Below are 133,580 nucleotides of genomic sequence, written 5' to 3' on the forward strand. Positions count from 1 at the left end.
TGTGTGTGCACATTTGACCACATTTGCATTTGGAAAATCAAACTATAATAATTTACAAATATTTGATAGTCTTTTGATATTGAAATAAGTTTAATATTCTTTATAGCAAGCAATTTTTACTTTGTCAAATTATATTTTTCAGTTTGAAGTCAAGTCAAATATACAAAAATTATACATATATATATAATTTTTTTTAATTATTGTTTTACTTGATCCATGAAAAATCTAGAATTAAATGGAGTAAGTTTAGCTTCTTAGCAATGTTTCGACAAACAAAAAAAAAAATATTAATCTTGAGAAGCCAAAACCTTTTTCTTATTTTATTTCTGCTGTTGCTAAACTCAAGAAACCATTATTAGCATCGATCAAGTAAAGTACCAATAGAAATCAAAAAGGAAATTGGAGCTTTCAGCTTAAAAATTAAACCTGTCAGAACTCCAGCTGCTACGTAAAGACAGTGCAACAATTAGGGTAAGCCATACTTGAAACAACAAGAATCTTACACTAACTCACTAGCTTATAGATTTATAAAAAAAATCGACATATATACGAAACAAGTTTGATTAGTGTTAAATACGATTAACCCTATTTTTATATCATAAACTTAATTTTAACTGGTATGGTATAATGAAAGTGTTTCTTTGTTTTATTTTTATTTTTTAAAAATTTAATTTTTTAATTTTGTATTTTGTGCATGAGATGAGAGTTTGGGTTGATTAGCAGAACATTTTGATTTAAAATTGAAGCACATGCACACCAGGTGCAGGGAAAAATTGTGAAGGAAGCAGAAGATGCATACATCTCAGCCGACAAGCCATGCACCACACAACGTGGGAGGCACATGAAAGGTGAATTTGGTACACTAAATCTATCATATCTTAACAAACAAGCTCCCCTTGGTTGGCAATGGCAGCACTTTGCCCTAGTAAGATGACATTCACATTATAATGTGTTTGGTGAAGGCTGGGACCATCCAATTCTGTTTGAAAGGGTCTCATCGCATCAATTATCAATATCACCAATGATTTGCTTTAAGAAAATCTACATTTGATATTTATTCCACTTAGTCCGTTAAAGATTTATGCTGGTTCATGTAGATGACGTATTATGTTGTTTAATGATCAATTTAAAAACGGCATATTTGATTTAACGTTCATTTGATTAATAACTTGGATTGATACAGATTGGTAATAATATGTGCTAAATAGGGATAAGGTTATGAATGATGTTTGCTTGAAGTACAATTAAATGGTAATTGTCCTAACAACCTCTAATCATAAGAAGAAGAGAATTGCAAAATTTGTCTCAAAATATATCGTTGTCTATGTGGAATGCACAAAAATAAAAAGAAGTAAAAAGTAAATGACCAAGTGCAGTGGCAAAGCAGGACTTGTAACAGTTGAGATAGTGTTTGCAGTGCACAAACAACATCCTTATCTGTGACCCCTAAATTATTTGTTGTGTAATCTTTTATAATATGAAGATTCTTTGAAATACGTTCAGTATAATAATAGAAAAGATTCTCTGAAAATATATGTAATATTTAAGGTTAATTACATAAAATTCTCCAAATTTCTGTATTCATTTCAAATGGTACCTGACTTCCGGACTTGTCACGTAAGCATTTAAGATACCCACTAGCGATATAGGTAACATGTTGTGTATGAATTTGTGAAGTCTTTAAAGATCGGATATCATTTCCAAATCAACCCTAAAATTTAAAGGGTTGTATGTAATTAACCCTAATATTTATATAAGTGAGTGTGGGTGTGAAGCACAAGAAGAGAGGTGTGATCTGCTGCCAGTTGGCCTGTCTGCCTGCCTGCCTGTCAGATCGCAAGATCCACACAAGCTTTTGTTTTGTTGTGTTTGCAGGTTGTCCTGCATTTCACAAACTTAATTGTATTTTTCTATTTATTTTTCTTTAGAAACATCGACATCGACATCATCAAATATCAAATCTCCTATCTGAATATGTATGGTTTGCTACATTATTGGAATTTGGAAGGGAGACATGAATCCATCGGATAATATAACAACAAAAGCAAAGTAACAAGGTAGTAGTGTTATCCCCAACCCAATAACGTCCCAAGAAAAGATTGATGATCAAATAACACACATCTTCTTTATACAAATATGCTGTAAAAAATAAATAAAATTTTAATTACAAACCATTTTGTTTTCAGATACATAAAATGTAGCGGATGTAGTACATCTTATTTCTCCGGAAGTTTGGATTTTGTGCTTATGTTTTACGTTGAAATCGCCGTCATAATTGAGATGTCAACTTGAATTCGGGACATTTGTTCAAAATCTTATCAATACATAAAATGTAAGCATATAATAATGTGATTTCATAATTCAGCTGCCGCAGCTCTTTTCCAATTGCTTCTTTCCTTGAAGATGGTTTTGGTATGTGAAAGTCAATATGTACGGCCTTTTTATCTACAAAGCTTAGAAGAAGGGAAAAAAAAACACAGCAGCACGTGGAAAATATGGTTTACATTACATCAGAACAAAAACCCACAATCAAAATCAATGTTCTGAACTTCCTTTCCTGATGATGTGAGAATATATATATATATATATATATATATATATATATGTGGCATACAATAACAGATTGGTTTCAATTTTCAAGGGATTAGTTTTGACTTGTGACTTTTGGGTTTAAGGTGATGAACTAGAAACTGGGGTAAAAGTAAGATCACCATACAAACCCACGAGGATGAGATTTGGTTTTATGCGCAGAGTTCTTTGTGTGGGGATTATGTCCTATCATATCCATATAGTCTGTATAGCCAGATTTACAAGTTATAAAATGTCAAACATACACTATAATACTATATAGCATTCCAGCCAACCAGAGATCATATTAGTTAGTGTCATCTCATATGGAAAAATTCAAACTTATTTCGACTCACAATTTTTATTATTATTTAATCTAATATGTTAGGAGGTAGATTCGACCTTGAGTGCAAGGGAACGAGGACATTGTCCTGGTCAACTGGGCTAACCCGCATTTCCATTTCGACTCACGGAAGCTGGAGGCCCAAATTGGCTAAACGATCGGCAGCTACATTCCCTTGGACAAGGAGTTAAGATAATAGCTGAATCCACCTCAACCAAAAGAACGGAAATTTGGTTATGTCGGGCAAGCTTAAGACGCACGACACAGCGCCCACAGCTCAGCTTGGACAAAATATCTCCTGCACCGAGATTAGCCATGAAGACAACCACAGGTATTGAGTAGAAAAGAGTCACTTAAAACCCAACAAGCATTTGTTTTTGTCCTTTGTCATTGTGGACACGCCACAATCTCAAGCCATAGTCAGATATATCATATACTAAACTGCCAGGGCAGCCAATTTAGTCAAAATGCAAAAATGAAGAAACTCGCAGTAACGTTAGAAGACTTCTGTATATGTACAGAAGAGTGTGACACTACAGAGAAAAGAACAACAGGACATGGATTTAAAACACAAACTTCTGCACGTTAATGAAGGATAGCAAGGTGCAATTTCGGCGAACATTGCTTTCCTCTCGAGGCTCAGCATGCTCCCATGTGTACCGGGATCATTATATTGCTACATATGCGAATTATAAGTGCCCACAAGCAAACACTGTTGCATCCTGGCTTGCTGAGAGGAGTATATTTTCGCATCTTCATAGTTCATACAATTGCTATTTGATGCATTGCCCATCAAATGCTAAACTCCTCAATTCTGTCCCGTGTTTTCACCATTATGTGACAAGGACAGGCAAATGTTAGCACTCATTGCCAACCAAAAGTAGTCACCATGATAGTCCATCTACATCAGGAAAAAAAAAGGAGAAGAAGAGCCCTGATGGTGACCATTGAGTTGGAAATTCAACATACTCCTGCAAAATACAAGTCCTAGGAGAGCTGTTATTGAGAAGACTCCTCGTGTTTACCACCCTGTGGTGCAACTGCTTGATCCTGTGACAATAGGGATTGCAAATTATCCAAATCAATAAGAGGCTCTTTATTTGAACCATCATCCTTCCTATTAGTATCATTTGATGCTTCATCATTAGGCTCTAGAGAACCATCATTCCTATTAATATCATTTGAAACTTCATCATTAGGCTCTATAGCTCTAGAGTGATCCTGTTGCTTTGCCGTTTCAGCATGCTGGTGGAACTCTGTTTGCGAACTTGATACAGGAAGAGATGGAGCAGCAACGCCTAACCCTTTGGAAAGACAAACATACTTGAAAACAAGTTGTTTGTAATTATTAAGGAGGTCTTCTACATCATTGAGTGTAAGATCACCAACATGCGCAAACAAGTATGGATACTCCCGGAAGACCTGGCTCGCCTTATCATCATTTACAAGGATTGTCGCGCCCTTATCCTCCAAATCTGAAAGGGATGGAATTTTTGAAAAGGATAAATTATCTTTTGCACCATAGGGTATATTTTTCGCTCGGGATTTTCTTTCAGAAGATTTGGGTTGTGCAGAATCCTTGTTGGCATTCAAAGGTTGATGTCTGGGTTCCATAGATTCTGATCTATGTACATATCCTGCATATTGACCGCTTTGATTATACTGACTGTCCAAATCAGTTGAAAGTCCTGAAAGAAGTGCTCGAGCAGTTTCCATGTTCTTTTCAAACTCAGTTTCATCCATTGAGATGGATTTTGCATCAATATTTGAGATGAAGGACTCCACAGAGAGCATGTTTGTGAAAAAATAGGCTGTTTCACCAACTAATCGAGATTGTCGCCTGTACCTTTGTATATACAATAAATTTGAGTGCAGTTGTGGAGGGTTTGCCTGCATTATCATTTAAATAGAGCAACTTGTAAACATGGCATACTCTGGTCCCTTCTACAATTGAAGAACGAACGCACCTCCAGTGGTAAATTAATTGAATAGTTTATTTAGAATAGACGATAATATGTATTGCATCAGAAGTAAATTTTTAATCAAATAAATCAGGACATTATATAAAGTTTGCCATACCTTTAAAGTAACATAAATTAGGACGGGAAGAAATTCATCAGCTCCTGGGGGATTCTCATTTGAAGCAACAGAAGCATTCAGCAACAAGTTATTGATAACCTTGCAACAATTGAGGATACACACAAGCTTATCCCTGGGTGCCTTGTACATATTGATCTTTTGCAGTTCTTTCTGAGCAAGCTGAAATGATAAAAGCAACAAAAAAAATGCATTGGTAAGGATTTAATGAGAGGTATCCAACAATGATTAGGTCTAAGATTACAGAAGTCAGAAAAAAAAAAAAAAAATTGCGATCCTATGTGCATTCTCATGAAAAGAAAAAAAACCAAGAAATAAAAAAGTTCAATCGTAAGTTAGAAAAGTTGACACACTAATTACCCTGAACATGAAAAGACAGTTAGTTCACACCACAAGAAGGAAGGAAATAGGGGGAATTGATCTCTATTTTGTGATTCTATAAACTAGGAATTTGTCTGAGCTACAAAAACTCCTGCTAGTGTTTGGAGATCCCGCACTATCCTGATTGCTATTTCCTTTTCAATACCTGTCAACATGTGGGTCTAATTTTTCTCAAAAAAGCTCCTTAAACAAGGAACTGTTAACAAATAGAGACAGCTCATATGCAAATCAATGCATCTCAATTGAGAACTATGTCCATGTCTTTATTTAAGGATCTCATTACAAATCAATCTCTCTCTCTCTCTCTCTCTCTCTCTCTCTCTCTCTCACACACACACACACACACACACACACACTTTATTTATACATATTTGATATGTACATTATATATCATAAATATATATATTCCTTTACTCACCAGCCATGATGTTTCATTTTGAAATGTGGGCTTAATATCCAAATTCTCCGGTCGAATGAATTGTTGTACTAAAGCCATCTTCTCATACAGTTGGTCATCAAGTTTTACATCATCCGGAACTGAAGCAAATACATGAGGAAATAACTTTGTCATGACATACTTCTCCAGTCCCTGTATTTAACAGAATCCAAGAAAAACAAAATGCCAACAACATCAATAAGACATCACATATTAACATAAAGTATTAAAAAGGAAAAAAAACCATCTGAGAGGAAGAGATATGCAAAAATAATACAGGTCCTAGAAGATGAAAGAAAAACTACAGAGTTCCTCAAAGAAGAATGATATACATTATACAAGAAGGTATGAAGTACAATATCTTTTACATTTTCATAAATCTTCATTCTACACTGCCAGAAGGGAGTGTGAGGTTCTCTTTGATGGGTGCGTTCAGCTTTCAATTTCGGTTTTCTTTTATTTCATATGTAAAGTGTCATTAAGACATGTTTCTTCTTCCCCGGTAGAAACTAGAAGGGGGCAGAAGAAGATGAGTTGCTGTGCTTACAACAACAAACACCCACTTAAGCAATGATGCTTTAGCCTTTCACTTAATCCCTCTTGGCAATTAATTCATGATCATTCATATATGCAAGCAAAACTAAAATGCTAAGCGTTTAGTTAATATCAAACTCAAACTCACTTCGCCAGCACTGTCGAGCTCCTCTTCTGAACAACCAGCCCAAAGTGGATGAGCCCTAAAATCCATTTCCATTTGGGCAAAGAAGTCCTGCACCGCAGCACTGTCCCTGTCTGGATCAGGAGCATTGTTCGAAAACGATACTATGAAACTGCAATCCAATCCAAACCAACCCAGTTCAATTCAATGCAAAACAAACATCAAACACCTTTCTCGCACTCAATTCTCAACTTTGATAAGAGATTCTTACTGCAGAAACAAATCATCCAAGATCTCAAAATCCACTTTACCTTTTTATGGACTTGACGAAATCAGCGGCCGCCGGTTGACGCATTCGTTCAAGAAAGTCCTGCAGGCCCAAGAACACATCGGCGTTCTCCATTCTCCACCACCGTCCGATTGCTCCAAAATCTCAGCTCTACGGCGATGATGGGAGAGAGAGAACTGAGAGCTGACCGCTTTCAAGTTCAAAAGCCTATTGCTAATTAAGCTGCGATGGAGTGGATGTACGTATTTGATTATCGGATGACAAAAGTCCGAAGTTAATTAACACTGGTTTTGAGTTTTCGGGGCCCGACTTGAGAAAATTGATGATCCAACTGGATTCTGGATCATGGATGGATATCGCGGTTGCGGCCAGTTGTTAACGAACCTTGGGGTTGGGCTTACTTGGCAGGCTTGGATGTTGACTCTTTATGAGGGGCGTTTGTTAGGAGCACTTTTGTGGACAAAACATGTTATTTTTTTGTTAAAAATCCAATTGTTTACTAGGCACTTCTTCAGAAATCGCTTTTATAACTCATAAGCGCTTTTAAATTGTTCTACCAAGCGCAATTATACACGCTTCTAACCCTTACATAAGCATAAAAGCGTTTTCTGACAACATGAATCTCTTTTTTTATGCTCTTTAAGGCTCAACCATGTCATATATAGGGTATTTGTATCAACAACCCCAAAAAAAAAAAAATTCACTAGAATGCAAGCCTACATGTTCCGATGTCAAAAGCCATAAGAAGCTATTGACTTTTACCGACCATATTGGCTTCAGACACAAAAGAAACATTCACCTAGAGGTTATCTCAAATCTCAAACAGTTCATTTAATTGTACCTTATGCATAATCAATTATTCTCAAGCGCGTTAGTGCACGTTTGAGAGTGCTTTGGAAGTGACAAAAGGCATGAAAATCATAAAACCAATGAAGTGAAAAATAACCCCCAGCCCTCGTCACATAACATGAAAGCAGCAGCGAAAGCAATGTATTTTCTGTGTTTTGTATTACAACAAGTAATTCCTGTGGATTAGTGGAAGAATACAACATTAAATGAAAAAGGTTGCTCCTGCTACTGGGGTACACACTCGGCCTGGTGCAAATAATACCCACATCAGAAGAAAACATTTTGATCCTACGTAAAACTATATCACAAGAACTGTCATTTCGTATAAACACCCTCCTACACGCAATTACAATCGGAAGATATCTTTGAACACAAACAGTATTTTCAGATTCACATCCATGCAATCGCCAACACTTCGACTGAACAGCTTCCACATAACTTAGGCACCAGGTCACCAGCTCTCATGTCTTCCCCAAAAGTTTAAGAAGCAATGTCTATATAATGTGTATCATATCCATGTGCAATGCTATTTCCATCTACACTCTCAAAACTGGACTTGGAGTGAAATTAAACAATTTTTACACACTTTTTTTCACAAGAAAGGCCCCTACAACGTGAACTGATTTAGAATAATGAACTCCAAACGGCTGCATCCCCTTCACCACACTTTTCATGAACATGTTTAATCTTCTCCACTGACTTGCAGATGCCACTGCAGCTCCAATCAAATGATGCAATGCACACATTACCTGCTTGTGCCTTCCACTCACAATCTGCAGAGGATTCAACTAAATTAAAATAAATCCAGTAACAGACAGATTTACCAAATTATAAAGTTCCAAAAAGGAAACGTAAATCTGTTGAGCGGGATCAATTTTAACGTGTCTCATCTAACGGTTTGCAAATATGCACCACATCCCATTATTAATATTCGAAAAGTTACCATTGTTTCTTCAGATTTGGATGCAAGATCCACTAATCACATATTTGTTCTAAAAACAGTACCTGGTGGAGTCCCACAGCACATATTGCGGTCATCAATGTGCTCGACTTCCAAACCAATAAACCATGAACCAAGCGACACATCTTCATTGGCATACTTATGCAATATTGGCCTGCAATAAAAAACAGGATGTCTCAGAACTTCATCATGTCTTGCAGAAAGTAACATGTACTTTAAAAACCTAGTTACCACTTTAAACACTTGGGAGATTTTATTAACCATGGACGCGTGAATTAATCTCTTTAATACCTGTAGGCCAAGGTGGGCAAAAATACCAGTGCTTTCAGGCCATTCATTTTGATTTAGACCCATATCCGATTCCCAAATCTCAAATTTCAAACCAATGATAAAACAACAGTTTGAAAGGTCAAATAATCCCCTTTTTTTTTTTTTTTGGTATTATCAAATCTAAGATTAAAGATGGTTGCAATCTTCAATGTCTTAGTGTATTTTTGCTGATGCAGGTGAACAATTTAATGTATTTCTTATCTCCAACACAAATATGCTAAATTTCAAAATCTAGTACAGGACACTCAATGCTGTATCACACAAGGTTAATAGTAATACTACTTCTATTCAATGAAAAAGAAATGATAATATAATGTATTCTTACTGGTTGATGGAGATGTATGTAGCTAGATCCCTTGAGAGTGCATAAATCTGTCCAGTTGCATGCCGGAAGTATTTGTTTCCCTCCTCTCCAAATTTCCAGTACTCTGGTTCATGGTACTTAACATTCCTAGAAAATAGAGAAAATAGTAGAAGATTAATATCTCCTCCCTGAGGGAACATGTAAATTGAAGAGTAACTTATCTATACATGCATTAGGACAATTACTTTTGAGCAAGAACAGGTCCAGATTTCATGCATCCGATGTAAACTCTAGGTTTTGAACGGTGACGGGCAAGAGTTGTAGCTAGCATACCTATACAAGCAAGACATGTAAGAAACTCATCCGTGGTAACAATATTCATATCTTTATAGTAGTCGAAAATATGAGCATTACAGCAGCATTGCATACCTAAATTGACATGTACATCATCATCCACCTTGACATAAAAATCAGCATCCCAATTTGCAAGTGCAGTGGTGAAGAAAATTTTCGTTTTGGCAGACAATTCATGATAACCTTCAACATGTTCCTACAGTGCAAAAATGAATGAGACCAAACTCCTCATAGTTCCACAGGTACAAAGTTTTATGTCTACACTCTTACCAGCCTGAGGAAATCATTATGTTGAGCATCTTCTGAATCAATGGCTCGATCTAAAATGCTGTTGGATGTTGCACTGTATGAATTATGCAGATATCACCCAGGTTAGTTTCAGAATGAAAACAGAACACCATTTTAATAACTTATCCTCTATCACTGTGTGCTACATGAGCAAAAACCATGCTCTGGCCTCTCTTTATAGATAAATCTATTCTGTATATATTCCTATTCTCCATATTCATATTCCTTTCAGAGGAGAAAGATTATGGCATGTCATAGTTACCCCAGAATGGTGAGAGACAATATAAGGCCCAACTTTACCAGTAGATCATACCGCATGTAGTATCGGGTTACTTCAGTAAAAGAAAATTTAGAACTAAATTGCAAGTCTTAATATCTAAAATGTTGATAAAATCTAAAGTAAGAGGAGCATGTGATTCAGAACTTGTACCCACAAAATAAGCAACAAGTAGATCATACTGCACAGTATAATGTTTTTAAATTAGCAAAAGAAACTTTTTAACTAAACTGCAAGTCTCAATATCTAAAATGCTGACTTAAATCTAAAGTAAGGGCAACATGTGATTCAGAACTTGTTCTCACAACATGAGCAATCTATTGCCACCAGGACATTTTACCACTGAACGACTATACTAATGCATTTCTTAATTTCTTAGCTCTCTTGGAGAAGTGCTGATTTCTCAAAAAATATTCTACTCTGTAAAGTATGAGTATCCAAATGTCATGGGAGAAGAGCACATGCATATGTCAAAATTGCCACATCAAATTTCAATTCCATAGGCTGCAGTTATACGACTTTAATAGAATTGTTCCATACCTGTGGCCAATCATAAAACGGATTACAATCCCCTTCTCGCGCTCCAATTGTAGTAGCTTTTCCCCTGGCCAAACAATTCAGGCATTTTCAACAAGCAGTCCCATAGAATTAATAGATCTTATTTAGACACAGAAGAATAACGGAGCTATGGTACCTTGAGGCATCCAAGTCTCTCTAACTGAATCTCGCCTTTTCCTACTACTAAAAGCTGTGTTAATTCCAATAACAATGAATGCTTTCTTTCTCGTTGGACTGTCCTTAGACAACTGCGAGTTGCCGCCGGCGCCACTCGAGGTGCCCATCTCCTGGGAACTCCGAGCTGCTGCCAACTCCATCTGAATTGATGCCATCTGCTTGTCTAGAGATCTGGCAAGCCTCCGCAAAATTCACAATAAGTAGCAAGATAGTTAGTGCATAGTACAAATCCATGCAATTGCAACAAAAAGAAAGCAACCCAAGTCCAACAAAATCACAACAAGAGCTCAAGTGTTTGCACTCACTGAATTGATTCATGGGTTTTGTAAATTTCGTCCATTACATCCTTTTCTTGTCCAGGCTTCTGTAAATAGCAACAAATTTCTTTTTAAAGAATATTCAAGTTTAAACAAAAGGGTTTGGAATTTCTGAGCAATTAATTGTTACCTTCTTAGTTGCGCAATCTTCTGAGACGATTTGAAGCTCTTGCTCCTGGCGACGAGTCGAAATGAGCTGGCCATTGGATTCAGGTGCTACCCACATTCTGCTACCATCAAAACCCAAAATTCGTCTCAGTACTAAAAGCAAAAGAGAGAGAAACCCATAACACGGATTCAACCAAAACCAAAATTCGAAAGCCGAAAATGGAACCTGCTTGTGATGAGCATGCCGAGGAGGAAAGCTGGGATGCAAAAAATGGGAATCCATGTTGCGGATATCTTTCTGGAGCTTCGGTTCTTCATTCTCTCTTCGTTTCTCTGTGACACAGAGAGAGGGGAAGAGAGATAGAAGTGGTGACGAAGCTGGTTGTGACTTGTGAATGAGGGAGACGGTGTGAATTTATAAGGTGGAATTGGGTTTGAATTTTCTTTTGCTTTTAGGCGTGTTGGGTCCATTTTTGTACAGTTGGATTTTGGACCGTTAAAAAATATAAGTAAGAAAGAAATGAAGGTTAGGCATGGAGTCGTCTTGTAACTTTGTATGCGACTTTATGTCTCCTCGTTGGCCATGGCGTTCGTTTCAAGTCGTCGTCTCCACGCCAGTTACGCCACTCGTCAAGATCCGTTTTCTTGAATTCGGATGCGTTACCTCCACTAGTCTCCAGTTTCAAACCCGATCCGTTTTTTGGCTGCTTTGAAACATGAGAATTTCAAATGAACGGACTAAGGGATTGTATTCAATTGAGATTTTAATAGATTGTAATTACATGATTTTAATGTAAAGGATTTCAGCCGGATTTGTAATTATATGATTTTACTCATGATTTTAATATATTACAATTACATGATTTTACTTATGATTTTAATTCACTTAGGATTTTACTTATGATTTTAATAGATTGCAATTGCATGATTTTACTTATATTTCTATACAAGCTTGAATTCTATCACCCATTATCAGTCACCTAAATACATAACTTGAAGGAATATACCCAATTTTTAGGATACATATATCCAGTTTTTAGGGTTAATACAAAAATGGAGGCACAGTAACCATCAAATATTAGTCCAGGGAGAGTAAACCAACATCAACAATGTAACTCCCAACATAGCCACACATCGCTAGAATGAATACGTTAAAGAAACACAACACAACTGAGAAAGCAACAATAGAAATACAAAAGCAATAGCAGAGGCTAGAAGCTACATCCAAAATCATCAACACCTAACGCAAAACAGATAGCACCAGAAATACAAAATAAAGAAACATACTGAAAACTCCTAGCCCAACCCCATGACTACTCCTAGTTTTTGTCAACGCTTGGACCAAAATTGTGGAGTGGAAAAAAAAACTTGCACCTTATCAACATTTCTTCTAGATTGTGGGTAAGGCTTCTTCTTTCTTTTTTTTTGCTTTGTCTTGGTCCCAAACGTTTTGGGACAGGGAATTAGAAAAAATATTTAGCCATGTGAGTTGTATGCGCAGCAGCAGCTACACATAAAATAAATATATATTTATAAATAATAATAAAAGGGCCTCTTTGAGGCATTAGATCAAGCAACTTGTGGGCACACCGGTAGAGTTGTGGAGGGCTGCAACTCCTTGCGAGGAAATGTCTACAATGAGCAGGAGATTCTTAAAAAAAGAAGTATCGAAAATATAATTTTGCTCCAAATAAGCTTGTCTACAAGGAAAGAATAGCTATTGGAAAATGCTCATTAGCTCTAGAAGAGGCAATATTGTCTTTTTTGTTAATGTTTCTTTATCGTCTCTCTTATGAAAAGTTTTTTTAACGTACAGTCGAAAGCATACAAAAATAGTAGGAAAAAAAGAAGGTATGAGAGCATATATGAGAATCATACATAGGAAGAAGAGATTTGTTATGTGATTTTGTATTTATATCACACACTCAAAAGTCTCACACAATACATCATTTAATGAAATACCTCCAAATCATTAAGTTTTTTAATACCACGGTACTTTTTCTTATCTTTTAAAAGTCATAATTGAATACCACCGAACTTGTATTGATTATTTAAAAATTCTAATTGATTACCACCAGATTTTTATTGATTACTTAAAAATCCTAATGGAATACCTCCGTACTTTTAAGTTTCAAAACAATTCATTAAAATCACAATTGAATACACCCCCCTTAGACATGTTTGGGAGTGCTTTTAGAGGAGTTAAAAATATTTTCAAATAATTAAAAAAACGCTTTTGACATTTTAGTATAAAAATTTAGAAGTGTTTTCTCTGGGTTAAAGAAGAATTTTTTGGAGAGCAACTGATATGTGCTTCTTTAGCAAGTACTTTAATTTTTTTATTTTTTTATTTTTTATATAATAAAAGTGATTTTGCAAAAAGCACTTATAAGTATAATAACTTTCTAAAGAAGCAATCCCATGTTCAAAAATGCGGCTGAAGGTAATACAATGAGCATGATGCAATTATTAGTCTAACTTTCTATAATGGAACCTGTGTTGTGTAGCATGTTTTTAAGGCCAAAATACAGAGATATGAAGCATGTGCCCTCTCCAATTAATAATATGCTAATAGTTGTGTCATATAGTCAAAGTTAAATTGCCAACAACCGCTACATGTTATTTTCAAGGACTTTGTAAATTGAGATGTCAACACCTATGCATAGATTGATGGCTTTGCTATTCCTCACATTTTCCACGGCTACATTTGGTGATTTCTATACATTCATCGTGGTTGGAGGAATTATTTATTCTGGTGAGCGCATTTCTTCTTTACCTAACTCTCAATCATCATAGTTATGACTCTTCATTGTAATAATTTGTTTGTGATTACATTAGTCGCAGGAATATGTAAGAAAGTCATTTGATTCCATTTACTTTTTGAGTTTAAGGTGAGTTTTAATTTAAGAATTCAAAAAAGATAAACTCGAAACTCAATTCTATTTTTTCTTGGACATTTATTACGATCGTTTATGAGATTAAGCATATAATATGCACATAATACACTTTTTGGTTCAAGTTATTGTTTGATTCAAGTTTGTACAAACAATAACAAGGAAGACCGTTGCCTATTTGCCTCTCATAATGGGCATATATTCATCAATTGACAAAAAAAAATGGCATCTAGTGAATTGCATTTTCCCATTAATTATGATAGTGACTTAATTCTAATTAACCAGTCAAGCAAATAGTTTGACAAAAATGGAAATTTCTTTGAGCCTTCTGAATATTCCATTCAAGGGCCACACCCCACAAGCATGGCAACTTCCACTTGACCAGGGAGGAGTGGATGACCACACTTGATGGTTAGGCTAAAGTTTGACTTACGAGAGACTTAATAAATCTTAAGTCTAAGCACAGTAGCAAATTTATTATTAAACCATGTCCATAAGCAGAAATAATTTGAGCTGAATGTGGTCCAATGGAAGCAGTCGAAGCAAATCATGTATGAATATGAGATAAACCATAAATTCAGACGTTCAAAATTTAAATTCACACATGAATTGTAGAAATTTTTTACCTGAAATTTGCTTGAAATGTGGACATTTGGAGATCCCTAAATTAAAGTGGTAGATTGTGACATCATCCTATCCTTTCAATTTGTTGAAAATAAAACATTAGAAAGAGTTCAAACAAAATTCACCAATTGCATAAAATAAAATAAATTGACCTATTCAAGGCCCAAACAAAATATTATTGGGCTTAAAAATAAGGCCAGCCCAACCTGTGTCCCAGGTTCCTTAATTGCTCGTCGCCAGTCTCCAGCCTCAATATTCTCGAGTTCTCGACGCACAGCCAGCTTACTGATAGCCTAGGGTTTCACCATTTCCACAAGGTAACATTTCACCTCTTCTCTTCTACATTATTCTGTGAGTCGCTCTCCTCTTTGATTCTCATTATTCTTCATTGAATTGTTAAATCGCGAATTTTTAGTCAAAATTTTCAGTAAATGTTGTTTTTGATTGCTTGAGAGTACGCTCGATCGGAGCTCCAAGATTGCGTTTTTTTAATCCGGTTATTTGTTTTTGTTGGAAATTCTTATAGATCCGTGGTCGTTTATTGTTTAATTAGGTCAAGTATTATGAACTGAATATGATTACTATGTTTTTAATTCAGTCAGATTAGATTCAGGTCTTAAGAATTTGATTGGCATTCTTTTTGCTGGAAAATTTTGTAAATTTGTTTATAATTCAACGAGTGTCTCTGGTGGTTAAGGTACTAAGAAGCAAGAGCTTGTTCGTTCTTTCAATCATGAGCATGAACGGTTCGATCCGGACCTGCGCAAAGTTGGTGAGGGCTTCAGAAGCATCTCTATCAAAATCAGGTTATTATAATGCCATCTGTTGCTTATTTTATTTGATGCCACTGCATACCATGAAATCGTTAAGAGTATAAACAATGTGATTGGCTGATAGTATTTATAATGCTATGGAGAACACACTAGAATTTGGTTGCAAGTTTTAAAAAAAAAGTATTATTGTCTTTGACCTAAAATTTGGAAGATCAGAAGATGCACCTTCATGTATATAAGGATTTTCAGAATTAAACATCGAGCCCAAAAGATGCACAGCTTGTGCTGCTTCTTGTTATAGAACTTCTCCTTCTTCATGCTTCCCTCTTTGCCTTTTAGAGAACCGAGCGAACTGCCTCTAATGGCGCTCGTGTTCCCATGCGGGCATAGATAAACCTCAAAGTAATTCCTTTCCCTTCTTCCCTGTAAGAAGATGCTTCCATTTTATCTTCTTACGTGAAAGAAAGGTCTTATACATATCTCTATGCCTCCCTGGTGTTATATTTTCTTATAATCAATTTTGGCCGTTCCAAAGGGGTTCTTGCTTGAGATTGTGTGCGAGGGCTCAATTTCACCCGGCCAATAGTGATTATGGGACAGCCTCAGGGTTTTACATGTTCTCCCTCATGTTTTAATTCGGGATACTGTCCCAAAATTTTATTTTTGTAACCAAGTACCAACCAACTACTTGTCTTTAACAAGATTCCGGGAACTAACTTACATTTTTTGGTATATGGACTCAAGTGGGTCATAACATTTTACCTTCCAATTGGAGGCATAATTTCATAGTGAATGGGTATCTTGGTGTGAATAGAAGGCTCAGTATATAATTTGCATGAAGGAACCCATTCGCTTGGATATTTTTTGTAAAAGAGTCCTGTTGGTAAAGACAATGTTGCCATCCTGCGACAACTGATGAGTGGCTCTTGGAGGTTAAATTTCAAAGGCACATGAATCTTTGCATGCTTTTAGTTGTAAAATGCTGGCGTTTAAAATAAACTTGAAATGACCATCCCTGTGAGACCTCAATTTCCATTGGTGTTTTCTGATTTTTTTTAATGGGCTTCTTCATAGTGGCCCAAAATAGTTTAATTTATTTGAGTTGTTTTTCTGGTATGAATTTGGTTGATTTGCTCATTTGCTTCTGGAAATTAGTATTGGGTAAATTAAATCTCCACCGCATGTTTCATCTAATAGTTCATGTTTTTTTTTAATCAGTAACCGACCCACACCAATCCATCCGTAATGGAGAAAGACTGAATGTCTAACTAATAATAACTCAGCTGAGGTGTCGATTGATTCGACTTTGAATGCTGGATCTTTTTTCATTGCATGTACTAAGTAGAAGTAGTGGCTATTGTGCTTTGCCAGGAACTAGAGGGTTCCACTCAACCGGAGTGAAGAGAATGGGTGGACATGGCCATGATGAACCATACTACCTTCATGCCAAACACATGTACAACTTGGACAGGATGTCGCACCAGAAGTTGAAGGTGACCCTTGGAGTGTTCACGGCCGTCAGCATCGGCGTGGCTGTTCCTATTTGGGCTGTCCATTTCCAACAAAAGAAAACCGCCTCTGGTTGAGATGGTCGAATGCAGCAATAAGAGACGCATAATACTGCAGTCTCGGCATTCTCTTGGATCCGTTTCTCATTTACTTCTATTGTTAAAAGAACGTGGTACATTTGTTTGATAATTTTATGGCACATAAGAATCAGATTTGAGCTTTAAAAAGGTTCCCATTTTCCCTTCAAGTTCTGTTCTTTCACAGTTTTCTCCTATGCCATGAGTGATGAGCAATTAAACAAGTAGACAATAAATGAAATCCTAAAATTTTGCATACCAAATGTTATGACCTTTGGTTATTATTTGTGTTGTACTTAATTTTTCAAAGGAGTCTTATTTATTTTTAACAAATTAGATTTTTTACATTGTTTTTTATTATGGTATTTATAATTTGTGACTTATTGAGGTCCATTATCACCATTTCATTTTATCACTAAACTCAGGTTTTGCGTTCGAATCCTCCGATAAAAGAAAGTTTAACAATTCGAATCCTCCGTTCGAATCCTCTGAGAAAAGAAAGAGAGAAGAAAGTTTAACAATTCGATTATGGTTATTGCAATTTCAATTTTATTGGATACTCTATTTATTTCATCATATCTGATTAGTCTTCTTTCATCGAAATCCATAGCAAATAGTTCGGAATTCAAAATTAATCTTTTATCATTGGTGGAATTCATAATATTAAGCAAAAATTATGGGGGACAAAACACAAGTCCTTGCCAAAGCGAAAAAAAAAAAAGAGAAGCGGAATTGAAATTAAAATATGAAATCAAGCAATTTTGCGTACTTTTTCCACTCCCTCTCCGCATAAACGCAAACCAGAGCCATTTTTGTTGGGTTCTCTGCCTCTACGTGTTCCTCATCCAATCGGAAAAGGTATGATCTTCCCTAAGAAGAATCGCTCTGCTTTTTTCTGTTCAATTTTATTAGTTGATTTTATCCGTAATAGTTGTCTTTGATTTTGCTGGATAGGTTGCCATTTCGAGCTCTGAGTAAACCCTAGCACACAGATCAGCAGCAAGTAGAAGAGATTCGCGCATTTCACCATGGATTCAGCAGCTCGACGAACCAGTGGAGGCGTATTCGAAGGGCTTTACAGGGTCATTATGCGCCGTAACTCCGTCTATGTCACATTCGTCATCGCCGGCGCTTTCCTCGGTGAGCGGGTGAGACTCAGAACTTAGATTAGGGCTACTTCACTGGTTCTGACGTTTTAGTTTTTCGTCTTCTGTTATCTTTATTTTGGTCATTAGCTGTTTGGTTGCTAAGAAAGTCTTAAGGAAATGAAATTTGCTTAGATTTGCGATTTGGTCATTTTGGTGTTGTTGCGAGCTCAGAAATTATAATTTGGTCTATGGATTTTTTGAACCTAAACTGGCCTTGTCATTAAAAGGAGTGATTATTGCAATGTTAGTGAAAAATAGATGAAACTTGATGTTGTTTCTTGTGATTTAGGGTTTCAATGGTTTCATATCTTAATCAAATCCTTGCTTGCTGTGACAGACATAAATTTAAGCTAATACTAAAAAATATATTTGTTTTTAATGTTGTGTTGGTTCCCAAGTTATATGCAATACTCGTAGACATTTGATTTCTGAACTCAATCAAGTTGAGGGTCAAACATTGTGGAATTATAGAAATAGAATCTAGGCTACATACGGAGACTGAGAAGAACTTAGAGTTTTTGGCCCATTTTATGATTTAGGACTGTGATGCGTTGCCCTTTATCAGTTTTTTTTCCCTTTTCAATTTGTTTTGTATTGTTTGCTTCTAATTTTCATTTGGTTTCTTCTCTTCCTCTCCGAACGAAGAACAAATATCGGAAGCTCTGATGTATTTTATTTCTTTTCATTTGCTGGTTTCAGGCCGTGGATTATGGAGTTCATAAGTTGTGGGAGTACAACAATGTTGGGGTATGACAACTATTACAGTTTTTACTCAGCTTTAGCATGTTATACATTTCCTTATTGCACAAATATGTGCTTGATGAATCCAAATATGGGGGATTGAAGAATTATTTGTTTGCATGTATATTTGTGTTATAGTACAGGTTTGATTCGGATATGCGTAATGCATTTACATAGCCTCCCTTCTTTTAGTGCATGTGGGTTTTTCTTCGAAGACAAACTTTTGCCCATGGCCGGAGGTGCTGCATATTGTTAGGTCATATGCGTGTTTGGATGTTAATTGGATTCTTATGAGTCTAATTATAATTGAGATGGTGTTGGATTTGCTTTCCATGTCCTAGACATGTATATTGTATTGCACACACCTTCTATGCATTGAGATTCTTTCTTTGGTAGTAACTGGTTTTCTAAAAAAACAAATTCCCAATATTGAACGTCTGAATTGAATGGTTTCCTTTTTAATGCAGAAACGATACGAGGACATTTCAGTTTTGGGGCAAAGGCCATCGGAAGAATGAGCTATCAACTCTCCTCTTTCATTATTTCATAGTTTTCGTTCTTTTCAAAAGCTGGAGTATGCAATCATGCCCTATATAGAAATTCTTATTTTTGTAATAAAAGTTTGAATGGACCGAACTATTCATCGAACGTGTTCAATTCGATTGGGTGTTTCAAGTGCTGAATCAGTTCTGCATGGCCACATTGGCTCGAACAATGGTTTTCTAAGGTTTTATTCACTTCAGAGTCCAGTATTATTAATTTTCTGGGCTCCGTATTTCCAAATTTTCATAGCAACCCAATAGTTTTTCTGTAAGTAACATCTTGTCTAAAAATTAAAGAAAAAACATATTGTCGTTCTTTTAACCGTACAAAAAAAGAATTCCTCAAAGGGGGTTTTTGTTTTCCTTATACAAGGAAAGCGATAGTTGGGGGGAAGCTTGCACGCACCGTCGGGGTGTGATAATGTCCTTTCAACTGGGCTAGACTCCGGTAAAGTATAACTGGGCTAGACTCCGGTAAAGTACAGTTTGAAACTTCGAGATGAGATTTTAGAACAATTGAATCAAATAAATAGTCCTTTTACGTCATGCCTTTCAAATATGAATAAGGGTTGCCACAAAAGAAATTTTTTTAAAAAAATGTGAGAAAGCCCAATTTGTTTTCTTATACCAACAAAACATATTTCTTTTGCTTTCATGAAAAATATTATTTTTCTGTTACATTTTCATTGATAACTTTAATTAGAAAAATAAAATTGATATCTCCGTTTCCATTGCGTATTATGTGAAAAATATCGCTGTTTTCAGTTAAATATTTTTCCTAAAATTTGACCCATCAGACGCCTGATCTTGCGATTAGTTATCTTGAGAAGGGTGGTTGAATACAATGCTTTTATCCTAGTTGGCATCATTAGGTTGGTAGAAAAAAATAATTTAATTATATCAATTATATAAATAAAAATAATAAATTAAAGGCGGTGAGTTTGCCCTACGCGTACCTTCTCGCACCCAACGCCGCATATAAATTCCATGCTTTCTCTTCTTTCCCTGTCACATAATACGCAAAGCATAAACCATAAGCTCTAGGGTTCTCCATCTCTCTCTCTCCCTCTCCCTCTCTCCGTTTATCAACCAACCCTAAAAGGTACAACCTCTTCTGAGAATCGCTGCGCTTTTTCTTTTCTTTTCGAAATCGTAATCTCATTTGTTGATGATAATTGTTTTTGATTGCTGAGTGTTTGTTCGATCCGAGCTCAAGTCTTATGCTTCTGGATCGGATTTTGAAATATTTACAGATCTGTGGATCTTAGGGTTTATTTTTGTATTATGTTGTCATGTCTGAATGCTATTTGAGACAGATTTATTCAGCGTTGCTTTGATTTGGAATTTTTTTTTTTTCTCACGTTGTGATTTTATTTAATAATTGTTATTGACCTTTGCCCTTGAAATTCTCGGAGTTTTTTTCAGCAATCATTATGAGACCATAGCTGTATTATCTGTATACTTATATGGTATTTTTATCTGTTTGATCTTCTTGAAAGAGACTGTCGCATTTTATATATATTTATGGTGCGAAATCTCTGTCCAGGGATATTGAACTCCTTCTGTTTTCAGTTCGTGGAGGTGCTTGATTACTACAGATATTAGGTTTAGGTTAGTATTGTAAACTTTGTGCGGCTTCGTTGTCCGATTTGTTGTTCTATGTGGATCAGTAATTATAAAAAAATTCAGCCTTTTTGGAATGTGATTTTGTTTTGTTAGCGCTGGTAGGACATTTGTCACATCTTGTTTTGTCAACTTATCATAAATTAATCCCAGCGCTTCTTCTTTTGGCCGGGTGATTTATCATAGGGCTTCAGAGTAAAAAGGAGTATAATGTTTTGTTTGCTTGTGGAATTAATGCTTTGTTTTGTTGTCCATCTAGAACTACCAACGATATATCAGCCTTGTTATTTTGAGATAGTTTAGGACAGTTTTTTTCGATTATAAACTGTTGGACACATGATCTTGTTTTCACCATTTATATTGATTTCATGAGTGTTATCTTACTCTTAACCTGTTGCTAAATAGCTATTTCATTTGATTGAAGGAAATTGGCAGTTCAGTCTGCTACATCTGCAGTTTGTCAAAGTGGAGTGTGTGACGTCTATAACTTATTTTATGTCTGAACGGGCCACTCTCTTTTTGTCGTCGATTGGATTACTCGGTGAATATTGTCCTACATCTAGAAAAAAGAGCAGAGCTGCTGCTGTTGAATTTGGATGCATGCATTTTGGATTATTAGAGGAGAATTACACACATTTCCTTGGTTGCCGGTTTATGCAACCTTTTCCAATTGCAAGGAAGTTGTCTGGTAGAGGAGGATTTCTTGTTTCCGGAGACAATACCATTCTGATATAATCCATCATCTTTGTCACACCCTTAAGGATGGCTCTACAAAACATTGGTGCTTCAAACCGTGATGATGCCTTCTACAGGTATAAGATGCCACGGATGATTACTAAGATTGAAGGCAGAGGAAATGGCATCAAGACCAATGTGGTCAACATGGTTGATATTGCAAAGGCCTTGGCCAGACCTGCTTCTTATACTACTAAGTATTTTGGCTGTGAGCTTGGAGCTCAATCGAAATTTGATGAGAAGACTGGGACTTCCCATGTGAATGGCGCTCATGACACTGCGAAGCTTGCTGGACTTCTCGAGAACTTCATTAAGAAATATGTGCAATGCTACGGTTGTGGGAATCCTGAAACTGAAATAATTATCACTAAGACACAGATGCTCAATCTCAAATGTGCCGCATGTGGTTTTGTGTCTGATGTTGATATGAGGGACAAGCTTACAACTTTTATCCTCAAGAACCCTCCAGAGCAGAAGAAGACAGCTAAAGAAAAGAAAGCCTTGAGGAGGGCTGACAAAGAGCAGCTTAAGGAAGGGGAAGCTGCTGATGAGGAGCAAAAGAAGCTTAAGAAGGAGGCGGCAAAGAAGAAGGCAACAACTGGTTCTAAAACATCAAGCAAGAAGAAACCCTCTGGTTCTGATGAGGATCGCTCCCCCACCCACAGCCAGGGAGATGAGAATGACCAAGCTGCTGAAGATGACGATGATGATGTCCAGTGGCAGACAGACACTTCCTTGGAGGCTGCTCGGAAGCGAATCCAGGAGCAGTTGAGTGCAGTTACTGCTGATATGGTCATGCTTTCTACCACTGAAGAGCAAAATCCTGAGACCAGGACCCATCAGAATGGTGCTGATAAAAATACACATGGAAGGCTCGTTAATGAGATAAAACAATGCCTGCAAAAGGGGACTTCTGCTGCCCAGTTTAAATCCTTTTTGGTTACTCTTTCTGGTACGCCTCAAGAAATTATGGATGCCTTGCTTGAAGCTCTTTTCGAAGGCCTTGGAAAAGGGTTTTCTAAGGAGGTTTCTAAGAAGAAAAACTACCTGGCTGCAGCAACCCAGGTGGAGGGGTCCCAGATGGTTCTATTGAAAGCTATTGAGTCTTTCATTGGGAAGGCAAACCCTGATGCTGCAAAGGAAGTGGCTTTGGTCCTGAAATCACTGTATGACGTTGATGTGCTGGAAGAGGAATTCATTATGAAGTGGTACCAGCAGGGCTTAGGCGGCATGAACAAAAGCTCTTTGATCTGGAAGAATGCCAAGCCCTTCATCGAATGGCTCCAGAGTGCTGAGTCGGAGACAGAGGAAGAGTGAGTGAGGTGGGATTTTTCTCTTATATCGGTATTTTTAAATCAGTATGACACTGTTAAGAGTATTAGTTGTGTGTGTCTTGGAATAAAGGGGAGTCACTGGACCTTCCTGTATTCTCACCCTCTTCTTTGCTTTGCTGTTGTTATATTTGGCTTTTGTTTTGGTGGTGTTTGTCTGTTTGATGACCAACTATTATTCTGTCAAGGGATATTGGTTTTCTTTTATGAGGTTTGGTTAATGCATTTATCTTATATGTGGTATTTTCTTTTTGGCCTTTTGCGCGTGAATTTTGGTCGAAATGATGGTAAATTGTGCACTTCTGAGAGTTTTCGGCACCACTTTATGAGTGTTTCCGTGTCAGAAAAGTGTTTTCTGGAGAAACAACTAGTGCTTCCAATCATTCTGCTTCTTATTCCTGAAGAAATGTTGCTATGTAACTAGGGCCTTTTTTAAATAAAAAATCTTTGCTCGAGTCTTCTTAAATAAAGGGAACTACAGAGGAAAGAGAACGCTCTTCTGGCTACGGTTAATTTGTTATTATATTTGAAGGGTTTGGAGTTTATTTTGGAAACTCTTTTCTTTTCCATCTGCAAAACATCATGGTATTCGACACTTAATTATGTGATGTTTGAATATGCGGTGACAACGTTACTGTATTGTCCAATTGTTCTACCCTTAAAAGCAATGCTAAGTTAGCAAAAGACTTATTAGTGCAGTAGTTTGAATTAATTGCTCTTCTTAGGAAAGGTTCGAGTCATAACATGTGTGTGAGTTAAGTATGTTATAGTCCCTCTCAATAGGAAATGTCTTGGAAAAAAAACATTGCTAAGTTAAACTAAAACAATCTCCCACTTAAGTGCGAAGCCCAAATCATTCAAAGGCTAAAAAAAATGATGCTAAGTTGCAAGAATTCTATATTGGGGGTCTTATATATGTTCATTAGGTGAGGTCTTATATTTTAATCGTTGAATTAAATTAGATAGCCGTTGGATGAAAGTGATAGTCTGATCCATGGGTTAAAAATTGATCAAACGGTTAAAAGATATGACTTCACATAAGAGCATCCACAATCATGCTATAACTCTTTTTTAATTGGTCAATTTCTATTCAAAAATAATTAATAAAACTACTCTTACCACATTTGTATACCACATCCTTACACCATCTTATGTGGCAGTTGAGGTGGACAGTCACATCAATTAAAATTATTTGATATTTTCTTTTCTTTTATGATTTATACCAATATTTGTTTTTTCTAATTGTCTTAATTAAAATACACTACATTGATTTAATTGGTGTGACATATAATATGGACATGTCACATCATGTAGTACAAAAATGTGGGATAAAAATGTGGTAAATGTAGCATTACTCAAAAATAATATAAAAAATAGTTAGCATTAAATTATAGGGAGCCACTAGGAGTTCTTTCTCTCTCCTCAGATTTAGGAGCTCATAGAAGTCTCCTTATTTTAGGAGGTGGATAGGGAGCATGGTTGAAGTTGTATTTTTTCCATTTCTCCCTAAATTTTGTCTGAGGAGGTGGTTTAGAAAGACCATTGTGGATGCTCTAAGGCCCTGTTTGGTTCACGGAACGAATTTAAGGGGAAATCATTTCCCATGTCTTGGCCATGTCATTTCCCAAGACATGAAAAATGGAAGATTTTTTTCCCACGTTTGGTAATGCTGAGAAAGTAACCGAAACACTTTATTTCCTTTCCCATGTTTGTTTTGAGGAGAAATGGAAAACAAAGTTTGTATAAATTTTCAATTATACCTATGTTAAATCAAATAAAAAAATAATGTATTTAATGATATATTGTAATTCTGGTCATGAAAAATGTTTATTTAATATTGGCTCATTTTCCCAAACTTTTTCATGATGAGGGAAAACAAAACCCAAGTTGGGAGGATGACATCACTTTCCCCATACTTTCCCATGTCCCAGGCAACGATTTCCCATGCTTGGAATTACCAAACATGGAAAAACAATTAATTTTCCATCTCCAAATCTCCTTTCCCATGGATCAAACGGGACCTAAAAGCCATATATAATACCCCTCTCTATAGTTAAACTAAAACAATCTCCAGCTAAAGTGCAAAGCCCAAATCAAGGCTTCTTTTGACAAACATGAATAATTATTTATCCCATGGGCCAATAATAGTAGGGGTTTATTTTGTTTTTGGTCTGAATAATAATAGTAAGGGGTTTTGTTTTGCCAAAGTTTGAAATGGGTTGGGTGGAAAATTGACACGCATGACTATTTGGGACCACATCAAAGATTTGAGCCAATCTAACTAGCACCGTGTTGATAGGCTCCCATAATTACTTAGGAACACACTAAAAATCTGAGTCAAAAATCTAGCACCCTAAACCCTAAATCTGAGCCAATCCAACCAGTACTACATTTGTTGGAAAATAGAAGAAGATGAAACACTAAGGATAATGTATAGTTTAAATTCACAATCCAATTACTTGTCTGACAAAATAAACACATCCGACAAAATAAACACATCCGTATCAAATAATTTTCTTGCTTTGGACTTTGGTTTTGCATTTGGTCTAATTGGAGTTGTTAAGAGCTCTTATTGTCAAAATCATCAAGAAGACAAGACGCAATGCCTGGTTAAAAATAAATTATATTCTTTAATCCAATAACTCCCCCAAGTTCCGAAAAGAGTTTAGTAATATATTATGCTTCTTAACACCAAGTTTTCAAAACTAAGTACATAAACTAATCTCAAAATGTGCTTCTTAAACTTCATCACACTTCCCTTTTTTTTATAGGTCGATGTGGACTGGTCACCTACCTTTGTTAAAACCTTAGTTTTATTTTGTTTCTTATGATTTTGTTTTTTTGCTCGATTAGGGTCAACTTTTTGTCTGCAGCTACAAGATACCAACAATGACAGTCATGTCATTGTACATAACAAAACAAGGACAACAAATTGGCACTTGTGTCACGACAACACACTAGTCCAAAGTCAAAAATAAAATAAATTGGGATTTTAATAATAAATTATGCTAAAACTAGTAATAATCTAAAGTTATATAAAACCCATTTATTTGAATAATTGATGTGACAATTTGTAAAAGAATTTATTTTTCTTGTAAATTGTAGTGCCAAAGAGATGACAAGCTGTGTCCACATTCTAGACAAGGTCTTCGTTTCATAATGCCTTTTGTCTTTTACTTTTATTTATTACTTTTGGTTTCTTTTACCATCATCAACGCCCTTTTTTTTTCTTTTGAATTGGACTATTTGTGACCAATTACAATACTTTATGTGTCATAATTCAAAATGGATTTAGAGAGATAAATAAAACAAAGAGTCCTTTATCAATTGAAACTCAAATTTTTAGAATTTCGCATGGAAGATATATTTTATTTTGTAAGTTAACAAGGCTCCGATATTATTATTCAGGACATCTTATCAAGTAATTATTGTAGTTGAGACCAAACTTTATGATAATTATGTAATTGAGCTTTATTATCGATGAAGTTGGAGAAATTATAGAATGATACTGTATCACCACGTCAGCTGGTGATACTTCCACTCAAAACTACCACATGTATTTTTAAATTCATGAAACAAACATTACAAAGAAGATTCTCAAGGGATATTTACACTTCTCAAAAATTCTTTTTATTATAGAATTGGGAGACTTTTGAAAAACCCAAAGGAGAGAGAAATTTTTTAAAAGAAGCCAAAATGGACAAAATTGCCTTTATTTATTTTTGGATTTCCTAAGGCATCCTTTACATTTGCATGCCTTTGATTTGAAAGACAAGAGGTTTTTCTGTCTTTTTTGAAAAAGTTTTGACTTTTTCCAAAAGTGAAAGTTTTTTTGTGGCTAAAACCTAAATTTACTTATATTTATTTCATCAGGTTGGGATTCAATTTTTTATATATATAGTTTATGATATATCTTAACATCACTTGAACCCTACATTATCTCATTGACAGTGTTTATCTCACAACAATTTTACAACACTACATATTTGTTTTTGTTTTTGAAAAAAAAAAGAGAAAAAAAAGGAAATAAACAAAATTGGGGTGAATATTGGGTGTAGAGAGTCCTGTCTGTACATAACAAATCAACAAATGAAATGACGACCGCGACAGCCAGGCATGAAAATCCGGTCCGTGCCTTCGCTACCCAAACACAAAACACCAAGTCGTCGTATTTTTCAAAAATTTCGGAAAAAGCGACAGCAAAACTTAAATTTAACCTAAAACCAAAAAATCCCAACCCAAAAAAAAAAAAAAATATCTTAACAACCTCTGATTTCGTTGACTTCAAAATATTGTCAGGGACAATAAAATTCATTCACTGAGCCACAGCAAATACTGCTGCGATTCTCAAGTACAACATGATGTCACTGAGACTGTGAGAAACTGAGAGAGAGAGAGAGAGAGAGGTCCTATGAGATCTCTAATTTTTGGCAGCTCCCATTGAATGAAGAATTTATTTTGCCTGATCCAGTTAAATGCAACAAGTCGTGGAGACATTGATTTGTATGGAAGGAAATCTTTCCTCATCAAATAGAGTATGATACATTTAAACTAATCATCTTTGATTATTAGTTATAATTTATTTTGTACCTACTAAAATACATAATGAATTGAGTGTTTTTAAAGTGAAACAGTGTGACAATCAAACATATTCGACATCTTTAAAAACACTCGACTTCCGTGTATTTCTTGTCAAAAATTATTCGCACACAATCTAACAATTCTCCTAACATTTTTGCTTAGTTGGGACAGTAAATTCAATTCTGTTACATGATATGTAAATATGTGAGGAAATAATACTCAAATTGAGAAATTTGCTGATTGGGCGAAGTTTAAACGACATAACAAACATAGTGCTTGAGAGAGAGAGAGAGAGAGAGAGAGAGAGTGGTGCATGGTGTAGTTAGTTGGACTTGGGCAGTTACGTTTTGGTGGGGAGGGCAACAGTGTAATATTGTGACAACTAATTTACCCAAATAATAATACTTTAATATTATTTATTTATTTATCTCCCATAATTCCATTTCCCTTGTGTTTTGCTTGCGTGCCCGTTCTCCGACCCCAAGACGAAGACGGCACTCTCTCTCTCTCTCTCTCTCTCTCTCTCTCTCTCTCCTCTTTCTCTCGCTTTCAACTTCTGTCACACAACCTGAGGCAAATCAGACACTAAAACACACACACACTTTTCAATTTCTCTCTCTCTCTTCTCTGAAATCAAAATCCCTAACCCCAAAATGCCTCCTGCGCCTCATCCGCCGCCGCATCACCACCCTCACTCTCACTCTCACTCTCCCCACCGTCCGATCGACCCCAAAATCTGGCGAGCCTGTGCCGGAAACTCCGTACAAATTCCCATTCTCCATTCTAGGGTTTACTACTTCCCTCAAGGCCACCTCGAGCAATCCTCCTCCTCCGCCCCTCTCCTCCTCTCCCCTCTCGTCCTCTCCAAGCCTCTCATTCTCTGCCGCATCTCCGCCGTCCATTTCCTCGCCGATCCCACAACCGATGAGGTCTTCGCCAAGCTCCTTCTCCTCCCCATCCCAAACCACGAACCCACCAATCGCCACGAGCCGCCGAACGATGACGTATTTGACGACGCCGACGAGACCGATAAGGTCGTTTCGTTCGCGAAGATCCTCACTCCTTCGGACGCCAACAATGGCGGTGGCTTCTCCGTCCCGAGGTTCTGCGCCGACTCCATCTTCCCTGCGCTTAACTACCAGGCCGAGCCGCCGGTCCAGACGCTCTCCGTCACCGACCTCCACGGCGTCGTTTGGGATTTTCGCCATATTTACAGGGGAACTCCGAGGCGGCACTTGCTCACCACCGGCTGGAGCAAGTTCGTCAACCACAAGATGCTCGTCGCCGGCGACTCCGTCGTTTTCATGAGGAACTCGAGAGGCGAGATGTTCGTGGGTGTTCGTCGCGCAGTCAGGTCCACCGTGAGCTCTGACTGCGCTTCCAGGTGGAGCTCTCACATTGGTGGCGGAGCGACGACCACAATGAGGCTGAAGACAGAGGATCAGGAAGGTTCTGGAAGGAAGGTGATGTCGGCAGAGGCCGTGGTAGGGGCGGCGGAGATGGCGGCGGCGGGAAGGCCGTTCGAGGTGGTGTACTATCCGAAAGCGGGGTGGTCAGACTTTGTGGTGAAGGCCGAGGTGGTGGAGAAGGCTTTAAATGTATTTTGGTCTGCCGGGATGAGAGTGAAGATGTCCGTGGAGACCGAGGATTCGTCCAGGATGACTTGGTTTCAGGGCACCTTGTCGTCGGTATCGATCCCAGACAATGGGCCTTGGCAGCGCTCCCCATGGCGTATGCTTCAGGTATTGATTCTTCAGCTTTTGGTCTCACTTGTTTTGAGTTTTATTTAATTGTTATTAGCTTCTCAGTGAAGTAGGCGTAAGAAATTCATCTTCTTGTTTATATGAAACAGTTTTCTGTGATCCATCCAATTGGGTATAGGTTTGCATACATGTCACTATCTGCAGGGTGCTAACCCACCCTCTTTGAATTGGAACATGTCATGGTAGTTTATATTTGTGGAACTGCATTAGAAAGCAGATATTGTACATAATTTTGAATAAACATTCAATATTTTATTTGGTTCTGACTCGATCAGATGGCTTTTGGGATGTGTTGACAGATTTATGTTTTAGTTTATCCCAGAAGATTTCCTGTTGAATTCTATTCCTGTATAATTGCTGGCATTGATTAGTGAGATAATGATTTTCAATGAAGCAATGCCTCCTAAATATTCTGCCATGCGTTGCTTGTCCTAAATGACTTATAATAGGTTAATCTAATTTATATTGCATTTTAATTGTGGGAGTAGAAGTTGAAATGAAAGAGCAGTTGATCTGTATTTTGGTTGAGGTGGGTGCATAATTTCTTTATATCATATGACACCAACTTTCCTGTAGACTTGTCTTCTGTTCAAATACATGATATCAATTAGGTTGAAATTCATTGACTTATATTTCTTTTGCAGCAGAATAAAGGGGAAAATTGAAATAAGCTTTTTGGTGTTGCCAAACTTACTGTTATGAAAAGAAATACCATGTCAGTATAATTTGATTCAGGTTGTGGATTGTTAAGTATCTATAGAATTGTGTTGAGACTATGCTCTTTCAAAAAGTAGCCAGGGTCGTAGCCATTGCCAAATTATTGTAAACTGTGATCTTTTATTGCCCTTTTATGTTTGCGGTTTAGCAAACCACAATTTCTGTGCTTCACACCAAATAGATAAAGAGCACAACCTATCATATCAGGCATAAAAACACTATAAATACACACACATGCACGGAGGGAGAGGGAGAGAGAAGTGCTTGTATTTTCATATTAAAATTTTATGCAGAAATCACATAATAATATTAATCATTTTCTACATTTTGTTACATTCTGAATTTATTGCATTTAGCAATCTTATTTTCTCTCCACTTGGACTGATGTTGAGTTTTATAGTTTTTGCCAAGAGACATTTTAAAATAATTAATGACCCCTCCATTATAGGTTACTTGGGATGAACCTGAAGTTCTGCAGAATGCTAAGAGGGTGAGCCCATGGCAAGTTGACTATGTTGCATCAACACCTTCAATTCATACTGCATTTCCCCCCGCAAAGAGATTCAGAGCTCCTATGAGTCCTGGGCTGCTGACCAATGCAGAGGAAGAGTTCTTCTTTCCTGTGCCAGGAGCACCTAATTCAACAATGGGGCAATTGAATGCATCCTTGTTGAACTATAACACTTTTCCTGCTGGCATGCAGGGAGCCAGGCAAGATCTATACTGTGTATCTAATCTATCCCACTTGTTAAGTGAGAACACTCCTCAGATGTGCCCTTACAATTCCTTTGGCAACAATGTGGTGCCAAAGTTGAAGAGGGTGTCTACTGAGTTGAACATTGGCAGTTCACAGTCTGATGAATTATCACTAGATAGCCAGAGTAGTGTGCATTCCTTTGGCACGGAACTGGATGGAAACCGGTACTGCAATTCAACAAAGGTTGGCAGAAGTTCGTTTCAACTGTTTGGTAAGATTATTCATATGAACCAGCCTGTTGAAGGTGGTTTTGATGATGTTGGCTGCACTGAGGACAATGGCAATAAAGGGTACAATGCAACTGAAGGTGTGAACAACCAACTGGATCTTTCTTATTCCAAACTGCTTGAAAGGCTTGATGTTCAATATCAAAGAGCCTCAGCTGTTGAAGCTTGTTCTTTGTGAGCTACTGGTGGCTGCTACAACAAAAGTTTCTGTACGGGTAATCTCTTCTCGCTGAATTGAATTCAGTTGTCAATTCAAACAACATGTACCTTATGACCGATTTTATATCTGACATGCTTCAGTCATGCGGTCATAAGTTTTGAATCCTTACTCCTGTTATTGGATTTACATGCATAAATCCTGTTTTTCCACTCCGTTTGGCAGTGCTGTGTACCTAATTTTCTTCATGTAGCTTTAACACTATTTACATCGATAACAATGCCGAACAATTTTCTTTCCATAGTTCCGTCGCATTTTCTTGGGTTTAGGAGGATGACACCGTTTGGATCATTTTCTTGGGTTAAATTTTGTTGTATACAGTGTTCAAGATGGGAAAAAGAGTACAATTCAGGATCTTGTCTGGTGTTGTCTTTTGCCTCTCTATAGCTAGATATCATATTAAAAATTTCTTTTAATTTAAACTCAACTCCATTGTGGAATATCAACTTCCAAGATTGAATCACATAAGCTTTTAAGAGGAAAAAAAAAGAGATTGCTTTGGGTATTGGGTTATCACAACATTAGCTAGAGCCTGTAAATTAAGCATTATATGCACCATCTGTCTTCCTTAGCATTTGAATCTCCAGCCACAACGAACTGTCAGTTAAGCTTCTCTGGCAAAACTTTAGCCAACTGACTTAACTGATCTGAACATATTGTTTATTTCAAAACTGGGGTTCTTACTGGTTTTAGTCGGTGCAACCTGAAGCTTAGATGCCTTATTCATCCTCATATGTGAATCTTTGTTTACATAAATGTTGAGCTGAGATGTCTTAGAAACACACCTAGTAGAAGAAATGGGGTAAAATAAACCATCTTAGTGTGAAATAGATACTGCCTTTATTATAACTCTGTCCAATTTTTAATTTTTTTTAAACAGGGGATTATAAAATGAATTCCTCACCTGATACTCGGTATTCTGTATTTTTTCGCAGGCGCTCAAGGCCGGCAGGAAACTGACTAGTCTGACTGTTGCAGTAGCTATATATGTGTATTCTGGTTATTTTAGTTTGTGGTGTTAGACGTTGAAACAATCTTGTAGACTTGGTTTTCCATGTTCAAAATCAAGCTATTAATGCTAAATGTTTATGATTCAGATTTCGTGCTCATTGTTTCTACTAAACAAGGATTTATCTCATTATATGTAATTGTGGTGGTTCGTCATTCAATCCCATTTCTGGTTTTCGTATTAAAGAAGTGACCAGGAAAAGTTGGTTTTGTCTCACTCTTTGGTGGTTGTTGGAGATCAGAGACTCGGCCCAATTTGTGGTCCAAACAAAAACGGTGTACGTTCATTGGCTTTTGAAATATACTTGGTCATCAATGAGCTTGAGTTCTCATTTCAATGTTTATGAAATGAGTTACTTGTGTGCTGTGTTGTGTTAAGAGAGTAGTATTCTTATAATGAATTGGTTATTATTTGTTTGGGACCTACGATTGTTTGCTATGCAAGCATTTAATCGACTTACTAACCGTCTAAATAATGGATGATCTTATTTGTAAGTTTTCTGCGACTTTATATATGAATTTGAAATAAACTTTAAGGTTTTATATAATTAACCCAAAATAGCAAGAGTAGTGTTCGAATATTCCGATCTCAATATCGGAGATCCCTTGAGGGTGTTAATAGAATCTTCTAGAAAAGTATGGATGCTTCAGCCCGAAAGAGTGATGGGTCTTCAAGCCCATATTCAGGCATGTAATTAAACACGTACACCCAGTGGTGGACTAGAAGCGTGCCCATTGTTCGTCCCCAGTAACAATAAACCAGACTTGGTCTGAATTGTGATTCTTTTGTTTCTTCTTTTGAAAAAAAAGCGTTTAATGGCGAATTCGTTGTTTCTCCCAAACCACAGTTTCATAGCTCCCCCTCGCCTCTCTGCTTCCTTGTCCTCAAAATCCTCCAAACCCCTACCTCTTCCCCGTCTAGGGTTTTCTCTCAACAACTCTTCCTCTATTATTAGTCAGAGCAGCAGCAGCAGCAGCAGAAGCGGAAGCATAAGCAGAAGCAGGCGTGCCTCTTCCTTCAAATCTCATCTAGCTCCCCGAGACTCCGTTCCCCCAGTAAGTACGCTTTTCTTCATTCTCTCTAGTTTCTTGTTTTCAATTTTTGTTTATATTATTTGCCTTATTCATCTCTTAATTAGGGGAAATTTTCCAAATTGTTATGTGCTACATAAAATTAATGGTGATGGACTCATGGGTCCAATGGTTTTGCAGGATTTGAAATCATAGTATGATGGCATTTGATTTCATAGGTATAGTGTAAATGTGCAACAACTTTTCTGGATGTTTTGTTTGAAATGAAAGAAGCATGAGCCGTTAATTCTAGTTACTTTGCTTCCAGTCAAACAATCAAGCATTTCCTTTGGACTTGTGTATGTTAAGGCAGTTCTAAGGGCTTGTTTAAACTCCAATCCTGTTTGAAATGTTCTCTCTCCTTGTTCTAAATTTTCTTTTTGAAGTCTAAGAATTTACTTCTTCCATATTTATCTCAGTAATTTAACCAAGTCTCTAATTTTCAGTTGTCAACAGACTCACACTCTTCAAACTTAAATGTGTATACTTAATTTCTCGTTATTTGGTTGTTCCTGTATGTAGTTATCTGTATTTAGATTGTTAATCTTATATATGTACTTTATGTCTAGACGAATGCCAAAGAGGATCGTACTCAGAGTAATGTAGAAGCTTCGGAAAGTGGAGCAGATCAACACCATTTGCCCCGTTTGGGGACCCTCCTTCAAGTTTACAAGGAAGCTATATTTAACGGAGATAAAGAAACTGTATCAGAAGTTGAGGCCAAGATAGCAATACTTGAAAATGAGAAGAATAAATTAGTCAAGAAAGTATCTTCCTCGTCAGCAGAGATAACATCTGGGAAGGAGAAATTTATCCGCTTGCAAGCAGATTTTGATAATTGTAGAAAAAGATTTGAGAAGGAGAGACTTAGGGTAAGGACGGATGCCCAAGGAGAAGTTATTGAGAGTCTTTTGACCATGGTTGACAATTTTGAGAGAGCCAAACAATACATTAAACCCGAGACTGACAAGGAAAAAAAGATTGATGCAAGTTACCAAGGTATATACAAGCAATTGGTGGAGACTATGAAGAGCTTGCATGTGGCTGTCGTGCCAACTGTGGGAAAGTCTTTTGATCCTTCGGTAAGTGAAGGTGTTTAAGATTACTTGGTTCAATGTATACTCTAAATATTTAATTTTACCTTTTTGCTGACTGGCTTTTCATGCTTCTTTCTTCGGTCAAACACATTCTAAAGTTAAAGAGATCTTAAAATTGAATCCTGATTTTGTTTACCTTTCAAGGATTTAATATGATATATTTTCTTGGGTCCAAATGATGAAAAATTATTATTCGATCTTTGGAAGGATGTTTGAGGTAGGATGTGCACATTAGCTCTATGCAAATTTGTATGATTCTTATCTTTCCCTCCTCCAGTTTACCCAAGGGTGGATGAATTACTTTTGGTGGGGCAATAAGCCCCTTGCATTTCGTCTGTCCTCTCCTTTCTACCAATCTTTCATTCTACTCTTTTTCCCCTCTCCCTTGCGGACTTACTGTCAGTAGTTTATTGTTTGTTTTACATAGAGTAGGAGCACTCTTGTACTGTAATTTTTGTGTGCGCACTTCAGTATAAAATCTGGGACTGATGCATTCAACTGTTTTAATTCGGAAAAGATTGGGACAAATGTTAATATGCATTTGAAGGCCTCAATACTTGCTCTAAGTTTTGGGTATTTTCCAGTATCCTTTATCTTTTGGGACCTCTCACTATTGCCCAAGGGCTGATCAAATTGTGGATGGTTAAGCTTTCATACAAAACTGCCACATGGATACAGGAGTGTGGAACACTTGTGCATTCTCGTCTGATTCAAATTTCCAGGGCCTTCAGTGAAAATTCTTCCTTTGTGTGTCTACAGTATGCATCTACCTGGTAGGAGATTACCCTGTTGAGCAGCATTTTCTTGAATTCATTATTAGCTATTTGTTATTGATACCAGTTATGGTAACTTGGATGTATCAGCCTTTGAATGGTGCATGTAGCTTGATTATTTTCCCACTAGTCCATCTGTCCAAAATTGGCCTTGACTCTGCTCCCTGTTGTATGTTTTGCTTCTTATTGATTTAGGCTTCTATGGCTTGATATCTTTTTTGGTAGAAGATGCAATATTTGTCTGTATCCTGAACCTCAATGATGACTATCAGGAAGGTTTGTAAACTAGGGTGGTCATGTAAACTGATATGCGAATCTTTTTAGTTTTGCCATCTCTGCAACTTGATAAATGTTCCCACGCCATTGTTTTAAGTTTTCAACTTTCTGTTACAGCTACATGAAGCTGTGGCACGTGAAGAGTCTCAAGAATTCAAGGAAGGGATTATAATTCAGGAAATCCGCCGTGGCTTTTTACTTGAAGGTCGGCTTCTAAGACCAGCAATGGTTAAAGTCTCAACAGGGCCTGGCAGTAAGAAAGCCCCCGTGGCCACTGAGAAATCATCTGGGTTGCCAGCAACAGCTGCCGGGGTGGAGAAATGATAAGTTTTCTACCTGAACCTTTATTAGATGTAAGGACATATCTGCTTTCATCAGTCAATCGGGCATTTCTTACATATGGCTTCTGTTGTTCGCAAGTTTCCAAGGTATAAAAATTCACTTTCAATTGTGACACGCACATGGGGATACTATACTTTTGTTTAACAAGAAAGCAGACTCATTATTTGTAATTCTGAGAATGTTCATGTTATGACCCACCTGGTTCTTTATAAGAAAAGGAAAGTGCAGCTCATTGAGTTGATGATCATGACTGTATACGCCCACACATGGATTGTTTATGTGTTAAATTTCCTGATTGTGACAATATTATAAGTTATAAATTCATTTGCAAATCCATATATTTAATTGATAGTTGAGGGGTTGAAGCTTTAGAGTTTAATATATTTAAAGAACATAGCCTGTACTTTTCCTTTCTTTGATGAAATGAATATAGCCTATATAAGGAAGAATGATAAATACTTTTTTTCTTTCTTTCTTTTGTTGGTAGAAATTCTGATTGCCATAAAGCTGCTATGAAATTATTTTTATTCAATTATTGTTGTTTTTCATACAATGATAGTCTAAATTACTCTATTGTTGTTAGATTCCCTCGAAAATCTTATTGTTGAGTTAAGGAAGAAATGAAAATGATATAAAACCTCTCGGACGGAATAAAACTTCAAATATTATTGCAGCGGCACACACTTTTATGTTTCTCAAAGTTCAAATATCATAACTAAACAAATACTTAATTTGAAATAAAAATTCCCCAAACTAAAAACTTATGTGTAAATCGTCCAAAATTTAAAGGAAAGCTTTATAAAACCCCTTCGTTGTTAGCCAACTTGGATTGTCAAAAATACCAGAAAATCTTCACGTCAGGATCTTCGTCTAGTGCTTGGAAGTGGTACAAAGAGTGATTCCCAAACTCTGACGCAGCAAACAAAAACCCAGATTTTAACACACATTGAAGTTATAACTAGAATTGTATCAAAATATTTGATCTTCAGTTTTCAGAAATTAGGCGAGTATAGCCGGGCGGCTATACTATTACTTTAAAAAAATTCAAAAAAAAAAGTACTGCCGCGCGGCTAAACTATATATCACCTAGGGGTCACTTTTCAAAATGGTAAAGCCGGGCGGCGATACTATTATTTTTTTAAATTGCAAAAAAAGGAGTAACGCCGAACGGCTATATTTTATATATATATATATATATATATATAAAAGACGCTCCCAGGTTCCACGTGTCAACAAGTTAAGCTGCGGCTATACTATTTTTTTAAAAAATATTATAAAAAACATGCACAGCCGCACGGCTACACTATTTCGTAAAAAAAAATTATAAAAAAAATCAATATAAGGACTCGCCCAGCTTCTATGCCCCACATATCAAAACCGTAAAGCTGCGCGGCTATACTATTTTTAAAAAAATTGAAAAAAATGAGTATAGCCAATCACTATACGACCTTTTTTTAAAAAAAAAATTAGGAAAAAACTGCGTATAGCCGTGCGGCTATACTATTTAAAAAAATATATATATATTATTTTTATTCAATAATATGTGAGAATTATGTGTATAATACTTGAATTTTGTGTCTTATTAAATTTTTGTAAAAAAATACATGTATTAAGCATGAGAAATACGTGTGTGATGTATAATACGAGTATTGTATGTTTGCTTTTGAAAAGACATGAAATTTGCCGAGTCTTTAAGACGTTTGCTAAACACGGATGTATTATTAAAAAATACATATGTTCTTCTATAATACATTATTAAACGTGAAAGTGCTAAAATTTTTATATGGGTAATAACTCTGGAAAAGTAAAAAATCAAAAGGGAACAATAGAGACTCGAGTAATTGCCTAAAAGTAATGGATAATGCACTTGGGCTATGGAGAAATTTAATTAAAACACCAAAATGATTTCACAAAAGACTTAATAAATAGAAATTAATTATTTTGTGGATTTTTTCTTTAATTTTTTAATACTAAATAATAATTAAAATATAATTACTAATTAAAATAATTCAAAAATGCTAATATATTACTTAATTACATATATTAAATTAAAGAAGTTGGCTAAAAAACAAAAGTAAAGAATTTTATTTTATTTTATTTTAAAAATGAACCTATCCCGACGAAAGTTCTTCGGAACAATTCTATGCCGGTGAAATATCTAGGATTAAATTTTTTTTATAAACATTATAGCCGAACGCTATACATAATATAATATAAAGGACATGCCTAGTGCCTATGTTTGAAGTGTCAAAACAGTACAGTCGTGCGGCGGTACTATTTTTTTAAAAAAATATATAAAAAGAAGTAAAGCCGAACGGCTATACTATTTCTTATATAAAATTTTAAAAAAAAATCTAGCACCGCCGCGCGGCTATACTATAAAGCCCCGCCCAGCACATATGGGCCACTTGTCAAAACTGTATAGTCGTTCGGCTATATTACTTTTGTTTTTAAAAAAAAAGGCAAAAACGTGTATAGCCAGTCGGCTATACTACTTTTTAAAAAAATTAGGAAAAACTGAGTATAGCCGTTTGGCTATACTATTTTTTTAAATATATATTATTTTTATTCAATAATATGTGAGAATTATGTGTATAAGACGTGAATTTTGTGTGTGTTATAAATATTTGTAAAAAAATATGTGTATTAAATATTAAAAATTCGTGCATACGTGTATAATACGAGTATTGTACGTTTGCTTTTTTAAAAACGTGAACTTTACTGAGTCTTTAAGACGTTTGCAGAACACAGATGTATTATTAAAAAATATGTACGCACGTCTATAATACAAGTATGTATGTACATATTTCTCTGTTTTTTATACACATAATTCTCACATATTATTGAATAAAAAAATATGTATATTTAAAAAAAAAAAATAGTATAGCCGAATGGCTATGCTCAGTTTTGTCCTAAATTTTTTTAAAAAATAGTATAGCGGCCCAGCTATACTCATTTTTCTAAAAAAAATTGTATAGCCGCACGGCTTTACTTTTTTGACACGTGAGAAATACAAAAATTCTCTATTAAAAATACCATCAAATGTCCTTTGATTAATACAAATATTAATAAATATAAAGCAAAAGGGAGAGAATGGTAAAACATTCAAAATACCAGAAAATGCCCTTAGTTAATGTAAACATTAAGTATTGAAATTATTAATTAGATGAGAATAATATGGTAAATTCACACTTTTTTATATTTAAAAAAAATTAAAAGAAAAATAAGATAATGGATCCTATTTTTATGGAATACAACTACCCATTATCTTTTTTAATTCTAAAATAAATTTAAATCTTAAAAAAAAAAAAAAAAAACTCTCGCAGGAGCGGAAGCGCGTGCTAAGTGCCAGTTTGGCATTGCTTATTTGGGGTAATAAGTGATTTTTAAAAAATTTTGAGAAGCCCAACCCGTTTGGTAAACTGTGAGAAAATCACTTATTATTAAAAATTGCTGTGAGAGAAATCTATAAGGGAAAGCAGCTAATGTGGTGCTTTCATTTTCTAATTATGCAGGAATCAGTTTCGAAGAGGCGCTGGGTTTAATGATTATGCGGCAATCATTTTCTGATTATGCGTAAAATCAATACCAACAACACTTTGAACAAAAATTTTACCAAACGCCAAACTGCTTTATCTCACAGCTGATTTCTCTCACAGCAAATTTGATAGCAATTATTTTCACAGCACAGCAATGCCAAACTGACCCTTAGTTATTATTTAAATGAGAATAATATGGTAAATTCAAACTTTTTCCTATTAAAAAAATATAAAATTTAAAACAAAGTCATATAATAGGTCCTATTTTTATGGAACACAACTACCTATTATTATTTTTAATTATAAAATAAACAAAAGAAAAAAAGAAAAAAGAGGCTAGTAAGTTCTAAATTCGAATCTGAATTTTTTTTTAAAAAAAATACAAGCTATAGTCGAAATTACAAGACCAATGCGAGGATTTGAACTTGAGACCACTGGTCTGCAAGTCAATACCCTTTTTCACTAGACTAGACCTCGTCTGTAAATTTGGATATTTCATTGAAAAAAAAACCACTATTGTTGATATTTTTTTTTAAAATATAGAATTTTGTGCATACCATTAGGCCTAACCAAATTAACGCCCCAATTTTTTTTAAATATATATATAAATAAAAGTCGTCTTCACCTTACAGGTACAACAAAAGAAATTTGACAAAAAGGATGAAGCATAAACAATTCATGACAATATATTCTTACTTCTTTGTCTTCAATAGCAGACAACATTTCGCTTTGGGATATCATAACCAACAGCTGTTTATTGTAATCTATAAGATGTATTATCATATTTTTCTGTATCCAATTATCAATATAGTCCAAAAGAAAACATTAAATATATAATGAAGAAGAGTTCGTAATTTGCTTAATTCATTCATAGTTATAGCTTTAAACTTTTCATGCCCACTTTTGAAGTTAAATTACTAAATTTGCATACGTTTTTCAACATATTTTTTATTATTGAAATACATTTTTCAATATTATTATAGCACATTATGTACCACTTATCTAATAAAGATCAGCCCGTCAATACAAGAGGTAGTACAATAACGTGGTTTCTTTATAATTTTCCTTTTCTTTTTAGTTCAAAAGAGGTCTAAGCTTTCAAAAAAGGAAACGAGAAATTGAGCTCTCATCGAAGACGTAGGGATCAATATTTCACTGCTAAGAGTGAAGAGTTTTTCGACAATAAGTTACAATGGAAGGGAATCAACCCCTTGATCCCCTTGATTTAACCTAATAATCCAAACTCATTTCCTCAATCACCCTCACCTCACCACTTTGGCTAACCCCAAGGCCTTGACAATTTGAACTTTACTGAGGCCAACTTTTTAAAGCTCCCCAACAACTAGTGCATGCTGCATATGGACAACGCTTATGACTTGGCACGCACCTTTTCTTAGAGAATATGGACAATTCAAAGAGGCATGATTCAGTGAAAGGAAAAACCAACTTGCCTACTAGATTCTTTATATTCAAAGGGACCCTTTGTATCTTACTATATTTTCTCAACTCAAACACATACTTGACTGTAGATTTGTGGGAGCAATATTTTGTAGCATACATGCTCAGCACTATCATGGTTCTGCGATTTAATTGCATCAGAAAATGATCACCAAATCAAACTAATCCCACATTTGATTCCATTCACTTTTAATTATCAAATCATAACAGGAATGATAGTCTATATATACATATATGTCCAAACATCCTACATTGAGACTTCAAATTGATAATGGGTAGCATGAAACTCTGGTTATGTGTTTTTCTTGTTTTGCTTTCCCTTCAGAATAACGAAGCTCGTGTTTGTGGCTCGTACTCAAACAAGGGTAACAGCCGGACAGCGATGGAGAGTGCTAAAGAAGTGCTTAAGGCTAGCATTGAGAGGCAGGTTGGACAGCATTTTGTGTCGAAGCGAAGGAGTCCTGGTGGTCCTGATCCACGCCATGATTAGAATTCGGCCATAAACAGTAGAGCTACTGATAAATGCGAGAGCATAAATAAATATTTTGATTCAGCCTGCAAATAGTTCTTGACCATAGGAGTAATGTAAGATTATCCCCAGCAGCAAAGCCTGCAATAGGGATGCAACTTTTGTTTAGTGAGTAATAAAATTCCTGTAATCTGTGGTTGTGTGCACGTGCACCACGATTAGTTTAGTAAAGTTTCGATGTGATTTTGACAGGAAAAAATGTTTAGTATGTTGACTTCAATTAACATGATCTTATACTATTTTGAAAAAGATTATAGAATTCAATTAACATTAACAGTTTCATCGGCTTAGTTTATTTAATATGCTATGTAAAATACACCCAAAACAAAGCAGAATAAACAAGGAAACATGATTTAAGAGATAAAAGATACCTACACTACCTTTTCTGTGGTCTTGCTTCTTCAGGGACATCAACACCTTCCAAAGACTGGGAGAAAGTCATGATGAGTGCCTCCTAGTGGATATATGCGCTGACCTTACAACCTGTTACATGCTACATTCAAAGATCTCCTCAAGAGCCAACTTGGTAGGTCACATTTTCGGCAACTTTGTAGGAATAAAAATAACCAAAACCACTTTCCTTTTCTTGTTGTTTGTGGCACATGCTGCAGAAGAATTCTCCCTTGATCAAACAGCAAGTTCAATTTCGAAGGAAACGAGATTGTGGCTACCCAAATGTTTTTGCTAGTTTGGCATTTAGAGACTTAGACAAAAAATTCTTCATAGGCTCTTTTAACTCCAGCTCTGATGTCATCACTGTCGGGAAGTGACTTCCAAAATTTACGATTTGGGTAAACTTGGCATCTACACATCTCATCCTTCATATGGTGATAGAAGCATAAAGATCACCCACTCATCAATCTTATACAACTTTGGCTGATCTATGGAAGTAGAGACAACAAATTCTTAGATATGTAAATTAGCATCTGAATGAGATGTTGTCAACAAACTTTCAGTGTGCATGCAAGACAAAGGGAACGTTCTCATCAGCTCATTTTTTGTTCTCCAAAACATGACTATGGGGAGGTCACCCACCACCCTCCAATTTTCCAGTTGACCTCTCCCATGTTTCTACGGTTTCCTCCAACTTGGAATGTGATATGTCCCCTCAAATGTATGCAATTAGTATCCACGTCTATAAAGCTTCACTCTTTTAGAGTCATCAAATTGCAATCCTCCATGAAAGTCCTCAAGTTCTGCATGGATTCCCATATCCCAAAAGCGACCAATAGTGGAGAGAAACACATCACTGAGAACATTATTTGGTTTGAGTTTGAAACAAAATATGTTGCAGCCCATTCTACAATATTTGGATTTCAATTGACTCCTGACTCCACAAGCTAGTAGAAGAGTAGCTTGTATAAAAACATCAGGTACACGGACATTTGTCTGATGAAGTCAAGAGCCTCATCAAGTAAACTGGCACTACCCGAATAACCAACAATCCACATGCCAAAAAGAGAAGCTCATATAGCACCATAAAGAGCACAAAACTTATTATTTAATTATTTGAGACATTTTTATCCTTCTTCCACTAAGCTATCATGATCACAAGCTCAAGTTATATCTCAGGCACAGGCGCTGCTAACTCCATCTCTCCAAACAAGGCAAGGGCCCTCTTGGCCATTCCATTAGTTGAATTAGCAGATAGCATGGAATTCCATACAGAAGCATCTTTTTTAACTTCAAAGTCAAACAGCGATTTGGCATCCTTGATTCTACCACACTTAGCATACATGCCTATCAAGGCACTTGCAAGGGCATAATTAGATTGATCGAGCTTACTCTTTATGATATGGCCATGTAATTCTCTTCCAAATCTCAGAGCTTCCATATCACCACAAGTGAGGAGAAGTATCATAAGCGTAATAGAGCTGGGTCCAAGACCTTCTTCCAGCATTTCACAGAAAAGTTCAAGAGCTCGGTCCAGCTGCATGTTGTGGACATGGCCTGCAATCAAAGTATTCCAACAGATTGTGTTTCTATCTTCAGTTCTCCTGAATACTTTAGTTGCTGAAACAATATCAAGACATTTTGAATACATGTCAACCAATGCGCTTGAGATATAGATATTAGGCTCAAAGTCATTCTTTAACACGTATCCATGGATTTGCTTCCCTGGGCATAGTAGATTCAGAGCAGCACAAGCCGCAAGAGCACCAGCAATAGTAATGGAGTTTGGTTGGGTTGACTCATGGAGCACATCATTACCCATGCAACCATTCAATGGGGATTGCATGGTCTGGAACAATTTCAAAGCTTCAAAACTAAGCCCAAATTGTTGAAAACCAGAAATCAAAACGTTGAAAGAAATAATATTTGGCTTCAACTCCATCCGGACCATCTCATAAAGCAACTCATATGCCTCATTTATTTGCCCATTTCTGGCATGGCCAGCCAATATTGTGTTATAAGATACCACATCAGGTTTTAAGCCGCCATGATGCATTACTCTAAGAAGCTCTAATCCCTTCTCTGCGTCTCCTGCATTTACATAAACTGCAATCATCTCATTCCACATAGCAATACTTTTGTTCTCTGCCTTGGAAAAGATATTCTCTGCGTAATCTTTCATCCCACATTTTGAATACACATCAATTAACGAACCTTCCACGTGCATGTTTCCACAAAGCTGACGCTTCAGAGCAAACCCATGAACAGCCCTGCCTAAGTTTAAATCTTTTAGGCCTGCACAAGCTGGTAAAATGCTTGCAATTGTAACAAAATTTGGATCCTCGGGGAAACATAACATATTATAGAATGCATCCAAAGCATCCTCAAAATACTCATTCTGAATACAACCCGAAATGATTCCATTCCAAGTATTAGCCCTCGGCCTCAACCCTTCTTCTTGCATTGCTTCCAAATATTGAAGAGCTAAATCAATCTCTCCATTGTGTGCAAACCCCGATACAAGTGCATTCCAAGAAATCAAATCAGGCTTGACCCCGTTCAGCTGCATGGACTTGAAAACCTCAATTGCCTCTTCAAAAAGGCCTTCATTCATGAAAGCAGAAACAAGGGCAGTCCATGAAACTACATCTCTTTCCCCCATGGCATCAAACACACTTAATGCAAATCCAAAGTCCCCACAGTTGGCATAAAAATCAATAAGCGCATTCCCAACAAAAACATCAGAGTTCATACCCATCCTTATCACAAACCCGTGAATCATTTTACCAGTCCTTAACATCCGCACCAGAGCACACGCTTTCAGAACTGTAGGTACAACATATTTATCAGGTAACATGCCTTCATCAACCATCAACCTAAACACCAAAAACAGGTCGTCCCACTGCTCTGACCGACAATAAGCACTTATCAACGATGTGTAAACGGGAATCTTTCGCTTGGGAATATCGTTGAACAACTTACGGGCATAGTCTAAGAACTCCTTATTCTTCGAGTATAGCATAGCAAGCTTGTTTCCAATCCAACCATTCTCTTCAAAAGCGTTCAACTTCAGAGCTTGAGCATGAATCTGTCTACAGTCACACACAGGGTTACTCTTTAGTAAAGAAATGCAATGACCAATTTCAGAATTGGTTTCAGCTCTTGGGTTATTGCTGAGCTTGGTGGTCTTTTTGGAGGCAAAAGAGACATGGGTTTGTGGGTTTGCTTGGTTTGAGAGTGTGGTGCCAGTAGAACCGTTGGTTGTGTCTATGGAAGCTTGAAATGTGAACTTGGGTTTGTGGGAATTGTTGGGTTTTTGTGAGAGAGAGGTTTCAATGAGTACGGGGTTACCAGGAAGCAATGAAGTTCGAAGAATTTCCATAGCAAGAAAGCAAGAAATGCTTAACAAAATGACAACACTAGTAGTAGTAAGTAAGAAGCAACGCAAATGGATGAGGTCTGGGTAACCAAGCTCAGCGGCGCGCTCAGAGACACAAAGAAACAGACTGAGTAATGAGTTTTTGGTTTTTGAAGTTGAAGATGGGTTTTGCCTCTCAAGTGGGAACGGCGTCGTTCTAGTAATACAAATGGTCTTGTTCCCTCCTCGGCTGACCTCACAACTTTTTTTTTTTTCCTCTCTATTTCTTTTTTAATTTTTCAAATTTCAAATTTCATTTTTACATTCTAGGTAGGAATAGAGAGGCCACTTAACATGACCTTTTCTTTTTCATAGACAATTACTATTGTTCAACAAGAGTAATTTCCCCTTTTTTTTTTGCATAACCGATATTGAAGGAGGAAAATTCGAACACAGGACATTTGATAATACAGGGTCAAGATTGTCCGACAAGAGATCATAGTCTCTCAGTGGTGTATATATACAGATGTCGATAGTTTTTTTTTTTTTATATAACCCAACCATTATATTGCTTCTTGTATATGAAATTATACATAAAGATGATTTCCAAATTGTTAATTCTCATATGCATGACATCATTGACCCGTTAACTGAGAGTCCAAGGATAAATATGTCGGCCAATTTTTGTTGTTATGGTTTTCATTTCCTTAGGAACTTGAAACTTCATAAGCTGTTCGATACTTTTGACTTGAAGAAACTATTTGATACAAGTGAAATCCCACATTTGAAATTTATGCTGGGTTCCTTCGCTTCAGAATTTTGTTCATATTTATACATCTTGACAAAATGCAACTTGGGAAACCCACAGATAAATTACATTTTGTATCTGAGAAAATACAAGGAACATAACCTCGTAATCTTCAAGCACCTGAAATTTGGTATGCCAATTTGTTTGTTGCATCAAACAATAAACTTGGTGCCCTGCATTCCCTTACCATTCAAACACACAAGAAGCTACCAAGTTTGCTTTCCCAATTTACCCAATGCTTTTCTTTCTGCAATGCGATCGAATCGAATCCCACAATTAGATTTCTTGTTTGTTGCATGAATTATTCAAATAAGAATGCATTTTGAAGTATGATGAAATTGGATTTGTACACAGATTCATCATATGACCATGAAGCTGCCATGGATTAAGGAGACCAAACCATCTGTGTCTTAAAAGGAACCTTCTTTTATATATTTGGAAGAATCCCAATATGATTCTAGAAAGTCCAACCTATGAACTATCCTTAAAATTCACAAAAAAACACTCAAAAATTTACCATTTAGAAGCCGAATTGCGGGCTTCAATGGTGCTGTAAATTTTAGAAAAGCGACCAGTTTGGGGTTTGGGCTTCACGGTCTTCTTCCGCAGCCCGAAAATCTCTTGCACCAGAGGAACGTGAACCAAAACCAGCTTCCAGGCCAACCACCAACCTGAAAATTCGATCATATACAAAATTTATCACCGACCCATTCTCAACTCGCGTTTTAATTGCTACCAGAATTCCAAAAAAAAAAAAAAAAAAAAAAGGGGGAAAGTTAGAGAAAAAGAAATTACCAACGGAGATGAACGAGAAAACGACTGCGATTGCGAAGAGAGGACGCAGAAGGAGAAGGGTTAGGTAGTCCCGGTAAGACAGAGACATCTCAGAGGACGATGAGTCTATAAACGAGCTCAACAAGTTTCCAATGGGGCTTTTAGTTTTGCAGAGAGTTTGACTTGAAGTTAAAGTTTGTGAATTTGGGCTGGGTTTAAAGAGAGAAATAAGAATAAGCCTAGGCCTGGTGGAGACATGGGCCAGCTCCATGGTATCATGGGTTCAGTCCAATATGGGTTTGACCAAAACTTATCAGTAACCAGGGTCCACGTGCATAGCTCTTTTTGTCTATTTCTATGCTCAAATAATATCACGTGGGAGCGGAGCCATGTTTGGGCCTAAATCTCCCACCCAAACCAAAAAAATAAAATAAAATAAAAGGTTTTTCCACACCACCCCTCCCCAAAAATATATACATGCAACTCATGAATTTTATTGTATTTTCTTGTTTGTTGTGTTTATTAGGTTCTCATTTGTTCAATTTATCATTGGTAATGTTTTAAACCTATACTTTGCTGCCAACAAGGTTTAATTCAGTGAAAAATGATCTTACTTGAAGACCAATAGTCTCACGTTCAAACTCACGTGATACAACATTGATAGTATGTATTTGAAACCTCTCTCATCTTGCAATTTAGATTATCACTTGTAATTTTAAAAAAAGAATAACAAGTACTTTGCTATGTATTTTTCCTATTAAAGCTTTAAATTTTGGCCTACATAAACTATAAATTCTAACTCCGCCCCGACCATGAGGGGTAAGACTTGCAACCATGCTGAGAGCATTCTCAAGGAAACACCACCTCACTATTCACAATTTTCATGTGCCAATGCAATGATACCAATATACTTCAGCAAGTTCTACCTTACTTTTAACAATTTTCACATGGTAGCACCAACATATTATTTAAACTCAAACGTACATAACGCTTTAAATGGATGGTTCCACGCCTTTTTTATATAGATCGCATTAAGGGCGTGGAGGTTGGTGATCTTGTTAGATAGGAAAGACGACAAGGCATCAAGATTCAAAACCATCGCTGGCTCTCTCTCATTAATCCTTGCGGCTACGTGAGGGCCCACACCATCAGTCACTTCCGACAGATGGACGCTCCCCCACTAAAGAAATTCCTCCCGTCTCTGTCTTCATTTTTTGCCGAGCGGATCCTTCACAGCTGGACGTGTGGGCCCGAACCCCCCAACCGAACCTAGACGCCATCCCGACCAGGTGGGCCAAACCACAGAAGTCCGCCACGTGTTTGCTTCACCGAAACAAAACCAAACGCTACCGGGTCCTCCCGGTTGCCGGTTAACCCGAACCCGTACGCCACGACCCTTGACCCAATCTCAACCATGCTTACGTTTTTACATCCAGGTTCATCCCCCTGAAAATCTCCTAAGCTACCATCCGCCAGTTCATTTCCATATATACATACATGACCCAAAGATTAGAAAGCAAAAAACAAACAGAATTTCTCAGTCCGAAACTCGCTGCCAATCTTCACGGTTTCTAGGGCATGGAAGCGTTTCCTTCTTCTGCGACTTCTGGATCATCATCATCATCGCTTCATTTCTTTCGCTGTTGTCGTTGTTGTCGCTGTTGTTGCTGCTGCTGCACCTAATTCCGTATAGCATATCTCTCTAAAACTCGAATTTTCAAATTTTGGGAATTTGATTGTTGTTTTTGGATATTTTTGGTGGTTATGGGATTCGCGGAGGCTCAGCCGGACTTGTGTCTAGGGTTTAACGCGCACCACTGCTCGGGGTCAACGAATTCAGTCCAATCCGTTCCGCTGCAATTGCTCGACCTGAAGGAAGAGAAGATTAGGGTTGAGAATGGAGACGATAGTCACGAGGAGGAAGATGACGAGAAATTCAGTCTCTTGGGGCACTCCATCTGCCCGAAGAGGCCGAGGGATGGGTCTGGGTTCGCTCTGAACCCGACCCCGTCGAAGTGCTTAGCCGTCGAATCGGCTGGGCTGGAGGCGAGGCGGGATGCGGTTCGCTCTTGGGGGAACCAGCCGCTTTCGGTTTCGGACCCGGAAATTCATGAAATTATGGAGAAGGAGAAGCATCGGCAGTTCAAAGGCATCGAATTGGTGGCTTCTGAGAATTTCGTGTGCAGAGCTGTAATGGAAGCTCTGGGCAGCCACTTGACGAACAAGTACTCCGAGGGTATGCCCGGAGCGAGATACTACACTGGCAATCAGCACATTGATCAGATTGAATTGCTCTGTCATGAACGCGCATTGACCGCTTTCAGTCTCGATCCAGAGAAATGGGGTGTCAATGTCCAGCCTTACTCTTGTACCTCTGCGAATTTTGCAGTCTACACCGGTCTTTTGCTCCCAAATGATCGGATTATGGGCCTGGATTCGCCTTCCGGAGGGCATATGAGTCATGGGTATTATACTCCCAGTGGGAAGAAGGTCTCTGCAGCTTCGATATTCTTTGACAGTTTCCCTTATAAGGTGAACCCACAAACAGGGTACATTGATTATGATAAGCTTGAGGAGAGGGCAGTTGATTATCGTCCCAAGATACTAATTTGTGGTGGGAGTTCATACCCCCGGGAGTGGGATTATGCCAGGTTTAGGCATATTGCGGATAAATGCGGAGCGGTGTTGATGTGCGACATGGCACATATCAGCGGTCTTGTAGCAGCCAAGGTGTGAAATTTGACATCCTAACTCTAGTTTTATTTATTTATTTTTGTTTAGTCTCCAAATTTGTTAGCTATTTCTGTACATGTGCGGCATATTGTCACAAACCTTTAGACAACAGGAGAAAGAAAATGAATTGACTGATCTATTAAGATATCATATCATGACCTCTTTGATTGCTACAAAACACTTATTGCACTGTTTTTTCTCAATACGTATTTCTGTTGAGCTGTTTATCCATAAACAATACTATAATAGTATGCAAATGGATTAACTTAAACGTATAATATATTTGAAGCTGATGAAAATAGGTTTCTGGTTGCTATATGCCAGTCAAGTGGTATTCAGTTTTAGTATCTAGTATATGGGATAACTACTGGTTTAGTGGTTTACTTTATGGGAGTTCAAAGCAAGTATTAATTTAGTAAGCTCCACTGTGAAAGGGTTCCCTTTTTTGAATTGATTTGAATGTAGAAAATCTTTTTTAACCCCTGTTTGTATAACACCGAGGAGATAGTGCAAATTGTTCCACTCTACCTATTGCCTCAGGTTTCCTGTTTGTTTCTAATGTGATGTGTTCCATGCTTCTTGATTCTCTTGTCTCATTTGGTATACTCTCGTGCCTTCTTCATCTTGATGTTTCTTATGAATTACAACTTTTCTTCGTTCTAGTAACTGTGAGAGTTATCCCGTGATATGGTATGGAAAAAATACAGAACTTTTAAAACTTTGAATCACTTGGGAGAGATGGCGACATCCTTAATGCTGTTTCTCATTTCTTTAATATATGGGTTAACCTTCCAAGATTGATTTGTAGTACTAATTTAGAATGAATGACCCTTTCACTGTTCTTCTCTTGTATGGATTATCTGTTTGTTGCTTAAAAACTGTTGAATACTGATTTTTGGCCATCTGAAACTTGGTGTAATTTTGCGGTTTGACCAGCCTTCATTCTATGAGCCTCTTCATGTTGGTTTTTAAGTTCCCCTTTTCTATGTGAAATGATAAAGAGCGGGATATCCTAGTTATATTAAGCCGTGTATTAATTGAGAACAGGAATTTCTGCACCATATTTCCTTACTTATAGGCTATTGTTTTTTACAGGAATGTGCAAGTCCGTTTGATTATTGTGATATTGTTACGTCAACAACGCACAAGAGTCTCCGGGGTCCTAGGGGAGGCATTATCTTTTACAGGAAAGGCACAAAACTAAGGAAGCAAGGAATGCATCATACTAATGGAGATGGTAGTGGCCATTATGATTTTGAGGAAAAGATAAATTTTGCTGTTTTCCCCTCCTTACAAGGAGGTCCTCACAACAACCATATTGCTGCTCTTGCCATAGCCTTAAAACAAGTAGCTACTCCAGAGTATAAAGCGTACATGCAACAGGTGAAGAGAAATGCACAGGCCTTAGCTAATGCTTTGTTAAGAAGAAAATGCAGATTGGTGACTGGTGGTACCGACAATCACTTGTTGCTTTGGGATTTGACTGCTCTTGGTTTAACAGGTATTATAATGTTAACCTGCCCAATTTTCACTGAATGGATTATAAAATTATTTGCATGTGGAGCAAATCTTCTGTTTACCTGTTGAGTTTCGTTGTGATTTTAGTCCCACGTGTAGTCAACTTATAATTAGTCAACATTCAAGTTTATATCCCAATTTATTATGCATTACATGATAGCCTTTATAAGCCCAACAAAAGCTACATTTGCATACATTTGCACATATCTAACTGTGCAATTGTTTCTCTATTTCCGCTCCCTGTCTCGCTTTTTCTTTCTTTCCGTTTCGTTAAACTTACGGTTCATGTAGTTTCGATGTCTAATTTTTATTTCACCATCTAACCCCTTTCCTCTGAACAATGTGATATAGGGAGGAACTATGAGAAGGTCTGTGAGATGTGCCACATCACTCTCAATAAAACTGCTATATTTGGTGATAATGGTGCCTTTTCTCCTGGTGGAGTGAGAATTGGTGAGTAGTCTTTGTCGTTTTAACTTGATCTTCAATATTCTGAAAGCTGCATACTAGGCCATTTGGCTGCTCAACTTCTATCAAAACACGGACATCAAACAGTCACCCAATTTTCATATTTATAAATATCGTTTTATTCCAATTGCGCCTTTTGTGTTTTTCTTCCTTGTGTCTCTTTTGCTTGTAGTCAATCATTCAGCCTACTTGTCTCGTAAGGCATTATTATACTAAGTTGCAATTCTATGGTGTTCTAAGTTTTCTTTTTCTTGTTTGTTTTTGCAGGTACTCCTGCTATGACTACAAGAGGTTGTGTGGAGGCTGATTTTGAGACAATGGCCGAATTACTTCTTAGGGCTGCTCAGATTACTGTTAATGTTCAGAGGGAATATGGAAAATTTCAGAAAGATTTTAGCAAAGGTCTCCAGAACAATAAAGATATAATTGAGCTCAGAAATCGGGTTGAAACATTTGCATCCCAGTTTGCAATGCCAGGATATGATATTTAAACATGTGACATCTTTCATGCATATTATCTTTTGCTTCTGTGGCATACCTTGCTTTCTTGGTAACCATACACATTTTATTTTTGGCCCTGGTTCTGTTCTTGAATTAATCTCGTGTAAATTACAGAGGAATACCGAATAGGTTGCCGATCTTCACAAGTAGCCCACATTGCCACATCCTCCCTGACTATGTCTTTGTGATTTTGTATAAATTATAGAAAGGAAAAATTCTACTTCTTTGTGAATGTGTAACCAAATTTATTGAATTTTTTAGCTCTCTGACTCTCGACTGGATTGTTGATCCCTAAATTCTCTTACATGTTTGCTTTAAAGTTTTTTTCAGAACCTTGGAGACCAGCCGTAAATCGAGTGAATGCTATAATCCTTATTTGTCACAATTTGCATTTAACCAACGCATTTGTTGAGAATCACAAACAAATAATATTAAGAACTGATCCAACATTTGGAAATTTGTAATGAACACGAAATTGGTAACTATGAAATTTCAAGTCAAAAAAGAAAAATAGCTTAAAAATTAGGGTTAACTAGGGGTGAGCATCTTATCGGAATTATTCGCGTATTGACCATACTGTACCGATGGTTTGGTTTGATTTGGCTAAATAATTATTTTTTAATTTTAATTATTTTGATATGATCCGTATCGAGATGTTTGGTTTGATTAAGGGAAACAATATTCTTAACCTAATGGAAACTGGTACTGATTTGATATTTATACTTATTCTATTATTTCAATACAAAACAAGAAACCAAAGATAAATACAATCAACATTTTCTATCACCCATTTATCACTGTTGTATCGCTTCTTTATCACCATTGTATCACTGCTTTATCACCATTCTATCACTTATTTATCACCTGGTACTGTAGCACTTTTTGGTCATAAAGGAATTTATTAATTTCTTATGTTTTCCAGTTTCAACCTTTGTCCTATTTTTTACTTGTAACTTTCCAACCATTGATCTAAATTTTATATTCTTTATATAGTTGGATTCAGCATTAAAAAATAAAGAATTCAACGTAAAACAAATTCAAAATCATTTACATAAATGTAGAGAATTCAATAAAAATAACACTCAAATGTTCAAACAACAAACACAAGTGGCTCCCAGTACATCTTGAGTATATATTGAATGATATAGTGACTATGTTATTTGATTTCATACTTGGATGAATTAGATTATTGGATTTTTATATTTTACAATGATGATTTGGTGTATTTATTCAAGAACTTATGTTAGGTGAAAGTATTATAAATTGTATTTTTATTAGTATGTTTTTATTATGGTATTACCGGCGTACCGAACCAATCCGAACTGAATATTAGGTTAACCGATCTGAAGTCTACCAAAGTCTTTGATTTGGTTAACGGAAGAACCTTATACCGATCCGTGCCCACGCCTAGGGTTAACTGTTGATTTGCCTTTTGAATTTGTACCTAATTAAGAATTGAAATTATTAATTAAATGAGGATAATATGGTAAATTCACACTTTTTAATATTAAAAAAATTAAAATTAAAAGAAAAATCAGATAATAGATCCTATTTTTATGAAACACAACTATCTATTATATTTTTTAATTCTAAAATATAATTTATAATTTATATAAAAAAAAAACCTCTCGCAGGCACGAAAGCGCGTGCGAAGAGACTAGTAAAACAATAAATAAAAATAAAAGAAAACATGAACATTCCCCAACCCCATCCCGCTCCCACCAACCCCTAGCCTCTCCCACCATCATCCCCTAGCTACCTCACCAGTCTCCCAACTCCAACATCCCTCTTCGTCCAAAAAATCACCTTAACTCCTGAAATTGCTTAGTCCACCCGACCAAAACCCAAGCAATGTAATATCTGCGTCATGCTACTCAATCCGCAACCTCCACCCGATCTGCCCATGGGAGGAGAGAGAGAGAGAGAGAGAGAGAGAGAGAGAGACAAACACACACACACACATAGAGAGATAAACAGAGATCTTGTGTTTGTGGGTTATGGAATGCTTATATTTATTTATTTTTTGAATTTTTGTTGTGATTCATGGTTGGTTATGATTTGTATTGAGTTTAATTACAAGTTGGGGGTTTGATTTTGGTGGTGGGGATAACAATGCGGAAGAGGTGGCTGTAGGGGTGGTCTCGGGTTGGGGTGTTGAGAAGTTCTGGGAGAGAGAGCGAAGGGGAGGGTGGGTACAGGAAAGGGGAGTTTAAGGAAGGGAAACGACAAATTGGATGAAACGTGAGAAAAATTAACGGCATGAGGAAATTAGCTAAAAATAATAATTGAGGTACTTAATTTCTAAATAAAAAAAAGATAAGAAGTAAATTAAAATTAAGTATAAATTCAGGGGCAAATCAACAATTAACCCTAAAAATTATTTTCCAAGGCTTTTTCTATCGATCTCATCTTACCAGACGAAGAATGTCAAAGCCGGCTCGTTGATATTGCCTCCGATCTCATTATTAAAGTATTTTATTTTCCATCGTGGCAATATGAAACCGCTAAATATTTATAATTTCCATATTGCAATATGAAACTGTTAAATGTTTATAATCAATCCAAAATGTAAGAATTTCATCTATTTCCTTAAATATATTAACAAACTGCAAAACTAAAATGGCAAATGACTCAATTTACAATGAAAATAAAAATTACGATTTGGCCTTGTGTTTTTACATCCAGGTTCATCCTCCCTTGAGCTCGCCCCTCAATTATCATTCGCCGCATCATTTTCTAATATTACATTCTCTTTCACTCTCTTTCCTTCTCTCTCTCTCCAACTCTCTGCTAATCTCGACGGTCTTTAGGGTTTCTGCATGGAAACCTCTGCTTCTTCCTCAGCGACTTCTGCACAATCATCAAGGCTTCGATCCTGTCGCTGTAGCTTCTTCAGGCGCTGTTGTCGCTGCTACTGTTGTTGCTTCTATTAAAAAAAATTGAGCAATAAATTTTTTTTGAATTTTGATTCTGTTTTTGGAAAATTTGACATTTTTTTGCAAATTTTCGGTGGTTATGGGTTTCACGGAGACTCAGCCGGGCCTATTTCTAGGGTTTAGCACGCATCACAGTTCGAGCTCGTCGAATTCAATCCAATCCGTTCCGCTGCAATTGCTCGACCAAAAAGAAGAGCAAATTAGGGTTGAGAATGGAGACGATCACGACGAAGACGAGAATTTCAACCTCTTAGGGCATTCAATCTGCCTCAAAAGGCAGAGGGATGTGTCCGGGTTCACTCCGAACCCATCAAAGTGCTTGGCGGTCGAACCGATGGGGCTGGAGGCGAGGCGAGCCGCGGTTCGGTCTTGGGGGAACCAGCCCCTTTCGTCTGCGGACCCGGAGGTCCATGAAATTATGGAGAAGGAGAGGCATCGCCAGTTCAAAGGCATCGAATTGGTGGCTTCTGAGAATTTCGTGTGCAGAGCTGTGAAGGAAGCTCTGGGCAGTCACTTGACGAACAAGTACTCCGAGGGTATGCCGGGAGCGAGATACTACACTGGCAATCAACACATTGATCAGATTGAGTTGCTTTGTTATGAGCGTGCACTGGGCGCTTTCAGTCTTGATCCAGAGAAATGGGGTGTTAATGTTCAGCCCTACTCTTGTACCTCTGCAAATTTCGCAGTCTACACCGGTCTTCTGCTCCCAAATGATCGGATTATGGGCTTGGATTCGCCTTCTGGAGGGCATATGAGTCATGGGTATTATATTCCTGGCGGGAAGAAGGTCTCCGCCGCCTCGATATTTTTTGACAGTTTTCCTTATAAGGTGAACCCACAAACAGGATACATCGATTATGATAAGCTTGAGGAGAGGGCGGTTGATTATCGCCCCAAGATACTAATTTGCGGTGGGAGTTCATACCCCCGGGAGTGGGATTATGCTAGATTTAGGCATATTGCGGATAAATGCGGAGCCGTGTTGATGTGTGACATGGCTCATATCAGCGGTCTTGTGGCAGCCAAGGTTTGAAATTTGATTTCCCAAGTCTTAACTCTAGTTTTATTTCACCCTTATGTATTTACTATTTGTATGGAGCGTGGACCATAATTACCAAGTTGCTGAATTTGTTACCTATTGCAATACATGTCTGATGCTGTTGTTAATGCTTGATAGCAAATTTTTTTCCATGAAGCTCTAAACTGGCTGAGTGGCTGTTATTGGAGAGCTGGGCAGTTTAAGAGTCCTCTCTTATTTGGCAATATAACGGACTAAATCTTTGTAATGCTCATAAATTGGGCTGCTAAAAGTTACAACCTGGGTCACTGTGATTAAACCATTTTTACAAATGAAATTATTGATCCATCAAGTTATCATATCATGATCGCTTGGCCTGCTAACAAAATGCTATTTGAACGGTGTAGTATCAATAAGTTTTTTGGTTGATAAATGATACTGTAATAACATGCAAATAAGTTGCAAAGGAAGTGTTTATCTAGTAACCTGCACTGCGAGAGTGTTTTCTTTTTTTAATAGGTTGAATGTAAAGGCTTTTTCACCTCCTGTACAATGTTATAAAACAATTGATTAGTGCAATTTGTTCCACTCTATTTGTTGCCTTAGGTTAGAAATTGGTTTCCCGGTTTTTCTAATGTCATGTGTTCCATGCTTCTTGGTTCTGGTGCCTCATTTTGTTTACTTTTGTGCTTACCTGCAACTTGATTTTTTTTTTTTAAATGTCAGACAAATTTTCTTAATTCCAGTAAACGTCAGAGTTATATCATGTTATTAAATTTGGGCATTTCATTAATGTTCTAGTGTTGTGATCTGATTTATTTTGAAAAGTAGAACTGTACAGTATATTTTTAATATTTGAATCTCTAGGTGAGATGATAACATCCTTAATGCTGTTTAGGAAACCTATATCTTTGGTACTCATGTTTGCCTTCCAACATTAATGTGTAATACTTGCTTTGAATGAGCCTTTCCCTGTTGTATTCTTGTATGGATTAACTGTTTGTTGCTTTAGAACCCTTGAATAAAGATTTGTCCCTCTAAAACTTGGGGTAATTTTGTGTATTTGACTATTCTGCATTCTCTGTGATTTCCACCATTTGTAAGGTGTTTACTTTATCTTTAGCTCCTGAAAGTCAATTGTGCATAAGTCTGCATTTGTGTTTACGCCTAAATCCAAAAGAAACTAAATCGCTAATCACATCGTTTTTGAAGTTCCTCCTATTCTATGTGAAGTGATAAGGAGTGGGATGTTCTGGCTGTATATTAAGCAACTGGACTGGACTCATACTAATTGAAAAGGGAAAAACTACAACATATTTACTTATTAGCTATTGTTTATTGCAGGAATGTGCTAGTCCGTTTGATTATTGTGATATTGTTACTTCAACAACGCACAAAAGTCTCCGCGGTCCTAGGGGAGGTATTATTTTCTACAGGAAAGGCACTAAATTAAGGAAGCAAGGTGTGCACCATAGTAATGTAGACGGTAGTAATCACTATGATTTTGAGGAAAAGATAAACTTTGCTGTTTTCCCCTCCCTACAAGGAGGTCCCCACAACAACTATATTGCTGCTCTTGCGATAGCCTTAAAGCAAGTAGCCACTCCAGAATATAAAGCTTATATGCAACAGGTGAAGAGAAATGCACAGGCCTTAGCTAACGCTTTGTTAAGAAGAAAGTGCAGATTGGTGACAGGTGGTACCGACAATCACTTGTTGCTTTGGGATCTGACTGCTCTTGGTTTAACAGGTATCATAATGTTAACCAGCCCAATTTCACAGAATGGATTATAAAATTATATTTGTAATTGAGTTTTGTTATTATTTTAGTCCCACATCTAGTTAATTTATAGGTGTACATACCAGTTCATTTTGCATTACATGATTGCTTTTATAAGCCAAACAGAAGGTGATTAGCTTTTAAAATAACGAAAATGTCTTTGCAAACATTAATAGCGAACTTCTGGTCATTGATAATGTTAGAAGAGGAAAAAAGGAAAATTCTACTGTCCTACCAGGTTAGAAACACCAACCTGGAAGCTCAGGGTGGTCACGGCTGCTTTAAAATTAAGGGAAGTTACATTTGATCAATTGCTGCTTTAAACAATTATGATTTAGGATCCTTGACAATACTCTGCATTATTTTTTAAATTGTTGCGGGGACATGTTTGTCCCCACATTTTGTGTTCAAATCCAATTATTAGACGTGATAGCTTAAGGAGCAAAGGTTTTGCTAGTTTAATCCCAATTGTGGATGATAGATGGGGACCTTATCTTTTCAATGGTTCAATAAACATCTTTCATATGAGCATCTATCTCTCTGTTCCAGTTTTTAGTCATTTGCACATTTTCAAGTGTGCAATTGTTTCCCTTTCTCCCCTGCCCCACTTTTTTTCCTTTCCATTTTCTTAAAGTCACGATCTTACATGATTTTTATGTCTAATTTTGTACTTCACTATCTAACCCCTTTCTTGTTCACAACATAAATAATATAGGGAGGAACTACGAGAAAGTATGTGAGATGTGCGACATCACTCTCAATAAAACTGCTATATTTGGTGATAATGGTGCTTTGTCTCCTGGGGGAGTGAGAATTGGTGAGTAGTCTCTGTCGTTTAAACTTGATCGTCAATATTCTGAAAGCTGTACGCTGTGCCATTTGCTAGCTTGAATTTTATCAACATGGCACATCACGATTAACAATTTCCGATTTTATAAATATCATTGTTCCAAATTGCCTTTTGTCTTGGTTTTTCTCCCCTTCTGTCTCTTTGTCATACAGTCAGTCTGCATGCCTCGTGGTGCACTTTGTTAAAGTAATCTGCTTCTCTTTGGTCATTTTATGTTGTATGGATTAAACTTTCTTTTTCTTGTTTGTTTTTGCAGGTACCCCTGCTATGACTACAAGAGGATGTGTGGAGGCTGATTTTGAGACAATGGCTGAATTTCTTCTTAGGGCTGCTCAGATTACTGTTAATGTTCAGAGGGAATATGGAAAGCTTCAGAAAGATTTTATCAAAGGTCTCCAGAACAATAAAGATATTGTTGACCTCCAAAATCGGGTTGAAACATTTGCATCCCAGTTTGCAATGCCAGGATGTGATATTTAAACATGTGACATCTCTTATGCATATTATCTTTGCTTCTATTACTTACCCCCGATTTTGTGGTAACCACAAAAACTTTAATTTTTTGCCCCCGTGTTCTCAAATTGATCTCTTGTAAATTACAGAGGAATATCAAATATGTTGCCCAGTTTTCACAGTAGTGCATGTCGCCAAATCCTGCCTGTCTATTTCCTTGTGATTTTGTACAAAACTATAGAAAGAATATATTCTACTTCTTTGTGATGGTGTTACCAAATTTATTGAGTTTGGTCTCTCTCTCTCTCTCTCTCTCTCTCTCTCTCTCTCTCTCTCTCTCTCTCTCTCTCAGTGTACTGAACAGAGCTACATATTCTTTATTCTTTTATTTTTATTTTTATTTTTTGTGCACATCTGTCATCCAGATAGGCTTCGTTTGGGTGGTTGTCAATTCCACATTCAGACGCCACTTTTTCTTCTGTGTTAACTATTTTGCCCATCTCATTTAGTTGGCAATATGCCAAACCCTTTAGTTATTATTGCATGCATTTACTGTTTTATGTACACTACATTTGTCGGATCTTATTCAACATTCTGCAGATTTTTATATGATACCCTCTCTGTGAAAGAAGCTGAATTCTCACGCTGCACTTTCTTTTATGGATACTTTCTTTTTCTTTTTTTCCTGTGTGTTTAAAAAGAAGGAAAAAAATCTTCTTTTAAAGGGTTCACAATTGATAGTGAGTGTTTTTTGTTTGGTGGTGATTATGAATATGAGCCGCGGTTTGCTGCTTTAAGGATGATAATGTCTTGTTGGGTCAGGGAAAACTGAGAGCAGCACTTCTGCCAAAAGAGCTTGTTTTCTGCAATGCTTGCCTTTTTTCTGTTGCATTTGTTTATTTATTTTATAATATCACTGTTGTTGTCTTTTAGTTCTTCGCTTTCACCATTATTTTATTGGTTTTGCTTGTGTTGGACGCTGCTATGGATCCCTTCAAGGGAGGCAAGGCATGAATTTCCGGCAAGGGACAAAAGGCATGAGATACGGTTAACAAGCAAAGAAAGTGACCCAAAATTTTCTGCCCCTTTATTTTTATAATATTTTTTTTTCTCCGAAGACCCCAAATCCAAAACCCAAAGAAGGGGGAAGAAGATGAAAATTATTCGTGCTCATTATGTGTAATTGGTTATATATAATTATGTGTTTTTCTGTTATGTGGTTAATTTTGTAATATGAGATAGACGTATAGTTGTACACAACCGGTCGGTGATGGATAAGTTTTTGGAAGAGGGTTGTGGTTTGGTGTAGTGTGAAGGTTTCATCATCAACACCATTGCTTTCAAAGTGAACCGAATCAGACAAAAGCTTCCTAAGATCAAAAGAAGGTGCTTTTTGAGATTAAAGCAACCCAGGAATCTCACGGTGCCTTCCCTACAGACTACAGTTCCTAAGCCCTCCCTTTTCATCATTCTTTCACAACAAGAATGATTACTCATTTACTATAACAACTAAACACCAACCCCCCTCTCTATAGTCCATGAAAAACCCCAACAAGAGGGAAAATCTTTTCAAAAGAAAAATAATACACAACAGAAACACACAATTTAACTAACAAATAAAAATGAATAAATGGGATTTTTTTAATTTTAAATAAATACATAAATGGGAATTGGATTGTGTCCCTAAGTTTAAAAGATATTGTAGCAAGAACCTTCCATTCCTTTCTTTTTGATGTCTTTGTTGTTCACCCAACAACCCTTTTTTTACTTTTACTTTTTCGTCTTTTGTGTTTTTTATAATCATGGGTGAACTTACTAGAAGAACTTTCACCTGCATGAAAACCAGTTCTAGAATTTGGTTTTTAACTAGGTCTTCTTCTCAGACCCAGAACTGCATTTCTTTTTTACTGGTTTCTGGTTAATTTTAAAAAATTAAATTAAATTAAATTAAAAACTCCCCATCTCCATGGTTTCAACTATAGTAACTAACTAGTAACTATTAGAACAAAGGAGAAGACACGAGGGAAAATGAAAAGTAAAAAAAAAAATTACAAACAGAAGTAAGAAGGGTTAAAAGGTACGACAAAACCCAACAACTAAATACCTCTCTGGTTCTCTACTCTGTAAATAATTTTTTTTTTTGCAACAAGTTTTTCTATCACACACTTTCTTCTTCTTCTTTTTTTTTCCTACCTATGACTGCAAAAGTCCAAAAGCTTCTTCCTCCCTTCAACAATTTCATCAAAGAAATCATCAAGTTGGCTGATAATATTCTCAGCACCAGATCTCAAGACACCAAAACACCCTCTCAAGTTGTCCACTCTCTCTCTAATCCCACCCTCACTCTCCCAATCCATCACCCCCTGTGGGCCCCTCCTCTCCAATTCACCTCTCAGCTCATCCATGGCCATCTTGGACCTCCTGAACTCCCACATCAAAATCCCAGGCCTTTCATTGATCTGGCTGATCTCTGCTGCTACCCTTTGCTGCAATCTAGCCGTTGATATCATGAACGATGATCCGAAGATCAAGCAGCCCTCGTAGCCTCCCCTGCAGAAGCTTGACTCTGGCCAACAGAAGACCAGTCCATAGAGCAAGATCATGAGAAGCAGAGAGCTTACGTTTCTCATTGCATAAAGAACTCCCCTGAACCCGTTGAACCCATTAAGCTTCGATTCGATGGAGACCCTTTCGTCGAATTTCAGTGAGAGTGGTTGAATTCTCGTCTCCATCAGCGCTCTGTTCTCTTCCTCCAATCCAAACGCCTCTCGCCGACACCCAGAAATCGCGCGAACCACCTGTTTGATGAAATTATTGAGCGAATGAATCAGACGACTTGTGCATGACGAAAAAGAATATGGATTGGAAAAAATTTAAAGATTGTGATCAAATTTGAAAACCCACCTGGCGAGAGAGCTGAGGAGTGAGATGGCGATGAGAGTCGAGGGTGGAGGTGATGTTGAGGCCAGACGTGTAGTAATTCTCCATGGCAGAGATGGCAGACTTGAGGACATGGCAGGCTTCCCAAAGCTTGGAGCTTTCGTCCATGTACTCGTCAAGCCACTTGTCCCCAACAGGCAAATGGAGCTTTTGGACGAGAAGGGTCAGCTGGGAATGAAAAGATCGAAGAAGGGAAAGAGCCCTTTGAAGGAATTGGATTGACATGAAGTTGTTTGAAAGATAAACCCTTTCAAGATCGTCGATCCCGCGAGTCAGAAACGAATAGAAGCCATTGACAGAGTTGGTGGATGAAGGATCCATTTTGATCTTCTTCTTTTTTTTTCCTTTTTCCTTTTAAAATTTCTTTTCTTTTGGTGTGTTGAAATTGAGTCTGGGATAAAAAAGAGATGGTGGTATTTAAATGGTGAGAGGAAGAAGAAGAAGGAGGAGGAGAAGAGAAAAAGACAGAGAGAGAGAGAGAGAGAGAGAGAGAGAGAGAGAGATGGAATGGAATGGAAAGTAAAGGGAAGGAATGGGATTATGGGAAGGAGGGAATATCTTAGAAGAAGAAGAAGAAGAAGAAGAAGAAGAAGCAGCAGCTCAGGTTTCTAAGGTTGAAAACGATTGTTGAGAGCAATGATGGGTGTTTCCTATAGAGGGGAAAGGATGAATGGTAATATGCCATTTTCATTGTTTAATGGGCTGAAAGGATGTGTGAAAAATAAAAAGAGATTTATGGAAAGAAAAATTGTCCATAAAGAAGCCTAAAAAATACCCAAAAAGGAAAGAGACTCTGTTCTGTGTGCTTGCTTGTAAGTTCAGAGAGAGAGAGAGAGAGAGAGAGAGAGAGAGAGGTTGGCTCATTGGCTCATTGGCTCATTGGCAGAGCAGAGGTGTATACTTATACAACAAGAAGAGCATGAAATTTCCATGAGCTCCTCCAGCTCCCTTCCAATTTCTTACTTTTCTGCCTTTCTTTTCTCCCACTTATTTAAAGCATGCCCAATTGCCCATTTTCAATTTTATACATATAAAATTATAATAGAGAGGCATAGAATGTGGGGTAGAGAGAGAAAGAGAAAGAGAGGCAGAGAGAGAGAGAGAGAGAGGTGCAAGTGGGTATGTTTAGTTTACTAATTTAGTTGGAATTGTGAAGTTTTTAGATTTTGAGGTTATTGGGTTGTAAAGTGTTTGACTGGATTGACTGGGTTTTTCTAGTTTCTACTTCTTCTTCTTCTAATTCTTTCTTTCAATATTCTTTTGATTTGAGTGCTCTTTGGCTTCTTCTTTCCTCTTTTTCTTCCTCGAGCTACTGACTTGGCTCCTTACTTCCCTCTCTATTCTATTGAAATTTGTGGTTTGTATTTCCTAGATATTTCTTGTTTTGTTGATTTTTTCCAAAAGGGAGAGAGAGGCTTGGAATGATGAGGTTCCTTGTATGTGTATTGTTTGTGTCTTGTAATTTGTAAACCTTCTTACCATGCATAATCAGTCTTTTTAGGCCACATTTTCTCTTTAATAATTACGGTTTAGGATTCGAATCTTAGTATTCGTGTAGTGTATGTAAATTTAATATGTTATTGTCTTTCTCAACCAGAAATATCTTAACAAAAATTAAGTATATAGTTTAATTACTTTTCCTTTGGGGACAAAACTGGATGATGCTTCTTCATGAATCATCCTTAACCCCCCTCCAATTGAATTCAATATTACATACAAGACCCAATAATTTAATCCCAGCCGTTTACTTGGTACTCCTTAGGACCCATCTAACGGCGGAGAAAGCAAATCTTAGTGTGAAATGATCAACTGCATGGGCCCCAAAATTCTGCTGCAGTCCACTCAATGGGTTTATTAATGATTAAGTTGGTTTTAGACATTAATCTACGGCTATAAATATGTTTAAAGTTATGAGGTGTATGTTTGTTTATTGCTTATCAAGCCATTATGAATTTAATAAAACCCCATCTTTATTTATCTATTCATTTTATTTTTTTAATGGGGGTTGGTCTTCTTTCTTGATGTGGGGAGGGGGGGACCAGGAAATCTAATTTATGTTGGGCTATGTGACATTTTACTTGATTTTATTTTAAGTCGGGTGCTCGTGGGTTTTTGGAAAATATGACATCTTAAGAGGATGTTGGTCTTTTGAGATTTCATTGGAAAGTGAAGAACAAGCTTAGGACCATTATTTAAGGCCATTGATATGGGTGTCCCTAAGATTTGGTTCACAGTAAAGGTGGTAATATTGCTCTCTCCCAAGCTAATTACCTTTAACCAAATCTACTTTTCTTCTCCTAGTCCCCACAAAAAAAAAAAACTTAATTACTCCGCTTCGTTCGTGCATATTTAAAAAATATCTTTCTAACTTTAATTTAAAAAGATGATAATGGTAAGTAAAGAACTTGTAGCTCGAGCAATTAGGAATATTTGTCACTAGACAGTCTTGTTTGATGTCATGGAGCCCTTTAGCCCAAAATAGATCCCTTAATCACAACAACCAAGTCCCTTCCAGCTTGTATTTCAATTTATTTTGTTGATGAATCACAGTCTGAACTTTAAGTTTGGGTAACAAACTCAACAAGTTCAAGCTTTTAAGGGTACCAAAATTAATTATCCTAGTACATGTAGGATCTCATTCATTACTATATATATATATATATATATATATATATATACTTGGGGCAGGAGAAACCCAGACTGACTGCACCAAATTTAATTTTGATTTCTCACTTTATTTTTCTGAGAATTGTTCAGCTTGATAGTATTTTTTTTATTTTTTATTTTATGAAGAAAGGGAGGAAAACCCCCAATTCAGTTTGATAGTTAATGCCATGAAAATGGATCTTTTTTTCTTTTCTGGGTCAATTTCAATTGTAATAATTGATCTGTTCAATTTCTGAAAATCCCATCCTACAGGATGCCGTACCCCATGCTCACCATTATAGGCCTGCATTGGCAGCTGAACCAGTTGTTACAGTTGAATGCATAAAGGAGAAGAAGATAAGCCCTCTTTTCTCTTCTCTTCACTTTTGAAGTAGAAAAATTTGTATATTATAGGAATAATGTTGTTTTGCTATCTCCAACCGATCACGTTCTACCACGCTTGATAACTTTTCCACCTTACAAAACGTAATTGGATGAAGATAGTAAAACAGTGTTATTCTTGTGACATGCAATTTTTTGTCCTTATGAACAAGAGTTTCAGAAGATGCTCTGCATAAATTAATTATAGGCAAACATAAAGGACAACAAACCCAATTATTTAGGTTAGAATGTTGTTCAATGTTGAGGCCAACAAAGCTCCACCAGATGTAAGTAAGAATCTCCCATTTTTGCAAAGCAAACAAAAGGACTTCTAAGAATCAAAATTTTGCCAAGTAAATTTGGGTAGCTGTGGATTTAGGATCTGGTGGGTGGGTGAGAGGTTGCTTGATTATTAATGGTGAAATGTGAACTTTTCTTAGAAAGTGTAGAAAAAATTATCGGGAAATTAAAATTTTATGGTAGAGAACTATACCTGAAGTGAAAGTGCTGGAGCAAAATTAAACTTTTACAATGAATGGAAGAAGGTAAACACCTCATGCGGGTCCTATCACTTGAAGTGAAAGTAAACGCAATTGATGGCTAGATTTGTCCAGCCAGCCACATCCCTTTCATCCCCATCATGATAATTACCAATAAAAGTCTCTATATATTGAAGAACGTTTCATTTTCCTCTTAATGAGCTCTTAGATGGACACAACTGGATGGTCCAGAGCCTCTCAGCCATGAAAATGATACAAAGGAAGGAGTTGAATAATTGTTTATAATGAAATTCAAAGGAGACAAGAAAAAACCCCCAAAAAAGAAGAAAAAAAGAATAATTTACATCAGATAAAGTTGTATTCAGAGTATTTGACGCGTTACGTTATTGAATAATTGATCCGAATTATTAATACGTTTGAAATTTCTAATAAATGTATGATTTCCAAGTATACTCTATCTAGTCCTCTTTTGTTTTTGGAACCCACCATCAAACATTTGGCACACCAGCGATTTCGACATCCATCCTCCTATTGATTATTGAGTTAGCTAGCATTTTTCCTTCAATGTCATACTCCCATAATTATGCTTGTGTCTTTTATCCTCAAGTAAACAAAATCAGCTTCTCACCTGCCTATGTTTCATCCACTAAATTCTAATTATTTAGTCTTATTAGTGATTACTTATTTCAAAGTATTGTGTTAATTTCACAAATGCATCCATGAGTTATGACGTATGACTAGACTTACTGATCTTGCTTTTTCTCTTGCATTCATCAGTCTCTCAAAATATATACGTTTGTTCGTTTACAAATTTAATGAATTTAAACCTGAATATCCACCGATTTCAGAAAACATCAAAATATATGTGTATGTGTACGCGCACGCATATTCTTTAAATTTATTAAGTTTATAGAAAATCATTGAATTTTTTTCTTTTTTTTTTCATTGAAGATAAAAAAAGGATAGCTTAACCCTAGTTTGTCCTTAAATCTACTTGTATTTAATTCCTGGTTTGAACTGGAAATGTCTCTGAGGGTTTCAATAGGAATTCGAGTTTAAGTCTCGAAGATTTGGTTTGGATCCAAGCTACTATTCGGTGGACAATCATTTTGCTTCTGTTTTTGGGATAGTGCTCCTTTTTTCTTTTCTTTTTTCCTGAAAAGACACAAAATCGTTTTAAAGCAATTTTGACCCCCCCCAACAAAAAAAATCATTTAAAACAGTTTAGCTGTAAATTCGACAAGGACTACTATCAAATCCTATGAATGATATAGACAACGTTAATTATGTAATTTATAATGCAACAAAGCTATCAATCCACAACGTCAATTTTAACTTTTAACCGTGTAATTTATAATATACTAGCTTTTTCACACGTGCTTCCACACTTGTGAGAAATTTTTTTTTAAAAAAATTTAAATTTATCTTAAAATTAAAAAAAGATAATGAGTAGTTGTATTTTATAAAAATAAAATCTATTATCTGATTTTTCTTTTAATTTTAATTTTTTTTAATATGAAGAAGTTTGAATTTATCATATTATCCTCATTTAATTAATAATTTTAATTCTTAATGTTTGCATTAATCAAGGGCATTTTCTAGTATTTTGAATATTTTACCATTTTTTGCCTTTTGTTTTATATATATAGATATATATTTTTTGGTTAAACAAACAAAAATATTTCTGTTTTTTATATTCATTTGGTCTCCTATGAAATAATTGCAATTTTAATTTTATATTTTTCTTCCTATAATTAGTATTCAATTGAAGGAGACATAATAGGACATGTAATGTCTTTTTTATTTTCATCCTTATTTTTTTTGGTGACAAATTACATAAAATTGAAATTAAATTTTAGTAAAGCAAAAATTAAGTTGGAAAGGGCGTTATGGTCTTTTGAGCAGCAAAGATGCTCCACTTATCACAGACATGGGCAAATCACTGCCCAATCTGGTAAAAAGGGCAAAAGTTAAGCTAAAGCTAGGTTAAAGTATTGCCTACCTATGCATAATAGGACACGTGTCAGTGATATAACTAAACAACTGGATGATAATCATATTCTTAAGCTTCTGAAGTATAGTTTTCTTTTGCTCTCTGGCCCAACCTGATGAACTTTGCCATCAAAATTCAAAATGTCTTAGATTCGGGAATTTTTTAAAATAAATAAATTTTTTTTATAAAAAAAGAACAAAATAATATTTTAAGTTATAAAATTTGGACAAGGTCATACAATTTGTTTACGATTTTATTTTATTATTGTGATTTTATATATGTGAGTTTGGCAAAGATGGTGGACAATAATCATACATGATTTAACGGAATCCTGCGTTTTATTAATCTATTAATTTAAGCTAAGTTAATGGGATCGCTCATCATTGTGATTATTGTTCAAAGCATATTTGTACCCAATACAATGTATTATTATTCCCCAAAGATATTGTAGTAGCTACATTATCTGTCCATATATTTAAGATGGAGCACCAAATCTTGCTTTTAAATTGACTTAGATGCTAGGATTGAGAAAATTCTCAATCATGTGGGTGGAATCTTACGATGTATCTTTTTCTTTTTGAGAATTCAAGTTGATCTTAAGCTTAAATGATATGGTACTTCAGATCAATGTTAAACAAAGAAATAATACAAGTTGGCTCCATACTTTTCGTCTACAAAAATAAATGATAAATATGAAGCATTTTTTCATGCTCTTTTGAATAAGGTATCATTTTCACTATGTACCATAGCGTATGGGTGGAGCACGAGTATCTCCCACGAAAATGAAAAAAAATAACAATCTTTACACGTTATGCCACCCACACATACAATTCACTTCTACCCCTTACACAATGCATCTCTTTGTGCTTGAGTGCAAACCTATGAGAGAGAAAGATGAGAAGGGTCAACTAGTTAGGATATCCTTTTTATAGAACAAAGTAGTAGGATTCTTCAAAATGATGATAGATATTGAAGAAAGGGGCCAAGTAAAATACTCAAAATCCAAAAAAAACTTCTTCTTCTCCCTTTGGATTTATAGAATATAGACTAGACCCATATAAAACCATCAACCCTTTTTTTGACTAACATTGATGGTGAGAGAGTTTCAAGGCTATATCTTTCTTTGCTTTTTGGTTCAACTAGGCAAAAACCCACTTCTGGATTCCTTTGCACTATAGGGTCCCTTTTTCATCCCTCCCTCTACCCTAAAAAGAGGCGAGGAGCCTTCCAAATTCATATAAATTCTGCGACCTAAGTGAAAGCTTGAAACCATCAACTCTAGAGAATTTTTTATATAGTGCTCTATAGGCTTTATATATATAACTAGGTGACCCTTTCTTGCCGTGAGTATGATTTTGATTTAGAATATTCAATTCCGTGAAGGGTTCTACAAGGTCGTACATCACAATGTGCATAAGTGGGAAAGCATGCCACATGTTGCCAAATCAATGGTTGCAAAAACTCAATGGTACAAAACAATACGCTTGTTGAGATGCCAATTGCATATAAGTTTTGACAGCTGACATGCTTGTTGATTCTGACCAAGAGTGCCTTAATTAGCCAACTCACACTCTTGCAAACAAGTACCTAGAATAAATTGATCATGGAGTATAGTGAGTGTATGTACACACCAAGGCCATACAAGGAAACCTCTCACCTTTTACTATATGTGGAAAATCTACTAATTGCGACTCGAATTATATTTCTTGTACGGACGAGACTCATTGGCATAAACAATCTCGTATTTGTGAAAGATGTAATCAGTAATGCATGGTAAATAGTGTTACTAATATACACTTTCCTAGTATTTGATGCTTAGGTTCACTTTTAGGGCAATGTGTCGTGTGTGTGCAACAAAGGCACCAATAAATGCTTCCTTAGTCAAAGAATCTTTGAAATTTAACTTTTACAAAAGAATTTCTCTTTAAAAATCATTATTGGCAAGACTAGCTGGCAATTGAGCACACAAAAGAGAGAGACTAGGAGTTTTACTTTGTATGCTTTTGTGTGCCAAGGCTGCCCACACAGAGACATTATGGTTGGTGCATGCTTTGTTTTAAAACTTTGTGGGCTATTTATGGATTTAGCTGCAGCAGCAGCCGGAGGAGGAGGAGGGGGTAAGTACAAAAATTGTTATGGATGGTCCAAGATCTAGGGTTTTGGATTGAAAGCACCATAGAGTCCAACTAAGGCTGAAAAATTTAGCCCAAACAGTAAATACCAAAGCTGCAATTTTCTAATGTATTTTCTCCTCCTACTTGCCTACTTCTCTTCCATAGTCCAAATCAGATCAAATAGAATACCAAAAAAAAAGAGAGAAAAGAAAAGCATAAAGGCTTGAAAATCCAATAAGAATTTTGCATTTGGGCTGCCTAAAACTGTGATTGTTAAAAGCAATTGAGTGAATTGAGGGTTTTGCTGGCACTGTAATTGAGTATTTACCTTTTAAATCATTGCGGTTTGCTGGCACTCTAAGGCTGTAAATTAACTGTAAGGGCGGCCAGTGTGTAGACCTAGAGCCGCAAAAGGGATCGCATCTGTCAAAAAAATTAACAAAAAAGAAAAAGTTGTGTGATATTCTTCTGTACTGTTGAAATTAAATACATCTTCCTTACATCAGTATCTACATATATTTATATATATTAATAATTTTTTTTGGTAATTTATATGTTAAATAAAAGTTCTATCAAGCAGTCGTATTTAATAGTTCAAGTTGTACATGTAATTGTGGGTTGAGTTAGTTGAGCTAGCCCCATTGCACTCGAATTCAAATTCCCTCCTTATATATTAGAATAGTTTAGGATATTGTCCTTATTAAAATGAAAATAAAATAATAATAACATACAAGGAAAGTATAAGTGAACAAAAGAGACATAAGTAAAATAAAATTGTACAAATATGAAATAAATTTTGTGAAGAGCCTAGGTCCTTTGGTGGGCCAAACAAAAGATTTAAAACCGACTTTGTGTAGGTGGGCTTTGGTAAGATTTCTGAGCCTAAGTTTTATAAAAACGAAATAATTAAGAAAGCACGCCCGGTGGGACTCGAACCCACAATCGCCTGATTAGAAGTCAGATGCCTTATCCATTAGGCCACGGGCGCTAGATGTTGAGATTTCCCAAAATATTTTATTTGAGCAACAAACAGTTAAATTTCATCACAAATAGCAACAGTTACACTTACTAGTCGTTTATGATAATTGTTTGATTCGGTCCCGCCATGGATCGATGAGTTGAATTCTAATCAAACTTAAGACTGACGGCCGACACTAAAGGGGACCCAGAAATGGAGATTTTATGAAGGATTGGAATTCTGAAAACAAGACCCTTTAGAAACTTCACAATGATTTTCAATTTTATGCCTCTTATTAGAATGCAAGTATTCAACCCAAAATTAATTGACAATCGACGAGCTTTTAAGATTTCATCAAGCTTTCTTCACTTGATGTGGGGTACTATCAACAAGGGAGACGGTTAAAATGCTCAAAATGCAAATATATCTCATGTCAACGCTCTTGCAAACTATGCTGAAAATTTTCTACTGCAAAAGTCAACATTAACTAGATGGCTATCAACACGGTATTGATATTACAAGTTTGTATCTTTCCCCATGCTGTAACAGAATCACAAGAGTGGCAAATTCTATGAGCATATCACACTGCACAAGTCGTTCGTCCTAGCTTGAGAGATGTTGGTGAATGGAAGAACCCTGAAATTCCCGTTAGCCATACACGTCAAAGTCAACTGTTCATTGCTCGCCATGGTCTGCAAGATCGATTGTAAGAAAGTTGGTCAGAATACATTTGAGTGCATTTGAAGTGATTGGGAGGAAGAAATAACTTTCCAAGCTGACATATAAGATGAAAACCTTCCTTTCCTATCTTATCTATAATTACAGTTCTGTTCTTCGCCGGCGAGTCTCTTTAGATGACTAATACTTTCCTAGCAGAACTTCCATGTTCAGGGTGGCTCACTTTCTAAGCAGGGTACATTTGAAATCATAATGAGTGCTAATACTTGTTAAAGGTTCTAATAGTTTACTCCTCTTTTTGGTTCCTAAAATGTTGTTGAAATCAATTATCTTTGGTTGCACTGCTTCTCAACAGTGTGAAGAGAGACCCTTGTCCATCAAACTAAAGCCATGTTTAGGTTCTAATAGATTACTTGCTTCTTTTGTATAGGGGAAGGAGATTACTTGCTTCTTTTGTATAGGGGAAGGGGAAAAGGAGGGGAGGATTACTTTCAGTTTTATACAGATTGAAGTGCTAGGATCAGATAGATACCTCACAAGAATTTTCCATGTCTCTGCAGCTCCAGCTTTTGGAAGGGACACAATCAGCATACCGACACCACCCGCAATACTGGTTCATGTTAATGCCTTGCAGAACTCCTACCAGACATCCAGCAAGCCTGCAGCATATAATAAAGCTCCTCTTATAAGATCTCATGTTAATTTAAACTATAAGAAACAATGTGCAGCATTTTCTATAAAAAAGAGAAATACTCACATAAGACCAAAGAGAAGAATAGAGACACTCCTATAGACTGGCCTGTCCAACTTCTGCCTCAACCTCGACTTGATATAATTTTTGAGATCATAATCCATGAGGCCTCCTTTATCTTGCACCACTTCTTTGACCTTGGGACTGGATAAAAACGCAGATCCGAGTAGGAACCCAGATAAAAAGCCTCCAATGCTTGAGAAATTGTCAACATAAGGTAGCAAACCAAGGAGAAAATTGCCAATGGAGACAAATATTACTGATGCCAGAGCTGTGAACTGCAACCAAACAAATGAACAATCATTACATTACTAAATCAGATCATGGGAGACAGATCAAACTGAATGAGAAAGGCAGTAGGTGGAAAACCTTATTGGTGTACATTTCCCAGTTCTGAATCAGTGCAGAAAGTGTAGCTCCAAGTAACCCAAACAGAGGTCCGGAAGAACCGACTGATGGGCGTTTCTCAACAAAAAGTGCAGCCACCAACGTACCAACAAAAGCAGAGAGTATGTAGATTAACCCTGCCATTACTGTTTGAAAGAAACAAACATTTAAGAACATCAGTGATTCAGCGTCTGCAATTTTCAAGAGCTACACATAACCTAACTGCTCATGTAAAATAACGTCCAGAAATTGAAATGGGAAGGAAAATCTACTTGGTCCAAACTCTTGCTCCAAGTGAATTCCAACAAAGATAACACAGCTAAGGTTGATCACAAGGTGGATGGCTCCGGCGTGCAGACATGGAAATGTAAAAAGACGCCAAGTTTGGTGGTTCTCTGTTAAAAAAGTCCGTCGAAGAGCTCCCATTTCATCAAGCCTGCAATGCCACTAACATTAGGTCTGAAGGGCAAAAGAAAATCTGTACCAGAAACCACAAACATGTTCATGCATTCTCAAGAGTCAAACACAGCTCTTAATTCATACAACTCGATAGATGAGGCCAAATCCTAAGACTACAAAAATCACTTTGAATTCTACCAAAGCCTCCACAGGACAGGCAACCGAGTTTTTGGCAACAAAACCTTTAACCGATCTCCATCAATAAAAGCTATAGGACGATCACAGAACTGAAGAACCAAAAGTGTTCTATGAGAAAATTTTGACTCTTCAAGCAAAACTGATCTCAAACACGGGTACAGTTTCTAAAAACCAGTGACAACAATGATATGTATCCCTTTGATGAGACTTAAAAATAATAAAGGAAATTATGTGGAAAAGAGAAAAATAAAACCTTTCTATCAATTTACGAGTTCCTTTGTTTTCTCAGCAACCAAACAGAGTAAACCTAATTAGACTAACGCAACATCAACCAATTGCTCAAAATTGATCACAGCAGCCAGATCTCAATCAACAAAGTTTCCAAGAACCACGGCAGGAACTAACTAATTAAGATGAAAGATCTCAGAAACCTAATGAGAAAAAAAGAGATTAATTCAACCCAAAGAACGAACATTTCTTTTACTTCTCTCCCACATTTTCTCAGTAACCTTACAAACAGAGAGAACCCACATAAACTCACACAGAACCTACCAAGATTTCACCAAGAAAACTCATCCTCACTTAAAATCAAACAAAAAATAATTTTCAAAACAAGAGCAAGAGAAGCTCACGTGGAAGCCGAAGGGCCGAGGAGTGGGTTCTCGGAGAGCGGCTGAAACGACAACCTCCCAAAGGCCTTCAGAGCACAGTCGCCATGAGACTTGCTCCAGCAGTCGTTGACGACCATGGTGGCCATGAAGGCTACGATATGAAGAATAACAAAGAGCGAGATGAGCCACGTGTCAGCTCGATGGCGGCGAGGACGACGGTAGCGGGAGGCGAAGAAGGAGAGCTTGGTGGGTTCTTGGAGGGTTTCGGCAGCTGATTCGGTGAAGAACGGAGGCGGTGGAGGCTTGATGTCGATTTGGGTCTGAAGCTTTGATGGGTCGAAGGCCATTGAGAGCTTCGATGGGTCCACGGCCATTGTTGGGTTCTCTGCAAGAATGTGGGGAAATGGAGGGTTTCTTGGAGAAGACGGCTGTGATGTTCCAGCTGTTAAACGGGTGGGCTCTGGCGGGAAGTCTCTTTTGAAGCGTTTTGGCAGTGTACCTACTTAATGAGCAGTTAGGAAACGACGTCGCTTGGGTAGAGAGTTAATATAGATAGAAACTAACGAAAGAAGTTTAACAACCGGATCCGTGGCGCAATGGTAGCGCGTCTGACTCCAGATCAGAAGGTTGCGTGTTCGATTCACGTCGGGTTCAATACCCGGTTTGCTTTTTTATTTTTCCCAGTTTTGTTATTTAATAATTTATTGCGGTAGATAGATATACCACACACCTTTATCTTATTTTTGTTGACCAAAAAACAAAAAAAGCCCTTTACCTTAATTTTGCTACCTCTCACTTTGGATACTGTTTGGTTCTTCCTCTCGAAGGCGGCGTTTCACAGTTTAACATATATACAAAAATATTTTATTAAAAATATAAAATATAAAAGATAAAATAATTTATTAAAAATATAAAATAAAATAAAAATTTATACACACATATCATATTGTTATTGGATGCAATATAGGAATTCCTAAATCTGGAGTTAAGAGGGAAGTATTTTCCTTCACTTTGATCTAGTTTTTATTTTCTTAAGTTTAAAATTTGTTTCGACTTTCTTTTTGTTTTTTCTTGTATACAACTTTCAAGCAGTATTGGTAAATAGGAGAATTGAAATTAGAAATAGTTAAATGCCCTTAATCATTTAAGCTACAATTCTCTTACAAATTTTATTCAGAATTAATTATACACCAAGTCAAATCGTACTGCCGAAATAGAGTGGGTGGGGTCAACTATGGTTGGATTTCGCACAGTCACATTCATGTCCATCGATTTTCATCATTTACATATTTCGCGGGAATAGACGGCTATGAAGCATCTCAACGTTCCATGCTTATACAAGTTTAAAGTACACAACCCAAAATAAATTGTTGTTCTTTCCAATCTTCAAACGGGCACCGTCTCTCTGCCTCAAAAAGTGAACCCATTCCAACTCTTCGTCAGCTGCTCTCAGGTCTCTCTATACAGGTTTTTTTGTGTGGCAAATTTTCCTTTTTGTATTAGTTCTATGCATTTGAGTTTCTTCGCAATTCAAAGATATTGGGGGATTTCATTACCAATTTGGTTCTGATTTGTAATGAATCTCTGCTTTAATATCCCAGCATACATATTTTGGGGTTGAGAATTTAGGGGTATCTTTGCCCCATTTTACAATTACCTATCCTTTTCTTTATATTTTGAGCTCTCAAATCTTCTCAACCAAGTTTGCCATTGTCTTTGTTCTTTAGGTAAGCTTTCAACTTCCCATCAATGCTCTAATCCCTTTTGATTTTTCGGATTTTTTTGGTTTTGAATTTGTATTATGGGTTACAATTTTATATGGTTAGCAATGTCGTGATTGTATTTTGGATTAAACTTGAGGACCTGTCCATCAAACGAAATGCTTAGTAGTTACCTAAAGGCATTCAGTTTGATTTCCCTTCCATATATGTCATATCTGTCCTCTCAACTTTTTCATGATTGCGTATGAAATTCTGAAGAGTTGGGGCAGAGAGAGGGAGGTGGTGTAGGCGGAGGAGAGAGAGGAAGGAGGTGGTGTAGGCGGAGGAGAGAGGGGAAGAAGGTGGCGGTGGTGTAAGGGCAGGAGAGTTGGGGAGGTGGCGGGTGGGTTGTTGTGTGGGGTTGGTGCGGCTGGGGGTTTATATGCAGTTGATCCTCAGTTTAGTCTTCACTGTGTTCAGTTTCTTCCTTAATAAATCTGTTTTGTACTGTCATTTTCCTACTTAGCAGATGGTTTATAATTTTGAGTTATGAGGGTAACTTCATAATCTTCAGACTAGTGAACCTTGTACCAAGTTGGAAAGTTTTAATTACTAATCTCTCTGTATGTTGGCGGTGCATTTGCATATTTACATGAAATCATTTTGTGGGTTTTTTTTATAAGAAATTGGATTGCAGGCAATTGCAAATGTCTCTAACAAATGGGTTGGAAATTCCAAAAGAAACACTGGATGCAGAAATCCAAGCCTTTTTTGACTCAGCTCCTCCTTTGAAGAACAGAGTTGATATCAGTGAAAAACTCGAGGAATTTGTGAAGAAGAATTCAATACCTTCCGGCATGTTCACTTTTTGCTTTGTCACAGTTATATTTTTCATTGATCACCTTAGGTTCAGTGGATTTTGATTGATTTGACATGTTATGTAGGAAGTGGAGGAGTTAGGAAGGTTGTCTGTGTGACATCGGGGGGTACCACAGTTCCTCTAGAGCAACGATGTGTTCGCTACATCGACAACTTCAGCTCAGGCTATAGAGGAGCGGCATCCACAGAGTATATAACCTTAAAACTCACTGAGTATGCCATCTTTAATATTACAGACTTACAGATTAAACTTGCCTGATAATATTGCAGGTACTTTTTGAAGGCAGGTTATGCTGTTATCTTTCTTTATCGGAGGTAATTTCTGTTTTACCATTTTATATATCTTCTATTCATTTCAACAATTTTGTACGGTAGAATAGACTTATTGCTTATATTTTTTGGATTTTCCTTAAATATTATGCAGGGGAACTTGCCAGCCATATTGCAGATCTCTTCCCGATGACCCCTTGCTTGAATGTTTTGAATATATGGATGAGTCAAATATTAAAGGTTTGTAGTTATTGTAATATGTTTTTCTTTTTGTATTTAGAATAGAAATGCACATGGATGACTGAAGTGAAAACTTATGCCCCTCCCTCTCAAGTTTAGGTCTGACAAAATACACTTAAATTAAATCTTACCATTTACTCCAGCAACAAAAATTTCTACCTTGAGAAAAGGCCACAATATGTGATGGAAACACAATCATTGTGCAATGGCTCTATAAGTACACTAATCAAACATGGCCTAATTGCCAATGAGTCTGATAGGCTACATAACCCTTTCTCCTTGTCAGTTACATTGTTGTAGCCATTTGTTTTGACATGTTTGGTAGAGTATTAGAAAAGATTGGAATTTTTTTGTCCTAAGGGAGTTGATTGTGCTTGATTATTGGGTTTTGGGAAGATGGGAAACCAGAATCTTTCAAGTATTTTTTTCTTTAGCAGCTTCCAGGTGATGCCAAATAATCAAATCTCACATTTAATATTATACAAACCTTTGACGGTTCCTGCTCAGATGACTGAACTTTGTTTCACATTCCAGTGTCCCAGCCACATTCTGAAGCAGTGAGGAACGCCATCACTAAGAATCGTGCTGTATGGACCACTTATATTTATCATGCATTCAGTAGTATATGTATTTACTTATTCCACATTTAACTTTTTTTACTCACTCTGTAATTTGACTGTTTTCCTGGTCTATAATAGCTCAATGTAACAATGAATGCTTTGTGGGCCGTATTCTATTGCAGGCAGTAACAGGAAGCCTCTTGTTGAAACTTCCCTTTACAACCATATTTGAGTATCTTCAGGTTCGCTTCAGTTGTTGTTGAATACAATTTTTTAACACAAAATGTTGTCGGTTGTTTTAGATATGATAGTTATACTCCTATGCTTGACTAATTGGACTTTGTATTATGAGCAGATGTTGCAGATGATTGCTTTATCAATGAGAAGTCTTGGACCACATGCGATGCTTTATCTTGCAGCGGCAGTGTCTGACTTTTATGTTCCTTGGAAGAGCATGGTAATGGTTAAATATGTTGAAAATTTGTGTTGTGCTTTTTACTCTGTTTTTCTGCTTGTACGTCAGCAGACAGATTACATAAGTGCAGCCCTTTTAAAATTGCTAGAAGACGTGTTTTTTTTACCTCAATATTCATTGGAAGGGATAGCAATATCTTGACTATGTTCCTTGGAAGCTTGATTGCATTTCTTTTGGGGCATATATGAACCTCTGGAGTCAAATAATATAAGCTAGTCCTTTGCAAAGTGCTAGACATTTTTATGACCTCAATATTATTCTAAGTAGGCGGGAACGGCTTGACATGTGAATCTTTGATGTTTAATAGCTTGTTTAAATTAAAATCTGCTGGCGATTAGTCATTGGGAAGTTTGCTTATGAAATAAAGGAAAAAGAATCAGTATCCTCCCCCATCCTGTATATGTACAAGTTTCATCCAAGAATATGCGTCAGCTGCACCATTTTCTTAATAAAGCAGGATTGTGCAGGCTGAACACAAAATTCAGTCAGGGGCTGGTCCGTTGGACATGCGACTTGTTCAGGTGCCAAAGATGCTCTTAGTGCTAAGGCAAGACTGGGCACCAAAGGCCTTCTGTATATCTTTCAAGGTTAGATATGAAGCTTCTGCTTAACTTTAGTTACTGGCATATTCATAAATTTTATCTGTTCATGAGTTCTGTTGCTGCACTTTAGTCCTTATTTGTTTTTCCTGTACCTGGGGATTAGCCGTATGTATGGCTTTTTGTCCAGAAGGGTTGTGGGCGAGGCTGGGTAACAGTCAACCTGTAGGCAATTTATTTAACTGAGTTCTAATCTTTGTGTTTGTGTTACATTAGACATGAAAAATATAAAAGGTTGGGTAAACTGACTTAAGTTGAAGTTGTCCATTATGTCTTCAGTCTCAAAGAAAGTAGACCCGTATATCTTCCTCGACATGTACGATGCAATCATATATATATCATTAAGTATCATACCCCTGAACTTTCTCTAATTTCTTAATGTTTTTATTTTAAAAATTAATAGTTTAGCCCCCCTGCTCAACTGGCTCACCTGTCCTATCCATAATGAAAGTAAATTACAGAACTTGCAAGATGCAGTATTACTTTATTGGACTAAAAACCTTTGACATGACTGTCTAAACAGCTAGAGACGGATTCAAAGATTCTTTTAGAGAAGGCTGATATGGCTCTCAAGAAGTACAAGATGCATATGGTTGTAGCGAATGAACTTTCGACCCGCAAGGAAGAGGTTGTAGTTGTCAGAAGTAACGAAAAAGTTTCGGTTCATCGAAACAATTCTCTTGGTGATAATGATGTGGAGAGTCCGCTTATCGAACTTATTGTGGAGAGGCATTCAGCGTATGTCAACAATTCTGATATATGATGAGTAAAGCTCGATTTCATCTGATAGATATATGATGAGTAAAGCTCGATTTCATCTGATAGAGGATCGGCGCAACAAACAGTTTCTGTTTAAGAAGATGGCAACATTTTCTTTTAGTGCTTAGTTTTACCAAGCAAAAGATTGTTAAGCATAATATGCTCTTCAAAGTAATCAAATTACTTGTAACATGCATATCATACTTTTGAGGGGAGATGATGAAGTTGTAATTCTCTCGCTTATTTCGAGGAACTGTAAAGTTCTGGTGAATAAAGCTAAGTTCTTATTGAAACCTTATATTTTTTAATTGGCGTTGTCAAACACTTCGGCTAAGTTCAAGGCGGCTCAAACATTTTGAAAATTTAGAGATCTCTTTGAAGCATATACAAATACAGGCAGAGGCATGCACTGATTTAATAAAATCTAAATTTCTCATTAATTTCTATAAATTTCTCCAACGGAAGATATATATATACAGATTCTTTCTACTTTCGTTGTACAACACAAATATGGAAGGATTTGTCTCCATGGGCCAATCCAAAAGGTATTCTATAATACAATGTCAGAAGCCAATGAGTAAATTTTTCTCTACCGTGATTCTTCATCATCTGTGTCGAGCTCAAGTCCCTCTGCTGCTAAAAGCTGACCGATGATCTTTCTCTTCTCTTCCTCGGCTTTCCTTCTCATTATGTCCCTTTTCTTTAGCACTAGCGTATGCCGCTTGAGGGTACTGGAGAAATACTCAGCCGAGGCCTTTTTCTCTCTTGCTAGGATTCTTTTCTCTTCATCTGGGTCAACCTGGATTTCCAATGGCCCTAGGCATTAAGTAAGAGAGAATGCAGCCAAAATAAAATGACATAATAGCTTGATGCTACTTATAAAACTGAGATCATAGAAATGAGCATGAGCTTTTTGAACAGAGTATTGGGTGAGTAATGATAAGAGACAAGTAGGATATATAGTAGCCATTGATGCTTTTACATCCTGCAAAAGGCAAGGCTCTGCAGCATATGTTGTTTTTATTTTCATTTGCGAACTACATAAACAATTTTTTACAGCTAACTCATGTACTAAAAGAATGATTCTATACCTTGGAACGAGAAAGTCGACGTGCACGAATATTCAGCTCACGCTGCTGTTGCTCTGCCCAAGCTGCTATTGCCATATCACCTCGCTGATCAAAAGCTCTTCTCTTTTTCATTAGCCACTCCATCCATGCTTGAGATGCCTGATATAACAGTCCACACAAAGAATCCATTACTAAAATAATAAAATAGGAGCCAAGCTATCAGTTTATTAATAAATTATCATACAACTCATGAATCTACTTTACATTTTCGTATTTATGCTCAAAACATTAGCATTTATATATCCTTAAAATAATCAGCAAGAAAGTTCACTGTAATTAAAATGCGAACTATGAATCTTACTTTCATTGGGTTGACTCGGTTAGCCCTATCATATTGTCCCCTCCTGTCTTCATCTATGAGCAACTCATAAGCAGCTTGAATCTTTATAAATCTAGCTTCAGCTGTTTCACCCTCCTCTAGGGTCCCTCTACCATCATAGACTAGAAAAGAGAAAGACAACCAGATCAACTTAAAATTCAGAGAATAAAGACAAAATTTTAAGCCCAAAAATCAATAGAAAGCAAAGGGGACAAATATATTGCAAAGAGCATTCACTCACGACCAAACTTAAAAAAAAAATAAAAATACATGCACCCATCTAATACACAAGGAAAGATAGTAAAATATTACATGAAAATTAAGGAAGAAAAGCGAATAACAATTCTCAATGTCTTCCAATAGTTCCTGTTTTGCACTATAACTTTGTTGCATCAAAAAGGTTCTCATGTTGGCAGACATGGACTTAGCCAAGTTGGCTAGGGCGGATGTGCTCCCCACTCTGCACCCAAGTTCGAATCCCCTTCCCCATAATTTAGATTAGATTAAAGTAGAATATCGATTGTATTAAAAAAATTAAAAAAAGGTTCTCATATTGGAATTAACATGACCGAATAAAAAATAAAACAAAGGCACCCTTCATTATGGCCAACAGATTCAAGAAAAAGGGTTTCACCTAATTAAACCACTAATTTTTACGTACATAATTTCCTTACAAAATGTTTCTTTTTATTTGTGATTATACTAGCAATTTACAGATATGAAAAAGGTTTGAAAAGCATTTCTAATGAAGATAAAGGAACAAACCATCCGGGTGATAAAATTTGGCCAAGCGTCTGTAAGCAATTTTGATCTGGTCGTCATCAGCGTCCCTCTCTAGTTCTGTGTTTGAAAAAAAAAACAGAAACAATGAACTTGTTAGAAATACCAGAATTCACAAAATCAAAGCGTGAAGCTTTAAACTTTTCCCAGTTAAGAAAGATTCAATCACTCAGAGTTTCGTAGGGAGACTTGGGTTGGTCCCAATTGGATGCCTTAACCATGGTCCTCCTCTGATTCACTCTGAACCAGGACCCGCTCCAATTCAATCTAGCAAAATCGGACACAGGCGCAAAACGAGGGTTGTAATTAGGGTTTCGAAATGAAACCCTAGAGCTAAAGCGAGCTTGGTGTCTACAACACATGAAGGAGGTGAAGACCGTGTGTGGCCTACAGATGGTTCTCAAATTGCTCATTTTTTTGGCGTACTATCTCAGGCTTTCAGCTCAGACCTCCGACCGATTAGAAGGAAATGAAGAGAATCAAATTAGAAATTAAAATTAGGGTTTGCTCTTGGGGTAACAATTGGGGTTACGAAGGTTGAAGACGTGAAGAAAGTGAAAAGGTTCCGATAATGAACATTTCTTCGAATCTGACTGAATCTTTGAGTTTTTTTGTATTTTTCTTTAATTTGTAATTTTTGTATTTGTATTTTACTCTTTTTTTTATATTTAATTTACCCGGGAAATTTTTGTGGACGGTTTGGCTTCCCGTAGCATGACACTTAGGACCTCGGACAGTACCCGCCAAAAGAAAAAAGAGGAAAAAGGAAAAATGTGGTATTTTTCTTTTATAAAATATTAGAGGCACCACAATAATATAAATAAATAAAACCTTTTTCTCATTTCACAAAAGCAAATATTCATCCATGACAATTGGAGTCTAATAATGAATTGATCATAAATTAAGTGCTAATTGAGATGGGCCTCTCTTTTGTCAAATTGCTAATTATGTTGATTAGAAGTTTATAATCAAATTGATAATTATGGATTACTATTCTTTTACTTTATGAAATTGATGAAATGAATCGTATCAAAAGTTATTAATTATATTCCACGTGAGCTTATCTGATAAGAGAATATTTCTCGATTTGATTAAGTTGTGTTAATAAACACGACAGAGGGGTATTGTAAGATTCCACATCAACCAACGGAGAGGGAGTGATGTGCCTTATATGTGCACACCCGCATCCATCTAGCACGAGGCCTTTTGGGAGCTCACTGGCTTCGGAGTCGTAGGAATTCCGAAGTTAAGCGAGTTGGGGGCTAGAGCAATCCCAGGATGGGTGACCCACTGAGAAGTTGCTCGTGAGCTCCTAGAAACAAAACCGTGCGGGCAGAGAGGATGGGCTCAAAGCGGACAATATCGTGCTACGGCGGAGTTGATCCCGGTATGTGACAATTTGGTATCAGATCCACTCTGCCGTGTGGTGCGAGTGTGCCGATGAGGACGTCGGGCCCTTAAGGGGGGTGGATTGTAAGATCCCACATCAACCAACGGAGAGGGGGTGATGTGCCTTATATGTACACACCCGCATCCATCTAGCACGAGGCCTTTTGGAAGCTCACTGGCTTTGGAGTCGTAGGAACTCCGAAGTTAAGCGAGCTGGGGGCTAGAGCAATCCCAGGATGAGTGACCCACTGGGAAGTTGCTCGTGAGCTCCCAGAAACAAAACCGTGCGGGCAGAGAGGAGGGGCCTAAAGCGGACAATATCGTGCTACGGCGGAGTTGATCCCGGGATGTGACAATTTATTGTAAGATCCCACATCAACCAGTTGGGGGCTAGAGCAATCCCAGGATGGGTGACTCACTGGGAAGTTGCTCGTGAGCTCCCAGAAACAAAACCGTGCGGGCAGAGAGGAGGGGCCCAAAGCGGACAATATCGTGCTACGGCGGAGTTGATCCTGAGATGTGACAGTGGGGGGGTTGGGTTGGTGGGGAAAAGCAGAACATGTGTACATATTTTGTACTTTAAAACCAGGAACATAATTCTGCTATTGATCAAATGTGCAAATCATCAGGCAAACAGGAATATGAATTCCAAATAATATATAACTTCAGGGAGATGACAAGAAGAAGAAGAAGAATTTGCATATTTCATTCCCTCACCAAACCTTAATAAAATAGTAACTGCTGGCATGCATATGGCAATAATTGTCTCGAGCAAATTTACACATCAAGTAACAGCTAATTCATCTTGCATTTCAAATCAATCTACCCAACAAACTAGCTAATATGCTACAGGCATTGGAGACATATGACTTGAAAACCTATATGTTTTGAATTGGTACACTCAGGCAGCCACTAAGCTGAACATATTTACAACCTCTGAAACAAGGCAAGTTGATTGGAAAAGAATATATATATTTAAGCAGATGAGGCTTGCAGCTGACTATGTCGGTTCACGAGGATGGGCAGTCCAAAGAGAACTGAGGGCACGCAGCCGGTGAAAGTATTCCCCGAGCGCAAGCAAGCCTCGAGCTGCCTGGTGAGTCGTTAGGATTCGAGACATTTGCTGCAGAGTTTGCTGCCGGAGGTGATCCGCCTGTCTTGGACAAGAGCAACATATGCAGTTCAGCATATTTACGTGGAAAGTCATATGTGTACATGTGTTTATGACTTTAAATTCATGAAATATTATAGAGCAGATTTACAGTTAAATCTTGATGGTGCATTATTTAAACCCTTTTGACAACAAAGATCCAAAATCTCTCAATGTGATCATTTCATCATGAAGAAAGCCAATGAGTGTTGGATTTATGCAATTTGCTTTCAATCCTAATTGATACATCACCTGGCCCACAAAGGTCTCCAGTGCTTCCAACTTCTCCAATGCAGTAGCCATCTGAGATCCATAAATTTCTCCACTGATTTGATCACCTGCTATGGTCAACGCCAAATTCTGCTGAAGCTTCTCCATTCCCTGCGTGAGAGCATCTTCCGCTTGCTGAGACGATTGCCTCAAGTTATAGAAATCCACAAGTTGTGGTTCATCCAATGGCTGAAGCTGTGGCAACACAATCTGAATGAAGGAAACAATGCAGTATGTTACACATTGGATGAACTAAATTGCACTATAGCCTATCAGAAATAATGACCAAAAAAATAAAGTCCCTGCAGTCCTCAAATGCTGAGTTGAACTAAATTACGCCTTACATTTAGAAGCTCTGATGGGCGAAATCCTCCAATCCAGTGAAAATGGCGTTCTACTGATGTTCTCCATATGCCAGACAGTAAGTAAAAGGCATCAGCCCTTGCAGCATCTGCCTTCATCCGGAAAAGATTAGCGTAGTGGCTCAAGCCACTTTCTACAAGTATTCGAAGAAGTTCTATATCGGTTCCATGATCTTGCAATGCATTTCTGAGTTCAACATTCTGTCTGTGTTGTTCTTCAACCCAATGTCCATATTCCATCTCAAATGTAGTGATCCCTGCAAGATTCACAGCTGAATTAACATAATGCAATAGAAGGTACGACTTAAATTACTGAAAACTAATTGGTAGTTAGGTCATTAAGGGAAATATTTTCCATAGCTGGAACTGTTCAAAACAATTTAAAACAGTTCAGAATCACAAACCTGAATTCAAAGCTCCATTGTATCCCATATGACTTGTACCTAATGAACTGGCTACATAGGCACCCTGCAAATCAGGCAGCCGCCGGTTTATCTGATAGAATTATATTTCAATGCTGACTAATGGTAACATGAACAAAGACAAATAAGGGTAATTTTCCCTTACCTGTTTTCTAGCTCTTTCAAGTTCCTGCTCCAGTTGTGCCAGTTTTAAGCGGCTTGTTTCTAGTTGTTGAACATAAGCCTATGGTAGAACAAGATGAGATTGTTCAAATAACATCACAAGTTCTAGGAATGAAAAAACCTCGGTGAAAGACTTGTAGGTGATTAATAATCATATTCACCTTTTTCCGCATACGACTTTTGCGAGCAGCTTCACGATTTTGTTCTAAGCGCCTCTGTACCTGTACATAGATACTTACACTTCAAAGTCCGTTTACAGGAAAAAGAAAAAAGAAAGAAAGAAAACAGCTTGATCAAATCACATATTTAATTTTCCGCCTGACCATGCTGTATGAAGGTGCCCTTATGTGCAGTCAAAGAAAGTACCATATGAATACAAGTCAATCCGAATATATATAACTCTAAAGAGCTGAAATATACGATAAAGGTAGCAAATGAACAAGTAAATTAGCTGGTAAATAATTTTTCTTCCTGTGTCATCAGTTCAACCAAACAAATTCTTTTTTGGTCATCTTGCAAAGACATGGTCAGCAGTACAAGAAAGTAAGAAGAGGTGGGGTGGGAAGCAAAACCATCACCTTATCAGAAGATCTGTTTGGTTCTTGATCATTTCCGGATGGTGCCAAGGATTCATGAGAAACATATCCAATCTGGAGGAGAAGAATCAGAGAATCAATTTAAGTTCATGAAGTAAAAGGATAGTGAATCTAACATTGAAGAAAAAGGGACCAAGCTTCATTTAACTTCACCTTGGTTTCTATCCCAGCATCCACTTCTAGAATTGAAGAAGCACCTGTGTTTGAGCTATGATCACCCCTGAATGTTTCTTTCCACACACCAACCTGTCGAAACGGCTCGTATATCCCCATTTGTCTTGAGGTGGCAAATTGAGTTGATGGATAGCTCATTCTCTATCAACAAATTGAACAAACAAACAAACAAACAAGTAAACAAACAGCACTCATAATCACTCTGTTGCAAAAACACAACTGCATATTTTGCTCCAAGATTAAGACCTATGAACATGACAGCAAGAAACAGAAAACATAAAGTTAACAAGTGGGATTGGAACAAATCGCGCAGCATCAGAAAGTTGGAACCTCAAAAAAAGAAAAGAATTTGCATGGTGAAATAGTTGTTCAGATGTCCTTATGCTGAGTCTAAGCAAATCCAGCCTTGTGCCCAAACCAGAAGAAACAATAAAAGCACAGAAGAGAAGAAGCATATTTATTCATTCAGTAAAGGCTTGCCTAAACAACACTAACAACTTTCACTTTAAATAAACCAGATGAATCTTGACAAAAAAAAAACCAGATGAAGTGGATAAAGATCAGGAAAAAGTTGGGGGGGGGGGGGGGGGAAGGAAGTGATAAACTGCAGCTATATATTATATACTATCTAAAGTACTTGCATAAACACATGTACTGCATATAGAGAATGAGAAAGAAAAGGCTGACATTATTACCTCTTGTAACATGCCTAATTGAGCTCTCAGGGAAGCCTATAATTCCAACAAAAAATGAATGTCTTTCTCACCAAAGCTCTGATTCATTCAAACCCAACAAAGTCACAAGCAAAGATTCATGGGTTTTCCAGGTTTTTCTGAAACGACTCAAACTTTGTGGCTTCAAAGCTTGAAGGTTTATTTATTTATTTTTATTTTTTCAGTTGTGGGAGTGGGAACTTAATTGGGTTTTCTGGGTAGAGTTTTGAGGACCCAAAGAATTCAACATTCTCATGATCATTTGGTGTGACCCAATTTTTGTTGGGAATCATTGTCAGCCAATTCCTCAGAGCATTTTTAAGCAAACTTTGCAAGAACCATAAGCTCTCTGTCGACCTTATAATATTCATTCTTTTCTCAAAGCGCCACAGTAAACCGTTAACGTCGCAACGTCCCCACTAACGTCTTTTTCAAAACTTTTTTTCTTTACTTTTGCAACAAAAGGAAAAACCAAAAACAAAAGAAAGAAATAATTGTGTGTATTTTACATATCATGGAGCATACGGATACTGTGTATCGAATTTATTCAAATTATAATCCATGTATTATTATCAATTGATTTTTTATATATTATACATTTATCAATTGATCTTAAAAATTGTAGTCTATTAAGATTTTATTATTATTTATCAAATAGCAAATTTTCAAAAATACAGTCAAAGCATCAAGTCTGAAAATACAACAAAATCAACGAGCTCAAATAGGAAAAATTAAATCGAACAAAATACGCATAAAGATGATCTCTAGTCGAATCCACTTTACTAAAATCAAACACTATCTCAAGCCGAATCCATAAAATTCAAAATAATTGAAACTCTAAAAGAACTCACAAATCTAAATGAGCACTATAATCACAACTGCCGCTGATAAACTTACCGCATCTGGCTTTGAAGAAAAATTTGAGCATAAAGTCGAAAATTCAACAATTTCTTCAAATGCGAGGTACTAGATTAAAAGAAAATGAGAAATTTTAATAGAATTACACATACTAATAATTTGAGTGAAGATTCGTGAAAAAGGCCAAATGACCTTTGGCATGAATGACATCATTTACATTTGGAACGCCAGGTGGAGAGTACTGGAAGGTCGGTGACAAAGCATGGGCGGTGAGGATAGAGAATGTAGGTCCGTTTCGAAGGAATAAGGTTAGTTTAGTAATTTCCAGAATAATAAGTTAAATGGGACACAAGTTAAACACAGCTCCAACATGCTTGTGAACTGTCTGACCGTCCCCAGTGTATCCTGCCAGAAAAGAAATTGGAGATATTTAGTTATATACCTGTTGTTAGCACAGTGATATAAATAAATTTATAGATTTTTTGGGAGTTTGAGTATGTACTTATAAATGGTTCTAAAATTATATATGAACTTGAAAATGACCTTATAATTTATGGGATTTTATATAGTTTATACTTGAAAGAAAGATAAGGGGTGTTTTTTTTTTTGGTCGACATAGGACTTAATCAATTCTTCATTACCTCTATTGATCTCCATCAACAAAGATAGTCGAAAACTAGTACATGAATAGGACTGTTCATGATCCATGAAAAAGTAGATAAAATGGAAGAAAATTGGTACTTTCCCATCAAGTAGGAAGCTATTATTAAAAGCCTCCACAATGGATGTAAAACCTATTGCCAAATGGAATGTACATATGGCTACCACGTCCAAAATAGCAATTGCATTTGATCACATACAATTTAACAATTGTGAGAATTCAAAGTGAATATCATCCAACATGTTAGAAATGCTATTATATTAGACTATTTTATGAGGGTAAAGATTTCAAATCTACATAACTGATCGTATTAAATTTTATATAAATATGAAGTTTAGACTTTATAAAAAATTTTATGGCATAACGATCACGCCGTTACATGATATTACTAATTCACATATTAAACTTTAAGTGAATGACAAAATTTAATAACATCATGTGACCACGTGATTATCATACTTAAAAATTACTCTAAATTCACGGTGAAAAGATAAATCGTACCAGATAGCATTACTAATGTGTTGCAATATTGGCTGTCATATTCTATTTTCTTTCGGTTCTGGTAGAGCATAATGGTGCACTGCCACTGTGGATACCATGTAAGACAAAGAAATGCTGCGTCAACCAAGCACACACACAGTGCAAGAAAAAGCAAGAAAAAAAACAAACAAATCCTAGAAAAAACGACAAAAATATAAAACATATGGCCAAGTGGCCTTCTAAATTACATATAATAGATTATGCTTCATGTTTGGCCATGATCGCCACCAGGGTGATCACCAATTATTGAGGTATGATATTTACTTACCACAACTAATCAAGTAATTAACATTGAAAAAAGTAATCAATTAATTAGGTTGCTTTACACCAAATAGAAATTTATTATTATTTATACTACTTTAAGGTTTAAGGTTCGTAAAGTTGTTAGGTTTTAAATTCGAGACTTTGTTTAATATTAGAAAGAGAAATACCGTTAGATTAAGGGTCATATAACAACATGGATACTTTAAACAAAATAATATAAATAACTTATAAGAAATTGTAATTCAGTGATTAAGAATATTTATCTATGCAATGTAGATTCTATATTTGATTTCGTTTTCCTCTAATATTGTTTATATTAAAAAATTAAAAAATTAAAAAATTAATATATATATATATATCATGTATTTGATTACATAAAGAGATTTTTTCTCTTTTCTAATCTAATCAGAATCTAATATCTACTAAAACGATATCAGCTGTTGCCATCACATATTATAAACAAATGAATTAAGTAACTAAAGAAATAAAACAAATTGGTCAGTTTTGTGCTAGCACGCATGTGCTTTGGGGTATATAAATTCATTTCAAAAACGAAAGACAGCCATGCATCATCCATAAGGGTCAGATTAATCTGAATAAAATTAGGGCTCCCTCACTTTTGCTTTATTTATAATGCTTAGGGATGATGGGACCTTGATTTCTTTTCAAGCTTTTTTTTATCTTTTCTTTCTATTTATAAATAATTTGTTTTCATGAGCTAATGGCATCTGCTTCCCAACTCCCATCACTAATGAAAATCTAAAGTGATTTTTCTAGTGCTTATACCGAACCCATCTCCAGCGTGAGATAACTTTAAGAAAAATCATTTACTAAAAGGCATTTTTTTTGGGACTTTGGTCTCTCCCCCCGCCCACGCCTTCCCTCTCTTTTTTCCCCCTTTATACTTTATGTTTTCTTCTCTTCCTTACAACTCTTCTTCTCAAATTCGAATCACTAAATGATATGATGTGGTATGTGACTTGTCAATATCTTACTTGCTAAGACTAAATAAAATTTAAAGTGAACTTAAATATAAACAAATTTCAAATGCGTGAGTTACGTTGGTTGGCCAGAATAGTGTGCATGTCTTCCTTTCACTTGATTTCGAATTCCCGTTTCTATAAATTAAAGTATAAAGTTTTGAAATAAATCGTAATACATGTAATTGTATAGGATGATTAGACTCAAGATCTTATATGGTGCAATACTATACATTCAACAAATCACTCCAAATAGGGGAAGAGAATCGTGTAATTGATGGTGCTTAAGCAATGTAACCTATGCAATTCATTACGCATTTGTTGAGGTCAAAGCAATATGAATTTGAAGCTTCCATAAAAAGAAACAAGTTTCTTTGTTCACATTCCTTTTTATAATAATGTATGTATTTGCAAAAGATGGCACAAAAGTACACGCCAAGTGCAGCCGAATATGGCCTAACTATCAAAGTGGGTTAGTCCTCAGATGAGATTCTAGTGACCAAGCTAGTCCCATGTTATGTGAACTGATCCTCCACACGAAGGGATCATTGAAAAATAGTCAAAAAAGAAAAGCATTTCGAAAACACCAACCATTTATCTTACCACCATTATACGGCTTCAAATATTCTCCATTAGCATGGTGATTGTCAAATACTCAAATTCTATTCGTATATGGGAAATCATAGGAAATAATTGATGTATGTGATTGCAACTTTCCCACTTTAAAAAAAAAAGCTTCTTTTTTGCTGTCACGAACTTACGCTTATACCAAACAGGTCGATATTTTCTCAAAACTTAACTATCCGGATTATTAAACGGATATAAAATTTTATCATACGACATCAACGTTAGTGTGTATGATGTAATTCTTTATATACCAATTGATGACTCCTTATAAAATTGACACGAGATCCCAGTGTTGCTTTAAACCAAGCCGCCTTTTTTATCAACATTTCTTTCTCTTTTTCTTGTCATGGCATACTTGAACACGCGGACGTCATTCACTTAATCAATAAGTAGGGTTCCCAATGCCGCAATAATTTTAGCACTTGCCATTTTGATCCCCTCCCACTCATTCATTCATTCATTTTTTTTTTGGTCTGCTTTTTCTGCAGAGATCTTTGTTATATTCAAACCCCAAAAATGATTCACACCAAAGGTTTTTTTTTTTTTTTGGGTTCAAGTAATATGCGTGATCTTAATACTTGGTGCAACTATTTAAGAATATAGAAGGCATATGGGTAAACAAAGAAGGTGTTCCAACAACAACCACCATACATGTTTGTTCTTCTGTCCAATATTATGCTTGTTTTGGTGGTGCAAGAGGAAGTCCTTTTTGAGCCGAGCATGAGAAAGTAGATTCTGTTTTTCTTTTTTCTTGTTTGGGTTGAATGTATAAGCTTTCATGGGTTTGAGGATAATCTCTTTTTTTCTTTCTTGGAGCAATCCTGGGCTCAAAAGGACAAGCCAAGGTAAAAACAAATCAAGTAAAGTGTTCTCTTATAAAGTTATGGACAACCACCACTCATGGAAAATTATCACACTCAGAATACTATTGTATTTATTTAATTTATTTCCCATAGCTGAGGAGGACCCTTTCTTTATATCCCTTGTTGGTTTTAGCTTTTATTGTGATTTTGTATTTTTATGTCCTTAAAAAAGCTTTTAGTAAGATAAAAAGAAAAAGAAGAAAAGAAAATTTTGAGTGGTGAAATTGTCAATACCATGTTGGCAAAAGGAAAAGACATACATTCTTGACTGATGGGATAACTTGATTTACTTTTCCATTTTTTTTTTTTTTTTTGTTTTTGTTTTTTTTGTTTCTTGTTTTTGTTTTGTGGGTATAAAATAAATGCACGTAATGTAACTTTAGTCATTGTCTCTTGCTTTTCAATTTTTAACGGTTATCAACTTATCAAATATCGCTAAAGGAGTCTAATGTGGTGGAAAATGGCGTTAAGTGGTAGACTTGGTTTAAATTCTCATAGCACCTTAATAATGTGTGATAAACATCCCTCCTTCTTTTATAGTTTAGACTATCGACTGTACTAACAAAAATTAATAACAACATGAATGAACTACTTTGGGCTAAACCAATTGACATAAATCTGAAAACCCAATTCATTGGTGGTGGATTTAAAAATCTCAACAAGAAACTCAAAGAAAGCCCATCTTTTCACCTTGGGGCCTTGTATATGGTGTGGCTGAGTCCAATAACTGTCAAGGTCTTCTAGAAGAACTAACTGTCATAACGGTCATGTACCAACTGGCCGCACTAAAATTCTCACTCAACAAAGAGAAAATCCAGTAGAAATCAAGAGAGAGAGAGAGAGAGAGAGAGAGAGAGAGAGAAGAGTGGAATGGTTGGGTGTCTCTATCCCAAAAATGTAGCATGAAAATCTGGTTTGGCTGTTGAGATGAGCAACTCTGTTACAATCTCTTCTCACTGAAAATAGGATCCTCTACAACAAATCAGCTTCAGCCAGATCATTTCTGGCGGCTCACATTTCGCTCCTCAAAATCTTGTTTATGGACTCTCTCACTACTTCCTCACTCTCCAGTCTTCACCAACCTTTCCATTCTCCACATTGCACAACGTGATGATGGCTTTTCTTCTTTATAAAATTTTACTGTCCTTTTCAAAATTTTGATTTACATAAGTTTTTATATAATTTTCTCTACTGGGTTTAGTGAGTGACAATCTATTGACTTAAAATCTGATCATGCTGCTTCTTGGTTTTGCTTGCACTTCTGATAGCTTTCTTCATTGTGAACAAATTGTTGGGAACTTTTCTTTTTAGAAGCTTTCCGATAATTTCGATAAATTTAGTGTAAGGGGTTATGGAGGACAGGACTTTGGAGTCTGGAAATGGAGGTGAGAGGCCACAGTTTCCTCCTTTGGCTAGGCAGGAGTCTTACAATCTCTCTAATTTGGATGAGGCCCAGAGCCACCTGGGAAATATTAACAGCAAGCCTTTGAATGGCATGCATTTTGATGCGTTGCTTAAAAATGTGATATCAGTTGAAGAGGGCCAGCAGCTACAAAACCCTTCCTCCTCCTCATTGCCGGCTTCATTTTTTCTTGGGAATTTCAACTTGAATGGAGCATTGAGTAGGAAGACTGCGGATGAGGTGTGGAAGGAAATAGCTCATCATGAACATGTCAACACCGTGGTGGCCAACGAATCGTTGCAGCAACGGTTGAGTACTATCGGGGAGACTCCAGCTACTCCCGAACATTTTTTAGTTCGTGCCGGTGTCATTAACATAGGGAACCAACCTAGTCTCATGAATGCTGCTCAGCCAATCATGGGAATTGATCCAACAGTTGTATCACAGCAGACAGATTGGCTTCAATTTCAAATGGCTGCTGTTCAGCAGCAGATGACAATGCTGGATTCAAATTTGAAGGTTCGTGAGTCAGTATATGAGAACTCAGCTGTGAATTTTGATTACTCAGAGAACCAAGTTGGCATGTCAATGCCAATGCCAGCAATTTCAGCTTCCTCTTGCGAGTCTCGGGCAACCGCTGTGAGGAAGCGCCATTTTTCGGATGAAATGAAGGAGAGAACTATAGAGAGGAGACAGAAGAGGATGATCAAGAACCGTGAATCAGCTGCCAGGTCAAGGGCAAGGAAGCAGGTCATAAAAAATTGAAGTTCAAATACAATTCTTGGATCTTAAGCAAGATTTCTGTTTAATATAAACTTGCAACTTATGAGACTTCTTTGTTTCGTGTTTTAGGCTTATACCAATGAGTTGGAGCATGAAGTATTCCAGTTGGGAAAAGTGAATAGCTGGCTCAAAAAGCAAAAGGTACCAAATTCTTCTCAGCATTCATTTGAATCATGCATTTAGAATTATCAGAGCCACCAGCTAGCTATTTACTTGCAATGTGACATATTAAGAGAACTATTGTAAGTTTGGTCATTATCTTCATGTGAAGAATGCAAGAAAGATTGGATGGAAAATGATTGTTTCTTGGTGTTTTTTCTTTTTTGTTGTTGCAGGAGGTGGAGATGATCTTAGCTTCAAACCCTACTTCCATGCCTAAATACCAACTCCGGCGCACAAGTTCAGCTCCCTACTAGCATGCATCTGTTTGTTTATACATGTTCTTCTTCCTCCATTATGATTGAGCTTCATCTGGTCTGCTGTTTATGATTCAGAAATTTTTTTGGTTTTGCATTTTTGAGAAATTGGTATTTTCCATAAGAAGGAACTTTCTTTTCTTTTCTTTCTGTCAAAAGTACAAGAAATAAAAAAAATAGAATACATGAATTGTCAGAAGTGGGATTTGAACCCACGCCCTCGTTAGAGGACCAGAACTTGAGTCTGGCGCCTTAGACCACTCGGCCATCCTGACCATGCTGTGCTTGTGATTCCTTTCTGATTTTTAATCTTAAAACTAAATGTAGATTACATAATCTTGTTTAGCCAACCATGAAAAAAAGCTGGGCAGCAACAATATTGTTAATAATTATACTGCAAAGTACATAAACAAAAGATAATTAATTAATTAATTCAGCATTCAAGCTTTGACATATAATTTTCTAGTATGGTCTTTGGTTCCCACCTGGGCTTTGCTTAGCCCAATTACTTATTCGGGCTTGTACTAAGAATGTCCATCTGCATAATTCTAGGTAAATCCCTCTTTATTTTTCCCCCATATATATATATATTCATAAAATATCTAAATTAAAGATAATTTATCTTGTTTCAAATGATCATTTGTTCTAGTACAAGCCGTCTCCATTTCTATTTATTTAGAAAGTCACCGATTCAAATTTCATGAACGAAAATTGTTGAATAATTAAAAAAAAGTATTTATTTTGTTAAATTTTAGGTGCCATTCTCACATTTCCCTCTTTGCAATGTTATGTGAGAGGAAAGCACAAAACCTAGTCATGGGATATAATGCAATATAACTCGTAACATACACTTCTTTTTAATCAACGAAGATGGAGAATTCGAACTTCTGAGGAATTTTGTTGGTAGAATTGGGGCAACTGAAGTGATACAAATCAAACCCAAGCTGGAGGGTTGATTGGTTCATATATTATTATGTACTTTGAGTTTTTATTTTTTATTTTTTGGGTTGGGTAAATTGCAGGAGGAAGGGACATATGCCTTAAGGTGGTGGGAAGATTGAAGATAGAATGAATAAAAGGGTCAAAGTCTTTGGGAAAAAATATCAATGGAATTTGATCACTTTTCAAGTGCCTGTTCACATAAAGATAAAGCATTGCTGTCTCTAAAACTGTAAAAAAATTAGTGCGGACAAATGCTGAGATTATGATATTCTCTCTTTCATTGATATGCCGAGATTATGATATTCTTCTTTTCTGCTTTTTCTGGTGCTCCAACAAAGTTGTTTGAGATTTGAGATTTGAGATTTGAGTGTAGAAGAAGCCAGCAATTCTTAAGCGGAAAAATAAAAAACAAATTAAAATGACAATAATAAATAAAGTTGTGAACAAAATCACAGGTATTATGCTGCAGCATCACTTAAAGTGAAATGAGCTGATTGGGCCCTCCAACTAATTAAGATCATGACAGGCATGTCATATATTAGGTCTCGTAAATATTTGTCACCATTATTTTGGTATGGACGGGACCACTGTGAAAAATAACTACGAGAAATGTTAATTCGTACTCTTAAATTGTTGTTATGCACTCCGTAAAATAATATTAAAATAATAAATATTAATTTAGAATAGAAATTGTAAAAAATGACTATTTCACATCATCATACCGACGTATTACTCATAAGAAGTAATTTGTATATATTGTATAACAAAAGATATATTACGTGTCTATCTCTTTCGTTCGTCACGTGTAATAAGAAAAGAAAGAGTTATTTTCTTCCCACAGGACTGGTTGGTAATTTAGTTTTGAATCACTGCCCATGCTTCCCTATTGGCCCTACTACATTGATTTCCAACTTTACGGCCAGTCTCTCTCTCTCTCCTCTCTCTCTCTCTCTCTCACGCACACAGACACAGAAGGAAAGGTTCTTTCTGTGCAGGATCACAATCCAACGGCTGAAAACGAAAGTCATTCCAACGCAAAGCTCACTGACGCTTTAGAGCACAAACACAGAAACACACTCTCACCACACTAAACCACCAGACGAAGAAGCTTCACAAATTCTCAGATCTCTCTCTCTGCTTTGTTTCAAGCTCATCTCTTTCAGGTCCTCGCTCTCTTCCTCTTACCTAATTTTCTTCTTCCTTCACTTAGCCCATTTTCTCACACTGCTTCGTTTCAACGGTTTTCAATTTTCTCTTCGACGTCGTCGTTTTCGCTCTCCTTCATAGTTTTCTCGGAAAAAAAACTCCGACGACCGGTTTTAGTTACATTTTATTTTATTTAAAATGTTTTGTCTAGTGCTTAATTAATTTAGTTGCCAGATCTAACGGTGGGGCCAAGTAGGGGAACAGATCTGACGGTCCATCTGAATTGTTGTCGACTTGACAGGGCTTTGCGCACGTCGTCGAGTCCGTACAAATGGAGACGAAAAGGAGTGGTGGTGGTGGCGAGGTTACGGTTGGCCAGGTCTCGTTGCTATCGTGCGCCTGGGAGGCTCTTGCTACTCTGCTAACGTCAGCCTTGCTTTCTTTGGCCGCTCAAGTGAGTTCATTTTCTTTCTTTTTTTCTTTAATTTTTTACGAATAATTTAATTATTAATGTTCTTAAAATATCTTCTTGTTTTTTTCTGTGCTCAGCTGATCCTTGAAAATATCTATTTACATGCTTTTTGGTTTTTCTTGGAGAATATTTTTAATCGGTTCCGGGGATTTTTATTTATTGTTTATTATATGCGAGGAAGGCATATGATGAAAGGATATTCTGTGTCGTTTTTGTTTGTTATGGAAGTCAACGGTCTTCGTACAAATAAAACTAAAATAAAGAAAAATCTAATTTCTTGTAAATAATTAAGATATTTTCTTAGTACCCTGTCATGTCAGTTTTGGTTTAGAATTTTATGAAAATCTTGTCACACATCATTCATGGTTTCTGGATATATTTTTGGACTTACATTATGGTCCAATTTATAAGCTACACCCCCATGGTAGCCTGGTGGTGGTGTGTACCTACGCACCCTGTGACAGATGATGGCATTTGACATTCTAGTATTAAAGGCTCTTCCAAAAAGTGGAGACGATAATTTACTTCCCCATTTGGGATGAGTTTTCCCCAAAAAGGGAAAAAAAAAAAAAAACAAGTAGGAAAGACTTGGAGATTCACCTTCAGATTTATGGAAACCTTTTTTGGTTTTACTTCTTTTAAAATTTACATGCAGTAAGGTGTATGTTTCATGTGTTTGTCTCTCTTTATTATAGACCTACAAAATTTACCTGTGACAGTTTATACCCCCATATGTCTGTCTCTTTTCTCACTTGATGACTCGTGAGCGAGACACGTACGTAGGAATGTAAACCCCGTTACATGTTTGGGTGAGCTCCGATTCGGTCTGGTTCACACCTCAAACCGAAACAAAAAATTACACACCGTTTGAGCTACTCAGCAGTCAACATCCATTGCATTCAAGGTCATACATTTTTAAATGTTGTCATTTCTGTTACAAATTGATTAGACTTGGTGAATTTTAATCACATTAATTTAAGAATTCCTTTGGTCCGTTCATTATTGGATGTCTAACCTTAAACCTTCTTGTTTTGCATATTTCTTTGTTAAATTTATTTGACTTCCACTTTTGAGTTGCGTTTATCCCGTGGTTTCAGGATCCTTTTGCGCCCTGTACAGCTTGTGGACCAAAAAGTGAAGGAGACAATGAGAGTGAACATTCCAACTACAAAGCAGTGGATGCTGACGAAGATGGAGATGAAGAGAAGAATAACGATGGTGGATTAGGAGAGACCGAAGAGGAGCTATCGTCTGATGACGGGGGAGGCAGTGGGAACAATCCTAATGGCAAAAGCAACAACTCCAAAGCCGAGTCTGGAGGAGATGCCACTGGAGTAGGCGAAGATGGTGAAGAGGAAGAAGAAGAAGATGGCAACAACCGTGACGACGACGACGACGGCGATGATGATGGAGATCAAGACAATGAAGATGATGAGGACGAGGAGGAGAATGATGATGATGAAGGTGAGGACAAGGAGGAGGAAGCAATTGTGGAAGAGGATGAACCAGAGGATGAAGAAGAGGATGAGGAAGAGGCCCTTCAGCCCCCAAAGAAGAGGAAAAAGTGAAAGAAGCTGCTTCGCGTCGTGCCAACCATGAAAAGTGCTGTTTAACTTCGTACTCTCTTTATAGGAGGAAGTTTCTGTGCCAGAACTGTTTAGGCTAATTTTCTTGTATTTCGTACACATTTTATGGTCCAATAATATTTAGAAAAGACAAAAATATAACCCCACACTCTCATCATATCTCATACTAATGCAGTTTTTTGAGAAAAAAAAAAAAGAAAAGGAAAAAAACATTTATTTTTGAAGATCATTCTCTGATGTGTAATTTCATAGCCGTAAACGAACCCTAAACGATACCCTATATTATACATTCCCTAATCCAATGGACTGCAAAGCTGGCAATTGAAGTGTCTTGATTAAATTCAAGGATCTAGCATAACGAATCTTACGGTTAAAGGTAACTAGAGTTAAAATTATAACAGAAAAATCCCTCAGTTCTATTTTATTTACATGTATAGACAGAACCATTAGAGCATTTCTATTTACAAGCTAACAAAGTCAATTCCAAACACTTGAAGAATATGTTACAGAGCCCTCCATGGTCAATGCGGTCTTACGTTTTGTTTGAACTTTCGTGTCTACTTTGACTTACCTGTCCAGCAAAAAACGGAGAAAACAGAAAAAGTTCAAGAAAGCTCTAGTTGGTAGCCACAAGAGCAAACAAAAGGTGCAAGAATACTCAAAAAGGTATCTATAACGATGATAGACAAATTACAGAGACTATTCAGAGTTGCAAGCTTGAATTGTGAAGAGAAAACTATTCAAATGGTGACTTACAAATAAGCAGAAAGACAGTTGTAGCGCCAAATCATTTTCTTTTAGCATCGATGAACATGGCTCGAGTCCAATGCTCAATATCCTCAGATTGTGATGGTGGAGGAGGAAAAGTTGGATGTTCTACAAGATCCCATCCTTCTACAAGGGATTCATTCTTCCCAGAATCAGACAACTCAGTGGAACAAAGAGAGCTGGTGGCATAAGTAGGTAGGTTATATTCATACAAATTTTTCTGCAAGGCAAAAGAAAACGTATGACAATTAAGTAAAGTCTTCATGCATGCAAAGAACAGTGGCATACCAATTTAACAGTTACCGAATTATTTCTTATTCCTATGTATGTGAAAAGATGTAAACAATAATATCAACCAGCTCCTAACTCAAAAAGGCAGAAGCACACAAAACTGCGCTATGAGATAGGACCACTCCTACAAAAGCAATTATAGGCCAATGAAGGGCAAAACCAATAACATTGTTGATTGAGGCACAAAAGTAGACTAGCTAAAAACCCAAATGTCCTAACAAAACAGAATTAAAGCCCGAACATTTACCGTCATTGTCATGGCATGTGCGCTATCCAGTAGAGTGGTTGACGATATGGCAGAATTCACATTCCAAACAGATTTGTTCAATTGTTGAACTTGCTTACATGACCTGAAAGTTAAAAGGGAAATTCCAATGAATGTTTATCTACCATCCATAGCATGCCACTAAAGTAGAGTGCTTTAACAAGCAACTGAGTATTAAGAAGACCATTTCCAGTCCAGGTAAAAAGATGCAAAGATTTCAATATCTATAGTATACAGGCAAACGAGGTTATTACAGTTCAGATTTCAAGCATAAACAGCCATAAGTCCAAAAATAATTCTTGCAAAACCCAGCACACACAACTTTATATCCATTTTCTGTTCTCAACATTAAAAAAAGAGACAAATATAGAGATTAAAACAATACAATTGAGTAACCTTTGCTAGAGAAGTCTAAGAAAATACCAAACCTTATGCTACATTCACTAACCCTACATGGCATCAGCACACTGTCCCATAAGTCCATCTCAAAATTCTGCAATGATCATATTTTGTTCGTGATCCAGGCTAAAGGAATTGAACCTTCCAACTACAGAAGAAATTCCTCAAGAATGATCATGCAAATAAATGAAAGGCTTAAAAGTGTATTACCAACAAATTATAAAGGTGTGTTCTGTTTGACAAGAGAGAGCTTTGGAAATTTAGTAGATATCTTAATTTTGTACTCCCTCTAATTGTGCGAAAGTTATTAGAGAAGTTAGGATCTTTTATGACCATAGAAGGGGGCGTGAAGGTGACAGAGATTAAAAACCAATGACATAGATAATTCTTGTAATTCCATGAAATAATGCATTTTCAATTTTAAGGTTTGTAATCGCCTTCCAATTGCGATGCCAACGCCTTGGGACAGTAAAAACATCCCACGCAGCACCAGCTTCATTATCTAATTAAGGGTGTCCCATACAACCTATGCATAGCCTGTAAGTAGTTCAAGCTTTGTTACAGCAGATGAAGCACTGACCCAGTCAACAACCCAAACAAGGAGCACTTAACATTCTAATTCAGATGTTACAAAAGTCACAATGATCTACTTTGCAAGAAGATACTCTCTCAGAAGTTCAGGACTTAATGTTTGTCCAAACATTGTTAAAACCAGATAACAGTTATTATTTTATTATTTCTGTTTATGCACAATAGAACAAAAATGAAAGCACACAGAACATAATTGACAAAGAAAGGAGATGCAGGACAATGTACCTTGAACAAGCCATTTTCAAAGAGAAAACAGAATGAACTTCCTTGGACGAAGATAATGTAGCCAACAATTTTGCAAATGCTTCAAAGGTAGATGCCTCAGAAGGGACATCTAAACAAAGTGAGTTATAACAGTATGCTGTAATGCATGCCACACTTTTCTTGAGGAGTGAAATCCCTCTCTGCAAATCTTTGTGTGTTTCGACAGAGTGTTGAGAAGCAGAAGTATAATTAAAGCTACTACTTCCAGAAGAATCCAGATGGGGTTTCCTCTCGGAATCTATTGAAGCAACACCAAAATTACTTGAGCTTCTATCAGACCATGAATTTTCACCACTAGTGGAGCAATAATTTTGCCGTGGTATAAAGAGAGGATATTCATTGCTGCAATAAAATAAATTATCTCAGTCACCAGGAGGAGAAATCCTCTCCCATGTCCAAAAATTATCTCCAGCCAACGTACCTCCTAGAAGAAGGGCACGCATCCCAATAAGAATCTCTTTGCCATATCCGAGAGCAGGAACCCTGAAGTAAGGCATCCCAATTTAAGACGAAATATAGCTAAAAATAATCCAAAATACAACATCAAAAGCCTCATATGAAGCTTCAAATGTCTCTCTAGAAGAAAAGCACAACTTCAAAATAAAAATAGAATGCTTTCACAGAAAGAGGTTTCAAATGAAGGTATGCTTTTCTTCCGAACCAAATGTCTTCCCAAAATAAATAAAAATAAAAACACATGTCATAAGCTAACAATACGAGCAATTTTATTTGACAAATCAAAATAAGAATAATTTCCATTATATATATATTAAAACATTGGGAAACTTTCGGAGACCGTAAACATCTATTTTCACTAATACTTCCAGAACATTTTAATATAATCATCATTAGTACTTTCAAACCCCTAAAGAGTTCGCAAATAGTAAATCTTAATGGTGAGGAATGACCATTGTTTTCAAGGGAATCTTTAAGCCATCACATGGAGGGTGAACAGTGCTTACTGCAAAACCAGAGTTATGAAGTGCTGGAGCAGCTAAGTTCTGAACGACAAGATTCAGGAGTTGAACCATGTATCTGTTCTCCAATAATAGGGATCAGTTATCAGTGAAAGTGCAAATCACCATTGCTAACATGATTCAACTGCACCGGATTTAACTGAAAAAACATAATCTCAAGAGGAAAAAGCAATAATTCTCAGCAAGTTCATGGTGAATCAGTAAGATAACATAATTCAGTACCAAATAGCTTTCTGCTTACAAGAATATTAGTTTTTTACAACTTTGAAGAGAGATTACCCCAAAGAAGCAGCAAGCTCTTCTGATGGAACTGAGTGTGGATCCAGCCCTCTTGGCAAGCATGCATTGCAAATTTGATCATATTGACCACCAGATGCATCTTTCCTCTTTGCATCAACAGTCACCTAAAAGAAAGAATGAACATAAAAAAGCTTGGATTTAAGCTCCTCAAACCCCAATAATTATATAGAGGAATATCAAATGCTACGAATTATTAACAACCCAGAGCAAAACCACAGTGATGCTGTTTCTTTTGGAAAACAAAATAGGTAAAGCTTTCATTCTACTTATATAAGTCAGTCAATAGCTTCATGTAACATAGTCATCAAGGATTATCAATCAAATATAATCAAACCATTGAGTTCATCTATACTATTATCTAAGAGAATTCTCTTTGTCAACCAAAGGGGATAAAATATCATTTTTTCATAATTAAATTTAAAGCTAAGGGTCTTACCATAACTATCATTTATCCCACTTTTAACCCACCCAGCTTCTTCTCCCTCCTACCCTTTAACTTCCTATAACTTCTCATCACACATGCAGAGCATGTGTAGGATGTTTCTATTAATACTCAACTCAACTTATAAGCCAAATTTCATGCACATAAATCAACATACATCTACTTTTGAAGAGCTTACCCGACGTTGGGGAAACAATTTGCATATTTGTTTTATAACCACTGACTGTTTATGAAGGCGTTCAGAGGTAATTGCCATCTGCAATTCAGAGAACGAATCAAGCATCAAACCTTTTGTTCAAATAAGAAAAATGTCTAGAAGAGAAGGATAAGAAGAATGCAGGGTAAAGTAAAAACATAACTATCGTCACATCTTCTGAGACAATAAAGCTATACTAACTTCCTTTAATTAATAATGCACGAAAGAAGTATCTAAATTAAAGGAGTGTATAAATATGCCTTACATGCCCTAAGTTCTGAGTGCATATAAAGTTGGGATAGAACTTCTCCAGTTGTTCTGCACGATTTTTTTCCAACTGCAAATAGGAAAATTTAGAAGTCCATGATATCTTAAAGATTTCTATAGAATCAAATACAAAGATATTTCTAAAAATTGTCGTACCACAGCAAGGGCTGATTCAAGTACCCCAGATTTTACTTTTAGGTCATAGGACGTCTTCTCAATCTTAGCCTTGCCTGAAAACATCTCAATCAGTCTTACAGGAACAACATCAATGAATTTCAACCCAAATTCTATTTGGCAATAGGAAACCAACCTTGCACAAGCTGTTCTTTATTACAGCGGAGCTTCACCCTTAACCTCACAAGATTTTCATTTTGAAGCACTCTCCAATTTAGTTGATCATCGGCCTTACCCTGACGAATGTATAAAACATCAGTATAAATAAAGTAGCAGGATTCTTTAGAGTCCATTACCCATCTTTGCATCCTCAGTATATTTTCTTTTAAGTTATACTCCCCTTGGAACAAAATGGACACCTTAATGGAACACTTTAAATTTCAATCATGTCAATTTCCGTAGGCATTCAAAAACTTTAACCGGGTAAACAATATTTTTTAATGAGAACCAAATAAAAAATATCATCAATACAATACTTAATATGTTGTAAGAAAACATGGTTATATTCTAATTAACTTACAGGATTGTACCTGAAAACTCTATTTGTACTTGGCAGAAATAGGCCATTGGAATGCAAGGACAAGAGTATAGAAAAGGCTACCTAAGTCAATCCAAGGCAGAAACAAACCTTTGCCACAAGCGCCTCAGTCAATCTTGAATACAAGGAATCACGACGACTCTTCAGTGCCTTTAAAGAACTGTTATACTCAGTTAATCTGAAAACAAGTATACCCATATATAAGATTAAGGACATGTAAACATGCAATTATTCTGTAACAGTTAGAATAACTCATATTATCAACGATTCAAATAAGTTCATAATATCAACAATAAATTTGAAGGACTATTAAGTTCAGATGTCACACCTGTAATTGACACAGATAGCACAGACAGAAGCGAGATTTGAACTCTCACAAATAGCACAATTACTTGATTTTCTGTTCATCATCTGGCTTTTCTCAAGACAAAAAAAAAACATCTAAAAAGTCAGTGCCTACGAAATAGCAAATGCTTTGCTGAGAAAATATAACAATCCGAATTAGTTCAGTATCAATTCAATTTAATTCAGTCATATTCTGATCATCATGGACAGAACTGAGGCAGAAGTCGACGCAAACAGAACCAAAAGACAAAAAGACATAAATCAGAACCCAATTGAAATTTCCGACTCAAAATTGTTGCACAACGTAGAACTTATTTATTTATTTATAATCAATTTCAACTTTTCTCAGCAAACAAACAAACAAATCCATTAAAAATCAGAGGGAGGGAGAATAAGAAGATAATTTACCTGAGGCAGAGTCGTCGACGTGCAATCTACACAACGAGGGTTTTAAATTTGCGCGCAAAACTCTGTAATTTGAAGTGGACTCGGAATTTTTGGGATTTTTTTCATTCTCGTAATAATTTCGTTATGAGAGGGAGAGGGAGAGGGCGAGGGCGACACCTCGGCTGGGCGTTTGGCAAATGAAAAAGGAGAAAAACGAAAATAATAATATTTTCATTGGTTTATTGGGCCTGTAATGGGCCGGGTTTCTACGGTTTTGCTAAGGCCCGTATTTATACATAATAAACGAGCCCAAACCAGAATGAGCTCTAAGTACAAATCCGTACGTACGTTTGGCCAGTTGATCTACTGAACATGTTGGGAGCTGAATGAGCTATAGGGCTATGGCCACCACCAATCGTCGAACCCGTCTCAAGGCTTGGTTCGATGAAAGCTAGAACGCGAGGTATGCTGAATGAGCTATAGGGCTATGGCCACCACCAATCGTCGAACCCGTCTCAAGGCTTGGTTCGATGAAAGCTAGAACGCGAGGTATGTTATTCAGACTGTGAATATGAACCATTGATTAAGTTAATTCTTTCCGAATTAGTTCAGATTTATAGTCTTGCAACATCAGACGACAAGAGAACGCTAACATACGCTTGCGTGGGTGCATATAATCCATATTTTGTGATGTATGTCACACTCATCTAATAGCAAGATTGCGCATTCAATTATGAGAAAATATAGCTTCTTCCTGTAAACACACTGTTCACTGAAAATTGGTACAGAGGATGAGATTGATTTTATTTTCAAGCTTAGAGCCAGTAATTTTACAAAGCTGTAGTTTATAATGACAACGGGGCTCGGTGTACATCAGACTACAAAAACCCAACAAACTACAGCATTTTAACCTATAAGGCTGACAAGTCATTTTGATGTTTGAAGCTTCAAGCTTCAGAGTGCATGCCACTAGGAACTTCAGAAAATCCGGAGAGTCATGGCTAGGGTTCTCTTGTATTTCCAAAGTTTAGCTGAGATAAATAGACGGTCCTGGAGATGAATTCCAGTGATCTTTGACATGCGGACAAGTACTATTCATGATGTATGCGTTATTGGTCACAAGAATTTGTTTTCGACTAACTTCTTCAGCTCCTCCAGTTTTTGAATGATCTTTGGATTCATGAGGTCTCTTGCTTCCCTTATTAGAGTGCCTTCCTGGCTGAAATGGTAAGCATCCACAACAGCCCTTATCCAGGTGTGGAGCTTCTCTGGAGTCCTGATAAAATTAAATAAGAAAAAGGGAAGGATAGCGTACATGAGCTTTGAAAAACAGAGGATAGCCATTCAACTTCATACAGCTACCAAATGTATAAATTTCTACGAACTCATTAGAAAGAGTAATTAAGTTTTTGATGCATACGTGAATAGGTTATCTACATCTTTCCCTTCAAGTTCCTCTCCTGGGGTAAATGCATCATGTAATGCAGACAGACGCTCCTCAGGATCCTCAATTGTGAGAAGATACTTAATTATCCGAATTTCTTTTGGCATGAGCTTCTGGAGATTACCTCTTGCAGTCACATACAAATGATATAATACATCTTTCACCTACTCAAACAAAAAAAACCCATAAATTAGAAAGTATTACACCACCCAAAAAATAGAAGTTTGGCTTCCTCTTCTTTGTTTCTTTTTTTTTTCTTGGGAGGTTGGGAATCACAATCTAATCAAGCTCCTTGTGTCTGTTCATAAAATAATTCTAGGACCAGTACGTCAAAATGATACTTGTCTCTATGTTATGCATATGAACAACTTGGATTGTCATAGCCACATAATAGTGCTGCGACAGCTTAATCAAAATTGGAGAAAGACAGTATCTCTGGCAAGCTATCATCTCACCTCATCTTTTGTCATGCTCGACTCCTTGGCAGCTGACCAAGCTTTTGTAATCATCATCACCAATGTTGAGTCGAGTTGACTTTTCTCAGCCAAGTGATCTATCTTCCTACAAGCAGCATCAACAGAAGGAGAGTTGATAATATCTTGAAATTTCAACTCTGCAGCATTCAGTGCTTCAATGCTTTCAGTTGCAGAATCATATGCTTGTACAGCAGCCAAGCACGTATTTCCAATACTTGCCAAACCTATTCATATAAGAAAGAGATTGTAAATTTTTACCCACAATGTAATGGAGTAAGAAATATATAGAGATTGGCTGGATTTCAGGCCTCGTCATTTGAACTAGCTCACTTCTTGCCCCACAAGGTTAGGCCGTTTCCAATTCAATGGCCTGTTTTTCTTTCCGACTTAATTTTGGTTAAAATCCAGACCTGTTAAGGCCTTGCACGGACCCAATTGCATAATTTAATGTATATAATTTCTTTTTGGCCTCGAATGTATCTAATTTAAATTATTAAAAACTACACAAAACCTGCAGTTTACATTATTAATAGTAACGCAACAAATTACATGACATGTAAACAAGTCTTGGTTTTAGTGGCACTTTCACACAGTATTTAAGCAAGTACTCCTAATTAAATCAGCGAGATAACTGCTATATCTAGTTTGCTAACCCACAGCTGATATTAGAACATAGGTGTATCATGCTTTTAAATGAAGGCAGGCTGATTATCTTTTTACTCTTAACAATATATGATTTGGACAAAGGCAGGAAGGAATGATAGTGATTAAATGATATCATGCTTCAAGAACAAGACATACACTGTTAATTATATAATGCACATCTTTTGCAAACAAAGTGATGAGTATCTCATAAATATTACATAGTCTCACCATTTTGCTCTGTTGGATTGTCGTAATAGGATTCAGCAACAGTGTGAACATGCACAAAAAATTCTTGTGTAAAATCTTTGCGACGTCTGGAAACTATTTCACTAATTTCTGATGGAGCCCCTCTAACGACTTTAAGAAGTTCATTGTGTCTTTGCACATCTTCATCAATCTGCAAAGAAGCATCCAATACTGTTAAGTTAACAGCGCAACAAACTCAAACAAATTTAAGCATTCCTTGATGATTAAAAGAGCCACCAAATAGAAAAAAACCAATTTCCTCGTATAGTCATGGAAAGGGAAAATTTGATTTTAAATTATCCCCATCACAAGTTATCACTCCAGGAGATTGTGAACATCCTTTTAGTCTTGTACTCCCAACAAGTATTATCTTAAGAAGTAAAAGCCTGCTTTTTTCTTTAGTGAAGGGGAATTTGAACCTGATTGAGGAAGCTGTAGTTAGGATCATGGGAGAATACGCCTACAACCAGGGTTAGCTCACTCATAGACCAAAGGGTGGAAAAAAAAATCTTCTAATCAGAAGTAAAAATATAATATACCTTAATAAAAGACATTTAGGTCACCAGTACGGTAGTGTCACTTTCAGGGCTTATCATATTTTGACTTGCTAGACCTACCTCTTTCAATTTCCGCCCAAGCCGTAGTAGTTTATGCCTCATTCCAGGATCATCCTCAGCATCTGCCCGGTCCTGACAGCGCTTATAGAAATGAGGCCGGATATCATCCCATTCCTTACTGAAAGCTAATAATCTTCTCCAGTCAGTTGGAGTGGGCTTGTCAACCAAGAAAACCTCAATAAGCTTGTCACATACTTGGGTCATTTTGTGGTCATCCAAGCCCCCCGCACCACCTTTCTCTTCCCCCTTTTCACCACTTCCTCTGGATTCATCTTCAACCAATGTGGCGTTAGAAGAATCAGAAACGGACAATTCTTCTGCACTAGAACAATCATTTGGAACTGCAGTTGTATCACCAACAGTAGCAGCAGCAACAGGTCTGACTGGTTGTTTAACTGGTAAGAGACAACCTAGCAGTTCATAACAGCAATCTATTACACAGTCACTTCAAAACAGCAGTAAACATGGTTAACCTAAATACAACAAACATTCCTCCTAAAAAATCAGCAAGGTGTTTCCCAATTCCTTTGATTCTTTTTGGACACAAGTTACATAATTTTGCTTTCTTTTCAGCTTCCAAATTTGACATATGACATACACAAAGGCTTCGATGTCATAGAAAGAGGCTTCGGTGATAAACTAAAGCACAAAAAAGAAAATTACATGTAGGCTTAGTTCAAATTAACAATACCAAGTTTATGAAAAATCAAAAGGAAATTATCAAATTAAGCATGTTCTAAACCTGCCAGTTCATAACGGCTATCTGTTACACAAACACCCTCAACCCAGATACAAAAAATGCTCCTTCTAAGAAACTAACAACGTATTTCCCAATTCCATTGATTCTTTTTGGACACAAGTTCAAAATTTTTTTTTCACTTAATAATCACAAATTAACAGCAATCACTTGTATGGTGAGTGCAAATTAACAATACCCATTTCAGGAAAAATCAAACGCAAAGTTAAGTTTGTAAATTTGGAATAAATGAGCAAAGAGTACATACCATTGGTGATTTTGGAAGACAGGGAAATACTTCTAGACGAGGTTCTGACGAAAGAGAGAGAAGAAGCGCGGTCTCTGGTAGCGGTTTTAGGGGCTCTTAGTGGGAAAGAACAAGAGGGTTGGAGAGTGGCAGTAGAAACCTCCATAGAGTTTGCGCCAAAATTATTTGCTGGCCCGGAAGAGATGGAGGAAAAAGAAATGGCAACGTACTGCAACGTACTGTAAACAGACTACGAGGGTTTTTCAAGCCAAATAAAAAGAGCAGGAGGGTTTTTCAAGCCAAATAAAAAGAACAGGAGGGTTTTTCACCAAATTTCCCTTAAACTCACCCCAACTTTTAAAAATTGGTTTTTTGCCAAAAAAAAAAAGAAAAAAGATGAAGAAGAACAGATATTTAGTCATATACACGTCTACACCATTTAATTTTTATAAATAAATATAAAAAATAATTAAATTAAATTTTAATTATTAAATTACTTTGATGCCCTATTGAGTGTTTTTGATTTTTTTATAAGATTTTGGAATTTAAGAAATCAATAGCAGTTTTATAATTTAAAAGAAATTAAAAAGTATTTTTGTTATTTTGTAAATGAATTTTGAGTGTGTTTATAAACTCCATTTTATATAAATTTTTTTAAAAATAATTTGAGTTCCTATATTGGGTATAATAGAAAATCTCTCAAAACAAAAAGTATTTTTATTAAAATATTCTGAAAATTTAAGTTTTGAGAAAAATTAGGAGGATATTTAATGCCCAGCGGAGCCCAGCTTTCTCAAACTGAGATTCTGTTTGAGTTCTTCTTTGTTTCGCGGGGATTTTCAAACTGCAAAATAGGCAATGCTTTCGCCGACTCTCTTGCCACCACGTATTGGCGTCAATCTTTATCAAACACCTTCTCTGTTCTCCATTCAACCACCAATACAGAGAAAGCATTCAAATTCAAAGACCAGAAATCGTAAAACCCCCACGAATTTTCGTTGTTTTTATTGCGAAAACCCATCTTCTACTTACGACTTTGAGAATTTAAGCTCCCAAGAAAACCCAGATGCCGAATTCTCTGATACTCGGTCACTGAGCCAAAGCTCCAGACCCTATTTGCTTGCTCTTTGGCTCCGCTCATGTCGTAGTCTAAATGAAGTGAGAAGATTACATGCAGTTGTTTTGAGGTGTTTAGCGAATCCTGTTACGTATGTTTTTAATAATTTGATTTGTGCTTATTTAGTGTTTGGGAAGTTAGTCGATGCCCGCAAAGTGCTTGACAAAATGACTGTTAGGAATGTGGTTTCTTGGACCGCCATTATTAATGGCTACTTGAACTTCGGTTTGGATGATGAAGCTTTGGGTTTGTTTAGTTATGCTATTAATGATGGGGTTCAACCGAACGGTAATATGTTTGTGTGTGTCTTGAATTTGTGTAGTATGAGGGTGGATTATGAGCTTGGGAGGCAAGTCCATGGTGGTGTCTTGAAGGGTGGTTGGAGCAACTTGATTGTTGACAGCGCCGTTGTTAAATTATATGCGCAATGTGGAGAGCTGTCAAGTGCTTACCGCGCATTTGATCAGATGCCAAAGTGGGATGTAGTTTGTTGGACAACTTTGATAACTGCTTGTTCCCAACAAGGGCATGGACAGGAGGCTTTTTCACTGTTCTCGCAGATGTTAAGTGAGGGGTTTTCGCCTAATGAGTTTACAGTGTGTGGTGTTCTCAAGGCTTGTGGGGAAGAAAAGGAGTTAAGATTTGGGAGGCAATTACATGGAGCCATAGTTAAGAAGATTTACAAGAATGATGTTTTTATAGACACTTCTCTAGTTGATATGTACGCAAAATGCGGGGAGATGATAGACTCAAGAACCGTATTTGATGGAATGAGGAACCGAAATACAGTTACATGGACATCTATTATAGCAGGGTATGCTCGGAAGGGCTTCAGTGAGGAGGCTATATGCCTCTTTCAAGTAATGAAGAGGCGAAATATATTTCTCAACAACTTGACCATTGTAAGCATCCTCAGAGCATGTGGCTCAATGAGGGATTCGCTGATGGGGAGGGAAGTTCATGCACAGATAGTAAAGAACTCAACTGAAACCAATTCACACCTAGGAAGTGCTTTAGTGTGGTTCTACTGTAGGTGTGGGGAGTACTCTAATGCTACAAAGGTCCTCCAACAAATGCCTCTAAGAGATGTTGTCTCGTGGACAGCCATCATTTCTGGCTGTGCACATCTTGGGTTTGAGTCTGAAGCTCTTGAATTCTTGAATGAAATGATGGAGGATGGGGTGGAGCCCAATGCATTTACTTACTCATCCGCTTTGAAAGCATGCGCCCAGCTGGAAACCGTTCTGCACGGGAAATTGATTCACTCCTCTGCAAATAAAAGTGCTGCCATGTCTAATGTTTTTGTGGGTAGCGCTTTGATTTCTATGTATGCAAAATGTGGCTATGTAACGGAGGCATTTCAAGTTTTTGACAGCATGCCAGAACGGAATTTGGTTTCTTGGAAGGCTATGATAGTGGGTTATGCAAAGAATGGTCTCTGCCAAGAGGCTATGAAGCTCATGTATCGGATGCGAACAGAGGGTTTTGAGGTGGATGATTACATCCTTGCCACTGTTCTTACTGCATGTGGAGAACTCGGATGGGAGATGGACCCTTCATTTGAGTGTAGCTTGCAGTCCAGTTGATCCTTTTGCCTGATCAAAACTTCAGATGAAGGTGGAATTGTGTTGAAGATATCGATGGCTACCCATATGAGATATATATATATATATATCCACAATATCCAGTGTATCTATCAATTGAAAAGGGGAAAGATAAAGCTGAACTGATGGGAGGAAGCCCTTGTCAAGATTGACATACCACAACCTCTTATTCGACAACTCCTACTCTTTCATTATATAAAGGAAGAAGGGGAGGGTTCAGGTTTGTAAACTTCTTATACAAGTGATATGCCCTCGTAGCCTTTTCTTCGGATGAAAGTTACCGAGTAAGGGCCCTGGGAAATACTGAACCCTGCAAATATGAACAAATAGCATGGAGAATGCAAGCAGAAGCAGTGTTCGCTGTAGGGTAGCTATGTAAATATGAATTCAGTTTAACAAGCCATGTATGATGTATGTTGTGAAATGTAAGATGTTAGATCTTCTCAATATAGTCTGCATTTTCAGAAAATTTTCTTTGCAAGTTCATATTTTCCTTGAATGAATAGTGTTAATGGCTCATACCATCACTGTGAGTCGAGCCTATTAGAGAACGCCACGTGGCTGTAGTTGGGCTGGGTTACCTTTAATACCAACCCGATCATACTTGGTACCCTTGAGGGTCGATAAAAGGCCTCCCAGCCAAGATTTGACAGGATAAAGGTTGAATCCGCTCTCGGTTATTTGATCACAGACCCGACCACTCTGGTGTTGTGTTCAACCAGAGGCGCATTAATGATCCACAAGCATGATCAGACCCTTGTCGAGTCAAACACTCCACCCCTTTGGTAAGACAACCTGGCAAGTGAGATAAATCAGTTAATGTACATCCCATCCAAGAAAAAAGTGTCGCCTTACCCTTTGATCCCTGAGTGAACAGACTGGTGATAGAGAGGGATCATTTAATATACCTTCCATCCAAAGCCACATGTCACTTCGTCACACAATCCCTGCCAGATAGTATAGTGATCAGAAACAGATCATTTAATGTGGTCTAGTCCAACCAGGGGGAAGGAAGATAAATATATCCTCCTTAAGTATCTTTGTCTCTTCTTCTTCCCCTATGAATACCCATCACCTATCTCTGGACAAAGGTAATAAATACTCTCATCTTGTAAACCCTACATCCATTCTCTTCAACTTACAACCACTTATGACTTAACTATCGGAGGGAGTTCGACTGGAACCAACCTCAGTTCACTCATATTCTTATAGTTGTTCAAAGTGTGCAGGTCTTCTACGGAGAGCATCTCAATCCGAAAGATCTGGTATAGGCCTTGACCTCAGTCTTAGTCTAGGCTATACATTTTACGAAAAAGATACGCGGTTTACAAATAGAGTAAAAGTTTATGGTATTGGTCCACATTTTGGCTTCTCCGTGACTAGCGCCTTTCCTCTAGATAGAATGAATTTGGTGTGCCCTTTGACCGTTTTGGCCTTCTTTTATTTTATATTAATATATAGATAAATAGATACCTTTAAAAAAAGTTTAGCTAAAATTAAAACGCTCCTTAAAAGTGTTTATTTAATCCTAAAAAAGCACTTTTGTCTTCTTTTTTCTGACGTGCTTTTAATTCTTTTAACCTTACTCAAATTTTTTACAGACAGGCCCTATATTTTATTTGTATTTGGAGGGATTCTTAAGTAGGGTTGCCACATAAGGTAGTTTTTTAACATTGAATATTTATTGATATTATATTTTTAAAAGCGAGATTTTAACTATGTTGTTCACACATATTATATCATATTAACAGATTATGACATGTAGCCGTATTTTAATGTCATACGATAATATCTCATCTTATGTGATGTTGATAAGACATCACACTTGGTCAAGCATTTTTTCATGTATATGATCACTTCAATTATTTTATCACATAAAAATTGACTAATTAAACATATCATTTTAAAAAAGGAATTAACTTTACATATATGGTACAAAATATATATCAAAACATGAGTTATTTGGAAGATTCACTAATTTCAAACACAAAGTCGCTATTTATTTATTTAATTTTTTTTGTGTAAGAAAATTCAACCCGATCAGTCCACACGTATATAAAATACTGAAGTGTGTACTGGGTCGAAAGTCCAAAAACCCACTCTTAAATATTTATCTTCTTGAGCCCACGGACTTCCCGCTTCCTGCGTTCCTCTCTTCCCTCTGAAAATCGCGGTTTCATTTCAATCTCTCTCTCTCTCCCTCTCCCCAAAAACCAATTGTAACTCTCTCTCTCACACCATTTAATGTCATCTCTGTAACTGCTCAGAGATCTCTCTCTCCAGTTTCGCTCTTCTTTTTCCTTTTGTTTCTCTCTGAACTGTTCCTCCCCAATCCCATCGCGCTCTCTCAGCCCATTTCAGATCTGTAATATTTCTTTCTCGTTCTCTCTTTCGGTTTTGTAAATTTGTTTACTTTATTAGTTAATTCTTTTCAATTGGTTATTATATTTTCTTAATTACCTGTTTATTTACTGGGAAATTGAGGAAATTGGGATGGAAAGTCATTTGTGCTTTACTATCTGCACCCGCTCTTTGGTCAAAATAGTTGAAAATTCACCTTTGCATAATGCTATTATATAGGAAACAGTGAAGGCTTGCTTTTTGTTGGGTATACAAAAAATTGTACTGTCTTCATACATATACTAAACATGCAGGTAGTCATTTTGACCTGTTTATTGGGCAAGGATCTTTCTCTTAAGCGAACAATATGACTCGCTGCCTAGCCTGTAACCAGTCAAATGGTTTCTTCTTTTTGCACTTTCTTTCTTGATTTGCAGATTCTTGTTTACACACTTGTGAGTTTAGGTGAGGTCTAAGCACGACCCTTTCTTGAAATTTTAGTGTATGAATATGAGCATGCCAAGTCATGTATATCTCCTTATTTTTCAATTTTCAATTTTTTTTACGTTTGCTTGGTGGGCCGGCGGCAGTGTGTGCTAAATTGGATACATGGTGTTTGCCATGTTTTTGTCTTGCTCGATATGGGTTGACTTTCACGGATGATTCTACCAGCAAAAGAAGCATTAACTTTTGGTGTATGGAAAAATATATAGCAACATGATCAGTGGAAAAACTATTTTTTATTCTGGCTATGGATATTTCTTACCCATTGAGTTTAATAGCTCCTTTTGTTGTTTGATTAGCAACTGAGGTAGCCAGGTTGCTGTTCATGAAAGCCATCACTTAATTTAGGTGTTTCTGAGTGATGTTAGTATTGCTTAGGCATTGGTTGGTGGCAACCAGTAACCACACGCAAATTTTTTGTTTGGTGCAGCGTTAATAAATTACTTTAGTACTGTTTAATCTTCAATCTTTATTAGCCGATTACAATCTTGCTAGACGTGTTCATTGAAAATAACTTTTTTGATGAGCTAGGATTTTGCAAGCCAAAGTTTTATGGCAATATTAGTTTATTGAATTAATCAACACTCAGCAGCTTTGCAAGTCATGACATTGTTAAATTTTGTTTAAACTATTGCAGGATCCTGCATAAAATCATTCAAAGTTCACAGTGTAAACATTTTACGGCTGTTTTTTAATGAGTTAGTGCTTGAACTTTATTCTTCCCTGCCTCATGGAGAAGGAGGCTTCAACTAAGGAAAATGTCACAAGTTCTCTGGCTGCTCAGAAGTTGGATAGAGATACACTTGATCTTCAGAAATCTCAGGGAGGAGAACCATCAAAGGAGATTGAATCTCTGAGTATCAGCACTGGTGGTCCCAAGTTAGAGAATAATGGAGAAGATGGATTGGTTGAAAAAACGGATGTGAGCGGTGATTTGAAATCTAAAGAGCAGGGTAAAAAGTTAGACAGTAATCCAAGTCACAGTGGCATGGGTGAGAAGATTGATGAGAGAATGGATTTGGAGTCTAAAGCTCAAGAAAAGGATTCAGACTCAAATAAGGAACAAAATGACTCTGGTCATAAGGTGGCGTCAACAGCTCAAGAAGAAAAATTACACAATGATGGACATGATAACTTGGGTAAGAAGACAGATCAGGGTAAGGATTTGGAGTCCAAAGCTCAAGAGGAGACAAACCAAACAACAGATAAAATTCTTGGAGAGGAGGAGGAGCTAGAGCCAGTCTTTGATGGAACTGAGGTTCCTGGGATGGAAGCTAACAGAAGTATGTCCACCCATACTTTAGATCTTGATTCAGAGACCCAGGGAGTAGTCAAAAAGGCAGTGGCGCTAACAAACCTTGTTAAGATTAAAGGTGTAGTTGTAGTCTCCACTTTTCTGCGTCGCCTTTCTGGGAAAAGAGATGAAGACGAACAAGATGTTATTGACCATGCAGATAAGAATGCTTCAGATTCCACTAAAGACAGTGAAGCTAGAGAGGTCTCTCAGAAAACAGTGGATAGATCTGCATGGAATCCCCTAAGCTTTATTAGGACATCCCAAGATGGTGATGCAGAAAACAAAGCTGAGCAGAGGGAGGAGGTCATTGAAGAACCAGCACAAGCTATAGCCATAAAGGGAAGAGTTATACTGTACACGAGATTAGGATGCCAGGACTGCAAAGAGGCTAGATTATTTTTGTATAGGAAGAAGCTCAGATATGTTGAGATCAATATTGATGTATTCCCCAGTAGAAAGCTTGAGTTAGAGAAAATTGCTGGGTCTTCTTCTGTTCCAAAAGTTTTTTTTAATGAAGTCCTTATTGGAGGCTTGAGTGAGCTAAAGGGCTTGAACGAGTCTGGAAAGTTTGATGAGAAGATTGATTACCTGATCAGTGAACCACCATCATTTGAAGCTCCTTTGCCACCACTTTCGGGTGAAGATGATTTGTCCAATAGTGGAGCTATTGATGAACTAGCTTTAATTGCCCGGAAGATGAAAGAATTTGTTATTGTGAAGGATCGGTTTTATAAAATGCGCAGGTTCATGAACTGTTTTTCAGGTTCAGAAGCGGTGGATTTCTTAGCAGAGGATCAGTATCTGGAAAGGGAAGAGGTTAGTTGGTTTTATTAGTTTCTTTTCAGTTATTGGGAAAGCAGTGGTCATATGACTTCCATCTTTCAATTGGCCAGATTATCTTGCATTTTACAAGGAATTACTGGGCTTCATTTTCTTTTAGTTTGTTGGTCGTAAGTCATGCTTTTGGATTCTGTCTTATATACGTGAAATTATTTCAATTTTTACGTGTGTTGGGTTTACTACAAATGCAAAATTAGTTTCCAGTTTAATCTCATTATCATTAACTCTTCCCTTTTCCTTTTGGTTTGTGTTATGAGACAGGCAATTGAATTTGGGAGAAAGCTTGCAAGCAAACTCTTCTTTCATCATTTTCTTGAGTGAGTCCCTTGAAGTTTCCCTTGAAGTGTCTTTAAATTCTCTTCTGCTTTGTTTCATTGCTAGAACAGTCTGAGGGGAAAGTAGTTCAAAAGAAATGTGGAGGAAAAAACATGAAGTGAAAAATGAGGTCTCAGCTCTCCCTGATTCATTGTCTTGTTCAAAAGGACAGTTAGTGGTGGAAGACACATATTTTCCCATAAAATGCATGATATTTAAGCGAAGAATTTTAGCTTATTTTTTATTATTTTTTTAATGCCAAACCAATTTGCATCACATGTATTATTCCATTGTTGACGTTTTCTCCTCTTGTGTTTCTCTAGGGAAAATCTATTTGAGGATGGGAACCACCTGTATCGGTTCTTGGATGATGATCCAATTGTATCTCAATGTCACAACATCCCAAGGGGTATAATTGATGTGAAGCCAAAGCCCATCCTAGACATTGCATCAAGGTTGAGATTTTTATTTTATGCAATCCTTGAGGCCTATGTGTCAGAAGACGGAAAGCATGTTGATTACAGAAGTATCCATGGAAGTGAGGAATTTGCAAGGTTTTTCTTTTTTTTTCCTTTTTTGTTTTCCTCAAATGAGTTCTTTTAATTGCTATTGGGAAATGCAGTTTTGTGTCTTGATAAACTATTTTTGTTTTTATATCTAAGATATTGTAGATGGTAAATATCTTTGTAGGTATCTGAGAATAGTAGAAGAGCTTCAAAGAGTGGAAGTGAAGGATATGCAGAGGGAGGAGAAACTTGCTTTCTTTATAAATCTCTACAATCTGATGGCCATCCATGCAATATTGGTATGGGGTCATCCAGCTGGAGCAATTGAACGAAAGAGGTTGTTTGGAGACTTCAAGTATGTTGTTGGTGGGTCCACATACTCACTTTCAGCTATTCAAAATGGTATTTTACGGGGAAACCAGCGACCACCATACAATCTCATGAAGCCATTTGGTGCAAAAGATAAGCGTTCCATGGTAAGACGGTACTAATATTCTTCATTATTGATATGGTTTAAACTTAGACCTGGCACATCCATCATGTGTGTGTTTTAATAGTTAACAGACTAGGGTTTTGTGTTTACATGTACATGGTTAAACACATTGTCTTTCCAGAATTGTAGTCTGCCAGTCAACTCTTATCTTATCTCCTAAGAGCTCAGCCTCTTTATTGTACCTCATTTTTGCCCCTTTCCATACCAGGTGACTCTTCCTTACTCAGAGCCTCTTATTCATTTTGCGCTGGTTTGTGGTACTCGATCTGGCCCTGCTCTTCGATGCTATTCTCCAGGGGATATTGATAAAGAACTGATGGAAGCAGCTCGTAATTTCTTAAGAAATGGAGGTCTTATTATTGATTTTGATACCAAGGTTGCATCAGCTAGTAAGATTCTTAAATGGTAAGCTGTTCTAAGCAAAGGCTCTAATTTATATTCTTAATCCCAAAACCTTCCTCCTTATTGTGTGATATTCTGAAACATTTTTAATAATTAACTTGCCTCATCCAACAACACTTCTTAATGCTCAGGTTTAGCGTTGATTTCGGCAAGAATGAGGTAGAGGTACTGAAGCACTCATCAAACTACCTCGAGCCGGCTGTCTCAGAAGCTTTACTGGAATCGCTTGCCAAATCTCAGCTGAAGGTGATGTACCAGCCTTATGACTGGGGTGTGAACTGCTAACGCCATTATACCTTTCTTGCATACCATATACAGCTTTAAATCGCTTCCCTTGTTTTACCAAAGTTTAGCATAAGTGAAGGGATGGGGATATCCTTCATTATGGATATCTCCATTTGTAGTTCCATAGTCGCAGCAGGATGCATTTTTCGATAAATAGGTCCGGCAGATGCATTGGAGATGTACTTGGCTCATACATGATGGTCTTGGCTTAAAATTAAATTACAATGTTGCTTATGTCTTTTAGTTTTTACTCTGATGTTTTGATATGAACTGATTGCTTAATAGAACATTTGTGAATCCTGCATTTCCATGATCTTTACAGAAGAGAGAAACTCAGGAACAGGTAGCTTTTTAGTGAACAGTTTTAGTTTGTGCAATGTTGTTTATAATGGTGAGAATGAATCATTTCTCGGGAAATCTTGCATTCCTGGATTTTGAGGGATTAGATAAAATTTCAAATGGTCTAAACATTGCATTACATTGTCAAATCTAATATTTTTACCCAAAAAAATAAATAAATAAATAAATATATATATATATATATATATTTTTAAAAAGAAAAAACCCTCTACCTAAACTGATATTAGGACCTCGAGTGCAGGGATAAATGTTCTTAACCACTTGAGCTAAAAGCCTCCTGCTTTTCCAACCCAAATTTAGTCTAATACAAAGCTTAAAACTTCAGAAAAAAAAGATCAATCTTTGATTACAGTCAAGGGTCTAGATCACTTGAAACAACCCCAAATTGAAATATACATTATTTATGCTTACACATGATTTCTTCACCATACATATGTCCTAAAGCTGGTGGTAATTAAATTTCACAGTTATGACTCACGCATGAGTCACCTTCCTTGAGCCCTTCAAGCTCCCATCATTGCCTGCCAATGCCATATACTTGTCTTTCCTTGTGAGTCTGGTGCACCTAAAATCTAAGGCCCTGCCAATCTCATTTTGTACATAATTGGCAACTTCAAAACTTGATTTTCCACCAAGCTTGCATGTGTTTGATCCTGGCAGATTCTCAAGGAACCTGAGGCTATAAACAGGATTTGGGTTCATAAAATGAAAAACTGGATCCAAACATTTGAACCCACTAGCACTTGTGCCATAAAACATGTTCACTTTCACATCTATGGCCACAGGAACAATGTCATCTGTGAGCTCAGCAAACAATGGACTGAACCTTAACAGATAAGGCTCTCTGCATGTGGTTCCTTCTGGGCAAACCACTAGGTCACCTTGGCTCAACAGCTTCTCCATTTTTTCCCCATCTCTCTCTCTGTCTCTTGTTAATCTGACAGTCTTCATGGGAGCAATTTTCTCATTCACTGTGCTTAAGCTGAAAGTGACAGCAGTGAGAGATTTGTTGGTGGCTAATTGAACATAGAGAGGATCAAGCAAGGTTCTGTGGTTGCAAACATAGAGTCTGCCTCTTTGTTTTTCTCCTTCACCATTTGTTGAGGAAATAGAGGACTTGGGTTTTGAAATTGTGGTGATTGTTCCTGTGAAGGCTAAGATTGGAGTGCAAATGCTGTGAGGTAGAAATATGCCAGAAAGGAATCTTAGGATGCATAGGCAAATTCCTAGTGGCATGTACATGAACATGGCCAAGGTGGCAAGTTGGGTTGGTTTGAAGGCCAATCTTCCATCATGGAAAATCAATGGTTCTGGGTATTTCTCTCTTGGAAGGCTTTTCCAGCTTTGCTTCTCAGCTTCGGTCACCAAGTAAACCTCCTGAAAAATATATAACATGGGTATTGTTAGGAAAATGTTCAAAACCCAAAAACAGTTTCAGAGAGAGAGAGAGAGAGAGAGAGAGAGAGAGATGAGAGACCATTGACCAACCTTGCAATGAGAAAAGAGTTGCTCATGCATGTTTTCATTGTGGCAACCAATTATACCAATTGCTTGATAATCTGACTTTTTCTCTCCAAGAATCAGATTTGAATCCAAACTGTTTGTATTTTTTGCCTCCATCAAACCCACAAAGTATCCACCAACCACTTTTAGTTCTCTTGCAACAACAACATCAACCCTAACATAATCTTTCAAAAATCCTTCAACCATGACTCTAGGCAAGTCACTAAATCCAACTTTTTTCCCACATCTCATCACCACATCAAACCCTTCACACCCAACATCCTCCAAAAAGAATTTGGGCAGCACAGATGTCCCAACTCTCATTTTTTCCTTCCTAATTCCAAAAAAGCACAAAAAAACCATGATGTTGAGCCCCAGCTCTCCACCAACCAAACAAATAAAAGGGCTTAAAAGAAACAAAATTAGAGCCCTCAAAAGCCCACCAGCTTCAAAGGCCACAAGCATGAAGTAAGGAAACAGGGAAGGTGACTTCAAAAGTGTCTTCTCAAAGTGGAAAAAAATTGCTTTGTTTGAAAGCTCCCTTGCTGATTGAGCAAGGGAATTGAATTTCTGAAATTCTAAGTGGTTTGCATGGGGCTTGGTGGCCTTGTATTCTAGAGGGGATGTTTCCCTTGGCTTGCTATGGACTTGGAAGGAAGAGGAAAGAGCTTCTAGTGAGCATAGGTTTCCAGACATCTTCGGTTGCTTGCTACTTTTGTTGCAAGCGATGCACCAATTTATTTATACTTGTTTCGTTCATTTATGATTCTATCAAAGTTTAGGTATGGGTTTTCAATTGACTATATACAAGTACACATGATATTTTCAGCACCAAAAAGGCATAAAGAATAAAACATAGATATATTGCTTAAAATTAGAAATTGTTTTTTATTTTTAGTATTTGTATTGCATTAAAGATCGAAGATACTGTGGGCTCATTCTCTCTTCAAAAATAAAATTGTGTTCATTTTGTCCCATATTTATTTTGTATATTTCTCTAATATTTAGTGACTAAATTTTCAATTCACTAATCTCATGTCCTAATTCCCACGACATATTAATTGGATGTGTGTTAAAAAAAACACCCCCTTCCTAACTTTCACAACAACTGGATTAACTTATACTAGGCTAGATCTCCAATATAACCAAACAAATTATATTACTTACACAAAACTGTAGTTACACTTTAGCATGTACATATTTTATCCTATTGTGACACAAAATTATTTTTACACAATACAAGTGATATTTGAGACATGAAAATTGAACACATGATCTCGAATGTGTCTCATGTTGGAAATGAAAGCTTAGTATAAAGAGATTAAAATATCTTGAACATCTCCACTTACTTATTGATTTTGAATTGAATGCTATCACATTCTAACATGATATAATAGTCAAGCTGCCAACGTAAAAGATCTTATGCCTCTCTCCATCCCTTATTAATTGGTTTTGAGTTGCAAGCTGTTTATATTCTAACAATTGTATTATAATAACCTCAATTATTTACTTTTAAAAAACAACAATAACACTTTAGTATGTACGTATTTTACATCACCTAAACATGTATCCTAGGGTACACGTTAATAAAACCCTTCCAACTTACCACTAAATGGTAATCAACATTAAATTTTGAAGTGATAATCTTTTCTTGGTTGGTTTGTTGCTTTCTAGGGGTGGGCACGGTTTGGTTTGGACCGATTTTTGCCTCAAATTAGAACAGATCCGATACTATTCATGCGCTTTGGTTCGGTTCGGTTTTAATAAAAAAAAATTCAAAAACTGTCCGGTTCGGTTTGAACCGGTTTCGGTCCGGTTCTGGTTCGGTTTTGAATCGGATTATAAAAATTATTTTTTTAAATTGTTTTGTAATACAATTCTCAACTGAAATATTATTTTTTTACTTGAAAATTAAGAAATTATTCAATTTCATATAAAAAAATATATATTAAAGTGAGAAAAGAGAGATATTTTGACATTGAACTTAGATAAATATTAGGTTTTTTTTAGTGAAATTAAAAATATAGCATTAAATATAAATATATATTGAAATTATATATTTTTTTAGTTTCACCGGTTCGGTTCGGCCCGGTTCGGTTTTTGAAGATATGGAACCGGATCCGAAACCGGTCCGGTTCGGTTTTTGACTTTTTGGTCAACTCGATTTTTTTCCGATTTAGTTCGGTGTGGTTCGACTCGGATTTCCGGTTTGCCGGTTTGAGTGCCCACCCCTATTGCTTTCTGCGATGGACTGATGGAGTTATCATACTGCAAAAACGACAAAAACACGCATGTGAGAGAGAGAGAGAGAGAGAGTTTCTGGGCTCCGATATGATCCTATATATAATGAGTGTGATAGGTGTTGGTGAGTGGCAGTCCAAAGATGAATAACAGTGACCAACAACCACCACCAAATCATGAAATGTCTAAAATCTAACCGTCCAAAATAAACGTACCTGCATGGGCAACCAACCAACATGGCATGACTAGGAGAGCATGTTTGAGCAAATTCATCACAATAATGTACCAACAATATATATATAGTCCAGTCAACTTGATCCACGAATTGTATCGATAATGTATTGATACGTGTAAGGTCGATGTATCCAACAATATCAATAATATCGACATCTTTGCTTTTTTGAAAAGTACACTTAACCGCAATATTAAAAAAAACTATATATGTATAGTCTTTTTTTTAAGTACAAGCGATTGAAGAAGGGACGTTTCTCACATACACTGTCAAGAAGTTATGGAAGTTCGAATCTGAAACTAATAATATGTAGGTCAATGTTATTTTCCTATAAACTAGACACCGTTGGCAATGTATATATAGTCGTTGCTATACTAGGAGCAGAGGCGGACCCATTAAGGCGCAAGGAGGTGCAGCTGCACCTCCCTTCGCCTGAAAAACCATCGTAGGTGTTTCAAATTGCCCATTTGCTCAACTGGTGTACAGATTATCTTATTTCCATTTTCAACATTTAAGTAAATGTCTTTGTCCTTTTACTTTAATTTATTTTTATATTACTCCATTTACTTAAGTTTACAATGTAAATAAGGAAGTACCCCCCATTTGGATTCAAATAAAAATACTAGAAAATCAATTCCCACCAAATCAAAATATAAAAAATCGGTTTTAGTGCAAAATACGATTTAGGCTAAAAATGATGGCTCATTAAGTCAATATATACTTCATACTAAAATCCTATAAAATCAAGTTTTCTTATTTGATGTGTAAGGAATAAAAGCCGCCAAAAATTATCTTGAGAAAATGATTATTCCGAAAAACCATTTTTCATACTTAGTCAATTTTGCACCTCCGCTAAAAAATTTCTGGGTCCGCCAGTGACTAGGAGTATAGCTGGAAACAATCAACATGAGAAATTGAAATATAAGCAAAAACTTGGATATGTTAAATTTGAAGTTAATTAGTTAATTACCAAAATATCACTAATGTGTAAAAACAAGATTAATGAATATACGAATTGTTAAGACAACGAATTATTAACAAAGGAACTGACACAAAAATTGAAGCACTGTTTATTTGTCATAGCAATATTTGGAAGCTATAATTTGTCCAAAAATAGAAGAAAGGAAAAATGGAAAGTTTGTCGTTTAGTCTGTAACTCTTTGGTCCCCCATTTCATCAAAAAAGAAAAAAATGGAAAGTTTGTGGTAACCCGACAGAACTATATGTTAAAATTTACAAATTAATCTTTTCAGGTCCTTAATTTACCCAGATTATATTTTCGCCAAAAACAAAAACAAAAACAAAAACAAAAACAAAAACAAAAAAGCAAAACAAAACCTAGATTATATAAGTACATGATTTATGTATAGTTATTTCTGTTTTTTTGCGAATTACCTTACAATTACCCATATAAAGCCTATTTGGAGGGAAAACTCCAAAACTAGCTACTTGTCATTTTTTAATTGGTTTTTAGTGTATTACATTTTTTCTAAAACCAATTAGAAAAGTGGCTAATTTTGGGTTTCTCCCTCCAAATAGACTTTATATGAGTAATTGTATAATATATCATGTTAAAATGAGTTTATTGCTAAAAACCTATATAAGGAATGAGTTGACTCGAATAGGTTGCAATATTAAAGAGGGACACTCCTTTCCTCCTTCCTTGGAAGGAGGCATTCCTACTTCCTGCAAATCACAGTTTGACAAATATGCAAAAATAATTCATGAAAACTAAAAAAAGAAAAATCTCTACACATATGTCAAACTATGATTGACATGAAAGTAGGAGTTCCTACTTTCAAGAAAGGAGGCAAGTATTAAACATGTCATTAAAGTTGTTTACTATACCATATAGATTGAGGGAAATTAGATTCCGGATTCCTATTGAAATTATTTATTAAACCATATGGAATTGGGGTAGGAATGGTAATAATTACTAAAATGTCCTCATTGTTGGTTTAAAGTATATGACAAATTTAGAATTTTTAAAATTGTGTGAGGATATAATGAGTTTAAAAGATGAATTCTTATGGCATGTTTACAAATTCGTAATTTGATTAGGATGAATTGAATTGAGGAATAGGTGGATTGAGAAGAATTAGATTCTGGATTCTTATTGAAGTTGTTTATTAAACCATATGGATTGAGGGAAGTTAGATTTCGGATTCCTATTGAAGTTGTTTGCTAAACCATATGGAATTTGGGTAGGAGTGGTACTAGTTACTAAAATGTCCTCGTTGTTGGGTTAAAGTAGATGGTAAATTTGGAATTTTAAAAATTATGTGAGGATATAATGGGTAAAAAAGATGAATTTCTAATGGGTTAGTTCTCCAGGAATTAGAATACCACCTCCCACTCAAGAATTGAATTACTTTCCTATTTTGTGTGGACCCCTCTTACTTTTCAATTCCTTGATATAAAGTAAACGCAGGAATCCTCCATATGTGGAATTCAATTCCTAATGAGAATTTCAATTCCTGATTAGTAAACACATCCTTAATATGTTAATTCTTCAAAAATTAGAATACCACCTCCTATCCAAGAATTGAATTCCTCACAAATCAAGAATTCAATTTCTAATTTTGTATGAGATCCACTTTCGAATTCTTTGATGTGAAATAAACACATAAATCCTCCATAATTAAAATACAATTCCTAATTCGAATTCGAATTCTTGATTAGTAAACACATCATATAAATTTCTACCAGAAAAGTGTTCATGATGTACCTAAATACATTCATAAGAATTATTAGGTACTTTCATGCCACGTGGTAGGTTAAGTTATTTTTGTTTGTCTCGTTCAAGTGTGATGAGCTATTTGTTTGTCCCGTTAGGCAGGCTTCTTATTGTGTGTAAAGAGCTATTTAATGCCACGCCAGACAAGCAATAAATCAAAATAAATATTTGATGCTCTCTCTTTTGCATGTGGCACAGAACAATAGCTGACCACTACAGTTGCAGTCAACCACCTTTAATAAAAGCTTGTATAATTCAAAAGCAATTCCTCACAATCAAAAAGCAGTTTTCCCATGGCACACTGTAAACATGTTGAATGGATTTTGTCCATCACCAGCCGCACATTTGCTGTTCCAGGCTGCAGAGCTTATGGTTTACATTAAGTTTTTCCATGCCCCGCAAGGTTCTGTTGTTTGGCTTTTCATAGTTTTTTCTCCAGGACAACGCACCAGTTGGATTTGTCAAAAAATCTGTCAACAATTACAGCATTATCAATACCAGCTACCAACCTGCATTTAAAGACAGCAATAAGTAAATGAGCTGAAAAAGTAGGACATCACTTAAAAGTTAGATTGTCAGAACATTAAGAACTGACCCCGTAAATTTAATATCCTTCCAGTTAGGTTTTTGCTTAGTTTTTAGGTATGCTCTTCTATCTTTCCTCTTCCTCATCTCTTTTGCCTATCTTCTTTCTCTCTCTCATTTATCTTCTTCCTCTCTACTTTCTCCCTTTTCTCTCCTCTCCTTAATTAAAAAAATTGCAGGAAAAAAAAAAACAAAAAGCTACCAAACAAAAGCTCTTCTTTGGCAGTTTCTTTTTATTTATTGCCTTATTTTGGCATTCGAAAGATATACCGTCTAAAGTCTGAACCTAATCTCTTAAAGTCTCCTATCTTTAAAGCAACTGGGCATCAGTGAGAAGCTAACTTAAAGTAACTACAACCTCCAACTTTTTTGAATTTCTTAACCACTGCCATCAAAGGATTCTGCTCTAACTTAGAGGGTGGCCTACCATCATGATTGAGCCTCGTCTCCCACAGGGAAGGCTGGTCCACTGTGAAAGTTGGTCTCTTTACCTTTGCCATGAATGGTTTTGTTACCCAATTGCAGTGTTAAGTACGACAATATGACAGTAGAATGCGACTTCGAGCCACTGCCCTAATCATATAAGCAGTAGCTCACCTTTCAGGCACAAAGTTAACAAGTTGGGCAACATGTTAGCCCCATATAGATGAATAAGTTTATAAGCCAAGTTTCATAACTTTGTACGTCTATTTAAGTACCTATCACCCCAATTCTTACCTGTTTTCTACATTAGAAGCACCTTTAAGAAATAAAAATAAATAAATAAATAAAATATATATATATATATATATATTTTTTTTTAAAGAGTGAAAAATTTGGACCATTTCTTGATTCATAGGTGTCATCACAACTCCTACAATTCCAACACATCAAGTACTGCTCTAAACGATCCAGCCGTGATAAGAAATCCATATGCATAGATGCATCAAAATTCTGTCCAATAGGCACTAGATGTGTATAAGATTAGGTAAATGAAAAATTTACACACAAATGCAAAATTCTGTCCTAATAGGCACTAGACATGTCTTAATTTGGAAAAGCATTAACTGATTGGAACACAGAGCAAATGGAAAATATTACAAATGGAAACAGAAAGAAAATGACACGTTACCTTTCAAGCTCGCCTTCACTGAAAACATGGTAGTATCTGTTATACACTACGGCACCCTTTTTATCATCTTTCTTTGCAAGGCCATTTGCAAGAGCACAAGCAGAAGCACCACTTACTTCAGCACGATGATATGGTAAGTGCCAGGGGACGAAATATTCTTGTTGATTATTTGCATTTTTTACATCAGTAGAAGCCCCTGAATAACTTTCAGTTTGAGAGGTTATTTCCTGCAAACTCTGCATAGAACTCTGGCCGGAATCTTGCTTACGCTCTCCAAAACCATTCTCCTCTGTTTCTGGAATGCTTTCCAATGTGCAGGATGAAGGGCTTCGAACACGTGGACTACCAGGTCCTATCCACTCTTCCCCATACTTTTGGGTAAGTGGAGTCCATTTGGCAAGTAGTGATTTATCTTCTTGTTCTACAGCCCAAACTGTTATTAGAACTAGGCCACCCTTTTTCACAACTCGGATCAACTCTTCTATTGCCTTTTTCCTCCTACCCTCTGTACTTAGATGATGTAATACAGCTATAGAGATAGCCGCATCACCAAAACCCGTTCTATATGGCAGATCTACAGCGTCTGCAACCAACACTTCATGCCCTCTATCTGCACAAATTTTGATAAGAGGGGCACTTATATCACATCCGATGAAAAAACAATCAGGATTAAATCCCAAGTACTTCCCATTCCCACATCCTGCATCCAGGACAAGAGATCCTGAAGGTAAGGAAGATAAAAAATTGGCTACTTTTGGCCACTTAGCAAACCGGGTAGAACTGAAATGGGGAGCGATAGCATCATAAACATGATGAACATACTTCTTTTCAATTTCAGGAGTGAATTGCACGTTCAAGGATGAATTTCTCTGGCTGTCACTAGCTAATTCAGATTGTAGGATGTGAGATTCTCCATTGGAATCAAGCGTACACGAACTAGACACACCTTTTACCTTCACTTCTCTCATAGTACTGAAGATTCCTGAATAAGAAACACTACCAATTATTACAGTGGGAAGATGGAAGGCCTTACTAGACAGATAAAAGCTTCTACTTGCTCTTAGAACATTACAAAACATCACCTGGAACACTGTATCTAATCACAAATGACCTGAAAAAAAAAAACAAAAAACAATGGCTAAGGTCATAATTTGAAACACACAATTTCAAGATCCTTACGTAGGCGAAAGAACCATAACAGTATATATGTAAGTGTATCCTATGACAGAAATCCAATGAAGAGTAAAAAGGAGAATTTTTTTTTGGGAAAAGCAGAAAAATTGTTTATAGGAGGCCCAAACTAGTACATTTTAGCTTTTATTCAAGCAACCGAACCAAATTAGCAGGGAGATGAGCGACACAAATTTCCCTGGTGTCTAAGTTATTGACAAGCTGGACGAGGTTCAAAGATGTTTTACTTTTCAGAAAACAAGGGCCTAATTACAGTCTATCAGGAAGGAACTCCTACCCCAGTTCTTAAGGGAAAAAACTATAACCAGTGTGTCCAGGAATTATATCGAACAGCTTGCTACGGCAGCTTCTCTATTTTGACAAATCATGGCCCCTGAGAAATACAATCTGGGCATTCCTAAATGCATAAAAATCCTAATGTCTATGCATTTTGTTGAATACAGTTTCAATCTTTTCCTTTCTTTATTTTCGTGCCACTACTGTCTATATTGATTGAAGAGTGAAATGTGTATGATTGAGGTTGTCCTACTTTCCTAAGCTTCTTGTTTTGGGAGGTGACTTTGATCAATTAGCAACTTCAATCACAAACCCAACTTTTCATTACCAAATTCAGTGTCTGCTGTTATCATATGAATTTAGGTGTTTCAAAAATTATGGAGAGTAACATAATCTTTTATTTATGTTTTGGTTTGGTCAATGGAGATTAACAGAGTTTTTCACAATACAAATATCCAGAACAAACATATATACCGAAAGTCAGCTTAACCACAACTTACATACATAGATACATACATGAATACGTATATATATATATATACATATATATATATATATATAGAGAGAGAGAGAGAGAGAGAAGTGAAGTTGACCTGATCCAGCAGAAATGACTGCAGTGAGGATCAAAAGCTGCTTTTTTTAAAAGCGAGGAGCTGACGATGTTCGTTAACCAGCGGTTAATCCAATCCGAATGATATGGATTGCTTCCCTTTTGCTTGTCTTGTGTTGAATTAGGGTTTTTCAGAGAGGGAGAGAGACGAAAGAGGGGCAGTGAGAAATTGATAATTAAAATAGATATGACGTGAACAAGCGTAGGGTAAACATACTGAGCTCCACCATACTGACCGTCCATTTGCCATGTTTTGACTCACGGATCATGCCACGTCATTTCATTTTGTACAGATGAAATAGATGATAAAATTTGGGTACTGATTTTCTCATTCCCCTTTTATCCACTTAAACTCTATTTTTTTAAAAAAAATCTATATTCTCGCTCCTCTTTTGTTCACCTACACTCCCTTTTATTTTATAATAAAAAGTATTAAAAAAACAGAAGGGAGTGTATGTGGATAAAAGGGGAGTGAGAAAATCACTATCCTAAAATTTTAGGATCTTAGAATTTATAAATCTTTTTTTTTTTCCTGTAAGTTTTAAATCTTTGAGTAAATTACTCAAATGGTCCTCAAACTTGTACTCGATTTACATTTTGGTTCCTAAATTAAATTATTAGTCCAAATGGTACATAAACTCTATTTTAATCGCTTATTTGATCCAACCGTTACTTTCTGTCAATGTTGTTGTTAAATGTGAGGGCAAATTGGTCATTTCGTACGTTAAAAATAAATAAATACTAAAAAATAAATAAAAACTCTCCCTCTCTCTCTCTCTCTCTCTCTCTCTCTCTCTCTCTCTCTCTCCATTCCCCCATGGCCACCACCCTCAAGCTCCAACCCCAAAACTCATCCCACAACCACTCTCCACCCAAACCCATCCAACAACCACCCTCCATCCCAGACCCCATTTATGTGAAAATGCTGCAGAGAGACAAAACAGCCCCATAAAAGGCCAAAGGCTCCAGAAGACAAATTAAAGATTGGTCCAAAAATGTATGAAGATATAGTAGGCTGCAATTTTGACCAAAACTCCATGCCAGAATCAGCAGAAAGTGTCCTCAACCTCAACCCTCTTCCCCTGCCACCTCCACCACAAGTTCTCATGCCTTCTCCCTTAGAAACCCACAACAACAACAACAACAGCTTTGCTGTTGCAGAAAACTTGAGACTCTCAATGGAAGAGCTCTCCTACCCTCATCAACAAGATCATCATGCTGCCATGGAAATTAAGCTCCAAAATGAACTTGGGTTCAATCCATACAGCACCAATACTGACCAGAACAACAACAGCAGCCATTTGGTTTCCTTTGAGCAACAAACCAATTGGGACAATATTCATGGTGTCCATGATCAGATGCAGCAACAATTGCAAGATGGTGCTAATGGTGCATACCCACCTACACCTGACCTTCTCAACCTTTTCAGCTTACCTAGATGCTCACCCTCCTCTGTTCTCCAAAACTGGTCCATTACTTTCACAAACCCTAACCCGAAAAGCTCGAATTTTTCGAACTCTTTAGGGTTCCTCGGAGATGTCCATGGTGGGATTGACACCCCGACATGGACAGCGAGTTCGGTTCTCTATGACCCACTTTTCCATTTGAACCTGTTCCACAGCCACCATTGTTCAGGGAATTGCTTCAGTCCTTGCCACATGGATACAGCTTGCCAAGCTCAAGAAATGGGTCTTTGTTTAGTGGTGGGGATGAGGGAGAGGGGATTGGAGGAGGGGTTTACTCATATGGGATTAATAATGGGAGGCAATTTGAGAATGGGGTGTTGGAGTTCTCCAGAAAAATGGGTTCTATTGGAAGAGGAAGAGACGTCAAAGGGACCAAACACTCTTTTTTTCTATTTTTTCTTCAATTATTTTCTAATTTTGTATTTATTTTAATCCTATTTTATTTGTTAATTATAAAAAGTCGTATTTGCCCCTAAAATTTGGTTACATTTAATAGAAAATGTAACAGTTGGATCAAATTGGTGATTAAAATAAAGTTTATGTACTATTTGGACTAATAATTTAATTTAGGGACCAAAATGTAAATCGAGTACAAGTTTGAGAACCATTTGAGTAATTTACCCTAAATCTTTTAAGTTTTTAGAATAGCATAAGGAAAGTGAATATGAAGTATCCTAAGTTGTAGTTCTGATCTCTTGGACTACAGGGGTTCAAGAGATTTGTGGTCACTCACTGTTGGATGTAAATTCAACGGTTCACTCACTCTTGCACTTATTTTAAAAAACTTTTTTAAACAATTGGATTAATAGATGAGTGACCACAATTTTTTGTACTCCTATGGTCCAAGAGATTGGGACTGTCTTAAGTTGTGAGAAATTGTTGAGTGCAACGGTGATAATGTCAAGTAGTATGACTAATTTACGTATTATAATATAAGCGAATGACATAATTGATTTTTCATTAAACTATAAAATATACCCCATAAGCAAATTGGTAACACCACCTTAACTTGTTTCATTAATTCTATCGAAATGCTTTTAATTAGTTGCTGCCAAATTTGCTTCAACAACTTTCCTTTTCGTGCTTATGTGAGTGTCCCAAATTCCAATAATTCATGAATGGCTGACCTTTCTAAGAAATTTGATAGCAATTCACAGAGGTCTCAAATTTCTTGCAGCATATTCCTGGTAAATGAAACCCATCTACACAGCTGGAGACATTGTGTTTACTTTGAGGGTCCAACTTTAATTGTATGGTTTTTTTTTTTTTTTTTTTTTCTGTCTATGGTGCTGTAGGTGTCAAAGGAAAGTCCCTCCACTATCTGCTGATGCTGATTGAGCCTTCGGAGTTTGGTGAAGATGAGAACTTTCCAAGTCCAGATGGTGTGGAATTCCACACCAGAAGATTCAAATTCATTCAAATTTCTCTCAACTTTACCTGCATTGCAGGACTACTTGCTATGAAATTTACTCGTCGAGTCAAGGTACTATTTTCTTGTAAAACAATCTTACCTAAAGACTATGAAGAGGCTCCACATATTAAAGATGCTTCTCAAGTGTGTACGTTTCCTTTGCTTCTCGAGGCCATGCTAAATGCTTTAGTTTGAGCAAAGTACTAGTCATTTATTATCATTATCGAAAATAATGTTCAAGCCAAATGTTCCACGACTCCTCCAAATTACTGACAGGTTCTGTAGCAGCCAAGTCAGTCCCCACAACATCGTAAGTATAAATTTTTTTTTGTCACGAAAATGGCTTCTGGTTTTGATATATATCAAGGTACTGTACAAGCTAGATTCCAACTAACATGTGGCCCCATGACTTTTCTTTGTGTTTGGAGCTTTTTGTAGATATTATATTGTAGGGTTAATTATTATAGACGTCCTTAAATTTAATTTTTATTTGCAATTTGGTCCGTTAACTTTGTTTTTTAGCAATTACATCCGTTAACTCGATAAATAGTTCCAATTGGGTCATGCCGTCCAATTTTGTCAATTTATCTGTCAAAATTAGGGGTAAAAGTGTCCTTTCAATTAGCATGGATGAACTGCTCATTCTTCTATAATTATTAACTTTGCTGGAGAAAATGTAAATTTAAAACACAAAAAATAATAACAAGAACAAACATATCTTTAAGAATAAAATAACAAAAAATTCAAAAAATAAAAAATAAAACCTAGAACAAGAAAAGTCGCACCAAACCCAGAAAAAGGCACCCCCATCTCATCTTCCCCAACCTCCCCTTCTCTATACCCACCTCCGATGCTCAGCCACAGCGGAAACCCGTGCACCCTGCCCACCCTGTCACATTCCGGGATCAGCTCCGCTATAGCACGATATTTTCCGCTTTGGGCCCCTCTCTCTGCCCGCACGGTTTTGTTTCTGGGAGCTCACGAGCAATTTCCCAGTGGGTCACCCATCCTGGGATTGCTCTAGCCCCCAACTCGCTTAACTTCGGAGTTCCTACGACTTCGAAGCCAGTGAGTTCCCAAAAAGCATCGTGCTAGATGGATGCGGGTGTGCACATATAAGGCACATCATCCCCTCTCCGTTGGTTGATGTGGGATCTTACAATCCACCCCCTTAAGGGCCCAACGTCCACGTCGGCACACTCGCACCACACGGCAGAGTGGCTCGCTTTGGGCCCCGCCTCTCTGCCCGCGACT

The 133,580-nt window shown here is 36.7% G+C and overlaps 24 protein-coding genes, 3 non-coding genes and 1 pseudogene across 47 annotated transcripts; 14 read left to right on the plus strand and 14 right to left on the minus strand.

Annotated features, from left to right (window-relative positions):
- Positions 1-3,264: 3,264 nt before the first annotated feature.
- Positions 3,265-7,149, minus strand: LOC117615903 (vacuolar protein sorting-associated protein 9A-like). Its single transcript, XM_034345080.1, has 5 exons — positions 6,795-7,149; positions 6,508-6,655; positions 5,808-5,978; positions 4,991-5,170; positions 3,265-4,801 (listed from the first exon to the last, which is right to left on the minus strand). The coding sequence occupies exons 1-5, from the start codon at positions 6,884-6,886 to the stop codon at positions 3,911-3,913; spliced, it is 1,482 nt and encodes a 493-aa protein (XP_034200971.1). The 5' UTR covers positions 6,887-7,149; the 3' UTR covers positions 3,265-3,910.
- Positions 7,150-7,707: 558 nt separating this feature from the next.
- LOC117612890 (beta-1,3-galactosyltransferase 7) lies at positions 7,708-11,886 on the minus strand. 3 transcript variants are annotated; one of them, XM_034341539.1, is made up of 11 exons: positions 11,522-11,886; positions 11,318-11,414; positions 11,176-11,234; positions 10,830-11,041; positions 10,676-10,739; positions 9,841-9,913; positions 9,646-9,766; positions 9,462-9,549; positions 9,238-9,363; positions 8,627-8,736; positions 7,708-8,394 (listed from the first exon to the last, which is right to left on the minus strand). In XM_034341539.1, the coding sequence occupies exons 1-11, from the start codon at positions 11,764-11,766 to the stop codon at positions 8,246-8,248; spliced, it is 1,344 nt and encodes a 447-aa protein (XP_034197430.1). In that variant the 5' UTR covers positions 11,767-11,886; the 3' UTR covers positions 7,708-8,245. The 3 variants fall into 3 exon arrangements, with proteins under 3 accessions (XP_034197430.1, XP_034197417.1, XP_034197425.1); XM_034341526.1 differs by having other exon boundaries at positions 10,830-11,050; positions 11,318-11,417; positions 11,522-11,700; XM_034341534.1 differs by having other exon boundaries at positions 11,318-11,417; positions 11,522-11,699.
- Positions 11,887-15,002: 3,116 nt separating this feature from the next.
- On the plus strand, positions 15,003-17,342 carry LOC117616490. The gene is made up of 3 exons (XM_034345823.1): positions 15,003-15,130; positions 15,511-15,619; positions 16,958-17,342. The coding sequence occupies exons 2-3, from the start codon at positions 15,547-15,549 to the stop codon at positions 17,170-17,172; spliced, it is 288 nt and encodes a 95-aa protein (XP_034201714.1). The 5' UTR covers positions 15,003-15,130; positions 15,511-15,546; the 3' UTR covers positions 17,173-17,342.
- A 516-nt stretch (positions 17,343-17,858) lies between these two features.
- On the plus strand, positions 17,859-19,840 carry LOC117613913 (cytochrome b-c1 complex subunit 9-like). The gene is made up of 4 exons (XM_034342526.1): positions 17,859-18,030; positions 18,127-18,320; positions 19,020-19,067; positions 19,529-19,840. The coding sequence occupies exons 2-4, from the start codon at positions 18,201-18,203 to the stop codon at positions 19,577-19,579; spliced, it is 219 nt and encodes a 72-aa protein (XP_034198417.1). The 5' UTR covers positions 17,859-18,030; positions 18,127-18,200; the 3' UTR covers positions 19,580-19,840.
- Positions 19,841-20,573: 733 nt separating this feature from the next.
- Positions 20,574-23,539, plus strand: LOC117633547 (eukaryotic translation initiation factor 5-like). The gene is made up of 2 exons (XM_034367192.1): positions 20,574-20,705; positions 21,651-23,539. Exon 2 carries the CDS (start codon positions 21,989-21,991, stop codon positions 23,276-23,278), a length of 1,290 nt encoding a protein of 429 aa, XP_034223083.1. The 5' UTR covers positions 20,574-20,705; positions 21,651-21,988; the 3' UTR covers positions 23,279-23,539.
- A 4,858-nt stretch (positions 23,540-28,397) lies between these two features.
- Positions 28,398-32,878, plus strand: LOC117616510 (auxin response factor 17). 2 transcript variants are annotated; one of them, XM_034345846.1, is made up of 3 exons: positions 28,398-29,615; positions 30,802-31,552; positions 32,490-32,878. In XM_034345846.1, exons 1-2 carry the CDS (start codon positions 28,527-28,529, stop codon positions 31,513-31,515), a joined length of 1,803 nt encoding a protein of 600 aa, XP_034201737.1. In that variant the 5' UTR covers positions 28,398-28,526; the 3' UTR covers positions 31,516-31,552; positions 32,490-32,878. The 2 variants fall into 2 exon arrangements, with proteins under 2 accessions (XP_034201737.1, XP_034201738.1); XM_034345847.1 differs by having other exon boundaries at positions 30,802-31,546.
- Positions 32,879-33,244: 366 nt separating this feature from the next.
- On the plus strand, positions 33,245-36,466 carry LOC117616682 (protein GrpE). 3 transcript variants are annotated; one of them, XR_004584164.1, is made up of 4 exons: positions 33,245-33,618; positions 34,203-34,715; positions 35,315-35,503; positions 35,897-36,012. XR_004584164.1 is itself a non-coding variant. In XM_034346070.1 (3 exons), exons 1-3 carry the CDS (start codon positions 33,379-33,381, stop codon positions 36,101-36,103), a joined length of 960 nt encoding a protein of 319 aa, XP_034201961.1. In that variant the 5' UTR covers positions 33,249-33,378; the 3' UTR covers positions 36,104-36,466. The 3 variants fall into 3 exon arrangements, 1 of the variants encoding a protein (XP_034201961.1); XR_004584165.1 differs by lacking the exon at positions 35,897-36,012 and adding an exon at positions 35,699-35,884; XM_034346070.1 differs by lacking the exon at positions 35,315-35,503 and having other exon boundaries at positions 33,249-33,618; positions 35,897-36,466.
- A 4,808-nt stretch (positions 36,467-41,274) lies between these two features.
- Positions 41,275-45,516, minus strand: LOC117621727 (pentatricopeptide repeat-containing protein At1g19720-like). 3 transcript variants are annotated; one of them, XM_034352289.1, is made up of 2 exons: positions 42,028-45,516; positions 41,275-41,579 (listed from the first exon to the last, which is right to left on the minus strand). In XM_034352289.1, the coding sequence occupies exon 1, from the start codon at positions 45,420-45,422 to the stop codon at positions 43,209-43,211; it is 2,214 nt and encodes a 737-aa protein (XP_034208180.1). In that variant the 5' UTR covers positions 45,423-45,516; the 3' UTR covers positions 41,275-41,579; positions 42,028-43,208. The 3 variants fall into 3 exon arrangements, with proteins under 3 accessions (XP_034208180.1, XP_034208170.1, XP_034208177.1); XM_034352279.1 differs by having other exon boundaries at positions 41,275-41,728; XM_034352286.1 differs by having other exon boundaries at positions 41,275-41,728; positions 42,019-45,516.
- A 647-nt stretch (positions 45,517-46,163) lies between these two features.
- Positions 46,164-47,155, minus strand: LOC117615227. Its single transcript, XM_034344269.1, has 3 exons — positions 47,002-47,155; positions 46,724-46,877; positions 46,164-46,453 (listed from the first exon to the last, which is right to left on the minus strand). Coding segments are annotated over exons 1-3 (243 nt in total). The 5' UTR covers positions 47,090-47,155; the 3' UTR covers positions 46,164-46,452.
- A 1,276-nt stretch (positions 47,156-48,431) lies between these two features.
- On the plus strand, positions 48,432-52,473 carry LOC117634658 (serine hydroxymethyltransferase 7-like). The gene is made up of 4 exons (XM_034368844.1): positions 48,432-49,710; positions 50,809-51,214; positions 51,583-51,684; positions 51,967-52,473. The coding sequence occupies exons 1-4, from the start codon at positions 48,745-48,747 to the stop codon at positions 52,188-52,190; spliced, it is 1,698 nt and encodes a 565-aa protein (XP_034224735.1). The 5' UTR covers positions 48,432-48,744; the 3' UTR covers positions 52,191-52,473.
- Positions 52,474-54,831: 2,358 nt separating this feature from the next.
- On the plus strand, positions 54,832-59,390 carry LOC117637944 (serine hydroxymethyltransferase 7-like). Its single transcript, XM_034373001.1, has 4 exons — positions 54,832-56,166; positions 57,502-57,907; positions 58,653-58,754; positions 59,044-59,390. The coding sequence occupies exons 1-4, from the start codon at positions 55,216-55,218 to the stop codon at positions 59,265-59,267; spliced, it is 1,683 nt and encodes a 560-aa protein (XP_034228892.1). The 5' UTR covers positions 54,832-55,215; the 3' UTR covers positions 59,268-59,390.
- Positions 59,391-61,182: 1,792 nt separating this feature from the next.
- Positions 61,183-63,144, minus strand: LOC117614241. The gene is made up of 2 exons (XM_034342984.1): positions 62,145-63,144; positions 61,183-62,038 (listed from the first exon to the last, which is right to left on the minus strand). The coding sequence occupies exons 1-2, from the start codon at positions 62,499-62,501 to the stop codon at positions 61,430-61,432; spliced, it is 966 nt and encodes a 321-aa protein (XP_034198875.1). The 5' UTR covers positions 62,502-63,144; the 3' UTR covers positions 61,183-61,429.
- Positions 63,145-70,729: 7,585 nt separating this feature from the next.
- TRNAR-UCU lies at positions 70,730-70,802 on the minus strand. The gene has a single exon. It is a non-coding gene; the product is annotated as a tRNA-Arg (tRNA).
- A 410-nt stretch (positions 70,803-71,212) lies between these two features.
- LOC117615616 (RHOMBOID-like protein 8) lies at positions 71,213-74,189 on the minus strand. Its single transcript, XM_034344727.1, has 6 exons — positions 73,818-74,189; positions 72,861-73,024; positions 72,571-72,734; positions 72,208-72,479; positions 71,983-72,109; positions 71,213-71,464 (listed from the first exon to the last, which is right to left on the minus strand). The coding sequence occupies exons 1-6, from the start codon at positions 74,168-74,170 to the stop codon at positions 71,342-71,344; spliced, it is 1,203 nt and encodes a 400-aa protein (XP_034200618.1). The 5' UTR covers positions 74,171-74,189; the 3' UTR covers positions 71,213-71,341.
- A 189-nt stretch (positions 74,190-74,378) lies between these two features.
- On the plus strand, positions 74,379-74,450 carry TRNAW-CCA. Its single transcript has one exon. It is a non-coding gene; the product is annotated as a tRNA-Trp (tRNA).
- A 711-nt stretch (positions 74,451-75,161) lies between these two features.
- LOC117615804 (phosphopantothenate--cysteine ligase 2-like) lies at positions 75,162-79,586 on the plus strand. Of its 5 annotated transcripts, none has more exons than XM_034344960.1 (10): positions 75,162-75,249; positions 76,194-76,351; positions 76,441-76,564; positions 76,646-76,690; positions 76,800-76,885; positions 77,420-77,472; positions 77,628-77,687; positions 77,801-77,902; positions 78,388-78,507; positions 79,043-79,586. In XM_034344960.1, exons 2-10 carry the CDS (start codon positions 76,204-76,206, stop codon positions 79,280-79,282), a joined length of 978 nt encoding a protein of 325 aa, XP_034200851.1. In that variant the 5' UTR covers positions 75,162-75,249; positions 76,194-76,203; the 3' UTR covers positions 79,283-79,586. The 5 variants fall into 5 exon arrangements, with proteins under 5 accessions (XP_034200851.1, XP_034200854.1, XP_034200853.1 ...); XM_034344962.1 differs by having other exon boundaries at positions 75,168-75,263; XM_034344961.1 differs by having other exon boundaries at positions 75,175-75,523.
- Positions 79,587-79,688: 102 nt separating this feature from the next.
- On the minus strand, positions 79,689-82,113 carry LOC117636816 (chaperone protein dnaJ 20, chloroplastic). 2 transcript variants are annotated; one of them, XM_034371498.1, is made up of 5 exons: positions 81,677-82,111; positions 81,493-81,567; positions 80,710-80,849; positions 80,370-80,507; positions 79,689-80,077 (listed from the first exon to the last, which is right to left on the minus strand). In XM_034371498.1, exons 1-5 carry the CDS (start codon positions 81,918-81,920, stop codon positions 79,868-79,870), a joined length of 807 nt encoding a protein of 268 aa, XP_034227389.1. In that variant the 5' UTR covers positions 81,921-82,111; the 3' UTR covers positions 79,689-79,867. The 2 variants fall into 2 exon arrangements, with proteins under 2 accessions (XP_034227389.1, XP_034227397.1); XM_034371506.1 differs by having other exon boundaries at positions 79,927-80,094; positions 81,677-82,113.
- Positions 82,114-83,609: 1,496 nt separating this feature from the next.
- Positions 83,610-87,050, minus strand: LOC117635949 (transcription factor TGA7). 4 transcript variants are annotated; one of them, XM_034370372.1, is made up of 9 exons: positions 86,728-87,050; positions 86,012-86,173; positions 85,841-85,912; positions 85,424-85,483; positions 85,246-85,323; positions 85,083-85,146; positions 84,661-84,935; positions 84,299-84,526; positions 83,610-84,049 (listed from the first exon to the last, which is right to left on the minus strand). In XM_034370372.1, the coding sequence occupies exons 1-9, from the start codon at positions 86,737-86,739 to the stop codon at positions 83,897-83,899; spliced, it is 1,104 nt and encodes a 367-aa protein (XP_034226263.1). In that variant the 5' UTR covers positions 86,740-87,050; the 3' UTR covers positions 83,610-83,896. The 4 variants fall into 4 exon arrangements, with proteins under 4 accessions (XP_034226263.1, XP_034226238.1, XP_034226247.1 ...); XM_034370347.1 differs by having other exon boundaries at positions 85,083-85,173; XM_034370356.1 differs by lacking the exon at positions 86,728-87,050 and adding an exon at positions 86,363-86,556 and having other exon boundaries at positions 85,083-85,173.
- Positions 87,051-92,889: 5,839 nt separating this feature from the next.
- Positions 92,890-94,139, plus strand: LOC117619522 (ABSCISIC ACID-INSENSITIVE 5-like protein 2). The gene is made up of 3 exons (XM_034349504.1): positions 92,890-93,690; positions 93,793-93,864; positions 94,059-94,139. Exons 1-3 carry the CDS (start codon positions 92,890-92,892, stop codon positions 94,137-94,139), a joined length of 954 nt encoding a protein of 317 aa, XP_034205395.1.
- A 191-nt stretch (positions 94,140-94,330) lies between these two features.
- On the minus strand, positions 94,331-94,414 carry TRNAL-CAA. The gene has a single exon. It is a non-coding gene; the product is annotated as a tRNA-Leu (tRNA).
- A 1,530-nt stretch (positions 94,415-95,944) lies between these two features.
- LOC117626961 (prostatic spermine-binding protein-like) lies at positions 95,945-98,433 on the plus strand. 2 transcript variants are annotated; one of them, XM_034358804.1, is made up of 3 exons: positions 95,945-96,244; positions 96,529-96,681; positions 97,797-98,433. In XM_034358804.1, exons 2-3 carry the CDS (start codon positions 96,559-96,561, stop codon positions 98,265-98,267), a joined length of 594 nt encoding a protein of 197 aa, XP_034214695.1. In that variant the 5' UTR covers positions 95,945-96,244; positions 96,529-96,558; the 3' UTR covers positions 98,268-98,433. The 2 variants fall into 2 exon arrangements, with proteins under 2 accessions (XP_034214695.1, XP_034214694.1); XM_034358803.1 differs by having other exon boundaries at positions 95,958-96,244; positions 96,462-96,681.
- A 167-nt stretch (positions 98,434-98,600) lies between these two features.
- LOC117626945 lies at positions 98,601-104,703 on the minus strand. Of its 2 annotated transcripts, none has more exons than XM_034358792.1 (14): positions 104,511-104,703; positions 104,086-104,172; positions 103,848-103,935; positions 103,356-103,455; positions 103,202-103,275; positions 103,044-103,115; positions 102,761-102,838; positions 102,120-102,244; positions 101,826-101,898; positions 101,285-101,346; positions 100,825-101,205; positions 99,592-99,694; positions 99,042-99,273; positions 98,601-98,856 (listed from the first exon to the last, which is right to left on the minus strand). In XM_034358792.1, exons 2-13 carry the CDS (start codon positions 104,166-104,168, stop codon positions 99,073-99,075), a joined length of 1,440 nt encoding a protein of 479 aa, XP_034214683.1. In that variant the 5' UTR covers positions 104,169-104,172; positions 104,511-104,703; the 3' UTR covers positions 98,601-98,856; positions 99,042-99,072. The 2 variants fall into 2 exon arrangements, with proteins under 2 accessions (XP_034214683.1, XP_034214675.1); XM_034358784.1 differs by having other exon boundaries at positions 104,086-104,168; positions 104,511-104,682.
- Positions 104,704-105,257: 554 nt separating this feature from the next.
- Positions 105,258-109,225, minus strand: LOC117625778 (uncharacterized protein At4g37920). Its single transcript, XM_034357375.1, has 6 exons — positions 108,922-109,225; positions 107,918-108,327; positions 107,283-107,451; positions 106,389-106,633; positions 105,910-106,097; positions 105,258-105,765 (listed from the first exon to the last, which is right to left on the minus strand). The coding sequence occupies exons 1-6, from the start codon at positions 109,064-109,066 to the stop codon at positions 105,606-105,608; spliced, it is 1,317 nt and encodes a 438-aa protein (XP_034213266.1). The 5' UTR covers positions 109,067-109,225; the 3' UTR covers positions 105,258-105,605.
- Positions 109,226-109,672: 447 nt separating this feature from the next.
- Positions 109,673-112,090, plus strand: LOC117614319 (pentatricopeptide repeat-containing protein At4g18520, chloroplastic). The gene has a single exon (XM_034343087.1). The coding sequence runs from the start codon at positions 109,759-109,761 to the stop codon at positions 111,601-111,603; it is 1,845 nt and encodes a 614-aa protein (XP_034198978.1). The 5' UTR covers positions 109,673-109,758; the 3' UTR covers positions 111,604-112,090.
- A 1,633-nt stretch (positions 112,091-113,723) lies between these two features.
- On the plus strand, positions 113,724-118,907 carry LOC117615875. 2 transcript variants are annotated; one of them, XM_034345042.1, is made up of 7 exons: positions 113,724-113,986; positions 115,103-116,578; positions 116,864-116,919; positions 117,241-117,471; positions 117,608-117,899; positions 118,125-118,321; positions 118,450-118,907. In XM_034345042.1, exons 2-7 carry the CDS (start codon positions 115,196-115,198, stop codon positions 118,601-118,603), a joined length of 2,313 nt encoding a protein of 770 aa, XP_034200933.1. In that variant the 5' UTR covers positions 113,724-113,986; positions 115,103-115,195; the 3' UTR covers positions 118,604-118,907. The 2 variants fall into 2 exon arrangements, with proteins under 2 accessions (XP_034200933.1, XP_034200932.1); XM_034345041.1 differs by having other exon boundaries at positions 117,241-117,455; positions 117,589-117,899.
- Positions 118,908-119,286: 379 nt separating this feature from the next.
- On the minus strand, positions 119,287-121,198 carry LOC117616641 (probable glycerol-3-phosphate acyltransferase 3). The gene is made up of 2 exons (XM_034346021.1): positions 120,452-121,198; positions 119,287-120,340 (listed from the first exon to the last, which is right to left on the minus strand). The coding sequence occupies exons 1-2, from the start codon at positions 121,160-121,162 to the stop codon at positions 119,438-119,440; spliced, it is 1,614 nt and encodes a 537-aa protein (XP_034201912.1). The 5' UTR covers positions 121,163-121,198; the 3' UTR covers positions 119,287-119,437.
- Positions 121,199-125,822: 4,624 nt separating this feature from the next.
- LOC117615331 (tRNA (carboxymethyluridine(34)-5-O)-methyltransferase) lies at positions 125,823-129,630 on the minus strand. Of its 3 annotated transcripts, none has more exons than XM_034344397.1 (3): positions 129,433-129,630; positions 127,373-128,483; positions 125,823-126,146 (listed from the first exon to the last, which is right to left on the minus strand). In XM_034344397.1, the coding sequence occupies exons 2-3, from the start codon at positions 128,449-128,451 to the stop codon at positions 126,098-126,100; spliced, it is 1,128 nt and encodes a 375-aa protein (XP_034200288.1). In that variant the 5' UTR covers positions 128,452-128,483; positions 129,433-129,630; the 3' UTR covers positions 125,823-126,097. The 3 variants fall into 3 exon arrangements, with proteins under 3 accessions (XP_034200288.1, XP_034200289.1, XP_034200287.1); XM_034344398.1 differs by having other exon boundaries at positions 125,823-126,185; positions 127,373-128,354; positions 129,433-129,629; XM_034344396.1 differs by having other exon boundaries at positions 125,823-126,185; positions 129,433-129,629.
- Positions 129,631-130,347: 717 nt separating this feature from the next.
- LOC117615885 lies at positions 130,348-131,289 on the plus strand (annotated as a pseudogene).
- Positions 131,290-133,580: the final 2,291 nt, after the last annotated feature.

The sequence above is a fragment of the Prunus dulcis genome, chromosome 1 (assembly GCF_902201215.1).
Source record: "Prunus dulcis chromosome 1, ALMONDv2, whole genome shotgun sequence".
Classification (NCBI taxonomy): domain Eukaryota; kingdom Viridiplantae; phylum Streptophyta; class Magnoliopsida; order Rosales; family Rosaceae; genus Prunus; species Prunus dulcis.

What these genes read in the sequence shown, in the direction of transcription:
- LOC117615903 (XM_034345080.1), bottom strand. Translation starts at nt 6,886, where the DNA reads ATGGAGAACGCCGATGTGTTCTTGGGCCTGCAGGACTTTCTTGAACGA. An exon ending in TTCGTCAAGTCCATAAAAAG is followed by an intron (nt 6,656 to 6,794) that starts GTAAAGTGGATT and finishes ATTGGATTGCAG; the next exon opens with TTTCATAGTATCGTTTTCGA. An exon ending in AGCTCGACAGTGCTGGCGAA is followed by an intron (nt 5,979 to 6,507) that starts GTGAGTTTGAGT and finishes TGTTAAATACAG; the next exon opens with GGACTGGAGAAGTATGTCAT.
- LOC117612890 (XM_034341539.1), bottom strand. Translation starts at nt 11,766, where the DNA reads ATGGACCCAACACGCCTAAAAGCAAAAGAAAATTCAAACCCAATTCCA. An exon ending in GGCATGCTCATCACAAGCAG is followed by an intron (nt 11,415 to 11,521) that starts GTTCCATTTTCG and finishes TGATGGTAGCAG; the next exon opens with AATGTGGGTAGCACCTGAAT. An exon ending in ATAATGATTTCCTCAGGCTG is followed by an intron (nt 9,767 to 9,840) that starts GTAAGAGTGTAG and finishes TTTGCACTGTAG; the next exon opens with GAACATGTTGAAGGTTATCA.
- LOC117616490 (XM_034345823.1), top strand. Translation starts at nt 15,547, where the DNA reads ATGAGCATGAACGGTTCGATCCGGACCTGCGCAAAGTTGGTGAGGGCT. An exon ending in AGCATCTCTATCAAAATCAG is followed by an intron (nt 15,620 to 16,957) that starts GTTATTATAATG and finishes GTGCTTTGCCAG; the next exon opens with GAACTAGAGGGTTCCACTCA.
- LOC117613913 (XM_034342526.1), top strand. Translation starts at nt 18,201, where the DNA reads ATGGATTCAGCAGCTCGACGAACCAGTGGAGGCGTATTCGAAGGGCTT. An exon ending in GCGCTTTCCTCGGTGAGCGG is followed by an intron (nt 18,321 to 19,019) that starts GTGAGACTCAGA and finishes TGCTGGTTTCAG; the next exon opens with GCCGTGGATTATGGAGTTCA. An exon ending in GGGAGTACAACAATGTTGGG is followed by an intron (nt 19,068 to 19,528) that starts GTATGACAACTA and finishes TTTTTAATGCAG; the next exon opens with AAACGATACGAGGACATTTC.
- LOC117633547 (XM_034367192.1), top strand. Translation starts at nt 21,989, where the DNA reads ATGGCTCTACAAAACATTGGTGCTTCAAACCGTGATGATGCCTTCTAC.
- LOC117616510 (XM_034345846.1), top strand. Translation starts at nt 28,527, where the DNA reads ATGCCTCCTGCGCCTCATCCGCCGCCGCATCACCACCCTCACTCTCAC. An exon ending in CCCCATGGCGTATGCTTCAG is followed by an intron (nt 29,616 to 30,801) that starts GTATTGATTCTT and finishes CCTCCATTATAG; the next exon opens with GTTACTTGGGATGAACCTGA.
- LOC117616682 (XM_034346070.1), top strand. Translation starts at nt 33,379, where the DNA reads ATGGCGAATTCGTTGTTTCTCCCAAACCACAGTTTCATAGCTCCCCCT. An exon ending in CCCGAGACTCCGTTCCCCCA is followed by an intron (nt 33,619 to 34,202) that starts GTAAGTACGCTT and finishes CTTTATGTCTAG; the next exon opens with ACGAATGCCAAAGAGGATCG. An exon ending in GAAAGTCTTTTGATCCTTCG is followed by an intron (nt 34,716 to 35,896) that starts GTAAGTGAAGGT and finishes TTTCTGTTACAG; the next exon opens with CTACATGAAGCTGTGGCACG.
- LOC117621727 (XM_034352289.1), bottom strand. Translation starts at nt 45,422, where the DNA reads ATGGAAATTCTTCGAACTTCATTGCTTCCTGGTAACCCCGTACTCATT.
- LOC117615227 (XM_034344269.1), bottom strand. Translation starts at nt 47,089, where the DNA reads ATGTCTCTGTCTTACCGGGACTACCTAACCCTTCTCCTTCTGCGTCCT. An exon ending in TTTCTCGTTCATCTCCGTTG is followed by an intron (nt 46,878 to 47,001) that starts GTAATTTCTTTT and finishes TCGAATTTTCAG; the next exon opens with GTTGGTGGTTGGCCTGGAAG.
- LOC117634658 (XM_034368844.1), top strand. Translation starts at nt 48,745, where the DNA reads ATGGGATTCGCGGAGGCTCAGCCGGACTTGTGTCTAGGGTTTAACGCG. An exon ending in GCGGTCTTGTAGCAGCCAAG is followed by an intron (nt 49,711 to 50,808) that starts GTGTGAAATTTG and finishes TGTTTTTTACAG; the next exon opens with GAATGTGCAAGTCCGTTTGA. An exon ending in TCCTGGTGGAGTGAGAATTG is followed by an intron (nt 51,685 to 51,966) that starts GTGAGTAGTCTT and finishes TTGTTTTTGCAG; the next exon opens with GTACTCCTGCTATGACTACA.
- LOC117637944 (XM_034373001.1), top strand. Translation starts at nt 55,216, where the DNA reads ATGGGTTTCACGGAGACTCAGCCGGGCCTATTTCTAGGGTTTAGCACG. An exon ending in GCGGTCTTGTGGCAGCCAAG is followed by an intron (nt 56,167 to 57,501) that starts GTTTGAAATTTG and finishes TGTTTATTGCAG; the next exon opens with GAATGTGCTAGTCCGTTTGA. An exon ending in TCCTGGGGGAGTGAGAATTG is followed by an intron (nt 58,755 to 59,043) that starts GTGAGTAGTCTC and finishes TTGTTTTTGCAG; the next exon opens with GTACCCCTGCTATGACTACA.
- LOC117614241 (XM_034342984.1), bottom strand. Translation starts at nt 62,501, where the DNA reads ATGGATCCTTCATCCACCAACTCTGTCAATGGCTTCTATTCGTTTCTG. An exon ending in CTCCTCAGCTCTCTCGCCAG is followed by an intron (nt 62,039 to 62,144) that starts GTGGGTTTTCAA and finishes TTCATCAAACAG; the next exon opens with GTGGTTCGCGCGATTTCTGG.
- LOC117615616 (XM_034344727.1), bottom strand. Translation starts at nt 74,170, where the DNA reads ATGGCCGTGGACCCATCGAAGCTCTCAATGGCCTTCGACCCATCAAAG. An exon ending in GGAGCAAGAGTTTGGACCAA is followed by an intron (nt 72,735 to 72,860) that starts GTAGATTTTCCT and finishes TCTTTCAAACAG; the next exon opens with TAATGGCAGGGTTAATCTAC. An exon ending in ACATGGAAAATTCTTGTGAG is followed by an intron (nt 71,465 to 71,982) that starts GTATCTATCTGA and finishes TCGATCTTGCAG; the next exon opens with ACCATGGCGAGCAATGAACA.
- LOC117615804 (XM_034344960.1), top strand. Translation starts at nt 76,204, where the DNA reads ATGTCTCTAACAAATGGGTTGGAAATTCCAAAAGAAACACTGGATGCA. An exon ending in CCATCACTAAGAATCGTGCT is followed by an intron (nt 77,473 to 77,627) that starts GTATGGACCACT and finishes ATTCTATTGCAG; the next exon opens with GCAGTAACAGGAAGCCTCTT. An exon ending in CCTTCTGTATATCTTTCAAG is followed by an intron (nt 78,508 to 79,042) that starts GTTAGATATGAA and finishes CTGTCTAAACAG; the next exon opens with CTAGAGACGGATTCAAAGAT.
- LOC117636816 (XM_034371498.1), bottom strand. Translation starts at nt 81,920, where the DNA reads ATGAGCAATTTGAGAACCATCTGTAGGCCACACACGGTCTTCACCTCC. An exon ending in GTCTCCCTACGAAACTCTGA is followed by an intron (nt 81,568 to 81,676) that starts GTGATTGAATCT and finishes TTTCAAACACAG; the next exon opens with AACTAGAGAGGGACGCTGAT. An exon ending in ACCGAGTCAACCCAATGAAA is followed by an intron (nt 80,508 to 80,709) that starts GTAAGATTCATA and finishes CTGTTATATCAG; the next exon opens with GCATCTCAAGCATGGATGGA.
- LOC117635949 (XM_034370347.1), bottom strand. An exon ending in CAATGGAGCTTTGAATTCAG is followed by an intron (nt 84,936 to 85,082) that starts GTTTGTGATTCT and finishes TGAATCTTGCAG; the next exon opens with GGATCACTACATTTGAGATG. An exon ending in TGGAGACCTTTGTGGGCCAG is followed by an intron (nt 84,050 to 84,298) that starts GTGATGTATCAA and finishes TGTCCAAGACAG; the next exon opens with GCGGATCACCTCCGGCAGCA.
- LOC117619522 (XM_034349504.1), top strand. Translation starts at nt 92,890, where the DNA reads ATGGAGGACAGGACTTTGGAGTCTGGAAATGGAGGTGAGAGGCCACAG. An exon ending in GGTCAAGGGCAAGGAAGCAG is followed by an intron (nt 93,691 to 93,792) that starts GTCATAAAAAAT and finishes TTCGTGTTTTAG; the next exon opens with GCTTATACCAATGAGTTGGA. An exon ending in GCTGGCTCAAAAAGCAAAAG is followed by an intron (nt 93,865 to 94,058) that starts GTACCAAATTCT and finishes TTGTTGTTGCAG; the next exon opens with GAGGTGGAGATGATCTTAGC.
- LOC117626961 (XM_034358804.1), top strand. Translation starts at nt 96,559, where the DNA reads ATGGAGACGAAAAGGAGTGGTGGTGGTGGCGAGGTTACGGTTGGCCAG. An exon ending in TGCTTTCTTTGGCCGCTCAA is followed by an intron (nt 96,682 to 97,796) that starts GTGAGTTCATTT and finishes CCGTGGTTTCAG; the next exon opens with GATCCTTTTGCGCCCTGTAC.
- LOC117626945 (XM_034358792.1), bottom strand. Translation starts at nt 104,168, where the DNA reads ATGATGAACAGAAAATCAAGTAATTGTGCTATTTGTGAGAGTTCAAAT. An exon ending in TTGAATCAGCCCTTGCTGTG is followed by an intron (nt 103,116 to 103,201) that starts GTACGACAATTT and finishes TCCTATTTGCAG; the next exon opens with TTGGAAAAAAATCGTGCAGA. An exon ending in TTCATAACTCTGGTTTTGCA is followed by an intron (nt 101,347 to 101,825) that starts GTAAGCACTGTT and finishes GCCTTACTTCAG; the next exon opens with GGTTCCTGCTCTCGGATATG.
- LOC117625778 (XM_034357375.1), bottom strand. Translation starts at nt 109,066, where the DNA reads ATGGAGGTTTCTACTGCCACTCTCCAACCCTCTTGTTCTTTCCCACTA. An exon ending in CAATCCAACAGAGCAAAATG is followed by an intron (nt 106,634 to 107,282) that starts GTGAGACTATGT and finishes TTATATGAATAG; the next exon opens with GTTTGGCAAGTATTGGAAAT. An exon ending in CGAGCATGACAAAAGATGAG is followed by an intron (nt 106,098 to 106,388) that starts GTGAGATGATAG and finishes TTGTTTGAGTAG; the next exon opens with GTGAAAGATGTATTATATCA.
- LOC117614319 (XM_034343087.1), top strand. Translation starts at nt 109,759, where the DNA reads ATGCTTTCGCCGACTCTCTTGCCACCACGTATTGGCGTCAATCTTTAT.
- LOC117615875 (XM_034345041.1), top strand. Translation starts at nt 115,196, where the DNA reads ATGGAGAAGGAGGCTTCAACTAAGGAAAATGTCACAAGTTCTCTGGCT. An exon ending in AGTATCTGGAAAGGGAAGAG is followed by an intron (nt 116,579 to 116,863) that starts GTTAGTTGGTTT and finishes GTTATGAGACAG; the next exon opens with GCAATTGAATTTGGGAGAAA. An exon ending in GCTAGTAAGATTCTTAAATG is followed by an intron (nt 118,322 to 118,449) that starts GTAAGCTGTTCT and finishes CTTAATGCTCAG; the next exon opens with GTTTAGCGTTGATTTCGGCA.
- LOC117616641 (XM_034346021.1), bottom strand. Translation starts at nt 121,162, where the DNA reads ATGTCTGGAAACCTATGCTCACTAGAAGCTCTTTCCTCTTCCTTCCAA. An exon ending in AACTCTTTTCTCATTGCAAG is followed by an intron (nt 120,341 to 120,451) that starts GTTGGTCAATGG and finishes TATATTTTTCAG; the next exon opens with GAGGTTTACTTGGTGACCGA.
- LOC117615331 (XM_034344396.1), bottom strand. Translation starts at nt 128,451, where the DNA reads ATGTTTTGTAATGTTCTAAGAGCAAGTAGAAGCTTTTATCTGTCTAGT. An exon ending in AGTGAAGGCGAGCTTGAAAG is followed by an intron (nt 126,186 to 127,372) that starts GTAACGTGTCAT and finishes CTTTAAATGCAG; the next exon opens with GTTGGTAGCTGGTATTGATA.